Below are 127,606 nucleotides of genomic sequence, written 5' to 3' on the forward strand. Positions count from 1 at the left end.
AAATTGGTGCACGTAAAGTATCGTACTAATTAGTACGAACCCTGTTCATGAGATACTCTTGCAAGATCTGGCAACACAGATAACTAATGTCATCTAACTTTTCGCCCTAACAAAACTCCAAACATTTTCATAATGCTAAATAAGGCTTTAAGCTGTGTAAATGTCTAATGTTAGCAAAATAAAATATAAAAAACTATACAAATATAACTTTCCATCCATCCACACGACTTCCACTACACTTTCAACCGAGGCCACGCCCCTTTAGGAGACAGGAAGTGTGTATTGTTTGCAGCTTGTAATGTGCTATCTTCAGCTATAGAGACTCTAAAGCTGTGTCTATAATGTATGCTTTAATGTAATAGTACACTGATAGTTTTTGCAGTTAGTAGACATACGTCAAAATTAGAATATCACCTTCAATTCAACTTTGCAAAGAGAAAGCAAAGCATTTTGGGGGTTTTCAAGATCTTTGTGAACCTACCCAATATCTGCAATTTAATTCAGTTTTTTCCTGCTTCTGTTTTTCTTTTTTGCTGATCATTATGGGGCAACAAAATCTATTTTGGGGATATAATAACTGCAGTCTTGTCACATTTCCAGCATTAACACAGTGCAAATATAAATCCTTTTTAGTATTAGTATATAGTTTTAAATTGGGGGGTTACTGTCACTTTTAAAACAGTGCAAATAAAGTCCCAAATGCAAAAACCTCTACACTTTAACACACTTATCCTGTAAGTACGCTCATTATACTGTGTGTATGCTGAGCTGTGCGTATTAAAATATAATCCCACTCATGGAGAAGGATGCACAGAAGAATGCTAAGAAGGAAGTGTTTCATTTGGTATTCATAACTGACATTTTGCTTGCAGTTTGATTTTTTTTCTCTCCCTGCTGGTTAATTAAGTTACAAACTGTTAATGCTGTCACGCAGCATATCCATCAGCTCCCGTCTGTGAAATTATTTATCATTGCCAAGCAGACCAAATACCACTGCAGATTCTAACAGTGATAGAAAAAGAAATGTCACAGCTTTCTTTGTCGTACACGTTTTAAATGAGAATCATAAAATAACTTTTTAGGTCCATACTTTTGTATAATTGTGTAATTGCATAACGTGCTTTAATGTTCACAGAACACAGCCGGAAAAGGCCCAGTGTGCTCTGATTGGTCAGCATTTTCACAATCCGTCTCTGCATCTTTATTCTGATGCATCCGTCTAGTACACTGGACAGACGGAGACCGTCTGCAATGAGCTGCACATTCGGCCGTCAAAATGATGAGCTCACAGTACAGGTCGTTTAGTCTCGCTTTGCCAGACCTTACTCCGCAGCGCTGCGGAGGAAGGTCTGGCAAGTCAACACAGCATTCATGGAAGGGAGGAAAACGTGCTCTGGTTTATTGGCATTTCTTTAAACCAATCACAATCGTCATGGGCGGTGCTAAGCGCCGGACGGAGCCACGGTGCCGCTGCTAAATAGTCTCAGGAAGGAACTTGTTTTGGTGGTACATGTGTACATTCAAAAGGTGTTTTAGTTGTGCACCAGAAAACTCAGATTGCACAGATAGTCTAGCTAGCTGTCTGGATTTACCCTGCAGAGATCTGAGGAACAGGTAACCATAGTCCTCAGAAATCCACCGGAGGTTAGAACGCCAACACAAAGGAAGAGGAAGGTGACGGACATCCGGCCAAGAGGGAAATCCATCGGAATTTCCGTTCCGCTAACGGAGCAATCCCAGAACTTGGATAAAATGCAGACAAAGGCTTCTAGACCAAATACTACACAACCGGACTTGTTCCAGCAGGAAGGTAACCTGAAATTGGGTAGAAAATGAACAACATCTGTACTGACGGTTCCCTGGTCAGCATGTGGCAGCGCACGTAACATAATCTCCGCAGCATGCCTGCCTGCAGCCGAGAGTAGAAGAAACTGTCAAAACAGTGGAAAATCTGAGATTGTAACTCACAGGGATTTCTTTTAACCCTTGTGTTGTCATCCCGACGACCATTAACTTGTTATCCTTGTGGGTCAAAACTGAAAATTAACGTTTTTTGGCGTGTTTTTTTCAACATTTGACGCTTTTCTGCACGCTTTTGATGCTTTCACTGTTGTTTATTAGTGGTCAACAAGCCTGATTCAAATGACATCATACCTAATTTGTAAGTTACAAAAATTTAAACTATGAATTATTTTGACTAATAGTTTAGATCAGAGGATGTTGAGTGAATCACAGACTGCTTTATGTCAAAGTTCAGTCAGAATACTGTTTTAAAACCATTAAATCTTTTTCGAAAGCTAAAAAAATTGAGTAACACCCAAAATTCAATGGAAGTAATCATTCATTTTACTTGTGAAAGACATACTGTACGTTCATCAATGCATCCGTGTTCATTTTTGGCAATTATGTTGAAAGAAACCCACATTTCTGATATACTTAAAACAGGTTTTACCCTAGGACAACACTAGGGTTAATACGTTTAACATGAACATTGGAACATTATAGATATACATAAAATACTGAAAAGCATAACATGTCTCCTTTAATTCAATTTTTTTTAAAGGGCGTGTGCCTCAGAATCACATTAAAACAAATGTTTCATCAGAATAACGAGAATGTGGGCAAAGTTATCATGAACTCCATGATGCCATAGACCTTTTTTATTTATATTTTTTCACTTTTCACAACAGCAGCAGTGCTTTTTTGTGCTCCGGTAGGTTGGTATTTCACCCTCCAAAGCAGAGCAATTACAATGCATCGCCTATGTGTGCAAAAGCGTTGTACAGCAGAAGCTAACCAGGATGGACTTCCATTGGACTGACACAGCCACCGGATGAGTTTCACACCGAGCCGATCGATACTGTACACAAAGAGGCTTTTCATCACAGAGCTGCGGGAGAGCAGGATGGCTACGGCGCATCCACGCCACACTGTAATTTAGCTCAAACATCCAACACGGCCGCGGGAAGAAAAGTCACTGCATGACAAAATGGAGAGCCACGATTCTTTTGCAGCCATCTTTGATGTTGTGGGTAAAACTACAGTCATACACCAGGACTTTCTGTCATGTATAATTCTGTTTTACGGACTCTTCTAGCGTCCACTGGTGCAACAAACTCCCTGCAGCTGTTTGGTAGCAGCTTTCTGAATTGTTGATGGACAGTTAGTCGCTTTTTGCTCTTAAATTTTTCCAACAAATGCATGTTTTCATTTTTTTTTTTTAAATGTATTTTGATAAATAATCTATGTAGCTGGCTTGCTATAACTTAGATGAACTGATTGATACCACTCTCAGGCCTGTGTATTAAGTATAAAGCTAGAGCCAGCAGCTACTTAGCTTAGCACAAAGACTGGAAACAGGAGAAACGGCTAGCCTGGCTCTGTATGCACCTACCAACATCTGGAAAGCTCAGTAACTCAAACATATCACATCTGTTTCATTCATACACAAACTAAGATGCAAAAACAAGAATTTGTGGTCTGACAAGAAGTTAGCTACAGGTTTGTGAAAAAAAACGTATTCACAAGAATATGTATGATACCCCACCAAATTATGTTGAGCGACGATTAAATTTAGCGGTCTTTACAGTTCAATTTAGCCGACAAAAGGCGACTGTCATTCTGCAACAACAGTTACGAGTAGACAGCGAAACCAAACCTTTCATAGCGATATTTATGAATGGTTCATGAGAACAGGCTGGTTAGCTAAGGAGCTTTAGAGATATTGGAAGATGAGTTTTAGACTTTGGACAGAGCCAGGCTAGCTGTTTTCCTCTAATTCCAGTCTTTATGCTAAGCTAGGATAACCATCTCTTGGCTTAACCCGTTCTCACTCCGATCTCGCATCATGGAGACCAGGGTTCCTGTCCAGCGTGTCACAGTTTCCTAAACCCAACTGTCCTGTTCTTGTCCTTACCTTTTTATAAGCCCACCCATGACTTTTTCCTCAACCTAACGGCGTCAAAAGTGACGCCAATAGAGCGCATTTAGATCTGACGCTAAAGGAGACATTTAGCACCTACCATCCTTTAGCACCTGCATCCGTACTTTACGCGATGGGAGTGAGGATGTGTCGTCTGGCCCTAGCTCCATATTTAAATGAGAACATCAGTGTGTTTCCCAACACATTCTCACTCCCATCTCGTAAAATACGGACGCTTGGTTAGGTGCCTTTGTTGTCGTTATTAATGCTATAACACATGCTTGGTCGTCCCCTTTAGCGTCATATACATACACATATTTGTTGGAACTATTGGCGTCCCTTTTGACGCTGCTAAGGAAAAGATTGTGGGTGGGCTTACGGTTCCGTGACATGCGGCAATAACGGGACGGTTAAGGACACACGCGGGACACGAACCCCGCTCTCCTGGGTATAAGTCCTGTGTTTGACCCATCCACCCCCCGGCCAACATCCCTACGCGTAATTTTCCCCCTTACATACTACTCGCCAAACCCGAACCTTTCCAAACATCTGTATTTTAAGTGTTCGGAGTGAGAACGTGTTGTGTTTCCAGGTGTTGGGGGTCCTATTATTATGTTTTAAAAGTAGTATAAAGCCTTAAATGTCTCCACAGGGCTCAGTGTGAAGTCTGATAAATGTCATCAAGTGATGTCCCTTGAATCAGCATTGGTTCAAGACTACAAGACTACAAGACTCAAGACCCGATGCTCATCTCTGCTGCAGGATAAATTAACCGCTATCTAGCATAAAACACCTGAATCTCTGACCGAACTTGCATTGTGGGTAATGTAGGCGCAGGTTATGAAGTAAGAGGAATGTTTGGGGAAAAAAGAGGGTATATATCTGGTTCTGCTGCATCAAATGTAAATGCTTTCTTTCCTCTTTTTGACTATACATCGTGAGAATGTTACAGAAGTTCAACGATAAATCAGTAGACTCTTTTAACACACCAAGGGACATGGGAGTGGTATCAAGAGTTGCTTAAAACTCTGCAAGAAAGCAAATAAACTCCTTTCCTAAAAATATTCCTTGAAATGAACAGGACAGGGTTCCTACAGTACACAATCTGAGATCTTCTGAATTATTGCACATGTTCACAACAGGGCCGTAGCTAGGAGAGCGCTTTCCTTCATGCAACCCACATACTCCCACAAATTCTCTGGTTTTAATACTTGTATTTAACTTTTACATTTATTGTGACTTTATCTCCTTACAAAAATGGCCAAACTGCTTTCTCAACAATGTCAAGAGTCCCTGGTAGAGAAATAAACTAAGACTGTGTTTATTGCTTTCAACAGCTGTCTTTCTTTTTCTAATCTTTCGGTCTTTTCTAATCTCTGCTTTGAGCTTTGTTTTGTTGCTAATCTCTTCTGTGCTGTGTCTTGTTTTGTGCTAAGATCTGCTCTGCTTGTGGTCTCTGTTTTTCTTCCTTTCTTGTTTCTTTGTTTTTTAAAAAGCCTTTTTTTCCATTGAGGCCAGCGGACCACAGATTTGGCTAATTCTGGCATTTTTATCTTATGTATATTATTACGTTTTATTAATTTGCACTGTCCCCTTCTTAAATTAAATTGAATTGAATATTTTTAAACTCTTTAGATTATTCATCATTTGGCTTAAAAACAATCAGATTTAAGAAGTGTGATGCTAAGAAATAGCAGAATGGGTCTTCACTCACCTTGTGTAATTTCAGGTTGATAAAACGCCCTAATTTCCAGAACTAAAGCCAGAGACATGACCTCATCGATAGCTACAGCCCTGGACACGTAGAACACAACTTCCATCACTAGTCCTTTGCTGTTGTTGTAACAGTTTTTCTCTTTTTCAGCCTTTTTTTCTGAAAACCTGCAAGCAAACAAGATTTTTCTCAGTTATATTTTTTCCTATGAAGGACGACCGGCAGGTAAAGCTTGACATTTAGCATGTGACGTTTTTTTGAGGGGAGAAGCATGATTTTGATCAGAATATCATGACATTTTCAAGCGTTTTTAAAAAGCTGATCTTTCACACCGTCTCTAGGTGTTGAAGATGTGAATGTCAAATTCCAGCAGTTGACTGTAGGAACCCTGCTTTATCAACGCTGTTCAAATCTACTTGTGTTTGTTTAGCCTGACATGAAATGAAACATCAAAGCTAATATCAACAATCAATTCACTAATTAATGGGACTTTAACAACTCGTCATTCCCTCAGAGTCGGTCACTTTGCACTATTTCACAGTATGACACCCATTCGACTGAACATCCAGCCTCTTCAGATGATGAATGTAAAAATCACACCGATGCATACACAACATTTGTACAATTACACTCAGTTTGGAGCCTTTGTTAAAGTGAACATCAGTCACAGCAAGAAAAAAAGAAAGAAAAGGAAATACGTACACTGGCCCCGAGAATAAACCAAAATCTGCGTCTTTTTCTCAAACTAACATGCTTTTATCTCCATCTGGGCCGGGCACGTCTGAGGAACTGAACTAAACTTGTTGTAGGCACCAGCATTTCCCCGTATTGAGTCAGGAAAATGAAACACACACGTTATTTTTTGCCCTTGGGGCTCATTGTAGCTTAGTCCTAAGCTTTTTGTGCTTACAAGCCAACTGACGTTGACTATCAAACTCATATGGCAAAGTGAGTCTGTAGGTTGCGGTCCAGAGCAGCGCGTACAGGCGGGGCCCCGCAGCCGGGGCCATGGGCTTTCTCCAAGTCGTTATAACAACACCATCGTCTGCAAAGAGCTTCCGCATCATGCAACACAGTCTCACTCCCAGCGTGTCAAGAACCGACGCTTGGTCAGGGGCCTTAGGCAATAGCTACTGATACAAAACGTCTTAATCAGACGCAGATTTTTTTTTAAAAACTAATTGCCATGTCCTATCCACGGCAGTATATCCCACTTTGTTTCTTTCTGGGTTGGGACCGTGTTTGCGTAGTTTTGCAACGTGCCGATCTGGTTTTGCGTCATTTTTCATGTGCAGAGTAAAACCAATTAGTTAGGGGTAGGGAAATATTGCAGTTGGGGTAAAAAGATGTAGTCTCCTATAGAGTCTCAGTCACATGCACAGGGTTTAAAACAAATCTAATGTAATCCCATACGCAGCAATATAAGGCTACCCAGAGGGTACAAGGGTTTTTATCAACACGCTTGGTTGGGACACTTTGCGTCACTTTTTAACGCTCTGGGTTCAGATCAATGTCAGAGCCATTTTTGTGTCTGGTTTGGACAGGTAGTCTAGCTAGAGTCAGAATTTGACGAGTCGGGAGGAGCCACTGACTGACTGAGAGTCAGTATTTGACGAGTTGGGAGTGAGTATGGGTTGCATCATAACATACGCTGACATTTCTTCTCTGCACCAACAGCAGCCGGCTATATATTTTTTAAATTACAGAGAGAAATGGTAGAGAAATGGCAGCCATTCATTACACAGTGCAGCCATCATGTAACACAATGCAGACTGGATGGCAGGTCAATACGATTTCACAGTCCTCTGCACCATGTGTCAGGTGTAATGCTCATTCTGCAGCCATATCATCATAAATTATCCCGTTGTTGGGGATGTTGTCCTCAGGGGAAACCTGCCGAGTGAATTACGTGGCTGATGGTTTGATTCTGGCATTATACAGATGATTAAAGGCAGGATTTAAAGGGGGGGGCAGGGGCGGAGCCAGATGGTGAATAACATTCGAGGCTCAGCACAAACCTAGAAGGGGGTTGGGGGAGATTTTTCTTCCTCCATTTACAGCAGATCGGTCAGAAACCTTCGGCCTTTTTATTTTGGTTCAAATAAATGTATGCTGTTGGTCACCCTATACGTATTTCTGTTTTTTTTTTTTTTTTTTTTTTACAAATATTTAAGCGGTGATGAGGCTTTGTCTGAGGTAAATGGTTCAATGAAATGTTTCCAAATTTGCAATTTTTTCATTTCCTGAAAAACAGCCGTCAATAGTGACGATGTGCACTATTTTCAATAGTCATTTGAGAACAGAATGCCTAAAAATCTATACATCTTTTGGGGAAAAAACATGATAACTGCCATGGAAAAGCATCATCTTGGGGAGCCAACATCCTGTTTTATATCAAATTGTTGTCAAGCTGTCTTCATCATCTGAAATAGGGCTGTAACAAACTGCAATATGAATCCGAAATCACGACACTCAGATCTGCTCGGGAGGGGAGGGGGGGGGGGGGGGGGGGACATACACCTGTAATGCTAACGGAGGTGTAACGTTATGAATGGCTGCTGTTCTGACTCGGGTGCCTGGGTCTGATGACAATTCTGCTACATTTGAATTCATGTCCAACCATATGGGCTGCTCTGATTATAATTAAAAATCTCAGAAGAACATTTGCTCATTTATATTAGATTTCTAAAGGTAAGAGCTAGTAGTAATATTCAGGGATGGGCCTTTGTTTGACTGATCTGATATCGATTGATAAAAGTCCTGGGATGTATCTTTCAATATCTTCCTTTTCACCATGGATGTATAAATAAATGCTTTATGAAAAACAATATTTGAGGGTTGCTTCTTGCTTGCACAATTCACAGCAGAACTCTCTTTTATTTCCCAGCTAATTGGTGGTGTAACTGACATTTCCCCAACCTGATTGACATTAAATTAAATTGGAAATGTAATCAACCCGGGACCTTGTGAATCAAAGTCGATTGTATCGCTTTGAAAAAGCGTTGGTGATAGCCTAGTCTTGGTTGGCCAGACCTTCCTCCACAGCGCTGCGGAGGAGGGTCTGGCTACACAGAGCATTCTGGAATGGGAGAAAAACATGCTCTGGATTATTGGCATTTCTTTAAACCAATCACAATCGTCTTGGACAACGCTTAGCGCAGCTGCTAAATATCCCCTATGACCCTGCAGAGGTCTGAGGACCAGGTAACCATAGTCCTCAGAAATCCACCGGAGGTTAGAACGCCGACACAAAGGAAGAGGAAGGGGACGGACATCCGGTTGAGAAGAGGGACAACCGGCGGAATTTCCAACAACAACAGGACGGAAATCCCGGAAGTGGAACGTCGTCGATGTAGTCTAGCGAGGCCCAGACCTTAAAGTTTTAGCGTAGAACAGTTGAAGGCGTTTTAAAAACCTTAACCAGGGTTCAACAATGAGGGTTGCCTAATGGCCCTAAACGCCACACCGGTTAAGTTAATATAAGAAACCGTTCGGACATCATCATATTGATTACGTTTGTTGGGTGATTTTATTTGAATGAGCCGTTGGCCAATCCAGAAGTGAGTTGGTGCTTGACGCTGTTTTTCTGAACATTTTTACGTTTTTTGACCCTTTTTTTTTCCCGACACATGACATGTTTTTTTAAAATGCTTCTTTCTGTGTTCTTTTTCCATGCTTTTGACGTTTTTTCAAACGTTTTTTTTTTTCTACGTTGTATTTCTTTTCTTCCAAAAAACTAAATCTTATAAGTATTTGTGAAAGTTCATATTAGCCAAGTAGAATTTTTTTTCACTTACCAGACCGGATAAGGGAAAAGAAAACCTTGACGTTGAACCCTGCCTCAGCCGTTCTGGGCTTGGCACTTTTTTTCAACCTTTTTTTTTTTAAGGTTTTTTTTTTTCAGCCTTTTGACTTTCTCTGTGCTTTTTTCAACATTTGACACTTTTTTCGGTGAGTTCTTTCGACCCTTTTTTCGACATTGTTTCAAACATCTTTTTTTCTCAAATTTTTTTTTTTTAGGGGCCCCCTAAAAATTGATTTCGGGCAAACATTTTGAGGAAGGCTAGTGAAAACAAACCTTAATGTTAAACTGGCTAAATGATTAGGGGCCTTTGAAAAACATTGGGGGCTGTGGCCCCAGAAGCCCCCCGGCTCCGCCCCTGTGAGAGGACATTATTATATCTGCTAACTGTCCTTCACGCCCTGCAGCATCTAAACCGTATCAGTTTGTGGAAAGCCTGCTTGAAGTCCTCGTTGGACATGGTGTAGATGATGGGGTTGATTAAAGAGTTGAGGTAACCCAGCCACGTGAAAATGTCAAATAGCTCCGGGTGGAAGCAGGCCTCGCACACAGGCACGAGGAGGGTGTAAATGAAAAACGGCAGCCAGCATATGATGTAGGCTCCCAGGATTATTCCCAAAGTTTTGGTCGCTTTCCTCTCCCTTGCGGCGGAGATGCGCTTCTTCTCCAGCAGCGCGTCGGACACGGTCACTTTGACTTGGTTCGCGTGCACTTGGCACGACGCAGCGTCGCACGAGGAGGAGGCGTCGTTCGTGCCGTAGTTGAGCGAGGTCGTGGACGCCACGGACCCGGGGGAGTCGGTGATAAGATGCGCGGAGGTGAGCCTCTTCCCCGGCTTCTTGTGCGCCTGCTTCAGGATGCGCTTGCGCGCCTCCACGTAGATCCGCCCGTACAGCGCGATGAGCAGCAGCGTGGGGATGTAGAACGCGCCGAACGTGGAGTAGATGGTGTAGAAAATGTGGTCCGTGTTCACGTTGCAGCTCGTCATCTCCTCCGCCTTCACCTGGCGCCAGAAGAACGGCGGCAGCGAGATGGAGATGGCGATCACCCAGGCGGTGGCGATCATCCCGGCGGCGCGCCCCATCGTGCGCTTTTTGGAGTACTCCACGGCGTCCGTAATGGCCCAGTAGCGGTCCAGCGCAATTACGCACAGGTGCAGGATGGACGCGGTGCAGCAGGTTATATCCGAGGACAGCCAGATGTCGCACATCACCTGCCCCAAAGTCCACGTTTGGCTGACCGTGTACAGCGCGCTGATGGGCATCACCAAAATGGACACCAGGAGGTCCGTGACCGCCAGGGAGGCGATCAGAAAGTTCGCCGGGGTGTGTAGTTTTCGGGACTGGTAAATGGTGGCGATGACGAACGCGTTTGAAAGCGTGGTGGCCAAAGTTATGAGCGTCAAAGTCGCGCCTAGTCCCGCCTGGAAAGCCAAGTTGCTGTCCCTCTCCTCCTCTTTCGAGGTGAAATTGGCCCAGATATAGTTTGTGGAGACGTTCAACAGCTCTCCATAGCTGACAGGCGTTGGTTTGAGCGCACTGGCATTCTCCATCCCTCCCATACCTTTCCGCCGTCAGATCCCCCTGTCATTGAGCGCGAAGGGAAGCCTGGAGATCAGCCTCAAGTCCCTCAGACATTCATCCATCACGCGCGCTGCTCATCCTTTTTGTATGCACCCAAATAAAAGCGGCTCCATTTCCAGCAGCAGTCAGACGACAGGTGTTTCCACAGAGACACATTTCTGCCTCCTCCTCTTCATCTTTCTCACTTCACCCGCAGCCTTTTCACACCCATTTCCTCCACATACACATCCAGGTAATGAAAATGAAATGGCTCTCCATCATCAGCGGATCTTCTTCTGAGGTATTGAAATCATTTCCCACATCATCCAGAGTTCAGAGGAACGATTCATGAACACTTTGTCTCTGGTTTTTAATCCGTTCAGTGTCTGCTCACAAGTTCAGAGCTGCTCAAGTCTGACTCCTGCTTTTATACTGCCTCTCTCCTCCTCCCTGTCTCTCTCTCTCTCTCTCTCTCTCTCTCTTCTCTCTCCCTCTCTCTTCCTCTCTCTCTTCCTCTTTTTTTAATTTTTTAAATATATATTTTTTAGTTTTTTTGTCTTGTTTGTTTTTGATTTCTGTGATGAATCTTCTCTCCCTCTCGCTCTTTCTCTCTCTTCCTCTCTTTTTCTGTCTCTCTCCCTCTCTTTCTCCGTCGCTCTCTCTCCCTCGCTCTCTTTTTCTGTCTCTTTCTCTATTGTTCTGTCTCTCCCTCCCTCTCTCTCTCTCTCCTCTCTCTCTCGCTCTCATCTCTCTCTCGCTCTCCTTTATCTTTCTATCTCTTTCCCTCCCTATCTCTCTCCCTCTTTCTCCCTCTCTCTGTCTCTCAGTTCAATTCAAATTGCTTTATTGACATGAATGTCAGAAATAACAACATTGCCAAGGCATCAAGGATAATAATGTGAGGAGAAAAACATAAATACAGTTCATTGAGTAAACTAAAATATATACATTTAAAAACAAATAACAAACGTGAAAGCAACAACAGTATATCAATATACAGTAAAATCTCAAAGAAAACAAAGACAGAAGCAAACAAACAAAACAAAAAATGAAAACCAATAGTAGAGGACTAAATGAGACGGCAGAGTTGCGTTATGTTCTTTTGCAACATCTGATACTATAACGTGTTTTGGATGTGAGGGGGGGGGTAGGGTCATTTGGTCCGTTGTTGCCCTGTGGGCCGGGCGAACCGGCCCCCGGGCCCGCTGAGTCGGCAGACCGGGCCACGGATCCGCTTCCAGGGGGGGGCTCGGACTCAGATGTCCTGTCAATTCGACTCGCGGCAGTCTGAAGAAACTGGACAGGTAACTGAGGTGGACACGTAGCGTAGGCTGGAGAAAAACGAGTGTGGAAATAAAACTGATGAGGAAGGAAATGCCCAGACTAATGAGAAAGCAGAAAATAACAGACAGACAGGGAGGAAGAAAGGCAAGGCACATAAAGCATGCCGCAGTCAGAATGTTACAAATGGGGTTCATGACGTTCTGGCTGGAACTATCTGTGAAGAGTTAGATACAAAAGTGATGAAAAAACGCTGCTGGAGGATGTGTCTGAGGATGGGGAGGAGGAATGTGAGTGGGACTCATCCCAGGTAGAGGAGTTCATTCTTTATCTTCTGGAGAAGATTGAGAAGTTTCTGCAGGACACTAATGGCACAGAGGTCGCGCACCACTCTTTCTTCCCCAGCGGGAAATGGGTTGTATGTTGCTCTGAGGAGCCTTGGGAACGGTAGGGCGCCAGGTACCGATGGGCTGTCTGTGGACTTCTACAAAACCTTCTGTCCTGTGATTGGTGGAGATTTGCTGGAGGTGTTTCAGGACAGCTTGAGCAGAGGACATCCTGCCGCTGAGCTGCAGAGGGGCAGTCATTACCCTGCTGCCGAAGAAAGGAGATCTGCAAGATTTAAAGAACTGGAGACCTGTTTCTCTGCTGTGTCGGGACTGTAGGATCCTCTCCAAAAGCTCTCGCTTCTCGGCTTTGGGAGATAATGGGGGAAGTTGTTCATGATAGTATCACTGTAGTTCGGCATGTTTTGGACGTCTCTGGCTCAGTGGGTACGGATACTGGCCTTATTTTCCTAGACTTTAGGGGGGCTCAGCCCCTAATTAGAATGTGACACAGTGCCACTTTGTTGAAACCCGCCATGTGTGCAAACACAGTGGAAATACTGGGCGGAAACGAACTTAAACTTCTTCTTCTTCATTTTGTGGCGGGGTTGCAACCATAAAATGACCTAAAACTTAATCGCAGTTCATTATTTATTCGGCAAATAACGTGGCCATCAGCGTTTATGGCATTAGCCGTATGTCGATCAAGATTAAATCAGATGAGACCGAACGTATTTTCTTTTGAGTCGATATTCATGAAATTCAATCTAATTTTACTGTTTCCAGAAGGCATTTTTCATTCAATATCACATAATTTGGATACAAATGTGTGGATGGAAACATAGCTGGTAACAGACAAGTTTGCAAACTCTCACATGAAGCACTAAAATTTACAAAAACATAAGACTTTCACCCAGGAAACAGGTAGTCATGCCCCGGGAGTGTTTTAATCCAACCATGATCTTTTACTAAACTAAACTAAACTAGTTGTTTTGGTGTCTAAATGTAACTGCCTCCGCCGCGTGACGCACACCTTCTGTCAGCTGAACTCAACTCGCCCTGCAAATTTCGCAGAGCATAGTTTACGTCTCAAGGAAAATACAAAAGACTTTTACCCAGGTAACGCGTGATCCTGTTTCACCCAAACCGGTCGTTTTGGGGTCTGACCCTAACGTTGGTCCCCCCCGGACAGTCACCTTTTGTAATGTTCGCTGAAAGGACGGCCATCTCGGGTCAAATCTATTTTGGAAAAGGTTAAAGTGGTGGTTTTTAACGTTAAAAAAATAAGTATAAAAAAACAATCCTGCAATCAGCATTTAAAATCCCCATTTTGTTTTAAATTGAGAATGTAAAGCCGCCCCCAGGTTCCAGAGGCCGTGACCTCGCCTGTCCTCCGTCTCATCTGAGATATAATCAGCTGATAATATCGGCCGAGCCTCTGCATCAGTCAGTCTTTACTCAGCGGTGGCTCGTATCTTTTGTAGCTGTGTGTCCTTCAGATGAGTCCAATAGAGCTCTTTAAAATAAAATAACTACTTGCTATTTACATGATTTCTTTCAAAACTAAAAAAGATATCTAATTTATCATCATAAAAGATGATAAAAAGATGCCAATATTCACATCTTAGAACCTGAAACCAGAGACCTTGATGCATTGTCGCTCCAAAGGGACCTAAATGGTTATAAAAATGATTGCAAATGTTTCTGTCCACCTTTGTGTAATCTGGGTCTGCTGCTGGACAATAACACTAAGACTAAGGGTACGGATGGCTCCTACAACAGGAGGGAGAATAATTCTGAGGCACTGGAAGTCACCTATGTGCTGCTTTAAGGAATGGACTGAACAAATGACTAGAATGGCTACGTATGAGCCAGTCACTCGCAGAGTAATGGGGAGGGAGGATATCTTTAATCTGGGGCTTAATCTACGTCTGGGGCTCCTTTTGATGGCAATAGACGGGCTGTCTGTCTGAATATAAGGCACCAGTTCGGATCTAATCCATTTGGCTGGTAGAATAATGTAATATAATCTAATATAATGTAAGGCACATGTTTTTTTTTCTTTTTCCTTTCTTTCTCTATTCTAAAAACGGGACAGAGGATGATCTTGTAAGTTGTGATGGCGACATAGGTTGTACTGTCTGTCAAAAATATTAGTAAAAAATAAAAATAAAGCAGAAGATGGTGGTCAGACGGTTCTTCACTTCCGATTACGCACTTGCGCTGAACATGTTGTTCACAAAGTGAAAAAAAAAAACTCGTTTTAATTTCATTTTTAGCCTAACACTAACCCCGTTCTCCTGGGGAAAGTCCTGTGTTTGTTTGTCTCCTTACGTTAAACTTTAGCACTTCTAAATTGTCTCATTCCTTCCTGCTTTGCTCCCGTCATAACTACTCTGGCCACTAGTGGGCCACTACAAACATGAAGATGAGTCATAATTGCTGCTTACACAAACAGCCTCTGGGAGCGTTTTTCGGAGGTGAGGACAGTCTCTGTATCTTTGCACACAATGGGTTTGGTAGTTTCTTTAATTTAAAACTTAAGCATTTTGAGTTGGAGATGACCTTTCTCTCTGCAAACAATATTCATTTTTAGGGTCAATATACTTGCACAATCAAAGGGAGATTGTGTGCATAAATCACTTCATTTCACCCTCTCAGCAGATTACATCCATGCTGTGCAGCAGTTTCATCATGTGGCTGAGTAACAGAGCAAAGCGCCCCATCCTCCCCTGGAGCTTCCCCCCGACCTTCCCCTCAGTGCCTGCAGGCGCTGCGCTGACTGAGGGAATCACATTATATGGACACTCTTAGCCTAAAATGAGATTTCTTGGAAAAGTGGCCGGCCTCAAACTCTGTGAGGAGGTGAGCGGCTCAGTGATCCAGCAGGACCTCGGTATCGAGCTGCTGCTTCCCCAAATGATGAATAGTTGGTCGGGGAGGCCTGGAAAGAGACATTTCTCCAGACAGAAGCCGCACTGTACTCCATCTCCACCCAATGTGCTAATTTAGCCATTGACTCTTAAAGTAGTTTCCACAGCAGAGCTGTTTCTACTGGTTCCACTTCCGAGACTGCTCCGGTGCCGCCCAAAATCAGGCCGGATGTCCGTCCCCTTCCTCTTCCTTTGTGTTGGCGTTCTAACCTCCGGTGGATTTCTGAGGACTATGGTGACTGCTCCTCAGATATCTGCAGGGTAAATCCAGACAGCTAGCTAGACTATCTGTCCAATCTGAGTTTTCTGGTGCACGACTAAAACTACTTTTGAACGTACACATGTTCCACCAAAACAAGTTCCTTCCTGACACTATTTAGCAGAGGCACCGTGGCTCTGTCCGGAGCTTAGCACTGCCCAATACGATTGTGATTGGTTTAAAGAAATGCCAATAAACCAGAACACTATTTCTTCCATTCAGGAATGCTGTTTGGACAAACCAGACCTTCCTTCGCAGCGCTGTGGAGGAAGGTCTGGCAATAAGGTATCATCAGGAAAATGTAAGTATTAAATAAAAATCCTCCCATTCTTGAAACTGGAAAGGATCCAAACAGTTGTGTGTTTAATGGTCTAATCATTTCAGGTGGACTTGAAGTGGCATGAAAAGAAAAGACACAAGTACGTCAACATTTGGACTGAAGTACAGTACAGGAGTAACTAGTAAAAGTCACCAGAAAAAAATAATAAAAATATCTGAAAATATTTGAGTATTTGCATTTTCTCCTACTTATTAGGCTACTTCTAGTCCACCACAATTCAGTCAAGTAGGCTATTGTATATTGCTATTTACTTAACTATTTATTTGATAGCTTTAGTTACTTAGAAGATTCAGATTGATAATACAAAATAATATGAATAAATTATGATTTATATTGAGAATAAAGATGAGACTTTGTTGATCCCGTGGTGAAATACAAGCTAGCTGCCAAGTCATGCATCCGCTTTCATACTGGTGAAAGTAATAAAAAAAAAAGGTCAAAAATAACGCAAGTAGGCTAATGGAAAGCCTTACAATTCAGATAGGCAACAGTAATGTTGTAATATAACTAATCACTCTCAAATGACAGTAACTAGTAATCAATAATGCATTACATTTAGGAAGTAACTTGTGCAACACTGCTTGTAAGTGGCCGTTTATGCATTACTTTTAGCTAACCGTTTGACAGCCGTTACCAGACAGTAAACAGGCTGTGGCAGGGGAACAGTCGTGTCATGGATGCCTGCTCAGTGTGACAGAATTCTACGGGTCACACATTTTGTTATAACACCTGTCCAACCGGCCGGTTCCGGTGTAGCTAAAGAAGCAACGTTGTTGTAACGATTGCACACTTTTAACATGGGGCTTTAAGGACAACGGGCGCCACGCAATGGATAGTAAAGAGAATCATTCAAAAGGTAATTAATTAAAAGGGTAATGAATTAGTTTGACAGTTGAACAATTTGAACCGTCAATGTCACGTTAGCTAATTCTTGATGTTGTAGTTAGTGAGCTAGCTAGCTATCGGTAGCATCGCGGTGAGTTTAGCTAGCTAGCTAGCGAGCTACAGCCTTATTGCCCTTGTTCAGTGTAACATAAAGGCATTGTTTTCCGCAGCAATGGTTTCTCTCAACATTGATTTTGTCAACGGACACAAAAAACACAACATGTTTATTTTAGTTTACGTTACGGTACTGGTTTGTGCACGTGTGTTTGGATAATTTAGCACATATCAAATTAGGTCAATGACGAAAAATAAAGCCTAGCTAGTGTATCGTTACAACATTACAGCCACATTTATGTAAGTAAAGTAAAAAAAAAAAAAAGAGAAGAAAAATCACTGCGTGTTTGTCGTGATTTGATTTTGCACAAGTTGCATTATTTTGAGGGCTTACTTGTAAAACATATTGTCTCATACAACTATGAAGGAGTGGAGTGGAGTTTCTGGCCAGTGGTGAAATGTAATTTTTACACATGTACTGTAGGTAAGCTCCTTAAAAACAAAATGTTGAGGTACCATACTTGAGTCTTTCATTTTCATGCCACTTTCTACTTCTACATGTTTTAGCTGATAAAGCAATATAAAAAAAAAACACTTGTTTTTATCTGCCTGGGTTAAACAAACTATTATTATTCACTGCAAATTGGCAAATTTTTGAAAGTTTCCTAAATTATATTTTCAAGTATCCTAGATAGATATGTAAGAGCGTTGTCAAAACATAATGACACAACTCACTATCTGCAGCCACAGGCAGTCCTCCTATGAATCTGATCTGAGCAGTGGCCAAATGTAACCAAGTACAGTTACTCCAGTACTGTACTGCAGTCCAGATGTTGAGGTACTTGAACTTTACTTGAGTTTTTTTTTTTTTTCTCATGCCACTTTCTACTTCAACTCCGCTAAATTTCATAGAGAAGTATTGTACTTTTTGCTCCACTACATTAATCTGACAGTTTTAGTTACCACTTTACACATTAAGATTCCTGCACACAAAGCACATGTACATTATAAAATGTGACGTTTGATTATAAATAAAACTAACCAACAATATAATGGCGTACGAGTCCAGCTGCAATAATTAGACCATCATGCTGCGTTGCAGGCAACCAGTGACCTGTGTTTTCATAACCGTCTACCTGTGAAAGTGCCCTGGAACGGCAGTAAAACCCATAACTTTCTACTCGTGAACTTGTACCAGATCGTTGTACTCCCAGTTACAGTTTTCAACGTCACACACATAAACAACAATGGCGACCCCTGTTGATGCCGTGCAGACGCCTGTGATTAACGGAGACAAATAGAAATAAATAGACATGAATAGGCAACATAAAGTAATTCCGCACATCATAATCAAAACAATACACATACAATTGTGTACCACTACAGGTTATGTTTATGAAATGAAGCCCAAAATATGTCGCAGACTAGAAATCGCTAGCATCAGCAAGCGCTAGCTAACGTCAATGTTAGGTAGCCTTTTGCCTGTAACGTTACCAAGTTGTGAGTCGTGAATTGAAGTCGTAACTTTCGGGATAAAAACTGTGTTGGAATGCAGCATTTAACACACAAGTGTTGGGATCCTTTACACTTTCTAAAATGGGAGGATTGTATTACGTACTTTTACATTTTTCCAATGATACTCGTACTTTTTCTTAAGTAACATTTTCAACGCAGAACTTTTACTTGAATGTTTTTTTTACTGTGTGGTGTTTCTACTTTTACTCTTAGTAAATGATCAGAATACTTCTTCCATGCAGTCTCTGGCCACTGTGGATGTTTTGTTGGTTGACTTCCCTGAAAGTCTGCCCTCCTCACTCTTTATTTCTTTTTTTTAGGAGTGAGTAAAGAGAAGTGGTTTTTCTTGAAGGCTAAAGCCGCCCTGGCAGTGGCTATAATAAAGAACAGCCCCTCGGGTGTGAGTAGCAGAGAGTACGCCGAGGCTTTGGCCTGCAAGCTGATGAGCCAGGATGGAAGCTGGAGGGGAAAAGCCCAGGGGCTGGAGCAGGAGGTGCTGAAGCTGCGGCAGGAATTACTGATCACCAGAGTGACGAACACAAAGAGCACAACAGAGGCAGCAGGTAGGCCTCCTTGGGTGCGTTCCAGGTCCTTAAACTGCCTCCAAGTTTTTGATATCTCCTGGCGTCTAACTCAAAGTGGAAGTTGCTCTGGCTGTCATTCTTGAAGACGGTCTCAAAGCTCTTATTAAAGCCCAGAGGAGCTAGGAAGGAGGAGGGATCTCTGAGGAGCTATGAGCGAGGATACAGAGAGCAGCCTAATGTGCAGCTGAAAGCGGTTGCCAGCTGACAAACTCATGTGATTCTTCAGAGAAAAGAACACCCCATCCCTCTAAAAGCACATTTTCCTGTTTGCTATCTATTTGCATGGTTCAATATCTTTAACTTTTAATTTTTTAGACACAATGGTGTGTTATTTTAAATGACTTTCCACCTATTTGTTTTTGAGAAAGAAACAATCGGTACACTGATCTGTTCGAGAGCCAATTGATTGAATTCGTCATTAATGTTTTGGGGTTTTTGTATAATGAAAAATTGTTGCGATTGGAAAATCATCACACCCCTACTAGGGATGCATGATATTGGATTTTGGCTGATATTCAATATGCCGATATTTTCAAACTTATTTTGGCTGATGCTGATACCGATGTATATAGACATTTATCATTTATCCCCTGATATATGTACACTCTAATTTCACTGAAGAGAAATCCAAGTATCTTACCTTATTACACTCATGTGTTGTAGATAAGGCAATACACAAGACAAACAACATTTGATTCTACCATAAATTTATCATTTTACAAATGTAGCCCAACATTCACCCCGGGAAAAGAGTTAAATTATTTCACTTGGAGGAGAATAAACAATATGCCACTTTTCATTTTTGAATTCAGACTTCAAACTTCAGTCCAACTTTTTTAAGGGGGAAGTCTTCGTCTAACCACTGGGCAGTGAGGTTCAACATGCTTACAGGACTCACGCTTGATGTCCAAATGTCCGTGGTACAGCTAATGTGACTAGCGCTGACGAGGAGCTTTTCAATGTGACTGGCGACAGCACTTTGGAGTTCAGGTATGGCCGCATCAGAAAAGTAGCGCTGGCCAGGCATAGTGTACCGCGGCTCCACCACGCTAAACGGCTGGTTATCAAGACCAGTACGTTCATGATTTTGTTGTTAAGCTCTTTTACCTTTGGGTGGTCCCTGCTGTATTTTTTTTTTTTAGCTTTGTAGATGTGGCTGATGGGTTTTTGCCGACGTTTTTTCCTTCTTTCTTTTCAAAGTCTCTGTGCTGCTCGGGATGACGGCTCTAAGATGTGTAATCATATTTGTAGCGTGGGACAAATGTTGTTTTACGCCTCCTCGCATCACTTGTGCTTTGCAAGAGCTGCACATAGCAAGTTTGTTATCTGTTTTACACATCTCGAAATACCTCCACAAAGCCGACATGTTGGAAGTTTAAGTTGCTGGCGCTCATGCTACATTCACAGTCGTTATGTGCGCACAGTAAACGAGCCACCCTATCAGCAAGACTAATCTGCAGAAATAATCATATTTGCCGATGATGATCGTTTTAAGCTTATATCGGCCAATATCAATTTTGTGTCAATATCATCGTGCATCCCTAACCCCTATTTTGTAGCTGTCCGTGGAGAAGAAATTTTGAGTCTCCTGTTTGTCAAGTATCCACACTGACCAGGTCAAAAGCAGCTGTAACCTTGACAACTCAGCATTCATGAGCCTTACATAGGTGATCATTAGCAGCCTGCTGAGATAACCTCAGGACCGTACGCTCAGTGTCAGGATGAATCTGTCCTCGAGATATCTTCGCCTCCAGACTAAAAGCATCTGCAGAGACACACTCTGTGCTTATTTATCTTTATAACATTCACTGCCAGTTTTAGTTGTTGACACAAGCTCACCTTTCAGTAGATGCTCCTGTCTGTTGAAAAAACAGCTTCTCTGCAAGAATGAATTATTCTGAAAATTTTACTTTTCAACAGTGGTGGGGAAGTATTGATGCTCTACTGCAGTAAAATATATACCTCCGTGATGTAGTGAGTACATAGAAGTATAAAAAAGATGCAGAGATGGAAATACTCAAGTAAAGTAAAAGTACATTGAATTTGTTCTTAAGTACAGTGATTGAATAAATGTCTTAGTGCCATTCAACCACTGCCTAATGTTACATATGTGGATTAGATAGCAAGTCTCTTATTTGGTATCTCTTCCCTTCTTGCTTGAACTGGAAGTCGTTCTGACCCTGCTTTGCTCCTGAGAAGGCTGCTCTCTGTATCCTCGCTAATAGCTCCCCAGAGATCCCTCCTCCATCTTTGCACCTTAGGCCAGGAATAAGATCTTTGAGACGGCCTTCACGAAGGAGAGCCAGAACAACTTCCGGTTTAAAGTGAGGAGCGAGGAGATATCAAATAAGACAACTAAGGTTCAGTCTTGTTTTGCCTTTAAACATGGAAAACAAATATTTGTTTACCTGTTTTATAGGCTTGTCTGAAGCCCACTGATACTGACTTTCTGTGTATTATCTTCCAGGCCAAGACAACACGATGTACATCGCTTCGCAAGATCTGTTTGGTCCAGGAAGCGATGTTTACAGTGCCGAGCCTCAACCAGCCAGCGACTCAGAGACACCCGAACTCCTGCAGCTGGAGCCCCAGCCTGCGGCCGCGTCCGCTCCGTCCCCAGTTCCCTCTAGTCATCGCGGGACGGCGGTGCTCCCCAACGAGCAGTTCCTGCAGTCCCTGTGCGCCCTGCACCGAGTGGAAGAAAACAACCAAGGCCTGGAGTCGCTGTGGTTTAGCCCAGATGGCGGTGCAGGGTCGGTGTTAGTGGAATCTGTGTGCCAGCTATTGGACTCGGTGGTGGCGGCGTGCAGGGACCCCCTGCCGCTGGTACCGCACGACCAGATCCTCACGGGCTGCCAGGTGGCTGCCCGAGCAATGGACCTCTTCTGCTCCCAGCGGCTGCCGTCAGTGGAGTTCACGAGATGCGTGGAGGAGTCGCTGAGCGAGCTGACCAGGCTGCTGCTGCACACCAACCAGCTCAGCAAGGTGAGTAATGGGATCCATGGAGGAGGGAACAGTTACACCCACGCAACCTTTCTTTATCAATTTGGCCACAGCTGGAAATTTATCCTCGCTGTTAGAGCGTACAGCGAGAAATAGATCTGGCCGTTTTGATACCATATATAAACATTCAAAGTAGGGCTGCAACTAATGATTCTTTTCAGTGATAAGAAAATAATTTCTTTGCCTAGTTGATTTAGTGTTTGATCTAACGAAAATAGCATAAAAAGCTCCAAAGGGACATTTAATGTCATATTGGACAAGAGAAAGCAACAAATCATAAATGAAGACTCTATAATTAAGAGAATTTGACTTTCAAATAGGGCTGCAACTATCGATTATTTTCTTGATTAATCAATTACGTTTGGTCTCTAAAATGTCAGAAAACAGTGAAAAATGTGGTTCATTGTATCAGCAATATTTCATCACTGAATCCCTGAAGTAAATTCCCTTAAAATAAGGGTTGGCTTTATGAGAAGCTGCCTATGTAACATTAAGTCAGATGGAGTCAAAACGCAGTATAGCTTAAACAATTCAAATGTTTTATTCATCACATATGGATATGTGACTTTTACAAGATACCTTTGAAATGATAATGAATGAATAACTAAGAGCCGTCCATCCATTATAATCACATGTGGAGTCAAACTAATGGCATTGCTGCTCTTTTAATTGACTCCACATTATTAGAATAGAATAGAATGCCTTTATTGTCATTATACACAAGTGCAGTACCTGTGCAACGAGATTAAAGCAACTCCTTTAAAGTGTCAACACGGAATATAAAAATATAAAATATAACTAGTGCCCAAGAAAAGAAAAAAAGAGAGGGGGGAACGTGGTGCACAGCCTCTGAGAGCAACTATATACATATATAAATTAGTAAGAAAGATAAAGGATTTTTATACACATTATGCAAATAATATAGTTATTGGTGTATCAAAAGTCTTGAGTATTAAATATTGCACTGAAATGAAATTGCACAGAATTCCAGTGTCATTTTAAGTATTAAGTATTGCACTGTAGGTGGAAAAAGAAAGTCTGGGGGCCGGGGGTAGGCTGTAAAGGGAAGTCAGTGCATGTGTGAGTTCAGAGTCGTTACGGCTTTTGGAAAAAAACTGTTCTTGAGTCTGTTAGTCCGCGCTCTGATGCACCTGTAGCGCCTTCCTGAGTGCAACAGGTCAAACTGATCAGAGCCGGGGTGGGAGATGTTTTCTGCTCTGCTGAGGCAGCGGGAGGTGTAGATGTCCATCAGGAAGGGCAGAGGGCAGCCTATGATCTTTTGTGTTGACCTTACAGCTCTTTGCAGCCTCTCCCTGTCTGCCACGGTGCAGCTGCCGTACCATACTGTGATACGTTTGTCAGAAGGCTCTCGATGGACAAGCGGTAGAAGGTCACCAGCAGGTTGGAGTCCAGGTTGTACTTCTTGACGACCCTCGGGCAATGTAGCCGCTGTTGGGCCTTCTTGATGACCGCTGTGATGTTGTCTGTCCAGGAGATGTCAGCGGAAAAAAGGATACCAAGAAACATGAAGGTGTGGGCCCTCTCCACACACTTGCCGTTGATGTACAGGGGGGCGCTAGGTCAGTGCTGTTCTTCCTGAAGTCAACAACGATCTCCTTGGTTTTCTTGGTGTTCAGAGCCAGGTTGTTCACTGAGCACCAGGCTGCCAAGTTCAGGACCTCCTTTCTGGAGAGATGAGTCCGACCACTGTGGTGTCGTCAGCAAACTTGACAATGAGGTTGTTGTAGTGGGCCGGACTGCAGTCCTGGGTGTAGAGACAGGACTGGAGGGGCCTCAGCACACAGCCCTGTGGGAAGCCGGTACTCGACGTGCGAGTGGAGTAGAGGTGGGGGCCCAGTCTCACCGTCTTGTGCAGATTGGCGAGAAAGTCCTTGATCCAGGCACATGCGAGAGGGGGGAGGCCGAGAGTTACCAGTTTGGTGATGAGAATGTCCGGGGTGATTGTATTGAAAGCTGAGCTGTAATCCACAAAGAGCATCCGGACGTAGCTCTGCTGCTGCTCCAGGTGGCTCAGCGCAGAGTGGAGAGCTATGGCAATGGCATCCTCTGTGGATCTGTTCGCGCGGTATGCAAACTGATAGGGGTCCAGGTCTGGGGGGGAGATAGTACTTGATATGTAGTAGAACCAGTCTCTTGAAGCACTTCATGATTACCGGGGTGAGGGCCACAGGACGGTAATAATTTAACTACATTAAAATTAAATGCAACTTATAGTCCAGTGCGATTTAAATGTTTTTTCCTCTTCATGACGCATTTTTTGACTGATGTAACTCATACTCTGGAGTGACTTATAGGCCGGAAAATACGGTATATAGAGGTTTACTCCTTAACGTTGTGCGCAGAGGTTTGACTCCGAGCTACGGCCCTTTGCTCCATGTCATTCCCACTATCTTTTCCTTTTCATGTCTTGAGCTGTCCTCAAAGCTGTCAAAATAAAGGCCTAAAATGCTCCAATAAATAATCTTTAAAATGGTGAAAAATGTAGATCAGTTTTTCCCAAAAAGCTCACCTGGTTGAGTGTGTGCCCTATGTACACAGGCTCAGTCCTTGCCACAGTGGCCGCGAGTTTCGGTTCCAACCCACAGCCCTTTGCTGCATGTCATTCCCCCTCTCTCTTACTTTCTGGACTTAATCTATCCTATTAATCTCTTCTTTAACCCTCAGAGACCTAGGGTCATTTTTAAAGTTCATTGTCCGTCTGGTTTTATTTTCGAAAAAAGCTTGTAAAACATCAACCCTGTTGTCTAAAGTCAAGATATGAACATCATTGTGTTTCAGGACAAACTGGGCTATTAGAATATTTGTGCTGCATTGAGGTCACTTGAATGTTAAAAAGGGTTGTAAGACTTTAAGACAAATAAATAAAACAGAACATTCATCTCACAGATATGTATTGATATCACACACAGAGCAGTACAAGCTAAGCCATCTCCTCTAAAACCAGAGACATATGAGAAGTCATATGTCTTTGGAGTCACACTGTGAAGAAATAAACACTATAACTTATACAGTTGACAAAATACATACACTTTTTCAAAAAAAGTCCAGACGCTTTTGCCCTCATGACATTTACTTAAGCCAATAATCAACATTATAATGTCATATTTATTGATATTACACCCACAGTAATGCTACATAAGCATTTGTGTTGTCTAAAGCAGTTTTCCTATATGCAAAAATGGACATAATAAACATTATAACTCATAAAGTAAAAACTATTTACATTTCTTCAAAAAAGGCCCAAATATATGCCAAATCTCTAAACAGTGATGCCATTCTCTTCTGTAAAACGGTAGTTACCTCTCTTGTCCTCTATATACTATCTTTGCTCACATTAGACTAGTTTGACTTGGCGGATTGTTTTCTTTCCCGCTCTAAACTCTTTGCTCTTGTTGTCGCCCTTATAAGGCATATAGTGTGCCTTCACTTCCATAACCAAACGAAATTGAGGGCACACATATACAGAGAAGCAACAGAGCATGGAGTTAGCTGCAGAAATGAACGAAAACGTGATAAATTATGGACATCAAGTGGATAAATCCAAAAAAGGCTCAAGTTCCAGGCTAGAAAATCACCTGTAAAGGCTAGAAAGACCCCAAAGACACCTCTGACCGCTAGCTCGTTAGCATTTGGCTGCAACAATTGCTAAGTTTCTGTGTTTTATGGTTAATAAATGATCGAATTATGAATCAGAAGTGCCATTTTGATCGAATACGATCCCTTTCGGTTCCTGAGGGTTAAACAGCTTCTACCGCATGGTCATTAAATTAGTATTAAAACAAAACTTCCACTTTACTTGGCACAGCAAGTGAAAACATCAGGTGGGAAATATAATAACAGAAAAATGAATTATTATGCAATGTAAAACTTGTGCTAAGTAAAAAAAACTAAAAAAACTAAAAGAGAGATAGCATGGGCAGACCCAGTTAGGGTGAGCTAAAGATGCAGTATGTTCAGGGACACATTAAGTATTTAAATAAACGTGACATGAGTAGAAAGAGGAACATCTGTCTTCAGCAGGTTTTACTGTACGGATTAAAGATGCAGCAGGTTAAAATCTCATATTGTTAACTGTATTTTCTTACCACTGAACCTCCCTTGGGTAATTAGTCCTTTGCAAAAAGGCTTAAGGTCTTTACATGACAGTTGCAGTGGTTGGAATTCATTAACATTACCCAAAGCAAGTTTTAACACTAACCAATTTCCCCTGAGCTTCATTAAAAATTCATAGTATTTGATTTTACCAAGCAAGACAGGAATATTGGTGTTTGTGTAAAGATGAGTGTGGATGTATTCTCAGCAGCTCAGACCGTGTAGGCAAATGTAGGAATTGATTATTTGTCCAATGGAAACCAAACAGAGTTTGATCAGAGCAACATGGGCCAATACTTTTTCTGCATGAACAGCAAAAAGTATGAAGAAAAAATGCTAGGGCTGCAACTTTTGATTATTTTCAATCCGTTTCCCCTTGATTAATCCTTTTTGTTCTATATAGTGTCAGGATATTGTTAAAATTATTACAAGATGACTTGTTACATCCAACCAGCAGGACCAAAGACAATCAGTTTGCAAATCTTCACATCGGTGAAACTGGAACCAAGGAATGTTCAACATTTTTGCGCAGGAAGTCTGTCAAGATTTGTAGTTTTTAAGATGCTGGAGCTGGCACACGAGCTGTAGTAACAAAGCTATGTGGTGTGCAAACAGTTTAGATGTTTTATTGCATTTTTGCCAGGGTAGAAAACGGTTAAAAAGACGGTGTGACGCAGAGCGTGTGAGCAGAGCGTGGGCGAGCGGGAACCATGAGTCATAGGATTTTGAATGGAGCGCGGAGCGGATTTAAAAAAAAATGTTGGCGTGTCGCCTTACCTCCCGCTCCAGTTTTCTGCTGTACCGCTAACAGCAGGAGTTTGAAGCTGGCCTGAGCCCGTGTCTGTGTCTACTGTCAGGACGAAAGAGAAATTAAGCCACTAAGTCGTTTGTTGTTTATCAGTAGTTTTATTTAAAAGAAATAATGACACTTTATGATCCATGTCCGGGCCGCGCACAACTTGCGTAAAATATACAGTATAAATAGAAGACTGTCCTCTTTTTACACTTGTAGAGCGGATCACCGCGAAGCAGACGTACCACTTCCATGCTGCTCTCGTGTACGGTGCAATGTAGCTAGCCTTAGTTAAAATGAATTAAACTCTAAGGCGAGGAACAAGAAGCAAATTGCCTGTGTGTGTGAAAACAGCTTCATCCCGTGCATCCGCTTTTTTGTGTGTGTGGAATATATAGCACGTAGCATCGACGATTCAAAGGGCTATCAAATGGACAATGTGCTGTATTTAAAAAAATTTTTTTTATAGCTTTTCTAGTCTTAACGACTACTCAAAGCGCTTTTACGTAGTACAGGAACCCTTCACCATTCACACACATTCATACACTGTGGGCGAGGCTGCCGTACAAGGTGGCACCTGCTCATAAAATCGCCTTTACACACTTAACGCCCCCGCAGATGCAAGTTGTCGTTTAGCTTATTAGCACAGCTTATCTATAGAGGTAGAGCTGCAAAGATAAATCGATTAGTTGTCATCTATTAAATTAATTACCTATTATGGTGATAATTGTCATCTTGGGTTTTTTGGGAAACGCTGATCTACATTTTTCACCATTTAAAGATTATTTTTGGGCATTTTAGGCCTTTATTTTGACAGGACAGCTCAAGACAAGCAGCAATGGGCCGCAGGTCGGAGTCGAACCTGGGCCCACTGCGTTGAGGAGTAAACCTCTACAATGAGGGAAAAAAGTAATTGATCCCCTGCTGATTTTGTACATTTGCCCACTGACATAGAAATGATCAGTCTATAATTTTAATTGTAGATTTATTTGAACAGTGAGAGACAGAATAACAACCAGAAAAACGCATGTCAAAAATGTTATAAATGGATTTGCATTTTAATGAGGGAAATAAGTATTTGACTCCCTCTCATCAGGAAGATTTCTGGCTCCCAGGTGTCTTCTATACAGGTAACAAGTTGAGATAAGGAACACTCCCTTTAAGAGTGTGCTCCCAATTTCAACAACTCAACCATTTCTTGTCACTAAGCAACAGTTTTGATACCTTTCAGTCGGGTTTCCGACCACACCACAGCACTGAAACGGCTCTTGTCAAAGTCTTTAATGACATCCACCTTAACACAGATAATGGCAAAATTTCAATCTTAGTATTACTTGATCTCAGTGCTGCATTTGACACGGTCGACCACGACATACTACTAGACCGATTGGAAAACTGCGTTGGCCTTTCTGGCTCAGTACTAAACTGGTTTGAATCCTACCTAAAGAATAGGGATTACTTTGTCTCTATAGGTAATTATGCATCTGAGCGTACAAATATGACGTGCGGAGTTCCGCAAGGCTCCATTCTGGGGCCTCTTCTGTTTAACATCTACATGCTTCCACTGGCTCAGATTATGGAGAAAAACAAAATAAGTTACCATAGTTATGCGGACGACACACAAATTTACATAACCTTATCGCCAGGGGACTATAGTCCAATACAAAAACTGACTAAGTGCATCGAACAAATTAACGGCTGGATGTGCCAGAACTTTCTGAAATTAAATGAAGGAAAAACTGAGGTGGTTGTTTTTGGAGCAAGAGAGGAACGATTAAAAGTCTGCGCTCAGCTTCAAACAACAATGTTAAAAACAACAGACAAAGCCAGAAATCTTGGTGTAGTCATGGACTCAGACCTGAACTTTAACAGCCACATTAAGACAATTACAAAGTCAGCCTACTATCACCTTAAGAATATATCAAGGGTTAAAGGACTTATGTGTCAACAGGACTTGGAAAAACTGGTCCATGCCTTTATCTTCAGTAGACTTGACTACTGTAACGGGGTCTTTACAGGTCTCCCTAAAAAATCAATCAGACAGCTGCAGCTGATTCAGAACGCTGCTGCTCGAGTCCTCACTAAGACCAAGAGACTGGATCACATCACTCCAGTTCTGAAGTCTTTACACTGGCTTCCTGTGTCTCAAAGAATTGATTTCAAAGTACTCTTGCTAGTTTATAAATCACTTAACGGTTTAGGTCCAAAATATATTGCTGATCTGCTACTACACTATGAACCACCCAGACCTCTCAGGTCATCTGGGACAGGTCTGCTTTCTGTCCCCAGAGTCAGAACTAAACAGGGTGAAGCAGCTTTCAGTTTCTATGCTCCTCATATCTGGAATAAACTCCCAGAAACCTGTAGATCCGCTGCTACTCTCAGTTCTTTTAAATCAAGGCTGAAGACCTTTCTATTTGATGCTGCCTTTCTTTAAATGACTAATCATTTCTTTAAATTTCTTATGCTGCACTGTAAATTTTATTCTTGTGTTTTATGTTTCTCTTTGTTTTTAACTGTCTATTCATGTGTTTTACCGGTTTTTAATGCTTGTGATTTTTAACTGTTTTTACTTGTGTTTTATCTGTTTAACTGATTTTATGTAAAGCACTTTGAATTGCCTTGTTGCTGAAATGTGCTATACAAATAAAGCTGCCTTGCCTTGCCTTGCCCAATCTCAGCTCGTTACCTGTATAAAAGACACCTGTCCCCAGAAGCAATCAATCAATCATATTCCAAAGCCTTCAACATGGCCAAGACCAAAGAGCTCTCCAAGGAGGTCAGGGACAAGATTGTAGACCTACACAAGTCTGGAATGGGCTACATGACCATCGCCAAGCAGCTTGGTTGGTGCGATTATTTGCAAATGGAAGAAAAGCAAAAGAACTGTCAATCTCCCTCGGCCTGGGGTTCCATGCAAGATCTCACCTTGTGGAGTTGCAATGATCATGAGAACAGTGAGGAATCAGCCTTTAAACTACACAGGGGGATCTAGTCAATGATCACAAGGCAGCTGGGACCATAGTCACCAAGAAAAGAAAACAATTGGTACGCCGTGAAAGACTGAAATCCTGCAGCGCCCGCAAGGTCCCCCGGCTCAAGAAAGCGCACAAACATGCCTGTCTAAAGTTTGCCAATGAACATCTGAATGATTCAGAGGACAACTGGATGAAAGTGTTATGGTCAGATGAGACCAAAATGGAGCTCTTTGGCATCAACTCAACTCGCCGTGTTTGGAGGAAGAGGAATGCTGCCTATGACCCCGAGAGCACCATCCCCACCGTCAAACATGGAGGTGGAAACATTATGCTTTGGGGGTGTTTTTCCACTAAAGGGACAGGACAACTGCACCCATTAAAGGGACGATCGCAGGTCACAGTTGAACCTGGGCCCGCTGCGCCGAGGAGTAAACCTCTATATATGGCCGTCCGCTCTACCAACTGAGCTATCCAGGTGCTAATATTCCATCCTTGGAAATCTGGAAAGATTCTTCTATCTCAGCTGGGTCCTCTTCCTCACTGATTCTTTCTCATCAGTTGATTCTTCATCATAATAGATACAGTCCTCCACTTCTGACACTTCCATTTCATCATTATTTTCCTCCTTCTGGCCCTGAATCCTTTTCATCAGTTGATTGATCCTCCTTATTATATTCAGCATTGTCCTCCTGGTCTGTCTTTTCTTTTATATTAAATAAAGAAGAAAGTCTCTCGTCTCCTCGTCCGTCCACTTACATCTGTCAGAGCGTTAAAACTGGGCAGAAATTAACTAAAACTTCTTCGTTTTGTGGCGGATTGCAACCATAAATGACTTAAAACTTAATTCATTATTTGGTGGACAGATAGTCTAGCTAGCTGTCTGGATTTACCCTGCAGAGATCTGAGGAGCAGGTAACCATAGTCCTCAGAAATCCACCGGGGGTTAGAACACCAACACAGAGAAAGAGGAAGGGGACGGACATCCGGCCAAAAACAAGGGACACATGGCAGAATTTCTGGCAGCACCGGAGCAATGTCGGAAATGGAACGTCGTTGATATAGACTAGTTGACAACTAATCGATTAATATCTGCAGCTTTATTCCAATAGATACCTTCCATCCCACTTGATGTAAACATTGCATTTCAACAGGTATCTGCAGAGTGAACACCAGTGGTCCTGTATTTCTAAAATGCCATTTAGTTACGACAAACTGCACCTTTAAACTGTCCTTTTGTGATAAACTGTGAGACTTCCAGGATATTTAGCACTACAATTTTGCAAACTCTCGCCTTTACATCATAGCACCTTTTCATAGAATGACCTCAGTGTTACTGTTTAAAGTAAAAACCTTTCTTTGATACCACAGCGGTTTGATATCATCAATCTGTGATACTCCATGCATGTGTAATTAATGCTTCTGAAGTGCTCACTCTCCTTCTCCTTTTTTTATGAGTTTTAATTCATTTTTTCCCCAGAAAACATTTTGACAAGGCGTCAGTGAAGGCATGTGAACTTGTTACTCAGAGTGAAACGTGGGCATCCGCAGGCAGAAGAATGGCTTTTTAAAATGGGATCATTCAACTTTGGGTGTCGTGGGTCACGGCTCTCAACTGTGCCTGTTGCTCAAAATGCAACACGTTGTGGCTGCAACGCATGTTGCTCTATTGACACTACCACGTCTGGAGAGATTGGGTTGAATGCCCCTTGTATGGAGGGTGAACTACAGTTAAAAACTTGCAGCTTTGGGAAAAGCTTTTGCACATTGATTCTGAGGAGCTGCCACTGAAAACTGTCTGTATGTTTTGTAACGTTTTGAACCAAACTGATGAGCTTCTGATACATATGTAAACCCTACATGCATAGACCTCAACAGGGTGGTTCCATAAATATCCGGTTCATTCTCATTGAATCCACAAGCGCCTCAGCTTTACAGTAAAACCCAATTTATTTAAAGACAACCAATGCAAACAACACAGTCATAACAAGCTTGAACGTAGTTGTACAGATAAAAGGGGAACCACTGCTTTACTCCAATGCCGACCTTACAAACGACTTTTCAAGGGTTTCCACTGTCGCAGACTATTGACCAATGTCTGAATGAAAACCTGAGTCTTGCTAGAGTCGGGGGGGGGGGGGGGGTGTTTCCCGTCATCTCCCTTTGTCTCCATCGTTTGATATAAGGTCATAAAACTCAGTCCCAGTCAGTCTTTCTCCCGTCTGGATGTTCAGACAAAATCAAACGTGTTTGATATTATCCTAAGTTTGAAGTCTTAGTAGTGAACATTGTCAACAACCAATGAGTGTGCTCCCTTCATTTCCAAACAGGAAGCAGCAAACCACTAAAGCCAGTGATGTGTATGGTTGCTATGGCGCTGTGCTAAGCTAAATGCTAAAGAGGGAAAGTTGCTGATTTTTAACTCTTGTGAAGCAAGTCATCCAACTCAGACCTCTGGGTACTGGAGACATTCATCTGCATGTTCAGCAGAACAGAAAATCTGCTGACTTCCCCTTAAAGTTACCACTTAATGCAAGCGGTAGCTAGCTAGCTTGATTACATTGTTGTAAACAAAGTTGTAGTTTTGCAATATGTGACCCTGCATTATCCCTAGTCTTTACATATACTTTTTCTTTTACGTTTGATGTGAGATGGGGTCGGACTTTAGTCTTTTCAAAGTCTGTTCTAGGGCATAAGACAGTAAACTGAATAGATTTTGGTTGTGGACAAAACAAGACATTTGACAGTGTCATGTTGAGCTAATCAATTAATGGATAAAATAATCAACAGCTTAATTGCCAATGACAGTAATCCTAAATCGCAATCCTACTTCAGGAACCCATTTTGCCATGATGACACACACACACACCCAGACAGACACACACACACACACACTCACGTGAAGCTGAAAAACAATCAGCCCTCTCTGCACTTTGGCATTGCTGCAGGTGCGATACCATCACAAGATGGTCTGTTGTTTCATTTTCAGCTACAACACCTGGGACATATCTTATCTATATGGACTGGCTTCTTGTGTTTGTTTCCCTCCCTTATCTTGGTTGTCTATCAGATGAAGTGACTCCCAGCGGCATTTCCACTGAATTGTTGTGTTATATCAACCATGAGTGTTCTGATCAGAGGCGAGTGAGTCCATACGATTACGCTGTAACTCTCTTTTATGTGACATGCCTATTTTTTTTTTTTTTTTTTTTTTGTAAACAAAAAAAGGAAAGCAGGTCAGTCTACGATCTGTATCCATAAATCACAGGCTCAGGAAATTAGGTTCTGGTGGCAGCAGGTTTGAGTTTCAGATGCTTCTTTCACAGCCTCCTGTAGTGCTTTGTTGTCATGGAGAGAGGGATTTTCAAACATCTCTACATACAAGCCTGGTTTATCTTTTGGCTTTGGCCTTTCCATAAAAGGAAGGCGCTCTGGTGCTCATCCAGGTGCTGTTAATCTCTCTACTTAATAAAAGCATCGCTACATCTCATGTTGCTTAAATTGCCTCCTCGAGTGGGCCACTTGCCTCCCTTCCCAGTAGGCACGGGAGAGACGAGAGGAAAAACTGTTTGGGCGGAGATTTTGAGCTGCACGGCTCAAAATCTGCTGCTATCTTGTTTGCTCACCTATAGTCCCTCGTTAACCCTTCTCGATGCTCTGTCCTCTGGGTAGAAATAAGAGCTTTGAGACAGAACAACTTCCAATTAAGCTGCGGGCCGAGGAGTCAAGGAGCTATCAAATAAGGGCCATGGGATTCAATTCAATTCAATTTTATTTATGTAGCGCCAAATTACAACAACAGTTATCTCATTGCGCTTTTCATAAGTCTGCATCATGCTTGACTGCCAAGGTCACTAATCAGAGTATTTAAACCTGGTAATGGAACCAAACTTCTCTTATAGTTTGGTGTAGCACGATGGGAAACCAAGAAGCTCAGTATTGGTTACAGATGGAGAAGTTCTCTTGTAGATGTTGTTGTTCTGCAAATAACCGGCCATTATTTTTCCACAACCCCAGCTATGAAGTCAAACAATAAAAACAGTTGAGTAAGAGTCCTCTGGATGTGTCCGCTTGGTGCTTACTGTGTTGAGTGTCTTCCATCTGGAGGAGTTATACTGCGAGCAGCTGCAATTTACCCAGCAGCGGGTCGTGCCTTCACAGCCTTCTGGCACACATTCTTCCAGCTCATTTTCTCAGACACACCTGGAAGAGTTGTTGCAGTATAAGAGAAAAGATTAAACAAGATGAAATGCCCAGACGATGACATTCGGATCCCGAATCCCAAGTGGCGTCATTCAGATGTCACTCTCCCACCGTGTTGGACTGCAGGCATTTGTTGTGAACGTAATAACCTTTCAGAGAGGAGAGCAGTTTAGTATCTGGCTGGCCTCAGATGGCCTCACACCTGCCTCACCATAGAGCATGTCATCTGTTTCTCTGCTGGAAGAACTTCCATTACCTCCTTTTATATTGCGTCCAGCTTGCACGTCTCAACCCCAAACATACGCTTAAGTACCTTCTTTATCCCTCTACACAATAGTACCTTTCACTGTAAACATGAAGAATGGGATTGAAAGTTATTTTTACGTAGAGTTTTGACACATCTTTTTGCAAGATCTTCTGTATGCTAACCCATTAAGTAGGAATGTAACAATACGATTGGCGATTTTGAGTTTACAATAGGATTATTTCAAGATTGAACTAAATCGATAGAAAATAAACTGAACTCTACAGTACATTACGCCCTATGCTAATCCTTTAAAAATGGCATCGCGATTCTTTTTTTTATCTTAATTGGTTATATGATCTTGTATCGGTCTTTACACTTATATTCATTCTTAAACGATTCACAAAGCATTGTTACAACCCTACACTTGAAAATAGATATTTTTTTCTACGGTGTTCTCCATATCTTACAAATCTCAAATCCATAGTTATATGCCAACGGCCACTTGTGTTTTTCAGGCACATCTTGCTTTCTGCAAAATCCAACCAGTAGCCGTTCTTCCATGCTCTCACGTCATGCAACTACCATGTGGAGATAGGGGAGGGGTGCCTCAAACCTTTCACAGTTACATGTAACGTGATGCACATGTGAAAGCAGTTGTAATTTGGCTATGTGACAATAAAATTAGTTAATCGTGATCTCAATATTGATCAAAATAATCGGGCAGCCCCAACAACAAAAACTTCAACCACAAAAAAACCTCCAGAAAGGCGATTTAAAAACATAAAAACAATGAACAAATTAGTTGTTTAAAAGGGCAACAAACACAAAAAAACGGCAAAAAATGCTGTTGTGCCTTTTTTTCAATACCAATTAAAAAAAAGAAAACAAATTAAAACATTACAGATTACAGCACAAATATTTTGATGTCTTTCAGCTCGTCCTTCATAATCCTCGTCCTGCATGTCTCTACGATGTGTGACGCTAGACAGCCAATCTCCGACATTATTAGAGCTTGGTAGAAGCATGCTGCGTGCTGATTGGCTCTCTGATGCTGATGAATGGTGACTGTGCATGATGAGGCGTTTTTCCAAACTCAATACTTTAGGGGCAATTCGGTCGGTGCCTAAAAAGTAATGAATTCAGTACCCAGCTCTAGAAAAAAGCTGCAATGACAAAACTGATCTCTATCACAAAATCATAACACTTAAAACACAGCAGCTCTTCAAGCACTTAAATCTTATTTTTTAAGATCTGTATCGCCAAGTAAACGACCAGAATAGCTGGTCTGATCAGGCTCGTGCACCAAAATGCAAAAAGGCGAGAGAATGAAGCATCTACAGCCTGAGAAAAACTGAATACAATCTCCTCCCTTCAATTGTTCCGAATTATGAATTAATCACTTGATGGCATAATCATGCAGACAATTTCACACAATGTTCTCGCATCATTCCGCAGTCAGGGGCAATCAGCAGCAGCGGCAAATTGAATTTCAGCTTCTTCTCTTTTTTTTGTGCTGTCGGTTCCTCTTTCAGTTGCTCACACTCTGTTTGAAGAACAGAACCGAACACGCCTATCTGATCGGCTGTAAGCATCTAACGCTTTCAGCTCCGCACTTCAGAGTTGGGCAAGGTTACTAGTTGAATTCCCCAAACCAAATCTTAAAAAGCAACAATGATCACGGCGCCCTTGAGCCACACAATTTAGACAACAGAGGACCGTTTGAATGTGTTGGAAATATGAAAAAGAACTGATTGAATATAAATTAGGCTGTTGCTGAATGTGAGCATGAATGCTAAGCATATTCCCTGCAGGGTCAGAACCCCCCCCCCCCCCCCATTTCATGTTCAGACTGAAACCAACAGGAATGGATCTACTAACGTGTGTGTGTGTGTGGTGTGTGTGTGTGTGTGTGTGTGTGTGTGTGTGTGTGTGTGTGTGTGTGTGTGTGTGTGTGTGTGTGTGTGTGTGTGTGTGTGTGTGTGTGTGTGTGGTGTGGTGTGTGTGTGTGTGTGTGTGTGTGTGTGTAAAGCTTGATGTATCTTCTTCCTCTGTGCCATGGAGCTCCGTGGTTGTCCACTTACAAAATTCAATATACTATTTCCAGTATACACTTTCCTATATTTTTTGAAATGGTCTTTACACCTCGACAGCAATAAATAACTTATGGGCTCTGAAAAAGGAACAAAAGAGATCTGTCATCTGTAGCTGCTGTAATCCTGTAAAAACACCCACCACTCACTGAAAAATGCCTTGTCATTCAATACACAATTTCAATACCTAAGGAGTAAATCTTATCAGCGTCAGAGAGCCAATCAGCACGCAAATACCAATATCTTGTAATGTATGTGATTGGCTGTCTCCCGGTACACGTCCCCACGTAGTAGGAGCTGAAAAATACATTACAGCGTCCATATTATTCACGTTCATAATTGTATTTTTAGGTTGCACCAAATTATGTTTACATGGTTTCAGTTTCAAAAGATTTCTGCAGATCCTGTTTTCACCCTTTAGGTCTCTGTTTTAGCTCCAGAGTGAGACATCTCACTGTTGTATTTGTTGGGAGCTGCACATGCTCAGTAGCTCGGTAAGATCAGCTAGATAACTCTTTCTCCAGCTTTGGTCAGTCCAAGGCAGGATTAGCTGGGAGACTTCTTCTAGACAAGGGACACTTGTGGAATACCTGCAGAACAGGGACAGGAAGTAGTTCTTTTGGAGATTATGGTGAACTAGTGTGTTTTGTAGCATTTTTTGCCATTGAGAATGAGCTAGCACGCTAGCACTAGCATGTGCTAAGGTTAGCCACCTCGTTCACTCACTCAAAACAGCATGGATGTTTGTTTTCCAAGATTGTATGTGTGTGTGGAAGCACCAGAGACACAAAATAACACCCCAAATCCCAGAAAAAGTAATTCTTTTTGTGCCGTAATGTTGCAATTTCTTTTTTTCCAAAATTGGTTTTGGAACCGGTATCAAAGTCACGGTATTAGTATCAACATTTTTTTAACGATACCAAGCCCTACTAGTTTTTGATTGGTAGAATTTAGAATCAATTGATTTTTACAGATTTTGTATTCTTGATGTTATTTAAGTTGTAAAGGTTAGTAGAAAAAGAAAGTTCTCCCTGAGTGAAATCTGGTTTTCGTCCATCCTTCAGCTCCAGCCTGCAGATAAGCTGATGGAGTACCTGATCACACTGGGGAGCTGCAGCATGTCACAGTCCTTTCTCATCCGTCACATCCTGGCTCAGATCAGCGCGCTGGCCGACCAGCTCTGGCAGGCCTTCCAGGTAAACGCCACACTGCTCCTGCTGCATTCACCTTTTTTCCCGTTTTCTTCTTTTTCCTTTTCTGCCTCTTTCTGCTCGCTGACTGCGTTGATCTCTTCACTGCCACATGATTGTATCCTGACAGTTTGTGAATGTGTTGTGCTGTCCCTCACTTGCAACAGTATTGATGTATCAATCATTTTTATAGGTCATATTGGTCTTGTTGCGATATTTCAACATTTCATTTCCGGGATTATTCAGGTGCTGCCATAAATTACGCAGGATGTCCCTCTTTTTGGCCGGAGGCCCGGTACCTTCCTCTTCCTTTGTGTCTTTGTTTTAAACTCTTTCCTCAGATCTCTGCAGGGTAAATCCAGACCACTAGCTAGACTATCTGTCCAATCAGAGTTTTCTGTTGCACGACTAAAACTACTTTTTACATGTTCCACCAAAACAAGTTCCTTCCTGAGACTATTTTGCAGAGGCACCGGGGCTCCGTCCAGTGCCCAAGACAATTGTGATTGTTTAAAAAAAAAATAAAAAAGTCAAACCAGAACACGCTTTTCTCCTATCCAGAAATGCTGTGTGGACTAGCCAGACCTTCCTCCACAGCGCTACGGAGGAAGGTCTGGCAATGCAAGACTATTTTAAGCAGTGTAGCATTTAAACGTTTTCATTTAGTTTTTCCAGCACAGTGGACGCTCCACACAGAGGGCTACATTACAACACTTCCAGCAAACTACAGAGCTAAAAACACAAACACCGAATCCGTCAGTGTGTTAGCTTGTTGTTCCTTACTGAGCCTGGTTGTAACTGTGAGGTAACCATCAACTTTGTCTTCGCTTAACCTGTTCAACTGACTTCATCAGGACATCGGGACGGAACGTAGCAGCTTTTTTCTTTGTCATTCTTTTCCTGTTTTCTGACTTGTTGTCAAGTGATATGGGAAGCCCAAAACTTAACTAACCTAACTATTCTGTAGCTTGCTAAAGAGTTATGGGTTTTATCGTTATCTTCAATAAGTGTTCCGCTACGATGTGGAAGTTTAGCCCGTGTTACGACGGAACATTTATTTGGAGAGAGAGAGAGAGAGAGAAAGAGAGAGATATTATTGCCTTGATAATATTGCTGTGTTTGTGTTTCTTACTGCATAGCTGATAGATGTGCAGATTGTTTAATATTACTTGTGCAGCCATGTGTTGACATTCAGGTTTGCTAGCACCGTGCATCGCCAGTGAACGGACTAGCCTGTGGAGCCACATGCTAAGCTATTAAAGGTGTATTACACTGTTTGCTCCATCATGGATATGTCTGCTGTCACTGTATTCTCAGGAGAAATTAATGAAATTCTTAGTATTGTTTCTTGGTATATGCTGGTGGCTGTAACATTTAGTTTGGTAAATAATGGTGATAGTAAGTCAGATGCTTATTAATGTGCATTATAATTTGCTTATATTTCAGAACCAAATCCAACTTCACATGTAACGTCAAATACAACTTCATAGTTAACTTCATGTTGAAGTTGTAAATAAATCTTCCTGATGTCAGAGTCAGACATCTCTGATTCAGTTGGTACCGGACCCCTTGCAGCGGGCCAGTATGTCAGTAGCCAGTTTTCAATAGTTTTTACAAGCCTATTGCCAATATTTATGTAATGTAATAAACACTGTGACACTTTTGAAACTATTTCAGCTTGTGTAGGCCATATCAGTGCTTTCTGAACATATTAAACACACTTAAAAAAAAATACAGTGATAATACCGAAAACCTTAATAATTTTGGTCACTGTAACCGTGAGGTTACATTTTCATACCGTTACATCCCTACTTCATCATTTTAGATAACATGCTTGACTGCTGTTACAGACGTGAACTAACCACAAATTAAAAAAAAAAAAAAAGCGTTATTTTTTGCGTTTTAAAGTTTTTTGCAAACCATATCGAGATCAAAAATCTCTCTTGTGCTCTCACTAGCTTTGTCTCTTTTTATTCTTCCTTCGATTGTCTTTCATACATTTATTTTATTTGACATTTTTGACCTTATACTGCAGGGCTTCAGATGCGAAGCGTTTTCCCTATTGGTTTCCACAGCCACTTCTGTACCAACACAATCAATGCTGCGTCCCACCGGTTTCCCGTCTGCCATGTATCAAAATGTCTCTCAGTAGCTTTGGCAACCGCCTGAGTCACAGGCCAGGCGAGAGCGGTGTTTGGCCTGCCTGCCTTTTGACAAATGCAGAGCGAGTGTCAAGCCTCTGGGGGTCCTTGGAAATGGAAATTTGTGAAATAGTAAAAAGGATACAGATGACTTTCCCCCCTTTAACCCTCCTGCTGAGCGATGTCCCTCCCACTCAGCGGGGTTAGTCATGCTTGCTTGCGCCTGTTTTCCTCTATCCCTCTCAGCAGAGCCTCTGGAGGCCGGCAATGCCAAAAAAAGAGAATTTTATCAACACTGCATATGTGAAGTTAAAGAGCAAGAAATCGCTGAACCCACTGTTCTACAGTAGATATTGACAATGCACAACGGCCTTGTGCTGCATTGGCGTCATTGTCACCAACAAACCAGCAGTGACGGCTGGACAGTGGACTGGTCTGCTGGCTGATTACAAAACTCAGCTGCCTGATCTTGTTTACATCTGCCCTGATGCCTTCACCGGCTGGAACTACGTGGAGCAGCGTCACCCCATGCTTCAACCATAACACCCAAACCGAAAGGAGAGGACTGCGTCGGTCCTACGCAACTGGTAGGAATCAGACCGGATTAGAACGCAAGTCGGTTCTTTACTTAATGTGTCGACTGAAATATTTTCCCTCTGTCACTCCAAAAGAGACATAAAAATATCACACTTTCTCTGTAGTCTACCGTTAGCTTGTGTATATGTAGGCTACTTTTAACACACACTATACGTGACTGAATGATAAATAGCAGTGCTTTTGTGTGTTCTTCTCTATATCATGTCCATATCTGATAAACTTCCCAGTAAAGGGCCCATGTTAATATATGTAGCCTTAGAAATAAGGTCCAGGACATTGATAACTTGCTAACGTTGGACAACATTCATATTCTGGCCATTTCTGAGACCCACTTGGATGACTCATTTGATGATGCTACAGTGGCAACAGAGCCGTTGCAGGGGGAGTGCAAGGCCCTGTTCATTGCCATAGATACACCGTGTTGCACGTGTAAGAATTAGGCTACTGTCAACACTAATGGGGACTGTCGTTATTCAGTCCTATCCTGTGTGTTTGGGTGTGTGTGTTCGCGAGCAGGTTCTCGTGTGCCTTGCTGTGCGTGCATGAGTTAAATGTGGACATATGCCATCTGTCGATGTTGCTGAAATACAGGCCAAAATAGGTAGGATAAAAGGCATTGCCACAAAGATAGTTGTAGTTGTATTTGACTATTTTGCTGTCAGAATAATAGGCCGTGTGACTTACGGCATGGCAGCTCAGCTGCATGTCACCTTAGATTCTTTCTAAAGCTTTATACAGCGGCCGACTTACCACGCTGGATAAAGTGAAAGTCACTTTCTTTGCCATCTTTCCCACAAACTCAGAAATAAAGGTTTTTGTAGTCCAACGTATGCGAAATTGGTCGCGCTGTTGTGTACCTGACATTATTTCTACCATCTCCTTTTTCTGGGGGGCGTAGGTAATCTGACAGGGCGAAGCGACAAGCCGGCGCTATCATGTAAAAACTGTCGCATTCGTGCTCGTCACATGCACACGCCTGTCCACTGCAAGAGTTGAGTTGTCCTCCGCAGCTCAAATCAATGGACAAGAGACGGATTATTCTGTTTGCGAATTCACTAAAAACTGTCTTCTAAACAGTCATCAAGACAGAGACAGCAAGGCTTCTGCTTGACTGATTTTATTGGGTAACGTGTACAATTACAACTACACAAATTTACATTACATGTCATTTAGCTGACGCTTTTATTCAAAGTGACTTTCATATATATAATATATATATATATATATATATATATATGTCAGAGATATGGAGCAACTAGGGGTTAAGGGTCTTGCTCAGTAACACATTGGTTGATGTATCGCAGTGGGAAAAACGGTCCGTGAATAAGAAAGACTAGGATTACCCCTATTTGTTATAAATCGACCTATGATAAGGGCTATATGACATTACAGTCAGCTAATCTCATTCAGTTGTACAGCAGGGTTACACTAGTGCACAGAATCTCCATGGTTACCACACATTGATCTGGCATTTACTCGGAGCGTTGTCCGCCTGTCTGTTTACATGATGCAGATCCATGCGACTACGCAGTCGCTCCCCTTGTGAAAAGCCCTTAACACTCATCGTTTATCCACAAGTAATTTTTTTAAATCACCAATTTAAATCTTGTGTTTAGCAGAGATGTGCCTGTAACTTTCTTGGAAACAACATGCAGGAAAAAGGCTTTAAAATTAATTATTTGATAAAAATTATTCAATTAAGACCAAAACAACCGATATGTCAACTTACCGACTAAAAGATTGAAGCCTTGGAGCCTAAATTAACCAACGTGTTAGCGTAGACCTCCTTTAAAGTGGCGGTTTGTCATTTTAAAGCACACAGACGGCCATCCAGGCACGTAACTGTTTCGAGGAAGGGGATCACGACCCCATTAATATATGGAATTGTTCACCCTTGAGTACCCTAACTTCTAATTCTTATTAGCATTATTATTAATAGGCTGATATTTACACCAAAATCAGCTTTATATCATGATTTATTATGATGATGGCTCTGAGATTGGCAGTCAACTCAGGCTCCTTAGATTTATTTGGTTAATAAAAATGTACTTATGAATATATAAATACATTCAAGACAACGGCTGAATTTGGGCACTCAAACTTTTTTTTATGGACCAATTCAGGCACTGTGCATCACTAAGGCTACATTTACATCGCCACGTTTTGGTTTTTAAGCAGAGTTTTGAGCCAAAAGCGATCTCTGTTCCCCAAGTGTTTTTATCTCCAGTAGAAGAACTAATCTCTAATAACACGCCCAAACCAAAACATCTCATCAACCTTCTCGTGTACTGGGCATAAACCGATTAGACCCAATCAGGCGGTGAAACGTTGGCGTCTGTGTTTACAAAGGTCTCCGTTTGTGGCCGTTGAGACTGCAACACAACCCTGCAGATTCCAAACCAAAACGGGTCTGAAGTGTTTCCTAATGTCTCCGGTTTAGGGGCTCGGAAACGCCAGAGCAAGGGGAATGAGAGGGGGAACGCCAGAGCAAGGGGAAGGAGAGGGGGGGAAACGCCAGAGCAAGGGGATGAGAGGAGGAAACGCCAGAGCAGGGGAGAGGAGGAGGAAACGCCAGAGCAGGGGAATGAGAGGAGGAAACGCCAAGCAGGGAATGGAGGGGAAACGCAGAGAGGGGAAGAGAGGAGGGAAACGCCAGTGCAGGGGGAATGAGAGAAGGAAACGCAAGAGGAGGGGAACGAGAGGAGGAAAGCGGAGAACGCAGGGGGAGAGGAGGAAACGCCAGAGCAGGGGACCCGAGAGGAGGAAACGCCAGAGCAGGGGAATGAGAGGGAAAGCAGAGCAGGGGAGAAAGAGAGGGGGAAAGCAGAGCAGGGAATGCAGAGGGGAAGCCAGAGCAGGGAGAGAGGATGAGAGAGGAAACCCAGAGCAGGGGAATGAGAGAAGGAACTCCAGAGCAGGGGGAAGAGGAGGAGAAACGCCAGAAGCAGAGGGAATGAGAGGGGGAACGCCAGAGCAGGGGGAATGAGCGGGGGAACACCAGGCAGGGGGAATGAGAGGGAAATGCCAGAGCAGGGGGAATGAGAGGAGGAAACGCCAGGAGCAGGGTATGAGAGGAGGAAACGCCAGGCAGGGGGAATGAGAGAAGGAAACGCCAGAGCAGGGGGAATGAGAGGAGGAAACGCCAGAGCAGGGGAATGAGAGAAGGAAACGCCAGAGCAGGGGAATGAGAGGAAAGGGAAATCCAGAGCAGGGGGGAATGAGAGGAGGAAACGCCAGAGCAGGGGAACGAGGAGGAGGGGACACGCAGAGCAGGGGAATGAGCGGGGAATCCAGAGCAGGGGAATGAGGGGGGAAACGCCAAGAGCAAGGGGAATAGAGGGGAAACGCCAGGAAGGGGACTGAGAGGAGGAAACGCCAGAGCAGGGAATGAGAGGAGAACGCAGGCAGGGATGAGGTGGAGGAAACGCCACGTGCAGGGGATAGAGGGAAGGAAACGCCAGAGCAGGGGATAGAGGAGAACGCCAGGCAGGGGGAATATGAGAGGAGGAAACGCCAGAGCAGGGGAACTGAGAGGAGGAAACGCCAAGCACGGGGAATGAGAGGAATGCCAGAGCAGGGGGAATGAGAGGAGGAAACGCCAGGCAGGGGATAGAGGAGAAAACGCCGAGAGCAGGGGAATGAAGGAGGAAAACGCCAGAGCAGGGAATGGGAAGGAAACTCAGGCAGGGGAATGAGAGGAGGAAACGCCAGAGCAGGGGAATGAGAGGAGGAAACGCAGAGCAGAGGGAATGAGCGGGGGAACAACAGAGCAGGGGGAATGAGAGGGAAATGCCAGAGCGGGGGAATGAGAGGGGGAAACGTTGCAATATAGTAGCCTAAACTGTATTGCGTGATGACGGGTATCATTGTGAAGTGTTTAATACACACAAGGCATGCAAAGCTGTTCAGAACTGGTGTGCTTGGGCATATCTACTGGTGCATGGTCCTCATAGGGCGCTGGGCACTGAACTCGCTACGGTGGGTACTACTGGGGTAACGAGTACGGTGGTACGGACCGAGGACTGATTCACGTTAAATCAATCTGTGCCAAATTTCAGTACTTGATATGAGAAGCTCATACGCACGCGTATATGTATATGTCGTGCAGTCCTAGTTCTAAGTAAATAAGATAAATAGGTAATACTGAAATACATGTCTTGCTATTGCAGTGGAATAAAAGTACCATTTTGGTGAAAAATGGTAAAAGAGGTAGAAATGTGAACGGTACTAAATCCTACTTATCTGTGTACGGTGTGTGTTTATTTACTTAATTTACTGACAATTCAACATGTAGCTCTTGGTGAAAGAGTGGATAGAGAAAAATATAGATGATTACTTTCCCCCTTGCAACCATTAGTGTGCCCATGGAAATGTCTCCATCCCACCTCATGTTATGGAAGAAAGCCCTGGACGCTTTTGACCTTGGTGTTTTGAGATCTGATTCTGAAGCCCGTATCGAACTCTCGAGCTTGTATTCGAGAGATGGTTCGGGGATCGGGGGTGGGGGAGTGCTGCGTGCCTCTCATTATGTAAAAAGAAAATCTGCAGAGGACAGGAGACTATATGTTCATTTCCATTAACATTTCAGACACTTTGCTTAGGCTTTTCTAAATTGCCACCACAAGCAAACTGTTAAGTTCTACAGAGTAGTAGTTACAGATGCCAGAGGTTTATAAGTTACAGTAGGGTAGAGATGTAGGAAATAGGGCAAAAAGATGGGGGGCATTGAATGTAGAGCCCGGCCGATTTATGATAATAGGCATTTTCCAAACTATCGGTATCGCCATTTATAACGGACGAGGAATGATTTTTTATTTTCATTTATCAGAATCATTTATAAGGACAAATAAATGATTCTGCTAAATCTAACCCTTTGTTCTGTTTTGACAATAAAACAAATTATTATCATATTATTTTAGTGAGAACTCATAAATAACTACAAATAGCTAATGTTAGGGAATCAGTTTTTTTGTTACGCATATATATATATATATATATATATATATAAAAATATATAAAATCGGCTGATATATGAGAATATTAGACTTTTTAAATTACCAAATATTTGTATTGGTATTGGCCTTAAAAATCCTTTATCGGTCGGATTCTAATTGAAAGGTTGGATTGAAGTAATTGTAAAAAAAACAAAAAAAAACAACAGCATTTTCTTTATTAAAGCTGTGATAGGCACTCATAATAAGAACATAACAACATAAGAATCTTTTTGCATATTGTCATTCAAGTGGTTGGAGAGAACGTGACTTCTGCTCTTCCTCTTGGCTCTATTTTCAGGCCGTGACGGGACACTTTGGCCAATCACAGGTCCTTTCAGAGAAAGAGAGAGAGAGAGAGAGTTCCTATTGGCTGTTTTGCCCATTCATTGCCCGTACGACAAGTAGCGTAGAGAAAGAGAGCTGCTGGAAGAAGTTTCATGAGTTGAATTTCTTAATTGTTTGCTTTCCACCCACCGCAGCTTTAAAGCTGCTATGATGGATGTGTGTGATGATAAACTAGGGCTGGGCGATATGTAGAAAATATCACAATATTTTTGACCAAATACCTTGAAATCAATACTGCAACGATATTGTAGTGTTGACTATTGGTGCTTTCACTAAATATTTACACAATGAGATTTTTGATGAATAATCATCAGTAATGATGTAATGACGAAGTGGGTAAAGGCAATTAATAGTCTGGTAAGTTCAGAATATGACATCACTTAACTGTAATGCACCTTTTAAAACCAGGAAAAGACAACACTTATGATATATTACATCTTAAATGATATCTAGTCTCATATCAGGATATCGATATAATATCGATATATTGCCCAGCTCTATGATAAACCTCCATTTTTTGTAAGTTGTATTTTTGGTCACTACAGGGTTAAACTGTGTACTATGGACTCGGAAAATAGTGGGTCATTTCAGCCGGAACCTTGTATTATGCTATATCAGCTGCATGGAGGTAACTTATAGTGACATTAAAACAGATGTCACTTTACTTTGAGGACCTTTTGGGACTCTACAAAGACTCTCTGGGAGTTCCTTGTCCCCGGTTTGAATACCACCGCGCTCCACGCTCCCTGAATGAAACTGAGCTTTTCATAAAGTCCCCAGGCCGAGAGGAAGCCCCGAACAGAGCCCTGCATCGGCTCTTTGTCAGCAGCAGCAGACTCGCGGCTCCCCGTCAATAGTGCGAGGTGAAAAAGTATTTCTCAGCGTGGAGGAAACGCGCAAGCTCACGCTCGTTTCATTTTTGTTATTAAATGTCAGGATTAAAGGTAATAAAAAAAAAAAAAATAAATCTGGACCCTATCTGTAGGGGACTGATAGGAACAACAATCTTTAAAACGAGTCCATATCATAATAACAAATATGCACTTCAGCACGTGAATTTTATTGATCTGGTTAATTAAAAGCAGTTTAAGCTACCATCTGCTGAGTATGTATCTGTGTACTTTGACAGAATTACGTTTTATAATGTTGCTGTACATGAAGGCAGTCGTTGTCATTTCTTTCCTCTGTCTGGACCAAATTAACCAAACTACAGATGTTGAATATTCGTTCCAGGAGCAGATGTTCCCTTTTCAATTTTGGATTCAAATATTTGATTGTTTTTTTAAACGTGCACACGCAGGCTGAAATTCGCTGTGGTGTTTTGTTGTTGTGTTTTGGGATTAAGCTGCTTGCTTAATGTCCGCTAGCCGCTGTCTGTTTATGCAGCGCTATGTCGTAACATAACTGTAAAAAAAGTTTAAAAACTACGAAGCTAAACAACGAGACACAAGCACTGACCTGCCCAGGATTTTGTGTAACAACAGGTGACTGTGTTCTGCAATAACAAAGCAGTTTTGCCACCGCGGGCCCCCCCCCTTTAGACCCGCCCCTGGCCTTGTGGAGTTGATCATGCAACGTTTTGTTTTTCTGGGTCAACATTTTTATTTTTTTGGTCAATTTTACTGATGTTTTTGTTGATTATTTTTCTTTGCCTTTTGACGGTTTTGTGTTTTTGTTCTTTGACATTTTTGAAGCTTTTTTTTTCAAATATTATAAAATTGTAGCTTAGAAATCTAGATGCTCTAGTCTAGCAACTTGGCTTGCAAGTTGGAAAAAACAAATTCTGGTCAGGCCAATCACATCGTGTATAGCGTTTGTGGGCGGGCTTTACATAATGACGGCAGAGTTGCAACGGTTCTGCGTGAATTCCCTGCTCCTTGAGAAAAAAAAAAAAAATAAGATGGCTGCTGCTGCCGGAGAACAGCGGCCTTTGGAATCGGCTTTGACCGCGACTCTGGAAGACTTGAAACTCTGAAGTCATTCTTGAAAAAGAAAGATGTGTTTGGAGTTTAAAGTTTAATCTATTAAACAGTGTTGCTCTGGCTGGTTGCAGCGCTGTCCTACTGCGTGCAGAGGGAATTTGAAAGGCAACCCTTCATCCCGCCCCTCGGATTGAGCCCCGCCAATGGGGAGCTCCCAGACCCAACATCTGGATGTGGGTCTGGCTTGTCAGGCTAATACAGTTGAATAAATCACCCAAATTCAATGAAAGAAGTGAACTTATCTTTTATTTCTCATGTAAAAAGCGTTGTCGGCAACCATCCATGTAATTATTTTTGACTTGAAAATGGGTCAAATTTGACCCAAGGACAACAGGAGGGTTAAATATTCGCTGTTGAAAAGCACCAAAGCCTCAAAGCTCAAAAAGTAGTATTTCGTACAACCCTAAAAATTAACAAAGGCATGTGCAGCCTTTTATTAATTTAGTTATCAGCATGGGCAAACATGCCCTGCAGCTGCCCTGCAGCACAACATCTGAGAGCGCAAGATAAAAAGGCTGAGCTGCTTTTTTCACTGAGGCACTCCAACTCATCTCGATACTTTTGTGACGTAAATAAAGTGAGCAGCGTGCATCATCAGGTATCCATCAAAGGCTGCGTTGCTATGCATTCCCATCTATTTCTGTTTGTAAGCATTGATTACAAACTGCACATTGCTGCAGATCTTGTTTTCATCCCTTGTGTTTAGGTCTCTATTTTAGCTACCGAGTGAGACGTCTCACTTCTATACTATCTTTGTAGGGAGTCGCACATGCTCAGTAGCTCGGTAAGATCCCATCAGCTAGATCACTCTTTCTCCAGCTTTGGTCAGTCCAAGGCAGGATTAGCTGGGAGACTTCTTCTAACCAGGGACACTTGTGGAATACCTGCAGAACAGGGACAGGAAGTAGTTCTTTTGGAGATTATGGTGAACTAGTGTGTGTTGTAGCATTGTTTTGCCATTAAGGATGAGTTAGCATGCTAGCTCTAGCATGTGCTATGGTTAGCCACCTCGTCTCGGCTAGTGACGTAGAAAGCCGTGCAGATGTTGAACAGCTCACCCGGAGACTGAAGGCAGAGGACATTCAGAGACCGGATCTCACCCAAAACAGCATGGATGTTTATTTTTTAAGTAAGTTGTATGTGTGGAAGCACCAGAGACACAAAATAACACCCCAAATCCCAGAAAAGGTAATTGTTTCATAAAATGGGCACTTTAATTTTTCTAATTGATGCAGGGACAGGGCTTGAAGTTAGTACTGATCCACAGAATCATGGTTTCCGTAGCAGTTACTATTAGAGAGTACTAGAACTTCCAGCTTGGTTTCTGGTGTTTACTTTGGGATTTTCTTTATTTTTTTCGACTATTTTTCTAAGGTGTAAATCTCTTAGTGAAGATAATTATTCACAGTGGAGGAGGAAGAGCAGCTCTGTCTCACCCACTCGGTGGTCACTGAGCCTTCAGTCAGGATATGTCTCTTCTTCGTCTCTCTGACAGTGGAGGAGGATGGTGCCACTCTTTGCCTGAAATGACAGCTGGCAGCAGCAGAGAGAAAGCAGGGACGTCATGCTGTGATTGGATTGTGAATTTCATGGCCAATTCTGGTTGGTTTACTGAAAATGAACAGCAGAATAGTTTTAAGAAGAGAGCAGTGATTAAAGTTATTAGAAGTCTTCCAGAGAAGAATTTGTGCTGAGCTTCATTAATATCCAACACAGGGTTTTAGTTTATGAACGTCTTAAGGACTGTAGCTCAAAATGATGATACAATGTACTTAATAAAATCAAAATTACGATATCAATTGCTGTTTGTTGTGCCTTGAAAATTGAAGTCATTCAATTATTTTATGCAGAAGCTAATTCCTTCAGTTTCATTCACATCTACCTGCCACTCTAGGAGGTTTAAGTCCAACACATAACCTGTGTTGGAAACCGTCCCCTGTCAAAGAAATAGTTCCCATTTTAGTGTGTTCCCCATTTTGTAGTGGTGTTTGAATTCTCCGTGGGAGATTTCATTCCCTATATAGTCTACTATAAAATACCCACATTGCACAGCTAACCTGAGTGTACATAAGATGTACCTAAGTTTTACTCCCGTATCCCACAATGCATTGCGGGTGTGTGTTTTTCCGAAGAACGAAGAAGAAGGCAAGGCAAGGCAGCTTTATTTGTAGAGCACATTTCAGCAACAGGGCAATTCAAAGTGCTTTACACAAAATCAGTTAAAAAACAGTTAAAAAAAAAATAATTAAATAAATAAATAAATAAGAAGAAGCAGTCACCGCGGAAACTGAAAAATGGAGCAGGCTATAGTTTCTAAACTGTGGACACATAAACATGTAACACATAAAATATACAACCTAATATTCTTCTCCTAGGTGCTCGGTTTGTTTCAGGGACGTATTTGAAGTATTTTAGTTTGGGCTTGCTGACACAAAGCTGGGCGCGCCCGCCTCCGTCACGCAATCTCCTGACGCAGCGATGTTTTCAGTGTAGTGTCTAGATCTGGTTTGGTAGTTCCCTCTATAGTTCACTATTGAGTAAACACTATATAGTAGGGGTGTGACGAGACGCTTACTCCACGAGACGAGACACATCACGAGATTGGGTTCACGAGAACGAGACGAGACAAGATTTTTAAAAAAAATTTAAAGAAATCCTTGATGAAATATATGAATGGAAAATAGTTTTTTTATTCAACTGAAAAATCAAAAAAATGCAAAACAATTTAGGTGCATTTTGAAATCAACTATTAATGATGAATATTATTTAACTTTTTTTGCAAAGGACGTGCAAACACTGCAAAATGTTTTGTATAAACTCTACCAACTGGCTTCTGCCCTGTACAATTTCACACGAGAAATCTAACTCCTTTCCACAAACCGAACATAAAAAATAAACAGTATAAATAAAATGAATGTGTAAATAACAGAAAAATAACATTTTAAATGCAAACAGTAAGTGTATCAATAACCAAAGTACTGCTCTCTCAAAACTGTGCAAACAAACAACAAAAACCAAATGTTGCCACACAAAGGATTTAAAAGTGGCAGGGGGATCTTCAATTGTAATTTCACGCTCCATCACGCTGACATCACATCGCCTCACGAGACAACTTTTCACCTCGACGAGATCTCGTAAAACGAGATCTCGTCACACCCTTACTATATAGGGAATAGTGAGGCAGGGAATGACAGCACAGCTATTAGGGATGGGAATCACCAGACGCCTCCCGATACAATATCATCCCGATACTTATGCCACGATACGATATTATTGCGATTTTAAACATACTGCAATATTCTGCGATTTATTGCAATTTAAAACCTTTTTTCCAACTTCTAATTTTTCCCAATTTCAAATGATGTCCCCAAAAGGAAACTTGGTCAACATCAGTTTTATCTAAAAAGATTTCTCTGTTTTTCATCTCACTTCAATTTTATTGCTGCAAAATGGGATTTTTAAGCAGAAAAACTGACCAGCACATATCATAAAAGATCCATACTTGGTGCCTGTGTATCGAGTATTGCCACTGAAAAATATTGCAATACTATGCTGTATTGATTTTTTTTCCCCCCCACCCCTAGTATTTATAGACTTACTGCAACTACAATTTCATGCAAAATAAACAATTCAGACCTCTGTATGAGTTTGAACTTCCGTGCTGTGTCAGTCGGCCAGTCGTTCCATCCAGCTGCCAGCTGCTCTGTATCACGTTTAGTGTCTTCGTCAGTGATTTATGTGTGTGTTTAGAGCCAGTTAACACTTCTGTCCGGCTGATAACAGAACCATATGTTTCGCTTGTTGGAACCTCTGGCCAGCCATCGCTGCAGAGAGTTGACTCACCTCTTTAGGGTAAAACATGGCAGATTTGTCTGGCTGCAGATTCAACATATTTCTATAAAATAATGCAGGCTTTTTTTTGGTCCTGCATCACAAAGTGCCTGCCTTAGCGTAGACACAGAAATGCCCACAGAAAGTCAACAAAAGTCCGTAGGTAAGGATTTTACCGTTTGTGCTTCACAAACAAGACTGTGTCTGTAGGCACAAGGCCATCACTCTTACATAAAGAAAGTAACATTTAAACTAGGGCTGAAAGAATTGGGGGGGAAATTTAATTGAGATTTTTCTGCCAGATATTGCGATTACAATTCAATTTGGGATTTATGTACTTGAGTTTAGCTAAAGTTCAATATCCACTGTGTGTACAGATAAAACAGAACATAGAGCATTACAACACGAGACAACCGAAACACTGCTCTATGTTCTCATGCCGGGATAAGACAATAAATAGAAATTGTCAGCAATATGGGTTTTTCTTTTAATAAGCATAGAACATTGAACAGTTAACACAGAACATTAATCGCTGTATTCACAATTAGCTAATCACATTCTTTCAAAGGGAATTTTGATTTGAAATGATTAATCGTTCAGCCCTAATTCAAACCAAACAACCAACAAAAGTCTGCAGGTAACAAGTGTCTGACCTATCAGAGGATTTTTAACCACCATGTAGCTAACCATGTGTGCTTCACAGCTGTGGCTGCAGACACAAGACCCTCTGTTTAATGTAAAGAAAGTGAGATTTGAACCTAGTTTAATTCCGCTTATCAGATTAGTTTATAAGACTCTATCTCCCATCTGGCACCAGGCCGGACGCAAGTGTCTTTGCTAGTTTAAGAACGACGCAGTTGGGCACCCAGATAGCTCAGTCGGTAGAGCGGGTGCCCATATACAGAGGCTTGCTCCTCGACACAGCGGGCCCGGGTTCGAATCCGGCCTGTGGTCCTTTGCTGCATGTCTCTCCCCCTTTCACATCTTTGTCTGTCCTCTCCAATAAAGGGATAAAACTTCCAAAAAAAAAAAAAAAAGAACGACGCAGTTGTCGACTTCCTGTCCAGCGACCATGATGTTTAATTAAGAAATGCATCTGCGCCCACAAACACAAACTGTTATGTTCAATTACCTGAAACCATTTTGTTCCATGACCTGCAAAACCAATTGCTAAAGAGACCGTTTATATCTGAGGGAGAATACATATTTTTTTACAGTTAAAGTAGTCGTACCAAGCCATAAACAGTTTGTATCGTCACAGTTAAATTCCCAAGCAGTAGTTGTATTACTATGAAGATATTATCCGATCATCAGTGTACCAGATGCCAGACCTGCCGCCACCCTTCTCCAGCTGGTGGTTAAGAGAGCAGATCGTTGCCATCTGTCCAGGGACTCACACTTTACAGTATGTTCCAGAGGTTGAGAGGACCAGCGATGGTGGTTGAAAGGCTTTATTTTATGTGCACATATCATCAGTAGGGATGTCCTGATGTTCTTTTTTGACCTCCAATTTTTAAAATATTGAATATCTGTCCATACCGAGTCCCGATCCAATACATGTAGTTGCTCATATAATAGAGCTGCACGCCGTTTTTTTGTTTACGAATAAGCATGAAATGACGCACCCCTGAAATCTCCATCACCAAACCCACCAGACTCCATGTAAATAGTCAGTACTTTTAGCGTGAATAGAGCCAGCATATTTCCACATGTAAATGGGTGAATTAAGAGTTTATTTCAACCAGACCACAGTGGTCAATGTTGCAACAGTGGAAAAATTAACCAAGACGGCTTTTGGTAGTTTTATTTAGTTTCTGTCCACTTTGAATGGATAAATTACTGTTTATTTACATGTGGTCTGGTGAGTTTGGCAATACTGATTTCGGGGTTGTTTCTTGTTAAACTAAAAGGATCTTACTCTTCAACAAAAAGGTCTCTCTCTGCAGGGATCCTTTCCATACTAATCTGGGTCTGTCAGCAGGAAAATAAGAACTTTTAGTGGACTTCAAAGGTCCCATGGCATGAAAATTTCACTTTGATGTTTTTTAATATTAATATGCGTTCCCCGGCCTGCCTATGGTCCCACAGTGGCTAGACATGGAGATAGGTGTAAACCTGGTCCTGGTATCCTGCTCTACCTTTGAGAAAATGAAAGCTTAGATGGGTCAATCTGGAATCTTGCCCCTTTACCTCCCCTTTCTCTGTTTTGCCCGCCCAGAGAATTTGGCCCACGTATGACAGAGAGACATCATGGCTTTCAAACAAGCAAAGTGGCAGTTGGTCAAGGATCGAACTCTGCAGTGCCAACTTGCTGTGAGGCAGAAGTGCTAACCACTGAGTCACCGTGATTGTTCTTCCCGGCAGTCACTTAGACACAAAAACATAGGAAAATAGGGTCTAGGTCGAAATAAAACTAAAATACTTTTTTTAACGTTTGGTTTTGTTCAACTCAAAGATATGTTTTATTTTTTTCTTAAATACAAAGAAAGGCAGCAAATATTCAAATTAAAGCTCTCGTTAGGAAAGCGAAGTGAATGCCTAAAGTATTCATTTGTTACATAATTTAACACCGCTAAATAATAGCTCACTGTGAACATTTTTGAGTTTCAAAGCTGTCACAGGGATCATCTAAAGAAAGGGTGTTCTGGAGACACTATTTCAAGGACATAAAGTTGTGAGTGGAGGTGATTATAAAGTCATGAGGATCCATCCTTTCAGGAGCGGGGCTGCTGAGGACAGAGTTTCCTGTCTGACATCCACCCTCAGAGACGCTGTAGCCTGGTGCCGCTGTCCTTGGAGCAGCGCAGCATACAGATAAGCTGTGCCATCTGGGCGCTGCGTTGTTCTGTCAGAGGGCGTGACAGTCAGTGGCGTACACCAAACAGCCACAGCCCCTCGGGACAAAGCCACCATGAAACCCAGCAATAACACAAAACCACTGGGCGGTGTAAATGCCACTCTGACCGTATTACTATGCACCATCGGTTGTCACTGTCTGCTTTTTATACAAACTGTGGGCGGTCTAGAAGTGTGTAGGTGCGTGGAGAGCAGATAAAGCCACAGAATCTCAGTTGGATTCTGTTCAACAAGGAGAAAAATACATGAGTAAACAGATTCATCTCTTCAATTATTTACCTGTTTTCGACAACATCTGCAATGGCTTTGAACAATAAAATAAAATGTGTGGGGCTGAAACGTATGATTATTTTCATTATTTAGTAATTAGTTGATTCCTCGGACAAATTGATTCATTGTTTAGTCGATAAGATGTAAAAAAACTAGTTATACATGGTCATCACAGTTTCCCAGAGCACACGGTGCTTTCATTGGTTATATGGTAAAAAGATATCCGCACACTAAAACGTGTTTTATGTTTCTTGCGTCCAGTGCGGTCTGGACTGCGATATGACACAAACGTGGACTAGGCGACTGTGTGCGGAGAGCAGGGCTACACAATATGAGGAACAAATACAATATGGGATAATGTTGTTTAATATTGCGATAACAATATTACTCGTGATACATAAACCGATAATAAAGTGTGCTCAGGTCTGCATTTCTACTTCAAATTGCTTGTTGAATTTAAAACAAATAAAAGGAAATAATTTCCAACATTTTTTTGAACATATTGAACTTCGAATTGAACATCAAAAGCGAAACTTAAAGTGACAGTTACTTTTTACAGTGCAGTTGTCCACTGATATTTTCTTTCAGATAACACCCAAAGAAATCAGTTTTGTATCTATCGCGAAATGTTGCAGCCTTTCGCAATGTGTGTACTGTGACAGTTGATATTGCGATGACGATAAAAATAATATATTGTGCAGCCCTTTCGGAGGGTCTGATCGCCGAGCCATGCACCTCAAAGATTTTATGGCACAACGTCACAGCTTTACAATGATTGGCTACAGAATAGAAAAATTCAGTTCTTGGAGCCGCTCTGACTGCTGCTCTGATTGGTAAGCTGACAATACTCTGTCTTTAGCTGCAGGCTACTGGTAAGCTAATGTTACCCTGTGTCTTTAGCTGCAGGCTACTGGTAAGCTAATGTTACCCTGTGTCTTTAGCTGCAGGCTACTGGTAAGCTAATGTTACCCTGTGTCTTTAGCTACAGTTTACTGGTAAGCTAATGTTACCCTGTGTCTTTAGCTGCAGGCTACAGGTAAGATAATGTTACTGTGTCTTGTGATAATGTTACCCTGGCAGAGTCGCCAGGCACTTTTGACAAGTCATCAGACATATGATACAAACAAATAGTGGCCTTTCTCACTAATCTGTTTTTGTAAATGTGTTCAATCCTCAGTAATGTTATCCAAGAAACTTGCTGGCAGTTGTGCCTTGACACGTTACAACTGCAGTAACCTGCAAGTAGCTACAGGTTACTGGTAAGCTAACGTTACCCTGTGTCTTTGGCTGCAGGCTATTGATAAGCTAACGTTACCCTGTGTCTTTAGCTGCAAGCTACTTATAAGCTAACGTTACCCTGTGTCTTTGGCTGCCGGCTGCTGGTAAGCTAACGTTACCCTGTGTCTTTGGCTGCCGGCTGCTGGTAAGCTAACGTTACCCTGTGTCTTTGGCTGCCGGCTGCTGGTAAGCTAATGTTACCCTGTGTCTTTAGCTACAGTTTACTGGTAAGCTAATGTTACCCTGTGTCTTTGGCTGCAGGCTGCTGGTAAGCTAACATTACCCTGTGTCTTTGGCTGCAGGCTGCTGGTAAGCTAACGTTACCCTGTGTCTTTGGCTGCAGGCTGCTGGTACCAAAAAGCTTTAATGTGTCTGTTGTTGTTTTCATCAGATGTGTGCAAGTAGGCAGGGGTGGAGAGAAAAAAGAAGTATGCAGATCCTGCTTTTGATTTTGATGATCAAAATCAAAAGTTCATTTCAATAGATTTTTTGATTTTAATATCAAAACTCTAACACCCCTAGTAGTGGAGCTTTAAGTATTATCAAATACATTTCTAGGCTCCAGCCTCCAACTGTTGAGATGAGCATAACTGTCATTTGTCCTTATTTACCAACATTTAATATATGAATCTAAAAGGGCACTCAGAGAGCGTAGACCTATACATTACAAAGTATATGTGTGTAGCGGGTCGAGGATGAGGTGGTCTTCCTAGTTAACCTTTTTTTGTAGCTTCGCTTGGCACTTAGATCCCTTGAAACTTCTGTGTTAATGTCTCATTAGAGTGATGTGATGAGTTTCATAACCAGCCAGTGTCTGGGCTGATTGCCTGTAATGATATTAAGTTTGGCTTGGGGATATTAAATCTGGCTTTAGGGGGTGAGTTTTTGAGAAATGCAGGAATCAGCGGTGGTGGCAGAGCCAAAGGAAATGAGCATCACAACGGATGCCTCTAAAGGCCAGTGCCAGTTTAATTTACCCTCTCTGGCTTCACAGCCCAAGAATACCATATATCACATCTTTAAATATCAGGAGGTGGCTCATTCCAGAGTTTCGAATACTCCCAGTCCTACATTTCGTATTGAGAGGCGAGTCGTCTGATGCTTGATTGCAATCTCTGACTCTCAGAAAATTGTGAGTTTAATGGAAGTGCTTTGTCTGCGTGAGCGGCAGTGGTATTTGGAGGAAGAAGTTCTTCAGGAAATGAGAGTGAGTGAGATGAGCTGCAGTGCACATTGACAACATTTCAAAGAAAGTGGTTTCGGGTGCCTTAAAGCTTATTTGTTCTCATGCTCGTGTGTGTCACCATGACAGCAGAAAGGTGAGATGAGCTCACTGTTTTCAATGCACTCAGGGACTGTGAAACTAAGGGATAGAAAACTTTCAGTCGTGGTAATTTTCTCCTTTTGTAAATCTGCTTTTACAGTAAGACTGGGTATCGCCAGTATTGGTTAGACTCTAATTCACAAGGGTTGATTTGATTTCCAATTGAATTAGAAATATTTCAGTTACAATACCAATTGTGCTTGGATATGAACAAGATTCTCAGAATCAATGCTTTAAAGGTCCAGTGTGTAGGAAGTTCTCCCATCTACCGTTCAGATCATATATCGCAATCAGCTCTCCCATGCCATGAAGTTCAAAGTACGTATTACAGCTACGATAGCTTCACGCTTTAAAAAGCCGGTCTCTTGCTCTTTTCAACATCTTTTTTCTTTTTCTGGGCAAAGAAGAAGAGTCATGTTCCTGAAATGTGGATTTTGAATACGTGTTGTCCTCCATGTTTCCTTCCTCTAACTTGCCGGGGCCGGGAAGCGACGATACCGTTAGCAGCGTTAGCAGCAACTGTGAGTTTATCATGTGACAGTGACAACGTGAAAGGCGGAGCAGTACGTCCTGTGTGTCCCTCACCGGCTAACATATCTCAAGATGGACATGAATAAAGAGCGTCTTCCCCAGTTCATGGGAATGCAAATGTAAAAATTCAAGCCAATAGGAATACTAGGATTGACGGTGGTGGTCAATATTCATGAAATGGTTTGTGAACGGGCAACACAGATTTTGATAATGAACAACTAAACACGTTACACACTGAGGCTTTAAGGAACCCTCTAACGAAGGTGCATTATTAAGAACATTTAGGTTGTTAAGAATTAACCTCAAAGTAGTTACAAAGAGACAGAAAAGTACAGCGGGTGTGATGCAGATGGTAAACTTAGAGTCAGACACCTGTGAAAATGGCCATGCCAGTTTTTTTCTTTTCCTCGCCATTTTTTTTATTTACCACAACATATACCAACCCAAACAACTTTTCAGATGGTGTCGGACTTTAGTCTGTTCAGTCTTCTAGAGTTTGTTAGGCATTAGATTAGATTCCGTAGTTTTATTTTCGATACAAATATATTCACTCAAGTTTTAAACGGAGGCTCGTAAAAGATTGATCCCAGGATTTTATTATTGCAGATTGTACACAAAGAAGTCAATTCTGTAGTTAGAGCACAAGATAAACGGCAACAGAAGAAATCCAGTTTCACCTGTAAAAAAACATATCTGTATATGATGAATAAACAAGAGTCCTATGATGGATGAACATGCATTTTGCATTTCTTTACGGCTATTTCTTGTTTCTTGTCAGCAGACAAATAGTACTGTAGATGTAAAATAATTTGCAAGCTAATTTATTAGTCTAATGTTTTTATACTTTTGTTTCTATGTGGAAAAATGATCTAGCTAAACTGCAATGCATGATCTGTATGAAAGATTCCATATTCATTCAAGGCATATAGAAGGAAACTTGTGTTTTTTACTGCCAACCCTATTTGTTATCTGTGTCAGGTTCCAGTTCAGTCAGTAGAGCTTTATAATGTTCACACCATGCTCGAGTGGCCAAAAAGAGCTTCGTCAGTACATCTCTGCTTCTCTTTCTCCTTACTCACCAACTCCGCTCTGTTCCTCAGGGAGAAAGAAAGCCAATAACGAGTGATGACGACATTGCTCGTGTTTTCTCACACAGCAGGCAGATGGAGAGAGGGTGCTCGGCGTGTTGAGTCAGCCCTAAGTTGAGAAGCAGAGATACTACGTCCTGATGCATTTAACCATTGTGTTGTAACAGTTAGTGCTGATAAAGCTGCAGAGTGTGTAACAAGAAGTTGTGATGGTGGTTAGGTCAAACAAACACAGGACTTTCATCTGGAAAAGCCCTGTGTTTGTGTCCTGTGTAAACAAAAATCAGTGTGTGTGTGTATGTGGATTAGTATATATATATATATATATATATATATATATATATATATATATATATATATATATATATATATATATATATATATACGTATTATCATATACTTTTTAAAGTTCCTTAGGCTATGTAATAGGGGTGGGAAAAAAATTGATTCTTAGATGCATAGCGATTCTCTCTAGTACGATTCAGTGCTTGATTCTGATAATAATCGATTATTAAAATAATTTATATAACTATATTTTATATATACTGTACATAATTCCATATGTGTTCATTCATAGTTTTGATGCCTTCAGTGATAATCTGCAATGTAAATAGTCATTAAAGAAAACGCATTGAATGAGAAGGTGGTTCCAAACTTTTGGCCTGTACTGTATACACACATGATCTAATAAGACAACCATACAATAATTAGGCAAAACATACGAAGGCTCTTGATCTACTTTACCTCATAACACGTGTATCACATGTAATCAGCGTTTCAAAGTTTGTCCACCAGATGGCGCTTTACAGCGTCCCTGTTGGCAACACTGATTTTTTTTTTGTGGTTATTGTGTTTTTGTTCAGAGGACTTTAAGTTTCATATCTTAAGTTTGTATTTTTATACATTTTATTTATCAGAACTTTAATATATTTACTGGAAATTGGATGTGATGCAGCTTTAAGGAGCTTCAGCATAGGCTTGCTTGCCTGTTTCTCAAAAACAACATCACTCAATAAATCATGTCAACTTTGTTTGACAGCCCTAAGAGGTATTATAATTTCACAGTAATGTGCCATTTTGATCCTTTTATAATGTTTTTTTTCTGTGTAATCGCAGTTCTTTTCAAATTACAACATTGAGTAAGTTTTAAGTAGATTTCCGAAAAATAAATGTAGGCCATATTAAATGTGAGTCAGCGAGTGTTATCCACTTCTCTTATGCTAATGTACTCAACATATGTGACAAGATAACACAATAAATGGAGCACCATCTCCGGTCTATTGTCACTTTTTATCGCTGCCTCCCACATAAGATGGCATTTGTTATTTTAATGAATGAATTAGACTCTTCTGACCCGCATGTATCCTGCTGTTTTTTTCAGTGAGACTGAAAGGAATGTGACAGCAACCTAGGGGCCCTAAACATTGGCTGTTGCATGTTATTCTATTAATTCTACAGCATGGGAATGTTCTTTCCATTTTATCGCCTAAGCACACTTGCTGTACTGTTGCAGTAAAGTATGAAATCTTGTTTAGAAAAATGAGGCTTTTTTTTTTTTTTACCCCAGAACGGTTTAAAAAAAATTGTCTTGGAAATTTTAAGGCATATGTTGTTTTAGTTCTTCATCTTTTTGGTGTGCGGTCGTTTTTTCTCTTGGGGGGGGGGGGGTTTCAGTAAACGTAATACCACTTTTTTTTCTGCCACATGGCATTGTTAGGTCATTGATTACATCCCACTTTTGCATTTCAGTATCAATCGATCCAACAACAAATATTCTTTTTTACCTAAAAATAATGCTTTTTAGCCGTCTTTACAGTATGCTAAATTTACCAGACAAAACGGGGATAGGGCACCAAAAGGACTAATACTAATAGTAATTTAAAGATGTAGTAGCATTGGATCTGGACGGGAAGGATAACTCTGGGAGTTGGAAGGGGTGTGTCCCAATTCTGCCTTCTCCTGCGCTAGAATCCAAACTTTGAGAAACTGGATATGTAATGAAATTCCTTGGGGTGTTTATATGACAAGATCTGCTGGAAATCTCACATAAAACATGCAAACCAAACTGTCTTGGCTAAAGCAAAGCACATTTTAGATTACAAATCACTCCACATTTTGTATTCTTCACAGGTGTTACCATATTTAAATTACTGTGTAGAGGTTTGGGTTAAACCCATATCAAAATTCATTGAAATCGTTATTTATACTTCAAAAAAGAGCAATAAGAATAATTCATAACATTGTGAAAATAATGAATTGGTGTGTTCAAAATATGCAGTCTAAAGCATTAAAATTACTTGATCTAGTTGAATTTCAAGCAGCAGTAATTATGTTCAAGGCGAGAAACTATTTATTGGCTGGCAATATACAGAGAAGATTTTCTGAAACGACTTAAGGGGAAAGTCAAATTTTAAGACTCACAATTTTTGAACAACTACTTATGTAGCACTAAATTGTGGTATAAACTAATTAATGAATTAAAGCAATGTCCATATAGCAATGTCCGTACAACCAGAGGATGTTTTGCTTTGTAAATCTCAGTCGATTGTCAACATATTAGGTGATTCATTTTGCTGCCGATCGACTAGATCAACCCCCATTTTTGCTTTTACGCTCAATATTTTTTAACGGAAAATGAATGAAACCCATGACCAAAACTAGTTTTACAATCTGTCATTGTGCTACTTATGGATGGAATTGTAGTGAAATTAATTATTCCTCTTTTTGCTGGGAACCCCCTTGAGGACCCCCTGCGTGTCCCCCTAAACCACTGGACTAGTCGATTAGTAGACCCAATCACAATGTTTGTTTACAAGAACTTCTGGGTAGAAACTTCCTGCGTCCCGTACATATATCATTCATCAACACTGAGCAAACAGGGCCGAGGAACAACTGCATGTACAGTACTCTCCTCTCCTTCATCTAAAAGGTATGTCTGATGCTGTCATATGTCAACACTTTGACTAATGTTAGCCTGGAGAGCTAATTCACCTGGTGGGCCACAGAATTAAGAAAATGACACCACCCAAACTAGCCCGACTGCCGTTGCTGTTCTTAACGCTAGATTTTGTTTGTCAAAGACGCTAGCAAAGCACAGACCACAGATTGTTCGGACCTCCATGTTTAAATATATATCTTCAAATGTTACGCAAAGTTAACAGAAATAATAGTGAAACATTTGCTGATTTCACATATTTCCCCAAATCAAAACGACGGCATTTTGTCTAACCCAAAGGTAATTTTTGCATTAGCCCGATTTCACAGTGATTCAAAGTTCAGAACTATACCTGGAAGTCAATCCAGCAACTTGTTTTCTAATTGATTGATTGATTGATTGATTGATTGATTGATTGATTGATGATTGATTGATTGATTGATTGGAAGAGCATAAGGCGTTTGAGTGACCTTAATTGGGGATGTTGGTTGGGATGTCCAATGAGAAGTGTGGGGGTCTATTTTGTGGCTATGGGTAAAAGGGTATTAACGCTGCAGTCATTTTCTGCATAAAAATACTCATCTACTTATCTTTTGATTGAATACATATGTTACTGCACCATCTCCCTGAAGAGAGATGAATAGTACAGAAAAGGTTCTCTGTTTCTTTACATGGTTGGGTAAGTAATGTGTAACGGGTACACTCGACTTTGCAAAAACCTGTCAACGTTTAGAAATGAGCGGCTTTGAAACCTCCCAGTTTTGATGTTTGTGGAGTCCCAGCCACTTTGCTCCCTGATCAAAGAGCTTGTTAGCGTATATAGGCATGGTGGGGTGACCTGGTGTCGGTGAGGTGAGCACGACTCAATCAGATATAGGAAAAAGGCTGATGAATTGATGGACAATTAGAGGATCAAAGCCGTCCTCTATCCTCCGATTGCACCACTCTCATTAGCCGTCTAACCAGGAAGGTAAATGAGATCGGTGGATCAAAGTTGCTTTATAAAACGTCAGAATCACTTGCTTATAGTCCTGCAGAAATGCACACGCAGAAGACATTCAAGTCAGGTTTTTAACATCCTCTGTATTCATTAAGGTGAAGGAACCGCCACCACTTGAATCTTTACTAGAATTAGACAGGATCTCTATGGGTTTTTCTGCTTCGGTCCCCCTACAGGTTGTCTCATTGGAACTACAGCTTGAGATAAAAGTTACATAGTGTTGCTTTAAGCTAATTCTAATAGCTCACGTTACTGTATTGTGTGTTTTCTCACAAGTTGTAATACATCCATGGACGGAGTCGATGCCTAGCAGAAATAAAGAAAGACAAGTCTTTTGAACTGCAAGTTAAGTTTCAACCCCCCCCCCCCCCGATGGTCTCTCCAAGACATGCATGTACTGTCGACATGAAACGAGTTACCACCAGAGTACGTTCAGTCTTAAATACCAAAAAACTTGACAAATATCCCTTTTAAAGTGCATTTAGAACAGGTAAAACATGTGTGATTAATTTGCGATTAAGGATGAGTGGAGACTTAAGTTCAGTTGACATAAGAGTAAAAACAAAATTATGAAACTGGGATCACATTGCCTCACCATCCAATTAGAATCCTTCTTTATGGTGTGCGTTTGCATACCCAGCAGGTCTTCTGTGAATTTTAATCCCGTGCATTTGCTAGTCTGACGAATGTTGGAAAAGAGAATTATGCTAAAGATTAGCATACACATGGATTAACTTTGCCTAAATAGTCATAGCAAGATTCTCTTTATCAGGGGTGTCGAACTCAAGAGCTACACTGGAAAAGAATTACATCAAGGGCCAGACATGTACAGTTTATTGACATGCTGTTAAATACATACTGTACAGTCAAATATCTTTGACTATATTATTATTGCATGTCACTTTTTGTGGTCATTTGCGTAGCACTTTTTTTTTAACATTTGTCAGTTTTTGCACCGTTTTGTTGCTTTCTTTGACACTCGTTTAAGGGCTTTATATCAAACTTCGGTCGACATTGGGCCCTTAAAAAGTCAGCAAAGAATTCCCTAGCCATCATAAGAGTTTAGAAAATTCATGACAATGACTAGATTTTTTACAACAACCTGCCTAAATATGAAAACTCTGCTTCTGGGGGAATTTCTGAGTCTCAATGTTGCTAAATCTGCCAAATTGGAGTTTGAAAATAGTTTTCCGTATTTTTGGTTTGGTGCACACCTAGACAGGGCCAAACATTATTGTAAACCTAAATTATTTGGAGGGCCAGGTCGAAATCTGCGAGGGGCCAGGTTCGGCCCACGGGCCTTGAGTTTGACACATTTTTTTTTATGAACCCCGCCTTCATTTTATATAGTGAGAGAAAACAGGAAAATAGCAACGAGTTGTCGGTCTATCAAAAGGTATAGCTTTTTTGTCAGCTTTTGGCATTTCTGCTCCATGCCGTCTCTCTAAGTGGTAAAACACTGTAAATAAATATTGTGGTTTGGTCTTTGGGGCAGCTTTTCTGTCATATCAGTCGTCTCCAGATGTGACAGAAGTGACCTCCTCTCTGTGACTGTCGCTGCTTTGTGAGACCAGTTAACAAAAAGGAAAATAATCATCCAACCCAGTGGACCTCTTGGGTTGCTGATGCTGAGATAAATTTCCAAAAAAGAAAAACAAGCATCACTTTTTCCCCTAGTATGTTTGTGTGTGAACCAGACAAACCTGTGTTCTTCCTCGTCTTCGGGCAGTCGAGATGTCAAGATATGAGTGCAGAGAACGCCGACTTGGATGAGACTGGATCGATTTTCTGTCGGTTTAATCAGTGGATTGCCAGCAAAGCGCCTTGAAAGAGACGGCCAAGGGAAAAAATAACACAGCAAGAGGACACTTGTACAAGACAGAGGATAGAAAAAAAAGAAGAAAAATCAATTCCTGGGAGTTGTCTGCTGTGGGCTAACAGGACAGAGGTGTGTGGTCGTTTTGTAAGTGAGCCCAAAGTACACTGTGCTCGTACTCACTTCAGTGGAGGACCGCCAGCCATCATTTTGTACATTGAACCTAAAAGAACAGTCGCATCACAAGAGGTAGGCTAACTTTACCAAGGACAAATACTATTAGATGAATGGCTATGTATCGAGTAGGCTCGCTTTGCCAGACCTTACTCCACTGCACTGTGGTGGTGTACGTTCAAAAGTAGTTTTAGTCGTGCAACAGAAAACTCTGATTGGACAGATAGTCCAGCTAGCTGTCTGGATTTACCCTGCAGAGATCTGAGGAGCAGGTAACCATAGTCCTCAGAAATCCACCGGAGGTTCGAACGTCAACACAGAGAAAGAGGACGGGACGGACATCAGCAAAAATATACGCATCCGCGGAATTTCTTTTGGCACCAGAGCAATCCCAGCACTGGATCACCGTTAATATAGACTAGCTATGGAGCAATGCAAGAATGGAATGTGCTACCTGAACAAATAACACAAGAAAGCAGCAAAATTAGATGTAAAAGACTAGTTAGTAAATATCTATTAATTAGAGATGTTGAGTAGACACAGAAACTACGTTGGTTGATGTTTAACAACATATGAATGTGTGTTCAATTGTGAAACTTGTCCTGAGAAGGTGAAACAGATGTTATGTGACTATAGCATGTCAGTGTACCTCAATCCATCAATCAATCAACATTTCTTTAAATAGCACTTTACAGTAACCAGCAGGTATCCAAAGTCTTAATAAAAGTGTTAAACATGAATGTATGGAATGCCCTATGACTGGATACTGGACAGCTGGATGCTGTACATGGTTAAACCTCATTGGTTCTTACCAGTGAATCTCCGTGTGTACTTCATCCATAGCAATCCCACCAATCAATCCCAAAACATCCCAGTTAGAGAGGAAATACCCTAAACATTTTATTTGTCAATCTTTATATTAATTCCATGAAAGAACCAATTAGACATGCCTTGTTGCACCATCCAAATGTTCTTCTAAAGGTCTCTTCAGAAGAGGTAATTGTCTACCCTCGTGTTTCTGCACGCAAAAGTCGACGGACAACACACTCTTCTGACATACTGAGAAATCCAGAGAGAGTTGTGTAGAGCTGATATATAAACCTTAGTGGTCCCCTAATACTGTATCTGAAGTCTCTTTTATATAGACCTTAGTGGTCCCCTAATACTGTATCTGAAGTCTCTTTTATATAGACCTTAGTGGTCCCCTAATACTGTATCTGAAGTCTCTTTTATATAGACCTTAGTGGTCCCCTAATACTGTCTCTGAAGTCTCTTTCCCAAAATTCAGCCTTGGTGCAGAATTCCAGCTACTAGAGCCAGTCCCACAATGAGCTTTCCTTAGTATGTGCCATTTCTGTGTCTGTAGCTATTAAGGAGGCGAGGGGGGGAGCAAGGTGGGGGTGTGGCCTTGACCAACTGCCACTTTGCTCGTTTGAAAGCCAAAATGTCTCTCTCTTTTTCATGGGTGGGCAAAGCAGAGAAAAGGGAGGTAACCCTTATGACCTCATAAGGGGAAAGATTCCAGATCGGCCCATCTGAACTTTCATTTTCTCAAAGGCGGAGCAGGAAACCCAGGGCTCGGTTTACACCTATCACCATTTCTACCCACTGGGGGACCATAGGCAGACTGAGGGAGCGCATATTAATGTTAAAAAAGAAACTCATAAAGTCAAATTTTCATGCCATGGGACCTTTTAATTAGCTTTGTAGCAACTCATTTGGCAATGGCTTGAATGTCACAAAGGTTCATTAATACCATAAAGTTACGCACTAAAGCTTTAACTGTAGCTTTTACTTTGCAGTTCTGTTGGACAGACTGAAGAGTGAAGTTGCATTCTGGGTCAACACAAGCTGAACGTCCATGCGTTCAGATGGCATCACTGTGCCTCTATCAGACTGAGTATTGTTGTGGCTTTCTTTTCCACTCTCCTGACAAATCAATCTTTGTCCTTGATCAGTAAATTACTGCCCTACACACTCCCAGCCTGAGCACAGCTTCATTATGAACTCTTTGTCAGCTTCTCCCTCACTCTCTCCACTTTCACTGCCTCACTCTGTTTCTCTGTCGCACTCTCTCCCTTTTTTTTAATTCCATCTTTTACCTGTCAACGTATTTTATTCCTCTGCCTTTTGCATTTTCTATTGAGCTCTGTTCTTTCATCATCTTTTTTCTTCATGTACCTAGATGCATCTCCTTTTCTCTATATTTTTTCTGGCCATGTCTTATTCTCTTGTCACTGTCTTTTCCTCTTTATACAGCTGTGCAGGTACTAGAGATGTTCCGAGCCTCCGATACTGCCTAAAAGGCTGCTGTTGTCTATGCACCTATCTTAAACCGCATAATTTAGCCGCGAAAAAAAGCTTCTGTATTTTGGGGGGTGAGAATTGGTTTCCAGTTTGGTCTGCTAATGAGCTAGAGGAGACCTAGCAATAGCAAAAAAACGTTTTATCGGAGTAAAAGTACTTTAAAATTGATTGATCGGTATCGGGAAGGAAAAAAATGTTTTGGATCATCTTGAGTGAGTACAACAAGGTAAAAGTATCAAATAAGCAGTTAGTCGCAGGAGGTTGAGCGCTAATTAGCAGCTTTTATTAGATAAGATAATTAAAAGAGTTCTAGCAATTAGCCCTTTGGTATGTCACTTTTCAAAGCGGCTCAAAGCTACTCCTAGAGCGTGAGAGATCAAATCACTTGTTTCTAAAGTGTCAGTCCGTCAGAAAGTTGTCCAAGAAGTTTTTTTTTGTGTTTCAGGACAAAAACTGTAGACTGTGTGTGCAGATGAGTGATTTAAAGGCCGACTGCTTTACTGGAATTGTTGTAAATCAGACAAATAAGGAACTTGCGACTAGGGTGACCGAAAAATTCGGGACAGTCCCGAAATCCAAGCAGTTGGCACAAATCCCCGTATCCTGCCCTCATTGTCCCAAATTTGTGAGCAAAGTCTCAAGAGCAGAGTCTCGAGTAGTTATAGTCCGATAGAACATCCTGCAGCCGTCTCTTGTCTGCTGCTCATTGGCTGCAACAATATGTAGGCGGCTAGGCTTCAATTTTTTTTTGATTTTTTGTTTTTGGTTTTGGAATTAATTCTTTGTTGAAATGAAGGCTAAGGCTGTTGTCCTGGGACAGCTGCTCCTCAGATCTCTGCAGGGTAAATCCAGACAGCTAGCTGGACTATCTGTCCAATCTAAAACTACTTTTTAACGTACACATGTTCCACCAAAACAAGTTCCTTCCCGAGGCTATTTTGCAACGGGTCTGGGCGGAGCTAAGCGCCGCCCATGACGATTGTGATTGGTTTAAAGAAATGCCAATAAATCAGACCACGTTTTTCTTCCATCCCATAATGTTGTGTGGACTAGCCAGTGTCTGGCAATGTGAGACTAGGTCGGACAAAACAACATACTTCAAGACATAACACTGGGCACTTTTCTAAAGAAATGAATTATAGAATAACCTAATGACAATAATTCTTAATTGCAGCCCTGTTTTTTTAAAGCTTTTTCACGAAGTGAACCCTTGTATCCACCTCCTAATGTGTCTTCCTTCTTGTATTTTCTCCCCGTGGAGGGACCTTCAGTCTGAAACTCCCATCAGTTTGCCGGTGACCCAGTCAGAACAGTAACGGGCTGCAGGTCTAATTAAAAAGGACAATTTAATCCCATTCAGCGTGCAGCTTTATAATCTCAAGGCAGCTGATGTTATCTGGGTCATGGTGCTTCAGGCTCCTTTGCTACATACATATCCAAGAGTTGTCTCCTCGCCACAGTCCAGCTCCTCATACACCTCCATTACAAAAAGGCATTTTACATTTCTAAATCCAACCAGGGGTAATTTAAAGGGGCAGGTGTGGATGGTTGGGTTCTTTTAAATATCCCTAGAAGGAGCCCCCAAACTATGAAATGTCCATCTGCACACCGTTTCAATGCAGATTCATTTCTCATTTCTTCCTTCAAACCACAGTAACTAGAGTTTGAATAATGACTATGTAGAGCAGGGGGTCACACTCAAGTTCACTAAGGGCCACAAGGGGAAAAAGTTTTTGCATCAAAAGCCACACATACGTTTAATAACATGCTTTAATATAAGAGAAAACTGACTGTATTATTTCATGTTTTATGAAGTCTTCTTACTTAGAGTTTGGTCAACATAAATCCCTGAAAAAGTCTGCAAAAACGTTCCTTAGCCATCATAGAAAAAAAGCACCAAAAAAGGTCAAACAAAGCGACAAAAACTTTGAAATAAATGTCGGAAAATGTCAAAAAGCGTCTGCATAAGTGACAAAAACTTCGGGGAAAACAACAAAACATTGAAGAAACAACAAAAACTAGGTGGGCCAACTTTTATTGGGAACCTAAGTTGACATGCGGGATGAATTAAAGTCCGTTAAGGTCCGGATTTGGCCTGCGGGTCTTGACTTTGAAGATGGTGGACTCTCACAACGGCCCATCTGACCCTGTCTATTGTTTGATACGAGATGTTGTCATGTGTCAGGGCGTTTCTCCCTCATCCCATTCATCCTGACACTTTTATTGAACTTCAGTGAACTTCAACTAATTTCAACTTATGTTCACATATTATCTTTATTAATTCTGTTGGGCCCATCAAAACGGGTAAACCAGATTTTAACCTAAAAGACCACAGCAGTAAGTTTAAACTGATCTCTGAGGGAGCCGCAGAGAAAGAGATCTGGGCCTACTTGTAAATTCCAGAGCTTTTTCACCAAACTCCTACAGGCTACCACAAGGGGCAACAATCACAAAATGGCCGGGGGAGGGGCAGCAGGAAGGTGTTCCCACCTTCCCCAGTTCTTAATCTCCCATTGGTTCAGCAAGACCCTGAAAGCAGCATGGGGTCGGGGCCTATAAACATCCTGAAACACGAAAAACACTGCTGTCCATCTCGAAACAAAACTTCAAAACTTGTAGAAGCACTGTGGATCCTAAGAAAATACGCACCAGCGTTTTCATACCGGCAGGAGAAGAAAACAACGTTTTTCTTCTCAAAGTGGACTGAAATTGCTCCCTCCTGCTTTTCTGGGGGAGACAGTTTCTCTGGTTCCTACTCATCAGCAGTTTCTCCGGTTACGCTGACGAGTAGGAACTGGAGAAACTGTTTTGTTACTTTGGACAATCTATGGACAGAAACAAACAGACTGAATACACACGTAAGGCTTGAGGTTTTCTGGGCAGAGAAATAGGTTTGTTTGTTGATGTTGATGAACGCTAATGCCGCAAATAGTGTTATGACATTAATGGGATTTTGAGTGATACTTGTGCTATTGCTGTGTGCATAAATTATTAATCTGATTGGACTGCCAAGTCCAATCAGTTTTGCTGTGAAGGTGTTGTTTGATCACAATACGGTTGATATATGTTGTGTTTGAAACTGTAGGTTGGTTAAAACCGTAATTGCTACCCTGCTAAACCCCGTTCACACACACACATTTACACACATTCACCCAGACACACATACATGTGTGTGGACAGCTAACACTGTTAGCGACAACAGTAAGAGATACACAGGCACACAAGTGCGTTAAATAACTAAAACCTATTTGTGTATATCTGTGTCTGTAGCTCATAGCCTAGCTTGAACAGTGCCACGGCTACTGCTAGGATTGCCACGCCATTCCCCAACCACCATTTTTGTAGTCTTTGGGCTGCAGAGAGCCTCAAAGCACACACCACATGTGTGGTTGCTGCTTTGCTTTGTTGTAGTTTGTAAAAAGGTATATAGTTTTTAGTGATTTGAAGGATTATTGATTAGCCATTGCTCATTTTGAAGTTAAATAAATTCTACTATACTTTAAATAGCAGTTGTTGTGATTATTTTGTGCATTTGTTGTGATAATTGCTAGTTGAACAAAGTCAGTGCTCAAATTCACCCTTTGCCTGCTCCTTTCAGCGAAAAATTAATCAAATAATTAAGATCTGTATTTTAAAGGGAACGCCACCTAATGAGACTGTTTCACAGTTAAATATTGGTCCCTGATTCGAGGGTGGTGCCCCGTTTTGACTGTTTGTCAATTTTGTAAAGTTATTAATACCCATATTCACAACTTTATTAATATTGATAAAACATTTGATTTGACTTTGATAATGGGCCAATAAATGAATCTGTACCCCTACTGATACCCAACATTCAACAAGTTCTCTGATTACAGTTTATTCTGAGGGGAGCATGTCTGTACTAAATTGCATGGCAATCCATCCAATTGTTGCGATGTTGCACTAAAAAAACAAATGTGAACATCATGGTGGTGCCAAAGGAAAACTCTGAGGATAACCAGAATCAGTATGATTCATCTTCTGCGAACCGATAACCAAATCCAAATTGAATTCTCAGAACCGCAGCTATGATCAAGCTGCGCAATGCAAACAGAGAACTTTATCTCTGGGAAGCTAATTAACACTTTTTGATGGTGCGTCCCTCAGTGTCAGAGGTGCAACCCCCTGCAGCTATTCAAAGACTTTCTACAACGTCCCACTGACAAGCTTCAAAGCCATAACTCATCTTCATGCTCACCTAGAAAGCCTATTACGAAATAACCCTTCCCTCGACCTCAGCTGAACCCTTGCGTCCAACCTTTGGCTAAAGTCCCTCATCAGGAGAAGTTCACTTTGACTTTGCGGTTTGGCCTGGAAGTGAAAAGCTGTCCTGTAACTGGCATGGAGAGCGATGGTAGTTTATCAGGATTATTAAAAGGCTGCAGCAAATCCTGTCAGTGTCATCCTGCAGCCGGCGCATCCCAGAGGAGCGCTAACGAGCCAACCGACAGCTCAATCAGTTTGTCTGGCTGTTTTCACCCTCTCACTTAGAAAGCGACTCTGGTTACATGCTGATGGGCCCTGCGTCACTTCATCTAATGTTCTTATCTCCAAATGTTTCTGTCCTTTTTCATTGATTTCCATTTGTCTTCTGGTCTGTTCTTTGGCTGCAGCCACTACAGGAATTTAAACATCGGAAGCCATTGGAGAAGCATTGTCACTGCAAGTTATTATTGTAAGTTATTCACTGCAACTAAATGTACATATTGAAATTCAAGACTCACTTAGTAAGACTTAGATAGACCGCTTATGGCAGAGTATTTGAATCTAAATACTTTTTAAGTACTAACATAAATGTGTCTGTTGAAAAGTTTCCAAAAGATAATAGTGTTGTTTTCTGGTCAAATTCTGCAGTCTTGCCTATTTTACACTGTTATTTCAATTTGATTCAATTGTTTTGTGGCTCAGTTAAAAAGTATACATAACAGAGCACATATCTCAATAAATCTGATAAATAGGACTAAATAAATATAAACTACTCAAACAAATGGAGCTTTACAGAGCTTTGTGCTTGTAGAATAAGTCAGTGGATAATGGATGATAAGTTTGGGCAATTTTATCACTTTGCTTTAGGCTGAAATATCTCAAAACTGTTGGACGGATTGCCATAAAATGTATCTGGCACCAGCAGCAGGTCAAAAGTTTAACTGAAATATCTGAACATATATTAAATAAAATTGCACAAAACAAGACAGCCATGGTTGTAAATAAAGATGGTGGATACCGGCTAAAGATCAGCATGTTAGCATTGTTATTATGATGCATTTTAACAAGTACTGCCTCACTGAGACATCAGCGTGGTTGTAGACTCTTCCACTACAACTGGCTCTCTGTGGGTTACTGTAGTCCTGGTCTATATCCATGACGTTCCACTTGCTACGGTGCTGCCGGATATTTTGCCGGACGTCCTTTTGGGCCATATGTCCGTTACTTTCCTCTTCCTTTGTATTGCCTTTCTAACCTCCGGGGGGATTTCTGAGGACTATGGTTACCTACTCCTCAGATCTCTGCAGGGTAAATCCAGACAGCTAGCTGGACCATCTGTCCAATCTGAGTTTTACTAAAACTACTTTTGAACGTACACATGTTCCACCAAAACAAGTTCCTTCCCGAGGCTATTTTCAGAGGCACCTTTGCTCTTAGCACCGCCTAAGACGATTGTGATTGGTTTAAAGAAATGCCAATAAACCAGAGCAGGTTTTTCTCCCATCCCATAATGCTGTGTGGACTAGACAGACCTTCCTCCGTAGTGCTGTGGAGGAAAGCCTGACAATGCGAGGATACTGTAGTCTCTTTAATGTGCTAACCTGACAAGCCAGATGGTCTGTCGCCCAAAACCATCTGAGAAGCCGTCATTGGAAGCCATTGAACCATCTGTCTTTTAAGTTCACCATGGTTGTTTTGAACGAACATTCGCAGCCGTCACACGCACCTAAACCACGCCTGTATCTGCCAGTAGCCCCCCACAGGACCGCCAATTGGTTCGGTCCACTGCTGTTCACAGATGCATTCAATTGAAGCCTGTTGAGATAGATTTTTTTTGTGATATGTGATATCGCAAGAATCCAGCTGTGTTGCAAAGAAATAATGTTCTGTTTCCAAGAGAAAGTTAAAAACCTAATTTCATTTAAGCGATTTTCTTGGGCAGCGTCTTGGTTTGAATTTAAGTTTGAGACTTAGTCAGTCTGTTGAAATAGTAGTTGAAATTAAAAGGAGATTTGTTGAAACTCTTGATTACATTCTCCAAAGTTACTGCACCTATTGAAAGAAAAGACACTCAGGTGTTGTTTTGGTACTAGTGTTGTTGATACCGTGTCAGAGGGTTATTGAATCAATAGTCAGCTGCTGTCTGGGCTTTCTTTAATGCTCAATGTGAGGCAGTCCGACTTCTAAAAGCAGGTTGCATTTGAGGAGGCCAGCAGGTCCGCTGTGTTGTGTTATAAGAAGCAACCTTTTCTGCCAGCCCCCAACAGGGAACGAGCAGTTGTTCTGTTTGTGTATATTCTTCACCGAAGCTCAATCACAGCTCCCTGTAGATTTTCATTCCAGTTATCGATTTTTGCACTCTATCGAGTGCCACTCCATGGCTTTAGAAATTTTATAGGCATGTGGGCGTTTGACAGGTTGGAGATGAAAGTAAGAATATCTCGGGCTCCCTCTGATCAACCTAACTGATGTAAAGCCACTCCATTTACTGAGTGCTGTTATATAAGTTGTAGCCAAATGACACTGATGGTACAGTATTATTTAGAGGGATCATGATTGGCTGCCTGATGGATTTGGATAAAACTGAATAATGGTGGTCGTTTGTGCCGATTTCTGCAGCATTGCACCAGATCAGAAGTATCATTTCAAAAATATAATACCTGATTATAGTGTTGTCCAGAGGTTTGCGGAAGACTTAGGTGTGTGTATTTGACTGGGGATTTAGGGGTCCTCCCTCAATAAAATGTGACTTTTTCAATATAAAAATGTAATTTCACATCATTCTGGATCGTTATTTCTTCCATATCTGTGTCTAAAACGTTGGAAAAGCTAGAGCAGATCATAAAAAACACTCAAAAGTTGCTGAAGAAGTCCATTGGGTCCAACTACAATCATTAGATCTAAAAAAAAAAAGTAAGTTTTAGTTGCATTAATTTGGCCTAGGTGCACCTCCAAACAGCTCGGGTGCTGCACCTGAAGACAGGGAAAACCCTGGATTAGAGGGAGTCGGACCAAATCAGTTTGATGTGAAGAAGCAAACATTTTTTGGCAATTTCTTAGACTGTATAAAGGTATTGAAAACCTGTAGGCCAGCATATTTCCTGGGGCCAGAGGCACAGTGTTTATTGGCAGTTATGGACCCTGTTCTGTGCCCCCTCATATTTCTTTTAATATGCCCTTTATGTTTTGCTGTGAATGACGGTGTTTTTTCCAGCTCAGTGGTTTTTAAATGATGTTCGTCCTTGAATAAAGAAACTTCTCATCCATTTAAAAATGGCAGGGGCACCTTGCTGCTGTTTTGATAGTTTTTACCTGGTTGTCCATCAGTTTAAAGCCATATTCACACGGGATTAGTATCATCTAGGGACCTCGCGTGATTTAGAAAGTCACTGTCACTTTACACTCCAGGCCGACCTATTAATGATTCCGGCCCGATTTTATCAGCCAATATTATCACAGATATATGTGTCGGCCGAATAACCCGTAAGTAATGTAACACTAGTAACAGTAAAAATGTCTAGAATCGACTCAGCCTGTGTTGTTGAGTTATGTACTTGCATTATCCCAAATTGTTCCAACAATGTTCAAACCCAAAGAAATCAACATTTGGTGTCCTATCCCCTGTCATAAATCTCCTTTTTTTGCAGTTTTAGGCTATGTATTTGAACCGTAGGAACATTTTTAGTCCTCTTTCGTCTTGATCTTTAGTTCTTAGAGAAACGAGCTGAGCAATTGTTAGCGGACGCTCGGCTCGCAGCCCCTCCGCCAAACAGCGTCGGAAAACAGATTTTTAACGTGAATCTGCTTTATTCGGTGGTTTTACCGGTTTGAGTCAGCCGGTCTGTTTGTTTTGGGGAGGAGAAGACCTCTGCAGATGAAAATCCTAATCCTCGGACGCTGACTGCAATAAAGACTGCAACTCCTATGATCCAACTGCGTCTTTTGTTTTTTGTTTTGATTGATTGAGCACTAGCGGCAGAAAATTAAATTTTGTGCATTTGAGGAATCTGTATCAAAAATTAAAGATGGTTCAATACCATTTTTTCCTTCCCAAAACAACTTTTAAAGATTTTCCGATACCGATACCAGCATTTTAGACAGTATTGGGACTTTTTTGGATACTGGTATCTCTATCAAAACATCATAAAAGTCATCCTCATAAAATGTCAGAAACAAGTTCAAAATGTACAGTCCAAAACCCAAAAGATAATATATTAATATAATATAAAATGGAGGAAAGCAAGTAAAGTCCTCAGTGTTGAGAAGGTAACGGCAGCAACCGGAGAAATGTTTTCTCCTCTTGTTGCTGATAACTAAAAGCCTTCCAGTAGGTGCTCAGCTTCAGTTGTTTGTCTGGTTTAAAACATGAAAATCTGCATATTAATTAATGTTAAAGCCTGCAAACAGGATATGCACTGCGTAGCCAGTTAACCCAAAACCATGTTTTAAATAAATCATGGCATTCTCAGTGTAGTAAATCCTTTAATTCCCACACTTGCAGCTTCATTTCATTTAATATTTTTGTCAGTTTGTTTGAATTAAATGGATCACCCAGCGATACCGGCAGAGCACAATAAATCATTTAAATGTGCGGCGACTCTGTGCATGGACCGAGCTCAGATAATCATCTTTTTAAGCGTTGATTTGCAGAGCCACGTCACGCTGCAGTCTTCTCATCTCTCAGTCAGTCAGATGAAATATGTCCTTTCCATCTTGTTGACAGTTGCTGCAGCAGGCGGTGTGAATATCTACGGCCGCTGTGTCAAGCTGCCCGACACCATCTCCTAACACTGTAGCTTCTCAAATGCTTCACCACATAAACACTGTACATACATAAAGTACAGTCCCTGTATTCACAATTCAAACACAGATTTAACACATACAGTAATGTGAGTTATTACACATACTTATGATTAGTTTACATCAGTGATGTTTGAAAACCCAGCGCGTGCATGCATGTGTGCGTGCGTGTGTGTGTGTGCATGTGTGTGTGTGTGTGTGCGTGCGTGCGTGCTTCTTTCTGAGGGTGTAGTAGGTGTTGTTGTCACATTCTGTCAGCTCTTTGAAAGCTTAAGCCCGGAGGAATACCTGACAGCCATCTGGTGGTTGTTTTTCTCTGTGGCATCTCTCTCACGCACACACACACACACGCACAAACAAAGGTGCACACACAGACACATGCAACAAAGTCTGCCGCACACACATTTACAAAGACACAGTGAGATAAAGGCTGGAGGAAATGCAGTACCTTCTCTTTTGAAAAAAATAAAATCTGGCTCGGAGTGTTTTGTGCGTTGTACGCCTTGAACTTGTTGCGTCTAAGTATCTAAGTGTTTGCAGCATGTTGCAACATCATCTATCAGTCCATCATCCTTCAAGGGTTACTCCAGTCTTGGTTCATTTTTGTAGGGATTCACATTTTCCGCAGGTTTCTCAGCAGTGTCTCTCTTGGATTACATCGATCAGGAACAGATACACAGTCATCATGGAAACAACAAAGTCCGGCCGGCGGCACGCGGGAGTTTGTTGTTTACATGATGCTGTTTAAATCGATCTAAAACAAACAAAAAAACAACAACAGCTAGATCATTCTGTCTGTAGCCGAAAGCTAAGGCTTCTGTTTTCTGCGTCATTATGTTGTACCGAGATGATGTCATCACGTTACGTGACATCCACTCCAAAACGGGCTGAGCAACAGAGTATTTCCCTGTTGTTAATAGGGTTGGGATTCTCTGGGCGCCTCACGATTCAGAGACCAATGATTCGATTCTTAACCCATTATTAATGCATCTCGACATAGCATCTCGTGATTTAAAAAAATATACATATAAATCTGAATTTGTATCTGTTCAGACACCGGCATGTTTTACAAGTATTATTTTAGCACCGGTATCTGAACAAAATCCAAACAATAGCCATTGATAATGATTGCAGCCGGAGCGTTGATGGTTTTTCATTGTTTTTCAGGGCCAGGAGAGCCTGGGGCTGAGCCAGTTTCCTGTGGACCAGTATCATAACTCCTGCTACCTGTTCTGGATCCTGGAGGAGCTCCTACAGAAATCAAAGGTACCGTGCACGGTGGAGGTGGGGTCGGATCAGACGGGCTTCATGAAGCACTTGGAACAGCGCGTCTTTCAGTTGTCGGACGAGTTCCCGTTGTTTTTCATCTGCATGTGGAGGTTAGGGGCTCTCTTCAGCCCCTCGGACAGATGAGATCCCCCGAGAGCAGGGCTCAGGTGGGCTGCATTCAGAGGGTTGCTTTCCCCTTCCTCCATAGGACTGAACAGTTTTAAACAACAGACTTAACGCCGCTGACCTGCGTCTAGGGAAACCTGCACGTCATTCTGTCACAGATCCTGAGCACTGAAACTGAGAGCACATCATACTTATTATACCTATTATTACATCATACACCTATATTTCATACAAAGCCAAGAAATGTCAGGCCACGAAAACTGACACCTCTTTGGTGGATATCAAGGTTTTTTCCCCTGTGCTTTCAAAGGATTATTGTCAACGTATAAGGTAGTTAATTAACATAACAGAATAATATGTACTTCATGAGGGTTTACACTTGTTTCTCCAAACAAATGTGGGGAACTGTTTGCACTTGGGGCCCATTTTGTTTTTAGTTGCTCCTGTGGTGTACAACGCATAACTGCACAACTGAGTAGGAATCATTACATTTTCTAATGGTTGTGTGTTCCAATGTATCTGTAATTGAGTAATAATAAATGTTTTTTTAGTTGCCAACAAAAAGGTTAAACAAAGTTTTATCCCTTCAATGTGGATTTGTTTGACATTGAAGTGAAGTTTTTTAATTGAGTAATAGCAAAAAAAAACAATCACTGCAAGCCACACGATGACTCATAATTCTCGTTAAGTGATACTAGTACTAATCCTCTTTAAATGGCTTTCTGTAATGATCAGTGCTTACAGCGGCCTTATGTAAAGGACTCGTGTTTCTCTTTGTATTATTATCCCACCTTTTGATGTTCGAAACATGAGTGTTGAGTAAACGCTAGGTTTTCTATTTCCTGCAGGGGTTAGTGCGGCTCTTTAACCCTAGAAGTGTCTGAAATAGTCTGGATCATTTCCAGCCCCAGTGTTACAGAATTAACCAACTGTACAGAATGATGTGATTAAAGAGTTCAGATGTAGAACGGAGTATTTGTACGCCATGTGGTATTTTATGTGATGCAGTAAAGCGTATCCTTCATTATCGAAATTTCTTTTGATATGTTAGTAAGTACTAGCCTGGATGCCAGCCGAACTTAGCCCCGCCCACACCATTTGAGTTTTGGGAACTTTTGTCTGGACTTGATCTGTTGTCGAGCAACTATGCTCGAACCAGAGCTGTGAGGACCAATCAGATTGTCAGGATGGGCTTTGTACGGTGATGGACAGATGACCAACAGTAATGTAATGATGAACGCGAGTGGACCCGCAGGACTGCGGCCCGCCCTGCTCCGCACATGCTCATGTGACGGTTCTCCCGAGGTCCTGTAGCTGTAATAATTAATATAGCTAATGCTTGTAATTCACCAAGTGTTCTATTAATACATCCATGGTATTATCTTATGATACCTCCGGGGATTGAAGGTATGCTGTAAAGCCTGTAACATGGATGTGAGTAATGTCATTAGCGTTTTCCAAACTGCCGGGGCTATCGGCTAGTAGCTAACATCGACAGCTAGCAGTTGAGTTCTGTTGACAACTACGCGTTGCTCAACATACTTCACATTGCTCTTATTGGTTGTAGGTCTATCCAATTGAGTGCAGAGGCATTTTCTTTCCTGGTTGGGTTGAAACACGCCCGTTAATCCCAGTCCAATGGAGCAGAATCAGACTCATATTCTGACTAGAATCTTTCAGTGGTTATGAGGAGCAATATGAGAGATAAATCTGGTAATCATTGATAATTGTTTAGTTTCATAAACCACATTAAGCTTTTTCACGTTAAGTGTTTTAGAATGCCCCATTCAGTTCTTATATAATTAATCGAACCATTCTCCTTGTATTTTGTGTACATCCACCTACAGTGGCTTACATTAGTGGGGAGCTTTGTCAGGATGCGTAGTGCCCTAGATCCATGAAATAATTGGCCTTTAAATATAAATATGTGCCTGCCTCTATGGGAATTTAACATAGAGGGTGTATATTTATGCCCCCTGTAATTAAAGAAGATTTATTTAATTACAATACGTTATTCATTCACAAAGAAAATTAGTGTCCTTAAAAGGTTGGATTTTCCTAAATGTTGTGATTTAAGACATTAAGATCAATTTCCCAAAGATGTTTTTTATTCCTCTTTTTAATCAACTTTAGCATGGGTGTGTAAACTTATGCAAGCCACTGTATATCCGTGAGTTAGCCAGATGTTTGTAACCGTTCATAAATGAAAGTAATCGCCCGATCCAAATAGCTGAAACCTTGCGTCGGAACAGATTACGAGACTTTAAAATCTGTTTTGTCGTATCAAAACAACATTTAATGGTGACGACTTGCCAGCAAAGCAATGTCCTTATAATGAAGACCTAGATTAAAATTGACTGACTCCTGTGCTGTAGTCATTCTCTAGCTGTCACCGTCTCCATTATGGCCCAGCTATGCTACATCAATATACGGCATCAATATCGACTTTCATGTGCTCACGTGAAACTTTCATGGTCGCACATGAAAATAAACTAGATTTCTTTTGCTCATGTCCCCTTAGGGGCTCCGTAAATAAATAGCTTTAATTGGAAATAATAAATCAATCAATCGACTACTTATAGATAGATAGATAGATAGATAGATAGATAGTAGATAGATACTTTATTGATCCCCAAGGGGAAATTTAAGGTCCCAGTAGCTTACAGACATCACACACAACATACACAGGATGTTAAAATAAATAACATCAAATCCACATGAATAATATGGATATGAATATATATCCTGTACATACAATACACACATGGAAAAGTTACTACATTTACATACTGTGAATCAATATTTTAATTGAGAATAGATATTGAATCGAATCGTGACATTTTCGGACATATTCAGAATGTATGGTAAGACCTGCGTTTGCGCTGAAACGTCTGCCGACACAGGCTGTCTGAACACAGCCTTCATATGGGGGGCGGGGGGGGGGTTAGAGAAATGAGTGGAAGGATCTGAAAGTGAGGCGAACATTTCCCCCCATCTCCAGTGAAAATGTCCCTGGTTGTACAAGTATTGGTTCTTGAAATGGAAAGTACAGCAGCCCTCGACTAATGGATTCCATGCCTGCATCTGCTCTGAGCTTTTTTTTTTTTTTTTTTTTTAAGTTTTCATTCATCACTCCCTCATCTGGTTCTCACCCTCCTCATGAAACAAGAGTGCCTCCATCTGCTGTGATGTTCTCTTCCCTGCTGCTTTTTTGGTATTTGCAATAATGGCCTAGGCATGAGCGTGCAGCTAAATAAGTTTCCTGCTACGTCACAAATTACCAGAGGCTCCGGGGCCCCGGCTGCGCCGATAGCCATCGGCACTATTGTGTCTGCTTTGCGTTTGTGCCCGACTCTGTCTGTGATCTCCTCATCTTTCATATCCTGTTGAGAGCACAGCGGGGAAAGGCTGCCTTTTAAAAAATAAAGAATGTAAAAAACGGACTGCTCATACGTGCGCTGGCGGTTAATGTGCCTCAGTGGGTTCGACGGCCGTGGAAAAGGGTGATCCAGAAAGGACCAAAACCTACAATGCATGCGTCTACTGACACGTGAGGTCTGTGTATTTAAAGCCTGACGTATCTTTTTAGTATTAAAATCAGGATCTCGATTCATGCCTTTCTATAATTGTGTTTTTATGTGACATGAATTCCTCTGTTTGCATTTGTAGGACAATCCACTGCATTAAAGCTGAAGGCTTAATCAGTCATAATCAGTATGCAGCTACGTGGAGACATTGGCATAGATTTCTGGGAAAAATGTAGAATAAAAGCAGACTTTAAAGATCCCATATCATGGTCATTTGGGTTTCTACTAGACCATGTTTACAATCTTTAATGTCCAATAAACACGTTATTTTTTTCATCCTGTCATTCTAAATATACCTGTGTTCACCCTCTGTCTGTAACGCTCCGTTTTAGTGCTTGTCTCTTTAAGCAAAGAAAGCCCAGTCTGCGCTAATTGGTCAGCATTGTAGTTTCCTTTTAGCAAAACACTGAAATTAATTTCCTCTGGTTGAACGGAACGAGTGTCTTGTAAACGCCGCCTTTGTCGAAGATGAGAGTAATACATTTTGCCGTCTGTAGTCTAAGGTTCGGACAGCAGCCCGCGTGTTGTTATGATCCTCACAAGCTGAACAAGACAACAGGGTTTGTTTACGCTAGTAACTTAATGTACTTGGTGTGATAATGTCAGTATTGCATGTCCGTTGTGTCATGTTCATTTGTGGATTATACAGTGCACATAGCCAAAGTTACATCACAGTACCTGTGACATTAACTGCCCGCAAATTAAAACCTGCAAACGTTAGCCCAGTGCCTGACAGCAATCAGTGATCGAGTCAGATGGAGTACAAGTAGCCTACTGTAAGGCCTTATGTAATATTTACACTGCTCTATTCCAGTAGATAAATGTATGTCTTGGGAATGAAATACATTTTTTTTTCATAAAGGCTAATTTTCAGGCGGGTGTCTTCTGGGTTACAGTGGAATTACAGGTTGTTGTTGCTGTCTCAGATTTTGTTCAAACCTTGGCTATATCAAGATTGTGTCCCAAAACCAAGGCCTGGAAAACATTTCTGTTGAAATTCTATGTCTTCATATTTTCAGCCCTTGAAATTACTTTGGCTTTACAGCCTGAAAATCACATTACCTGGGCAGCAATATTTGGACATTAATATATTGAAAAGTATTATTCATATTCATAGGCAGCCCAAACTTTGTAGGGTGGAAGACAAACATGTCAATATGACATTACAAGTTTGTACAGCAACAGCAGATTTTAAAACAAGTGGGGAAAATGCTGTGTGGGGTAATTGTTTTCACATTGAGTCAGGCAGGTTAGATAGCAAGTATCTACTTAGACAGTGATACATTTTGAAAATAAATACTTAAATATTGGATTCTTCTGCTATTACGAAACACAATTTTGGCTGTTCATAGCATTATCTCTTTGAATGTGATAAAAACACTATGTATTGGTATGTAATTTACACTGATGTAAGGTGCTGTAAAAGCTTTAAAATGGACTTTGAAAGTGCTTGAAAAGTTCTTGAATTTGACCTTGGAAAAGTGTACGAACCCCGATATAGTATAGTTGTGACATCACGACTGTACGGACATACCGACTGCTTGTTTTGAGGAACCGTTTCTGGATACAGGCTGTGTGCATTTCTCTGTGGATTGAGCGTTTCAATACTTTCACATTTTATTTTTCATATAGCACCTGCTAATCCAAAAAAGACATGAAAATCTCACTTTTTACAAAATGGGACCTTTAAAGGTATTTGGTATTCAACAATCAAAAGCAAAACCACTCACTTTGTGTGCTTTTATTTTGCAGTAAGTGTGTTTTAGAAGAGAAGGAATGAGCGTCCAGCCCCACATTACGCTGCTTACTAGGCTGAAAAGCTTAAAAAAAAAAATTAAAAAAAAAAAAAAAAGGTAGGAGAACATAAATCAGTGAGGGTAAAGTGGCTTTAGTGTGCAAATCCTGCAGAAACAGGGAACAGATTGTGCAAATAATGCTTCTCTAAGGCATATCCACATCCCTCCCTTCAGGATCGGATGATTAATGAGCTCTCTGATTTGAAGTCTGGATGCCCTTGATTGATATGAAAATTAATTTCCCTATGTTCAATCGCTGCTGTTAAAAGAAGTTCTGATCGCTGGTCGCTGTTGTTAAGGTCAGCGTCTGTTTTAAAGTGAGGACTTTGATTGTTTTGAGGCATTAACAGATTTTTTGGGGAGTTAAATTATGTGAACTTCAGCAACGTCAGCAACCAATGGGTGCTCTCCCTTAAGCACCAAACAGGAAGCGGCAAACGGCTAGGACAATGTTGTTTGTGGTTGCTAAGCATTAGATGTGAGTTGCTGTCAGACTTCTTTTCAAAGTCTTTGATTAGTTTCGCCGTGGATTATTTCCTGGATGAATAGATGAGACGTTTGGTCCCTTACATGTCCGAAAATTGTGAAACTTAGATCAGATTCCTTTTTAAAAATGAAATATGACTCAAGGTTCTCTTACAAAAGAAGGCATCCCAAGTCTTAAGGTCATTTGGTTTTAGAGTTACTAAATAATTAACAGTAAATTAACTTTTTTTCCCTTCAAATGTCTTGTTTTGTCCTCAACTCAAAGATATTCAGTTTACTGTCCCAGAGCAGAGAAGATAGTTGGCGATTAATTTAGTAGTCAACAACTAATCAATTCATCTTTGAAGCTCTATAGTTTCACATTCAAACCAACAACAAATGTTCTTTTACTTCAGTTTTTGCTGCTTTGTCATCATATCCAGTGGGGAGAACAAGTATTTGATACACTGCTGATTTTGCAGGTACTTACAAAGCATGTAGAGGTTTTTAATTTTTATCATAGGTATACTTCAACTGTGAGAGACAGAATCTAAAACAAAAATCCAGAAAATCACATTTTATGATTTTTTTAAATAATTATTTTGCATTTTATTGCATGACATTGACACAATATGTCCCAGATTAAACAAAAGAATGTAGGGCCCCTATCTTGTACCCAGCGGAGCGCAAAGCCCAACGCAAGTGTCTTTACTATTTGAAGACTGTCCAGCGCTCACGTCGTTTAAACAGCAAATGCACCTGCACCCATCTGTGCGCCCATGGGCGTGCTGGTCTTACAGGGAGGTGTGTTCAGGTGCATTCTGGGCATGCTGGTCTTACAGGGAGGTGTGTTCAGGTGCATTCTGGGCATGCTGGTCTTACAGGGAGGTGTGTTCAGGTGCATTCTGGGCATGCTGGTCTTACAGGGAGGTGTGTTCAGGTGCATTCTGGGCATGTTTGTCTTATAGGGAGGTGTGTTCAGGTGCATTCTGGGCATGTTTGTCTTACAGGAAGGTGTGTTCAGGTGCATTCTGGGCGTGTTGCTATCTTGAGGCAGCAGGACATGATCACACCATTGACCAACAAAAACATGGTCTAAGTTCAATAATGCAACATTTAATTATAATAACAGAGAATTTGTAAAATGGGCCTCGGGTTATGCGCAGCGTGTACACACTATGCTTGTTACACACACAGGGACACACACTATGCTTGTTACACACAGGGACGCGCAGCAGCACAAACACACACAGAAGATTACATATAAAATATGACGGTGCAAATCCTCCATCATAACAATGCTCCAAGGTCCAAAGGTGCCTGGCTGTTAAAGGGAATGGGAGATGACTTCTGATTGGTTGATTGCATGTTACGCTCAGAACACACCCCTGATTAATGAAGACACTACGTAAAACCCTTTAGGACCATGCGCCCGACGCTCTGACCTTTTTTTCGGCCGTCTAACTAGCAAAAGTGGATTTGGACACGCCCTCAACGCACCTGCACCAGGTGCTTAAATCCTTAAAGTAGGGACCAGAACGTGAGACGACCAAGGGGACCGCATTGACATTAACGGGATATATTCACTGGGGATGAAAAGAGAGTTGTGTTCTCTTGAACTTTTAGGGTTTTTTAACTTAAAGAAACATTTGCCACAATTGTTTGAGCAAGAGAAGAGGATTACACCGCTCCATGTGTGTGTGGTCTGACTTCAGAGGAGGTTTAAAGAAAGTTGAGAAAGAGGATATAAAGAGTTTCCTTCTCATCCAAAAGTACTCACTGATTTTTAAGCCATTTGGACTGAAAAAAGATGACTTTTGGAGGCTTTTTGACCGTTATTGAAATGAGAATTAATTGAAATTTGATGCTCTTCCAGTCGCTTTATTTGACAGCTGTTTCAGAAATCTGTAATGGCAGCTAATTATTTAAATGCTGCATAGTAATTAGCACACTAAAGTAGAACATCCAAAAAGATATTCATAACTGGTCTGGCAAATGCATTTGGGAATTAGAGGATTGGCAAACATCAATAATGCTTCTCTGATGGAGTAAAAGCCAGACATTATAATATATTATATATTATAATATACAGAAGGGTTGTTTTCTCTCTGACAGTCATGTATTATGGATGTCAAACAACTGGAGTTCAATAACAAGTTTCATGAATTCACTTCACACGTTACTCTTGTCCCTAAAAGTCTAGTCTCACAAAGCCAGCAGAGTGCTGATTGGTTCGCATCTTTCTTTCCCAGCCCGTCCCGAGCCCGACAGCCATTAAGATATTTATGTCCTAGCCTGACACAGTTTTTGTGTGGAAAGCTTTTGTTAACAAACTGTAGGAAGGCGTTCGGAAATGTCAACAGCTGAGTGCATCAGCGCACACTGGCAACAATCACACGTTAATGATCTGTTTAATTTAAAATGTTCAACGTGTCCACCTTTCTCCCAGGGCCGACATTATAAAATGAATAACGGTGGGGTTAAAGTCACGTTTCTGGGGAGCAAGTGAATGAACTTGGCTTTCAGTCGGGGGATTATTTCAGAGACCGCACACACTGGGTACAGAACCTGAACGTATTCCACCAACTCTTCTCCGATCGCATCTACACGTCTGCTTCCTCTTTCTCTATCTCTCTTCTTCCCATGTACCACCACACACACACACCACCACACACACACACACACACACCACACACACACTCCCTCTGAGCTCTCTTAAAGGAGCCGCAGCACCATTTTACACCAAATGCCTTATTGCGCTGATGGTCTATGGACCAAACCCGAACATCATTTCTGATATCTGTCCAAATCGCTCTCTAATTGCCAGAGTTTACTTTCCTTTATCTTGCATCATGAGTCATATTTTCAAAATGTATGCCAAAATTTCACAATTTATGCCGGGATATGCAAACTTATGAGCACAACTGTATGAGGTTTTTTAACATTAATATGAGTTCCCCCAGCCTACCTATGGTCCCCCAGTGGCTAGAAATGGTGATAGGTGTAAATCGAGCCCTGGGTATCCTGCTCCGCCTTTGAGAAAATGAAAGCTCAGATGGGCCAATCTGGAATCTTGCCCCTTATGAGGTCATAAGGGGCAAGGTTACCGCCCCTTTCTTTGCTTAGTCCACCCAGAGAATTTGGCCCACCCATGAGAGTGAGACATCATGGCTTTCATACGAGCAAAGTGGCAGTTGGTCAAGGTAAATAAAACACCTAATCTCCCGGAAAAAAAATTGCATTTAGAGCTTTTTATGTCCTCTGGTAAAACCTCGCGATATATATGGTGAGAAATAAAAAATATTGCAATGTCAGTTTTTTCCCTAAAATTGTGCAGCCCTAGAATCAGGAGCTCGCTGCAAAGCCCAAGCTGCTGTTTATTAAATGTTATTTTAATGTGGGCTCCTGTATTCCTGTATTGTTAATTAAATATAGTTTTGGCTACAAAGCTTTTAATAAATCGGTTTCCCTTTTCAACTTACTTCCACTCTTGTCTGTTTCGGACCAGTGTCTTTATAGAGCCCCAGGTGGGATGTAGAGTCTTCAGGTCTCCCTCCAATGTCCTACGCCACGTATTCTTTGTCGGCCTCTTTTACGTTTAACATCTGGTGTCCAGTGAAGGGCCGTTTGCGTGATGTTTTCTTGCTCTCTACGTATTACATCTCCAATCTATTTCCATCACCTTCTCATAACAATGGTAGCCATGTTGTCATGTTTTTCAAGGAGGGCCTAAAAATAAATCATCACAGAACTGTTGATGTTCTTCCAGTTAGTTATTCTGTTAGTTCAACATCCCAAACAAGCTGCCGTCGTATAGTTTGATTTCAAACCTCGCTGCTCTCCGAGCACGCAGTCGGGCTGATGAATCTAATCTGGTCTCGCAAACTGTAAATCGAGTCCGACTTGTGATCATTCATCTTAATGTCACAGGTTTTTGCATCACTGGGAGACGACGGCGTTATTAACACTTCAGCCACGTTCAGTTGACACATTACTTCTCAGCGGATCAGTGCAAAATACACGGAGTAGGAAGACGCCTACCATCTCAGTCGACAAAGATTTCTAGTTCCTCTTTTTAGATTGCTGCTTTTTGGTTTAGAAACAAATATCTTCTGCTACGGTTCCCCCTCTCATTCCCCCTGCTCTGGCGTTTCCCCCCTCTCATTCCCCCTGCTCTATCGTTTCCCCCCTCTCATTCCCCCTGCTCTGGCGTTTCCCCCCTCTCATTCCCCCTGCTCTGGCGTTTCCCCCCTCTCATTCCCCCTGCTCTGGCGTTTCCCCCCTCTCATTCCCCCTGCTCTGGCGTTTCCCCCCTCTCATTCCCCCTGCTCTGGCGTTTCCCCCTCTCATTCCCCCTGCTCTGGTGGTGTTTCCTAACACTGACCCGTTTTGGTTTGGAATCTGCGTTGTTGTGTTGCAATTCAACAGCTGCAAACAGAGACCTTTGGCAACAGCGACGCCAACGTTTCACCGCCTGATTGGGTCTTATCGGTCACAGCGTCTGGTTCTCTGAGACCTAGACGGTACCATGGCAACCACCATTAGCAGGCTCTTGGAGTCATCAGGCTGCCACATGTTTATGACCACTATTTGAGAAAGTTGATGAGGTTTTGTTTTGGGCATGTTATTAGAGATTAGTTATTCTACTGGAGATAAAAACACTTGGGGCATGGAGATCACTTTTGGCTCAAAACTCTGCTTAAAAACCAGAACGTAGCGATGCAAATGTAGACGTAGCGATGCAAATGTAGACGTAGCGATGCAATTGTAGACGTAGCGATGTAAATGTAGACGTAGCGATGTAAATGTAGACGTAGAATGCAAATTTAGACGTAGCGATGTAAATGTAGACGTAGCGATGTAAATGTAGACGTAGCGATGTAAATGTAGACGTAGCGATGTAAATGTTGCCAAAATAAACCATCGTTTTTGTAATCATGTCATGAGCATAAACAGCCCACGGACTAAACATTTACACTCGTTGTGAAGTCAAAACTTCATCGTCAAGGATTCAATTAAATGGCAACTTTTTTTTTAACAAATCAAAGTCAAATGTGAGCGATGTCAGCTCGTTAAATGTAAATATGTTCTAGTGTCTCTGTGACAGTAAATGGCGTCCATTTGAGGACGTCATCTTGGGCTTGGGAAACACTGATCAGCATTTTCCAACAGTTTCTAACATTTTAGAGGCCAAACAACCAAAATAATAAATATAATCCTCAGATTAATCAACAAGGAAAATAATTGTTAGTTGCAGCCCTTAAACAATGCAAACAATAAGAAAATAAATAGGTGAAAGAGGGACTCTCCGTTACTCATTAATTCATTTGTCAAGAGCAAAAGCAATAATGGATGCACATAGTCAATGACGCCGCCGGCAGGGCTGAGGTTCATGTTTGTTAATAAGCGTCGATAATGACTCCCTCTTCAATCCAAGCATTTACTAGTGAGACATGCAAATAATTGACTGGAGGTAAAAAAAAATATATATATATTTTTACATCATTGTCCTGATTCCAGTGCGATACGCTGATAAACAGACCTGAGCTTCACTTTTGTGCTTCATTCAGGTTACGTCGGAACAGGTGGAGGAATAGGGTGATATATCCAGGGATACATATTTAGTATATATATATACCAAATATGTAAATATTTAACTGGTTGTCTATTTTAATGATCAGTTAGCAAGTGTTTAAAGCCGATTTCAATCCAGCTCTGTGTCATCTTTGTGTGGGTGTGAAGTGTCTAGAGCTGCAAAGATTAATCAATTAGTTGTCAACTGTCAAATTAATCGCCAACAGTTTTTATTAGTCGAAAGTAAGTAAGTAAGTAAGTAAACGTTTATTTATAAAGCACCTTTCACAGGTATAGGGCCACAAAGTGCTTCACAACAAAAACATTAATATCATAAAATACACACAATAAAAGCATAGACAGTACATGATCATATCAACCCACAAGTAGCTAATTGAAAGCCTGAACAAATAAATGTGTCTTTAGTCTGCATTTGAAGGCATCAACAGAATCAGAAGAGCGCATAGACGGTGGAAGGTCATTCCACAACCTAGGGGCAACAGCCTGAAAACATCGGTCACCTCTAGTACGGTAGCGAATGCGTGGAACCGTCAGCAGGTTCTGATCCACAGACCCCAGAGCACGCACAGGGGTATAACGCTGAATCAATAGTCAGTTTGAGTCTTTTTTGAACTGAATAAAAACAGCAGATTATTCTGTTGAAAACGCCAGAACCAAACAACGTTTGGCTTTTTTGGCCTTTGACATGGAATTCGGGCCCAAGTGTAAATTAGTTAGACTACATTACATTATTTACAGTAAATCCCTCAGCGCTCTCTACCGAGCCTGTTTGTAACTGTTGGGCTATGTTACGAACGCGCTAATCTAACCAGGCTCGTTAAAACCTCCACCAATAAAGGTGGAGGTTAACAAAACAAAACCCTATGCCTCCTTTCCCCTACGTGTTGCATTCAATGTGAGTGTGAGACTAACCAACCTGGGGGTGTGTGTGTGTGTGTATATGTGTATGTATCTGATCTGTATCTATTATCTCTCTCTCTCTCTCTCTCTCTCTCTTCTGTGTGTGTGTGATCTGTATCCATTATCTATCTCTCTGTCTATATATATAGATATATATCTATGTAAACAACTAGTAAGCTAAACTCTATCTGTGATAGAAGCTGTGTTCTCTTCAGATGGCCTCTGATAGATGCCTCCGTACAATCATTGTGTGCGATTCTTTATTGATCGCTTTTCACCTGAAGGTCAGCCAAACAGAGCAGCACTTTGTAAAGCTGTGGATTCAGTTGTTTGTTGAGAAAGCTGGAGTCGGTTTATTAAAGTAGAACAAGATGATCAGAAGCTACAGTCTACCGAACAAATACATGTACATTTCTCCATCCTCAGGTCAGGCAGTTTGTTTCATTAATGCAGGTTTCATTCTCCACTTTGTTTGCATTTTGTTGAGAAAACATTTTGTGCTGAAACTACAGGATAAATTAATCTCACTACACATCTAACTGACAGAAAACAAATAAGAAGTGGAAAGGAATTGCATCACTTGCAGTTTTGAATGATAAGGCCGACAATATTCTTAAAAAATTATAGACACAATGTACTGTGTGTCTCTCAATACTTTATGACTTACAGTCTGTGTCTCTCTGCTTGCAGCCCATTGGTTCCTACTGAAGATGTAAATCTAACTTGAAAACACAACTGTATACGAGGCTTGGGCCGGTGCAAACATTTTGAAACCGGTTTGATATCCTGCCAAACTGGATTTCACCACTACGTGTCTTAGCTGATCATGAGTGAGACTGATAAGAGAGTCCATAATGAGTGTAGAGACTCCAGACCACATGGTGGCGGTAATGCAACTTTTAGTTATGACTTATTACTGCAGCATGTTATGATAAGTCTTTGGTTAGGTGTTAACACGGCGTGGAGCGCCTGGTGCAGGTGCCTTTAGGCTGTGTCCAAATCCACTTTTTCTAGATTGAGGGCGGAAGAAAAGGGTCTGTGCGTCGGGCGCATGGTTCTAAAGGGTTGTTCTTAGTGTCTTCATTAATCAGAGGTGTGTTCTGGGCGGAACATGCAATCAGCCAATCAGAGGTCTTCTCCCATTCCCTTTTCCCTTTTCACACGCGCACACACATGTGTGCGTGTGTGTGTGTGTGTGTGTGTGTGTGTGTGTGTGTCCGCTGTGCATGAGCCTAGCATCATTTTACTGATTTTCTGTTAAAATAACAATGAAATGCTGCGTTACTGACTTTAGACCAGGTTTTTGTTGGTTAAGGCGAGATCACTTCGCGCTGCCTCAAGATAGCAATATGCCCAGAATGCACCTGAACACACTTCCCTGTAAGACCAGCACGCCCATGGGCGCATTTAGCGATGCGAGGGCTGGACAGGAAATTGACAATTGCGTCGTTCTTAATCTAGTAAAGACACTGAACACAAATGCAGGTTCAACCCGAAAGCATAACATTACCGGTTTAGCCTCCTAAAGCGGACCAGTCTAGTGAAACTGTATTTTTTTTCTCAAACAAAACAGAGCATTTGTGAATAATCCACATTTACTGCTCTGGTAAGTATTTGTGGTTGCAGGACGGTGTGTGTGTGTGGAGTTGAGTCAGAATAAACTCTCGTTTTCTTTGACTCAGTTGAATGTGTGTTTTGGTTAATGTCTCCAAAGACAGTGGCTGTAGTGTAAAGTTATCTTTAAAATAACATCCGAAATATCCAGTTGGTTAGCAGTGCACCAGTACCTGGAGTCAGCAGGTTGTACTGGCCTACTAGTGCATTGGCACAGTAATTAAACATTACAGCCTTCTTTAATTAAGCTCCCTTCTCCCTCGTTCCAATGCAGCATAGCAAATTACTAATTATCTGCTCAGAACTATCATCACCAGCCAAACGTTTTGCAGAGGCAGGATGCATGTTAATGAGTTTTTCCTGTGTTTGAATGTCTAAATCCCTTTTTAAATACAGACATCTGGCCTCGGCCTCAGTCGTCTGACCACATATGGCTCTTAGAGAACGGGGCAGAGCAGAATTCAAATGTAGCTGAGAGTAGTCTTTGTGACATTTTGAAAGCTCATTTGTCAAACTTTCAGAGAGCCTTTAAAAGATGAACTCTTTTTCTATCAAATATCATTCAAGTGGTCTCATGTAAAGGTCCCATGGCATGAAAATGTCACTTCATGAGGTTTTTTAACATTAATATGCGCTCCCCCAGCCTGCATGTGGTCCCCCAGTGGCTAGAAATGGTGAGAGGTGTAAACCGAGCCCTGGGTATCCTGCTCTGCCTTTGAGAAAATTAAAGCCGAGATGGGCTTATCTGGCATTTTGCCCCTTATGAGGTCATAAGGGGCTCTGTCCGCCCAGAGAATTTCGCCCACCCATGAGAGAGAGACATCATGGCTTTCAAATAAGCAAAGTGACAGTTGGTCAAGCCCACACCCCCCAGCGTCCACCTTGTCTCTCCTCCTTAAAAGCTACAGACACAGAAATGGCACATACTAAGGAAAGCTCATTGTGGGACTGGCTCTAGTGGCTGGAATTCTGCACCAAGGCAGAATTTTGGGAAAGAGACTTCAGATACAGTATTAGGGGACCACTAAGGTCTATATAAAAGAGACTTCAGATACAGTATTAGGGGACCACTAAGGTCTATATAAAAGAGACTTCAGATACAGTATTAGGGGACCACTAAGGTCTATAAAAGAGACTTCAGATACAGTATTAGGGGACCACTAAGGTCTATATAAAAGAGACTTCAGATACAGTATTAGGGGACCACTAAGGTCTATATAAAGAGACTTCAGATACAGTATTAGGGGACCACTAAGGTCTATATAAAAGAGACTTCAGATACAGTATTAGGGGACCACTAAGGTCTATATAAAAGAGACTTCAGATACAGTATTAGGGGACCACTAAGGTCTATATAAAAGAGACTTCAGATACAGTATTAGGGGACCACTAAGGTCTATATAAAAGCATACAAGAGCACCATGTCTTGGGACTTTTAAGGTATTGATCCAGTCATTAGGCCTTTCTCTTGTTGTGTTATTGAGCGGCTGCAGACGTGTTAAAGAGTCTCTACAACATTTGTCTTTACAACTTTGAACAGGCTGTTAGTCGGGTCAGTTTCTGAGCATTGTTTTTAAACATATCTCTGCTTTCTATTTCTCACATGGAGTCACTCGCATGCCGAAGCTTCCACTCTGTTTCTATAAGACTAGGGGTGTCAAGATTTTGATTTTGAAGGAACAGAACAAGCTTTCAGTTTTGACTCAAACTCAATAGCAGGATCTGCGATTCCCACAGTATTTCTTTCTCTCTCTACCCCCGTCAACTTGGGTTCATCCAAAGAAGTAAAAAACATGCAGCTAAAGACACAGGGTGGGGTTAGCTTAGCGTTACAAAGATGAGCTCCTGCTTTATTGAAGTTACCAGGCGGTGACATTTTGTGAGTAAGTTATGGACACAAACAATGAAGGTAAAGCATGTGGGGCTCCGACGGGACTTTGTAGTGCATTCATGAGCACCTTGGTAAACTAATGGTGCATTCAGTTGCACTCTTCAGAAAGTCAAAACTGAACAACAAAAGTAAAGAATGGAAGACACCCCAATTGGGAACACATCCGTATTCCCTCTGGAGCAGCTGGAAGATGTGGCTGGGGAGAAGGTCGTCTGAATTGTATGAAAACTGATAGATTATTCACACGCCTCCAGTTTGTTCCCACCGAAATTCCAAAAGGCGTTTTGCATACTTCATATTTTAAATTGTCTGTTCTAGTTCATTACAAAGATAACAGACGTTAGAAACCATCAGCCTCTTGAAGCTGTAAAGCTCATTAAACACTCTTAACTAATTCACGGTCCATAAAAATCAAAATGCATGATTTTATTTCACAGTTGAATAGTCATTAATTGCAGAATGCAGAAATTGCAGAGTCTGTTTATTACAATGTCACTTCTTTTTTTTAGATGTGCAGGAGTTTCATCAGACAGCTGCTTCTTGATATTAATACCAAATGTGCTGTTAATATTCCAGTCATACTGCAGCCGGCTGATGAAGTAAATGGGATTTTGAATGTTGAGCTATTTTTCATACTTTTATATATGTTTCTGTTTGAATTGCAATAATTGCCAAACCTGATCCTGTAGAACCTAATTTTCTAGTCTTGTGCACATGAAGATCTTCCAGCTCCCACTTGTCTTTATAACACAATACCAATGTAAAGTAGCGACAGTCTGTCAAGCTCAGTTAATCACTTTATTTGGACTACTAATGAATAAGGAAATCCCTGCCGCACTGGATCTGCCTCTCGCAGGTTTACATTACTTGTAGCTTCCCCGCAGAATGACTCAGCTGCAACGCACGGAGCTAGTTTGCTTTCCCTTGTTAACGTTAGTCAAAATGTGAGCTTGTCAATGTTTTTCTGCTCAGCAGGAGAAGATTAATACAAGCTGTGACTGCCAGCTCATACCTGCCCTGTGAAGGATGTTGCTGTCATTAGCAACATTGTTCGGATTACAGTGTTTTATGGCTTTCTGTCGCTTAGCAGATACTGTTGGCAATAGAAGCGGATTAAATGAGCTCGGGCTGCAACACATTTATATTCCATTAAAATTAATGTGATTGTTTTTTTTTTTTATTAGTTCAGTCGATGTCATGAACATGAACGAGAGAGAAGGCGAGGTCTTGAAAATGCTTGTTTTGTTCGACCAAATGTCCAAAACCTCAAAAGTATTAAATGAGAGAAAAAAACGCAAATCAACTAATTTGATTGTCATCTAATTGGTGAACACCTAAACTTTTTACAAGATCAACAGCTGTAAGATTGAAGGTTTACCCCAAGGGACCACTTTTGGATCTGAAAAGTGAGACTAATGCTGAATTCTATCTAATTTCAAGCAGAGGGCGACTCTACTGGCTCCAGAAAGAAGTCTGTTTCTATACAAGTCTCTGAGAAAATGAGCATACTTCTCACTGATTTATTACCTCAGTAAACACTTTTCATAATGAGTTTCAAGTCTTCTTCAACACACCGTGATCCCAGTTATTTTAGACAATAAAGGCAGGGGATGCTTTAGGCCTGTTAATCAGGACAGAGGCTTAGCGATGCTAACCATGTTAACACCGTGGACATTAAAATGGACCAAGCTGTAATTGGCGGTTGTCCATGTTTTCATCTTAAACTTTGACTCTGTGTGTTTTCACTTCAAAGTTAATTGGAACTTGTGGTCGCCTAGAATTGTCTCGTTCAACTTTCGGGAACACCTTGTCAGCCGAAGCTAGCTAGCATTAGCTGGTAATTTGAGGGATGGTTTGCTGATTTTCTGTACTCACATACGTGCAGATAAATGGTGGAGATGCACTTATACTCGCTGGTAAATATCCGCTGGATGACTCGTTTTCAGAAGGGTTGAAAATCGTTGACTTTCCCTTTTTAGCGTCATTGAAGCCATACACAACACTGGCTTAGTTGCGCTTTTCTCCCCAGCTCCACCCTTTTGTCCAAATACTGTATGTCACTTCTGGCTCCAAAATACCAAGATGCCAACGGCCAAAATGCAAAGTCCTGGCTTCAAAAACGGTCGTCCATAAAACAATGCGTGACATCACTGATGCTACGTCCATTATTTTTACAGTGTATTGTTTACCCATTATGTTTACCTTCCCATAAAAGAAGATTGTTTGAAAATAAAAAACACAAATTGCACAGACACAAAATGTATTGTTATTTTCTAATGGTAGTTTCAGGTGATATTTGTCGTAGAACAATTCTTCGTAAACGGTACACTGTCTTTGAAGCGATTCTCTGTTACCAGCATATTTTCTCAACAATTTTACATTTAAGTGTTTATATGGAAGCATTAGACCTGGGAAGTGCTGACCTGAAGTTAATGTAGCATGCAGTGGCACACAGCTAAGCTGTAAACTGCCTTTATAGCAGGAAAAGTAATTTGAGGAAATGGCTGCAGGTGAAAAGTTGTTCCTGTTTACAACAATAACGGCAATTTAAAAGGTTAATGTCAGTCAAAAGTGGCTGATAGCGTGGATAAAGACTGCTGGTAGATATCAACTGGGAGTATCGGCAACTTAATCACCCCTCTCAGGTGAGAGGGGTGAGAGGGCCCCTGCCCCTGCAGTGGCCAAGGGCAGTAGTAGCACAGATAGTCTGAGTCAGCAGCGGATGAATGGCTGCTTGTTTAATCTTTATTTTCTCAGAGAAGATTTGCTGAGCGGGCTTGTTCCTCATGCCTGCAAACACAGTCCCAGTACTCTGTTGGACGCTGAGCAGTAATTCAGCTCAGGATTAAGTGCCTGGCCTAAGTGTGCCGGAACACCGTGTCACCACTGCCCACAAGGTTGATCAGGTTAAAAAACAGGTTAAAGAGATCTCTTCGTGGTCCTGTTTTGTTTGTATGAATTTAAAGCGCCCATCTTATGCTCATTTTCAGGTTCATAATTATATTTAGAGGTTGTACCAGAATAGGTTTTTCCTCTTTCACTAATCCCCAGTGGGGAAATTCCAATTTACACTCTGCGTACACACTTTGTTAGTAATCACACACAGGCCTGAACTCTATATACACACACACACACACACACACGTCCAATACATGCACTAATGGAGAGATGTCAGAGTGAGTGGGCTGCCAGCTGGACCAGCACCCTGAGCGGGTGGGGGGGCACGATGCCTTGCTCAAGAGCACCTGGCAGTGCCCAGGAGGTGAAGTGGCATCTCTCCAGCCACCAATCCACACTCCGTACTTTTTAGTCCATATAGGGACTTGAACCAGTGACCCTCCGGTTCCCAACCCAACTCCCTACAGATTGAGCTACTGCTGGTTTCATTTTCAAAAAACACTGCTGCAGCTCCTCTTTTCACCCTGTGTTGAGCTCTCTGTTTTAGCTGCAGAGTGAGGCATCTCACTTCTATGTCTTCTACTTCTACATCTTTGTTGGAAGTGACACATACGCAGTAGCTAGGTACTGCGCTACTAGCTAGAAGCTAGCGCTGTTAGCGGTTAGCCACCTCATTCTCAATGGCAAAACACTGCTACAACACACAAAAGTAAAATTAAATGAGAATTAAATTCATAAAAAAAAAAAATTAAATATTAAACATTTAACTATTTTGACAAATTGAAATTTTGAAAAATTAAATTTTGAAAATTAAATTTGATTTGAATTTCAAATTTTTAAATATCAAATTTTAAAAAACCAAGTCGTGAACAGGGTGAATCGAGATTGGTATTTTATAACGATTAATCGTGCAGGCGTACTGCTAACTAATATCTTCAACGTCGCCAAAACCCCCCCACAAATCAAATCCCCTACAAACGTTATCTGTATGGAAATTAACACCTCTGCTGAAATGTTAAATTTGTTGATGATCCGACACGAGACAACACTGTCTCTCTCTCTCTCTCCTCTCTCTCTCTCTCTCTCTCTCTGCGTGCACACACACACACACACACACACACACACACACACACACACACACACACAACACACACACACACACACACACACACAGGTGTTTGATTAACCCAGATATTTTGATTAGCTCTCATCATGGGCCGGGTGAGTAGCTCACGGCCATGAGTCCATGAGGCTGATGTCTGTGTGATTACCAGTACTCCAAATGTTCATTGTGAAATCATGTGATTACATTCTGAATCTGCAGTGTTCTCCGTCAGGTAACTCAGTAGGTAAGTAGTAGGGTATACAGGCTGTACACAGGAGTTGCATACGAAGTGGTTTGGGGGTCTTTATTTACATAATTGTGGGGTACAATTTGGTTTTGATGAATTCTACAAGCAGCAATACTACAGGCCATGTAATCGACCCGTTCCAAACAGGAACATTTTCAACGAGCACCGCACCAGTCCAACTAAAGGAGGACATGGGCTTTGCAATCAAACTATAGCTTACGGGAAAAAGGAATAAACAATGCATACTTAAAAGGATTTGCATGCCATTAGTATTCCCTGACATTGTTGGCAGTGACTCTGGCTGAAGGAGCAACAAAAATGTTTGCAGATACATTTTCATACACCTAGACAACACGAGAGACTCTCATAATGCTGTTTTAACACCCTTTATTTTTAAATCGAGGGAACCTTTCAACGCGGCCCTGCTGTGCATGTTGTTAATATTGACAGGTAAGTATTAGGCATAGCTGTTAATGTCCGTTTGGTACGGAGAAGGCTACTTGTTCCGTACAAGTTACTTCCTGTCAGAGTTGTTTGGAGGAGCAGATCGTCGGGGTGAATCCACACGGGCCGGACTTCATTCATACACCAATATTTAACGTGTCTTGAACTGAAAACCCAAACTAGAACAGTCCGTTGCACTGTGATTACTCTTGTGTCGTCCCAAAGCCGACTTTAATTAAATGAGGTGACTCTGAATAATGAAATAAAGTGAAAACCCCGAGCAAAACCCGACTCTCAGTACTATCTGTAATAATCTGACTCGGGAGTTTTTTAGGCCAGGGACCCCTTAGCTCACAGAGAGACAGAGTAGGGACTCAATTGAGTTGCATATTAAACTGGGCAGAAAGGATGAAAAAAAAAAATATATAAATGTTTTTATAAATCATGTTTTAATGTTAAACATACATGTGGAAGGTATGAAACTGTATGGATACCATAGTGGCTAGCTTACCTATAGTAAACTTATCTTCAATGTGTATTTAATTTTTTTGTGCACAAATAGGCCAATTTATCTTTTCTATTATGTAATACGTTAGATTGTCAGAGATTTTCAGCCCCCCTGCAGTAACTCTGAGGACCCCTCATAGGGGTGACGGACCCCGTGTTGAAGATCTCTCATCTAACTTATTAGGAGCCTGTAAAACGAGGGGCTTTAAAAGTTACATGAAATCATCAAAATTAGATGAATTCAGATGAATTTCTGTCATAGAGAGCAGAAGGGAGAAGAGAAGTTAAACCATAAATTATTAGCTGCAGATATATTTTTTTTGAGACAGAACGAATCTCCTGAGCTCCAGAATCACAGAGAAACCATGACAGATAGCTGCAGTTGTTCCACGTCCGCTCCTCTTCCTCGGCAGCGTTTGAATCTAAACGTGTGCTCTCTCTCTCGGCTGCAGGCTTTTATTTATTTTTTATGCATGCGGCGCCTCATTATGGCGGGGCTGTTTCATGTGTATAACGTGACTAATGAGGGATAGAAAGCTAAGGAAGAAAAAAAAGAAATAACCTCCAACAAGAGATGAAGTCACCCGGGTCTCACTCCCAACTCGTAAGATACTGACGCCTGCTGAAGAGTCCTTGAGCAAGACACAGGCTTCACACCTGCTACTTCTACTGCAGAAACAACAAGATACTGACACAAGATGACGTTACTTGTCTAAATTTGTTCTAATTTCTTTGCGTTAGGGCTTTTTCCTCCTCTTTTGTAAATAGAGTAAATCTCAATTTGGATAATTTGTTCCAATTAGAAGCGAATCGATGATAAAGCTCCAGGAAGCTTCTCATCCAAAGGCCTAGTCGAAGGAAATTACTACAGAAGCCTTGTCATTGTATGGATGTTACACACACACATACACGCACGCACACACACACACACACACACACACACACACGCACACACACACACCCACACATACACATACACGCACGCACCCACACACACACACATATACATACATACATACATACATACAGATATACATACATACATACATACATACATACATACATACATACATACATACATACATACATACATACGCACACCCACAGGCAGACACATCCACACGCACGCACAAACACACACACACACACACAGAGGGGAAAAAACACACTTCTTCAGCACTCTTTGTATTGTGGGAAATTTCCTTGGTAAAAGTATTGAGGTGTACTTTCTAAAGATTTAGTACATTGGAAGTTTTGGGTACCGTTTAAGCAGCTGAGGTGTAACCAGGGGAACCGAATAGGGGGGACAGTCAGGACAATTCCAAGGGCCCATGACTGACAGGGGCCCCATAAAATAGGTAAAAACTAATATAAAATAATTAAACTAACCCAATTAGATTTTTTGTCATGGGGCCCGAAATTCCTGGTGGCGTCCCTGGGTGTAACCATGCATCCAGCTAATGAAAGGAGGCGGGAGATTGAAGATACTTTGAACGTCAACAAGAAGTAACGTCACCCAACATCGCTTAGAGCACCTTTAAAAAATACATATTTTATTATGTTTTCACAGCTGTATACTCCTTGTTTTTCTTTCCTTTAATGTTCTTTGTTTTTTAATGATATGCAGTAGCCTGTATAACAGTGGTGCAGTGGTGACCACATGAATTTCCTACTTTCGGATACCTCGACCCATCCATGTATGGATGTGATGTGATTTCTATGTTTGTTGTTAATCTCTTTGTGAACAAACACGACCAATAAATGCCGCAGAAGTTTCTTTTATTATCCAGTGTGACAGTGAGTCGTAACGGTACAACCACATAAATAAGTAGTTAAGTTAATTCTCTCCGTGCCAGGAGGAACACAAGGCTTGGACATCACTCCTCCACTGGGTTCGGTTTGCAGCTGCACGTCGTGCTGTATTCCACGTGTTCCAGCCTGCACCGTTACGTTCCATTTCCACCATTCACCGCCAAGTTGTTTTTGGGCGGCCTCTTTTCCTTCTTCCTTCAGGTGTCCACCCGTCCACATAAATAAACTTAAGAAATAAAAATTTTCTTTGGGGCTTAAGGACATGTTATTGGATCGGTGTATAAACTATACCAGCATTTTTGGCAGTATCGGAGGCTTTTCCAATACTGGTATCGCTATTGACACATCTCTATTTTTGGTACCCGACCCCGTTGATCTGGCAATGTGAGACTAGTCTTTGTGCAGAAGTTCAGAGTCGACACAGTGAAGTCTGTAATCATCTTGTTTTCTGGACCGTATTGGCAGCGTCTTGTTTACCTGAAGTGCACCATCTGTGTGCACAGACCCTCGCTGAGGCCGTCACAGCCCACCGGGCCGGACAGGCGGGCGGCGGCGGCCCGGGGCCGAGCTGATTGACACAAATACCCACTGAGCTGCTGCAGAGAGACGACCCGCAGACAGTCAGCAGAACGCCAATCAGAGCGTAGCTTCGCCGTCAATCAATTCATAATTTACCCTCGAGAGAGATCGTTGAGGGGGTGACCCTCATTTTCAACGACATTGAGCCAAATCACAAAGAAAAACAAAAACACCACGTTGTCTGGTTTAGATTAGAGGATGGAAAACCTTCTTATGGGTCGGATATTTCCTGCCATCGCTAGGGAGGCTAATTTATGAGACGTAGGGGGACACTAACCCAATTAATTACAATATTTATTACAGAATATTTGGACCTGAACAAAGAAAGAGTTAAAGGAGTCACATATTTCATTTTATTTACTTTTGCCCCTAACCATACAGGCATTTTCTCTATAAATATGTAAAGGAAAGGATAGACTTTATTAATCCTGCACTGGGAAGATTCCTGTAGTATGTAAGATAGCACAAGAAATCGAAAAAAATAAAAATGAGAACAAGTTATAATTATAATAATAGTAATAAATCAAACATATTACAAGCAGAGGTTTGCAGGTTTAAAACCAGATTTTCTAAATTGCCATACAGGCATGAAGTGAGCTGGTTTTAAGGGAGTGCTGTAATTTGTTCCAACACTAAAGTTAAAAGCCGGTTTGTGTGTGAATCCTAATGAGCTGTCATGGGACGGCTCCCCCGGCGGCCCAGTAAGACGGAGGAAGGTGGTCTCAGAGGTAGTGAGTGAGGAGTATTGGACATGAGCTTTTATTGCTCTTAACTGATGTCTTAGTGGTTTAACTGCTCAATTTGTTTGCAGACCCATGAGAAGAACCACATTAAAGGAAGCAGACTCAAGGCTGTAAAGTGGCTTTGATTCAGTTTAGAAGAACCTTTAAGGTCCTAAATAAACCTCTTTCAGGTCTTACTAATAGTCTTCAGGTGTTACTAATATCAATATACTATAATTAGGAACACCTGTGCTTTTCCGGCTATGACAAGTTGAAGTATAATCCAACGGATTAAAAAAGACAAGAATTTTGTCATATGTCTGTATATATACATACATGTCCACCTATACATGAAGAGAAGTTATTTACTTAAAGGTCCTATTACATGTTGCTTTTGGGATGCTTTTATATAGGCCTTAGTGGTCCCCTAATACTGTATCTGAAGTCTCTTTTATATAGACCTTAGTGGTCCCCTAATACTGTATCTGATATCTCTGAAATGTTCATGCCATGTGCCTTTAAATACGACTTGGAAAAGTAGACACACTCTTGTTATATGAGGCTAAAAACACAGTAGGATACTTGGATGCTTTTCTGTTTAATTCACTTCCAAGTTTTCCACTCCACGTGTGTGAAGAACCTTCCCAGCCACTTTTTCAGCCTCTCGACTTGGGTAAGGAGCCTCTTGGTATTCCGGCGGCGTCCGGGCCGAGGCAGCAGCGCCTGCAGCCGGTCGGCAGGGCAGCGGCCGCTCTTCAGATCAAATCGGAGCCAAATCTTCAGCCTCCTCCGCAGGTCATCCCTCCGGCCCGCAGCACAATGGAGCAAAGCTCCGAGAGCAAAATGGAAAAAGACTTTTAAAGTTCACGTCGGGCTTTTGAAAATTACGATGTGGTTTTCCACTGGCTGGGTGGAAGCAGCTGGGGCTTTGTGTGATACCTTAAACTTACTTATCTTTATCTTGAGTTTAGCTTTTTTTTTTTCTCTCATAAAGTTTTGTTCGGAACGACCTTCCCCCACTGCTAAAAAATTCCTAAAGGAAACCGTGTTACCTTCATGCTCCAAGGTTTAATGTGAGCTCATCTTATATTGTAAAGATGACAATGCTTTCCTTGCACAGAAATAGAGAAAATATGAATAGGAAAGTGTGCATGGCTTTGGATTCACCTGATGGAGAATGTGTACTCTTCAAAGATGAAATATCATAAGCTTGGATACAAAAGACAATAAATCAGAGACAGAATGGAGATATGAGCCATGTTTGCAGTTTTACTCAGGTCAGTGTGACCTTATCTAAGATAAGATCTTATCTTTCTTTTATCTTGAGTTTATTCAAGACCGGAGTCGTCCTGGGAACACATAAAATGGAAAAAATGGAAAGAGATGAAGGGGGACGACACGCAGCAAAGGGCTGGAAACGGACCTGGGCCGCTGTGATAAGGACTGAGCCTTAGTACATGGAGCGCAGATAATACCAGAGGAGCTACCGGGGCGCTCCGTCGGTACGTTATAACTTCAGACCCAGTGTACTGTGTACGTGCTCATATTCTCATGACGTATGAAGTTATTTATTTAGTTTTTAAAGATTTTTAGGGGCATTTATTAGGCCTTTTGACATGCATGAAATGGGGGGAAAGAGGGGGGGGAATGACATGCAGCAAAGGGCTGCAGGTCGGAGTCGAACCTAGGTCCCCTGCTTTAAGGAGTAAACTTCTATATATGAGCGCCCGCTCTAACAACTGAGCGGGTTGAAGTTATTTGTTGTTGGGTTTTTTTAGGTTATTTTTGAGGCATTTTTCCCTTTATGTGATAGTGACAGTGGATAGACAGGAAAAGTGGGAGAGAGATGGGGGAGGACACGCAGCAAAGGGCCGCAGGTCGGACTCAAACCCCGGCCGCTGCAAAGGACTCAGCCCACATGGGGAGCACGCTCTCACTGGGTGAGCAAGAGGTCGCCCCCTGAAGTTGTTCTTAAGGATTCATGGAATTGCAAAACAGAGTTCTCCTGTTCCAACTCTAACATATATTGCAGAAACATTTATTATTTATACTCGCTGTAGTAGGCTATTGTGTGCAGGAGTGATACTGCAAGAGTTTTGCAGCAATGCACCACCAACAACATGGTCAATAACCCCAGACTACTTCTAACTATGCAGGCTGTTTTTATTAAGCACTCGTACACACAGCTGCGTAAGAAAAGCACTTTAATTGGTTTATATCTCACGTTTTATTGATGTCAGCATCACATTGACTGCTGCTGTATAACAGCGGGTAGATCCTCATAGGGAGGAGGTCGGGGGTGATGTTTGGCTCCCAACACACAGGGCTTTCAGGCTGGGGAGCGAGTTCATTTCCTGGAAAAAGTGAAGGAGATTAAGTTTTGTGTGTAAATGACTGATGGGAACAACAGTCTTTGACATCGGTCCAGTATTAAGAGAGAAACAAGCTACGGTGTAAGTTAATAGGAGAATTGTGCAGCTTGTATTTACCTTCGCTAAAGTGTTCGTTTTGTCGCTGACAGACTCAGATTAATATTCTAAGTGACTGACAACATTATGTAAAGGATTTCTAAGGAGGGTGACTGTTAAAGAGTGAGATTCTTTTTTTAAACATTAAAACATCTTCAAAATTGCGACTCCATGTAAATAAACCGTCATTCAAGCATCGTAAAACACACTTCATTCAAAGTGGACAGAAACAGGATAAAAATATGAAAAGATGTTTTGAGTCGTCTTTCCACTTTTCCAACCATCACAACTCTAGTTTTGACAACAAACACAGGACTTTGATCCAGGGGACCAGGGTTCATCATGGTCATCAAGAAATTAAAACAGAGGGTTTTTTACCTTGAGGAAGCCAAGGGAGCTACGTCATGTTCTGACCAAAAGTAAAGAAACGTGACAGATGATTTTAAGCCAAAACACTGTTTTTTCAAACTTTTGTGCCTAACCCTAACCAAACAACAACGTGATCTGCAACATTAACGTGAGAACTGTTACTTACTTTGGTTTAGATACGGTTTAAATCTCTCTCTGAGTCGTGACAGAGGGGAGGAATAAATGACCAATATTGTTGTATGGTTTGGAGGACTGCTGAGTACTTTAGCCTTAGGTTGCCTGCTTTTTTCATAACCAGAACTGACTTAAAACCGCACTCTTTATATATATTTTTTTACATTAACCAAGTAATTTTTGTGCCTTGACCTAACCAAACTGCGACCGTTTCACAATGCAAACAGGCCAGAGTGTTTTTTTTCACCCTATAGAATAATTATGGATCTCTACGACCATCTTTCCTTTTGATTATTTAAAGGTAAGAGGCCCCATTGGGCCTTTCCGAGACGCGTCTGTCTGCAGATTGCAAGAGAGGGGCGTAACTTGAAGTTTAAACTTAAGTTGGGGAGAGTTCTGGCCCGGCCGGCTGGAGCTCTCTTTACCTCGTCTCTCTTGTTTGTTTGTAATAGTTTTAGAGAGCTGGGGACTTATTTGATACACTAGTTAGGGCATAGAATCGAATATTGTTAGGGAGTAGTAGTTAGTCACATAGTTTTCAGATTTATCTATCATATAATCAGAATATAAATAAACTAAAGGGAGACTGGCATACAGCCCGATCCGGTTGGGGAGAGTTCTAGCCCGGCCGGGCTGGATCTCTCTTTACCTCGTCTCTCTTGGTTTTGCTATAATAGTTTTAGACAGCGGGGATTTATTTTGATACACTGAGCTCCTCTCTCCTCTATCTTTCTATCTTTCATTTTTTGTGCATCCATGTCCCAGAAATGCTTGTTACTAACCTATTTCTGGGGAGTCATTCCCCGGAGTCCTTATTGTTCTTTTTTCACCAGCATGTTCCCTTGGATCAGAGAGGCTCCGAAATCAGGGTAGCAGCAATCGCCATGGTCCCGCTACACGTTCTGTGATGCCATGTTCAACTGCTACACTGCGGTGCCCTGCTACGTCCTGCAACGTCCTGCTACGTCCTGCTACGTCCTGCTACGTCCTGCTACGTCCTGCTGTGCCTTGTAATGCCAGCACAGCGTCCTGCTATGCCATGAACTACTACAAAGAACTTCTACAAACTACTAATTTTTTTCTATTTTTATTGCCACTCTTCATTCTAACCCCAACCGCCCGTCAGACACCGCCTACCAAGAGCCTGGGTCTGACCGAGGTTTCTGCCTAAAAGGAAGTTTTTCCTCGCCACTGTCGCACTGTTGCTTGCTCTGGAGGAAACTACTTAAACTGTTGGGTCCTTGTAATTCTGGAGTGTGGTCTAGACCTACTCTATCTGTAAAGTGTCTTGAGATACTTTTGTTATGAATTGATATAAATAAAATGAATTGAATGAATTAACCCAGTGTCCAAATCATATGAGATGCTGTCGGTAAAGCTGGACCGGTCTGTGTGCAGACTTTTGACTTCCTCTTCCCATAGGCTACTGGGATTTAGCTATCTGAAAAGGTTGTTTAGGACCAAAATTGGTGCTTCCCCTCGTAGACGTGTTGCTGGGCAACCGGATAAGCACCTTGTCTGTGTGACATTCACAACTCAGCCTCTTCACACAGAATCTCCCTGACCGTCCAGATGGATGTAAAAGATTATAATAATAATGCTGTGTAGATCAATATATATATATATATATATATATATATATAGAGCCAGAACAATATATCAGCTGGCTGATTGTTACAAATTTCAGGATTTCTTTTTTTTTATATACAATATATCGGCCGATATATCCAATTTCCAGATTTTTAAATCCCCAAATATTTTTATCAATAGCAAATATTGATATTATATTGATATTGTGATATGAGACTTGATATCGTCTTAGATTTTGGATATCGTAATATCATAATATGACATAAGTGTTGTCTTTTCCTGGTTTTAAAGGCTGCATTACAGTAAAGTGATGTCATTTCTGAACTTTTTAATTATTTGCCTTTACCCACTTAGTCATTATATCCACATAACTGAGGATTATTATCAAAATCTCTTTGTGTAAAATTTTGTGAAAGAACCAATAGTCAACACTACAATATCGTTGTAGTATCAATAGGTATGATTGATTTTTCAAGGGACCTTAAACAGAACCATGAGACAGTTTCTACCTTGATTAGTGGGACTTATGACAAAACATGAGACAGTTTCCACGGTGTGTTTGGGGCGTTACGACAGAACCATGAGACAGTTCTACCTGTGTTATAGGACTATAGACAAAACATGAGACAGTTTCTAACCTGGTGTATGCAGATTATGAGAACAGAAACAGAGCCCAGTTTACTTCCTATGCATCAGGACTGTATAGCCAGAAAACAAAAGAACATTTACTACTATGTTATGAGGACTTATAGACAAAAACATGGAGGACAGTTCAACCAGCTTATAGAGGACTCATCGACAGACCATGAGACAGTTTCTACCTGTGTTAAGGACTTATAGACAGAAACATGAGACAGTTTCTACCTATGTTATAGGACTTATGACAGAAACATGAGACGGTTTCTACCTATGTTATAGACTTAGACAGAAACATGAGCAGTTTCTACCTATGTATAGGACTTATAGACAGAAACATGAGACAGTTTCTACCTATGTTATAGGACTATAGACAGAACATGACACAGTTTCTACCTATGTTATAGGACTTATAGACAGAAACATGAGACAGTTTCTACCTATGTTATAGGACTTAAAGACAGAACATGAGACAGTTTCTACCTGTGTTATAGGACTTAAAGACAAAACATGAGACAGTTTCTACCTATGTTAAGGACTTATAGACAGAAACATGAGACAGTTTCTACCTATGTTATAGGACTTAAGACAAAAACATGAGACAGTTTCTACCTGTGTTTAAAGGACATAGACATTTGACAAAAAAAGATAAAATGAACTTTTGACAAAACTTGTGAACAAAACATGTCAGAAAAAAAGTCAAACAGTGTTTAAATGTTTGACCATGAGAAGAAAAGTTGGCACGTAACTGGAAGACATCACAGGTAAAGCCCTGGACTGGTGTTTTGACCACCACTGCCCGTGAATTTACTTCCCATCAGTATGTATACTCCTGTCTGCACGGATCTGGAAGGCGGTTAGTTCATTAATGTGATATTGATGATATGTTAATATCCTCCAAGACGTGTGATTTGTCTTAACTTTCACGATCCACTGCTGCTGCTGCAGCTGGAATATAAAGTTTCAAACTGGAGATATCTTACAAGGTTCTCCTGCTTCTTTTTCAGAAAGTGCGCTAATAGTGGCAGGATTGTCGCTAGTCTAATTTAAAAGGAAATTGACAGTATAGATCAATGCAATCATGTTTCCAGTGAAGTGTAATTGAAGCTCTTGGTTGTTAATTGTTCTTGACTGACGCCTCTGGCTTTCACTTCCTTTCAACCCGGATCAGTTCTGAGTGAGCATGAGGTTAAATGTTGTTTTAAAAAGACACAAAAAAAAATCCAATAAAGATCCATCAGCCCTAAAATAATGTGCTTATGCTGCCTGTAAAGGCTAAGGACATGTTTTAAGAGTATTTGTTTGTGTTCAACCTAAACCTTATTTCTAAAAAAAGGTTTTTTCGGGACCAAACTTCCCGATTTAAAAACCCCAAATTTCAGCAATTGAAGGGCACTCCGGGATTTTACTTGATTTTGTCGAAAAAATTAAACATCACCCCACACAGCTTCTCCGATTTTCAGTTGGCTATTCAAAAGTCGTGGCTTTGAGCTTTTCCCCACAAAAACTAAATGCGAATGACCCTTCTAAAACTACATCATTTTTTTTGACTCCTCCGTGTCCCCTTGGCTATACCCGCCGGGGAGGGCCCTTTTGGGGGTCTTGCGGCCTGAAAAAGGACTCCCTTCGGGTACGGGACCGACCCCCCCCCCGTGCCCCGGGAGGGGCCCTGAAGTACCAATTTTATTAAAAACGCCACGAGCATCGGTTTTTTTAAACCGGGTGGCTAACTCTTCCACCGCACTAAAAAATATTTCCCCCATTTTCAAAAGGGCCAGATTTTCGGGCCTGACTTGAGGGTTTTGGGATTTTTTCTTTCTTTATGGAAAAAAGTTTTTTTTTTTTACTTTGGGTGCTTCCCTCTAACGTTTTTTGGGAAAACCCGGGATAAGCCCTTGTCGTGGAATTAAAAAAATCAGCCCTTCACACAGAATCTCCCTGACCGCCAATGGATTAAAAATTTTTAAAAATAATGCTGTGTGATAAATATATTATATTTTAAAATTATATAATATTAATATAAAATTTTAAATAATATATATGAGCCAAAAAAATATACAGGGGCTGATTGTACAAAATTTCAGGATTTTTTTTTTTTTAATCAAAATCGGCCGATAACCCAATTTCCGTTTTTAAACCCCAAATATTTTTTCATAAAAAAATTTGATTTTATTTTGTATTGAGAATAGACTTTGAAATCGCTTAATTTTGGATTCTTTAATATCAAAGACAAAAGTGGTGTCTTTTCCGGGTTTTTAAAAGGCGCTTACAGAAAGATGTATTTTTCGAACTTTTTTAATTTTTTTTTACCCACTTATTCATTTATCCCTAAGGGGATTTTTATCAAAAATCTCTTTGTGTAAATTTTTGTGAAAGCCCCAATACAACAAAAAATTCGGTAGTATAAATGGGATTTTTTTAAAAAATAAGTTTTTTTTTTGATTTTCTCTAATTGTCCGCCTTAGACAAACTCTTTTTTATGTTGACCTTTTTTCCCTGAGGCAGGGGGGTAGTGTTTCGAAATTTTCCTTCCCCCTAAAAAACGCCTCCATGGGTTTGGTTTTTTGGCCAGCGGGATTACATTCTTGGGGCAGGGGGGGGTTCAAACTAAAACCTTTAATCAAAGGGACCCTATAATTTTTAGATATATAAATAAATATATTATAAATTTTTATGGGCATATAAATAAGTTTTTTTTCTTAGATTCCACCTTTTAGGTCTGTGCAAAAAATTTTCAGTAGAATTTTTTGAAAACATTTTTCAAATTTTTGCCCCGATACAGCAACAACCCATCGATATTTAATAGCTTTTCGCCCACGCAGCCCCATGGTTCCCCTCCAAAAAAAATAAAAAAAAACCTTGTGGGGGTAAAAAAAAATTAAACAAAATTTCTAAAATTTTTTTGGGAATTTGAGGGGGTTTTGAAACCAAAAAACCTTTAAAACAGATTGGAGAAAACAAACAATAAAAAACCCCCAAAAACAGGGGGACTCCAGGGCCCTCCTCCACGCCATGAAATTTCTACCGTTTATAGGCTTTTTAGATAGAAACAAACAGTTTCTACCTATGTTTTTGGGCTTTAGATGAACCGAACGTTTCTACCTATTTAGTTTGACAGAAAAGAGTCAGTTTCAAACCCTTTTTGGGGCTTATAGACAAAGCATAGCAGTTTCACTAGTTTGATTTTAAAACAAAGCATAGCATTTCACCTATGGGTTTGGATTAAGACAGAACAGAACAGTTTTACTAGGTTTGATTATAGACAACGAGAAGTTTTTACCTATGTTTTTAGGATTATAGACAGAAAAAAAGGGCGTTTCACCTATGTTAGGACTATAGCAGAAGCATGAGACAGTTTCTACCTATGTTATAGGACTTATAGACAGAAGCATGAGACAGTTTCTACCTATGTATAGGACTTAGACAGAAACATGAGACAGTTTCTACCTATGTTATAGGACTTATAGATAGAAACCATGAGACAGTTTCTCCCTATGTTATAGGACTTATAGATAGAACCATGAGACAGTTTCTACCTATGTTATAGGACTTATAGACAGAACCCATGAGACAGTTTCTACCTATGTTATAGGACTTATAGACAAAGCATGAGACGTTTCTACCTATGTTATAGACTTATAGACAGAACATGAGACAGTTTCTACCTATGTTATAGGACTTATAGACAGAAGCATGAGACAGTTTTTACCTATGTTATAGGACTTATAGACAGAACCATGAGACAGTTTCTACTTATATTATAGGACTTATAGACAGAAACATGAGACAGTTTCTACCTATGTTATAGGACTTATAGATAGAACCATGAGACAGTTTCTACCTATGTTATAGGACTTATAGACAGAAGCATGAGACAGTTTCTACCTATGTTATAGGACTTATAGACAGAAACATGAGACAGTTTCTACCTATGTTATAGGACTTATAGACAAAACATGAGACAGTTTCTGCCTGTGTTAAAGGACTTATAGCATTTGAAAAAAAAGATAAAATAACTTTGAAAAATGTAACAAAAATGTCAGAAAAAAATTCAAAAATGTTTAAATTTTGACCCAGTGAAAACAAAAAGTTGGACGGTCAACTGGAAGACATCACAAGGGTTAAAGTCCACTTGGACTGGTTGTTTTTGATCCACCACTGTCCGCTGTTTGAACTTTTTTACTTCCCATTCAGTATTTGTATATCTCTCTTGTCTTGCACGGATCTTGGAAAGGCCGGTTAGTTTCATTTAATGTGAATATTTGATGAATTATTGACTGTATTATCCTCCAAGACGTTGTGATTTGTCTTAACTTTCACTCGATCCACTGCTGCTGCCTGCAGCTGGAATATTATAAATGTTTCAAACGGTGAGATTATTTCTTACAAGGTTCTCCTGCTTCTTTTTCAGTAAAATGTTGCGCTAATAGTGTGCAGGATTGTCTTTCTCTAGTCTAATTTAAAAATGAAATTGACATATTAGATCAATTCACATTCATTGTTTCCAGTGAGAAGTGTAATTTGAAGCTCATTGGTTGTAAGTTTGTTCTTGACCTGACGCCTCTGCTTTCACTTCCTTTCAACCCGACTCAGTTCTGAGTGAGATGAGGTTAAATTTGTTTTTAAAAAGACACAAAAAAAAATCCAATTAAAGATCCATCAGCCCTAAAATAATGTGCTTATGCTGCCTGTAAAGTGCTAAGAGGACACTGCTTTTAAAGAGTAATTTTGTTTGTGTTTTCAACCTAAACCTTATTTTATCATGGAAAAATCTTTAGAGATGGTTCATTATTGAGCGAGGTAACCGTCAGCCGTGAGCCATTCTTGCAATCTAACCCTACAGGACAAATGTTCCCTGTCCGTTAGCATTCACTAAAAGTTCTGTTTCTGTCGCTGACAGACTCAGATTATTATTCTAAGTGTCTGACAACATTATGGAAAGGATCCCTACAGAGATAGACCTTTTAGTTAAAGAGTAAGATCCATGTAGTTTAACATGAAACAGCCTTGAAATAACCATCACCAAACCCACCAGATTCCATGTTAATAACTACTACTTTTAGCGCGTATGGAGCCAGCATATCTCCACGGGTAAATGGGTGAATTAAGAGTTTATTTTAACCCGACCACAATGGTGATTGTTGGAACAGTGGAAAGATGAACCAAGATGGCTTTTGGTGGTTTTATTTAGTTTCTGTCCCCTTGGAATGAAGTGTGCTTTATGATGATAAAATTTCTGATTATTAACATGGAGTCTGGTGGGTTTGGTGATGGTTATTTCAAGGCTGTTTCATGTTAAACTAAAATGTATTAGTCTTTAACTAAAAGGTCTATCTCTGTAGGGATCCTTTCCGTAATGTTGTCAGACATTCAGAATAATAATCGGAGTCTGTCAGCAGCAGAAACAGCTGCAGTGGATACAAACTGACTGACTGTCTGGGGTGCTATTGCCCATTAATTTGCAGCTGCCGACTGCAGCGGTCACGCTCAATACTGGATCTATTTCAAAGGTTGTAGATCCCATCAGTCATTTAAGGTACAGGTCCATTGCACGCTAGAGGACTTCTCTTCACTGACCACTGACAAGCAAAGATAACAGGCTCCAACCTCCTACAACCGCAGCGCCTGAAGCTGATTGGACGAACGCGTCACATGGGTCTGTCTGCTCGCGGATTCCAAAACCAACCATGATGGCGCCTCGTTTAGAAAACAAGCTCTTAATTTACGTAAATAGTTCACCAAAACGTGTTTCTGACAACATCTGAAGCGAGAAGTAGGCCAAGCAGTTGCTGAATCTGTTTCATTTCAGATCGACGACGATGGCTTTAAAAGATCTTCATCGCCCGTGGCGGGTGCTCCTCATTTGCATAAAGTTGGCTGGATTCAACTTGATGCAAATGAGGAGTGGGCAACTCAACGCTGTGCGACTCAAACGTCCCCGCCATGCTACCAGAATGCATTGCACGGCTGCTTCCATAGAAATGAATGGGGCACTAGGAAATGACGCTGACAATGGGCACAAAAACGTGGGTTGAAAAGAAAGTTACCCTTTAATATCAAACATGGCTCTGCAGCGAGGGATCCGTGGTGAGTCAATATGTTGGAAGTTGACTTTTTAAAATCACTTTGCGTGCCTTTCAAGCGGCTTTGTCCCCGCTGAGTCCTGTCAGCGTCACAGTCCGACTCCCAGCAGCACTTTGCCGGTGTTGTTGCCTTGTCGCCGCACTTATCCCACCAACACAAATCCGTCTTTGTACTCTGTAATTAAAGTGATTCTGAAACCACCCCGCCCCCATCCATCTCCAATAATTATTTTTGAGGCCTATTTTAAGTGCAGGGGTTATTAATCATGTCATGGTTGAAGTACCCCTGGGTCTCTGTAAGCATGCTAGGAGATATTTTCTTATAAGCACAATGCTACCGTTCAAATTGAGTCATCTCAGAGCTTGCTTCACACAAAGTGAACCATCTGGCATTTGTTGTCTTGGCTGATGGAAGATCAAAATCTTCATTGTTGTAACACATTTGCATGGAAATTCATGCCGCACCGACGAAATCTGCAATTCAAAAAACATCATTGGTGTTGAATTTGTTCGGGGTATGTTTTCACTGTACCTCTGTACTTTTTCTTCTCCGGCATCATTCTGTCATGTCTACAATCCGTCTACTGTTGCTCCTTTTCATGGAGAGGAAGGATTTCTTCTGAACTTACTGCTGTCATTTACAGCGTGCGTGCAGAAAATCACTGGTTTAAACTTTCAGACTCTGAAAAAAGGTTCTATGAGTTAATGTCTCCTTCTCATCATCCAAGACATTTTCATAATGTGTCTCTGGTGTCAGCCAACTGGGCCCGGTTCCAGGCAAGGGCACGGGGGGGGGGGGGGCAAATAAGATAAATAGCCTATTTTATTTTGGCCTTGTTGGCTAACCAATCATAAAAATGTCACATGGAAATAATTAATTTTACTAATAGACTTATATAAAAGATGGAGACACAACGAGACAGCGGTGACACATTTCATATCTCAAGGTCAAGGGAACTTTATTGTCCCCGAGGGGCAGTTATTTGTACAGCCGGCAGACCGAAAAAAAACCAAGACACACAATACAACAAAACATGAAATCTCACAGTATCTAAAATACAATAGTGAATAAAATACATTTAAAACAGGTTTGGCAAATAGTTAAAAATGGAAATTGGGATGAAAGAGTTCCTTAGTCTATTGGACCTGCATCTGTGCATGGAGTACCTGCCACCTGGGGGGGGGGGGGGCGGTCAGCTTTAATGGATTGGGCCTTCTTTGCCACTCTGTTAGAGTAGATTCATTTCATTTCATATATTTATTATACAGAAAAGTTATAAAAAATAACATTACATTACAATATAAAAACGTGCCTGACTCAGTTTAAAAACTGGTTTTCAGCAGGTTCTGCAGAAACATAAAACATGGGTACAGCACGTACATGGGACAGACATTAATACAAGACATCAACATAGAAAAATAAATTTTGACAACTGAAAACAATACAGTTACATAAGGACAAAGACATTTATACAAGACATCCGCTGGGCTAGATAAACACGGACAAATGCAATCTTGCAATCTTGTGACATGTCCTGACGGTACGCTCTAGTTGTTTTTTTTGTTTTTGATGGACAGAGAACCAAATCACCAGATAAAACCAAAGATTAAAACAGACTCAACAAAACGGGAATAAAACAGTCTTATAAAAGGGGGGTCAATGTTAAAATTCCTCAGTTTTCGGTAAGTACATACGCTGGTGGGCTTTGGCACAGACTGCATCAGTGTGGGGTTCAAAACAGAGCTTCCTATCAATTACTGCGCCGAGGTACTTCTATTGTTGTACTGTCTTAACAGGTTGGCTGTCAATGATAGTGGGGGGGAAGGCGGGCACTGTTTCCCAAAATCAATAGTTCTTTAGTCTTGGAGACATGAGCGCTTACACCAATCATACTCCTTCGTTATTGGTCCATGGTCAATCTTACTTTCATTAAGAAGTGACAATGACAGAGTCATCTGCAAATTAAAAAATCTGTCTTCCATTATATTGTGAGCGCCATTCATTAGTGTGTGAAAACAAAGAGGAGAGGGGAGAGGACACATCCTTGGGGATAGCCAGTCGAAGATAAAAGATAGAACGCCAGCTAGAACACCGTTAACGTTAACCCTTTGGGATCTGGAGGTTAAAAAGTCAACAAGCCAGGCTATTAGCCCTGGGTTGATCTCGTGTGTCTTTAAGTGTTACACTGGCAGGGAATGACGACCAAAATGCAGGGATGAGGCAGACAGGCAGGAGGAGGTTAATGTCCAGTATTTACTAGAAAAAAATGAAATTAATCTCAACCAACAAAAAACCCAATGGCAAAAAGTACCAGGTCCAAGAAATCCAAGGGCATAAGGCACGACAAAAAACAGCAAACAGAACAAGTGAAAAACTCAACCACAGGAACAACTACAGAAACCACGCGGGAGCAAACTCAGCAGTACACGGATAAAGTGACAAAATGATCTGTCAGGAGCCAAAGGGAACACAGAGGTTAAATACAAGAGGTAACAAGTTAACAAAGTTCAGGTGATACATCAGGTCAATCAATCAGGGCGGGGCGGGACTTCATAGAGACAAGAAGGAAAACTAGAGACAAGACGAGACAGAGACCAGACTTCAAAATAAAACAGGAAACAGAACATACAGACACTCACAGGGGAACACAAGACAGGAACAGCAACACAAGGGACACAGGGACAACAACACAACAACATGGGGAGGAAACTAAGACACAACACGAGAACAGACAGAACAAAAACATAAAAGAAAAAAAACAAGCAAGCACCAAACCATGAAACAACTATGAAATCAACTAGTAGTCGTACAAATTGCTTTGTCTGTTTATCTGTAGGTTTTCCCTAAAGCGGATTTTTGGCCAGACTGCACACGCATAAACCCGAGCAGGTTGGGTGGGAGGCCGTGGCTGGAGTACGCTCTCCATCTACAAAGCAACAGTAGTTCATGATTCTGTTAAATTAACAAGCTGCGTTATTGACTTTAGACGGTTTTGTTGGGCATGGCGCGTCACATTCCTGCATTCCTCAGATAGCAATGCCCAAATGCACCTGAACACACCTCCCCAGAAGACGAACTCCAGAATGCACCTAACCACACCCCCTGAAGACCACACACCAATGCACCTGAAACCACCCCCTGAAGACCGGCACGCCCAAATGCACCTGAACAACCTCCACTGGTAAGACCTCACCCAGAATGCACCTGAAGACACATCCCCGTATGACCACAGTCCAATGCACCTAAAACACTCCCTCTGTCAGCAACCCAAATGCACCTGACCCTCACTGAGGATCCAGCACGCCCAGAACTTAAACATCATCCTGATGAAGACCAGCACACCAGAATGCACCTAAAACCTCCCTTAAAACAGCAACCCAGATGCACCTGACACAATCTTCTGGTAAGACAAGCTACAACTCCAGAAGCACCGAACACACCTCCTGTAAACCAGACATCCATAACTGCACCTAACAACTGCCCTGTAAAGGTACCAACAGCCCAGAATGTTCCGAACACACCCCCTGTAAGACCAGCATGCTCAGAATGCCCTGAACCTACATCACATGTAAGACCACACACCCAGAATGCACCTTACACACCTCCTGAAGAAGACACCCCATTAATGCTGAACACCTCCAGTACAAGAATCCCCAGAATGCATCTGAAACCCTCCCAGTAAGACCAGCACGCCATTGGCGAGGTGCATTGTTATTAAATGACCCATGCGACACTGTAAAGATACTTGCGACGGTTGCAAAGTAGGGCCTGTATCTCTTGTCTTTGGTCCGATGTCCAGTACTTTAAAACTATACATCCAACTCTGGTTGCAGATCAACTATATAAACTTGAGAGCCAATGTAAAATCGGTCTCGTTCAGTTTACTTGAATAAAGCTATGATGATGAGGCCGACTGAAACAGCACAATTGATAAAACCAAACAACACTAAATTTGTGGAATCACCTAAATATTGCTATGTGTGATAGGTCAATAGAAGTCTTTACTTAACTCTGACCTTGCAGATTCGCAACAACTCTTCTAACATCACGACTTATTTGCCATATAATACTACTTTCATCTGTTCTGGAGATGGCAGTGATTATCTTCAAAAAGATAACAACTTGAATGTGTTTCCACGACGGCATCACTGTCAATACGAGCAGAGTGCTGCCTGCTCGCTGTCTACAAAATGAGAAAAGAAAACATGAAGGCGTATTTCTTTTCTCATCCTGAAAATCAAAAGAATTTAATTTAAAGTCTGAAGTACCCGAAAGTACAAAAAATCCTAACCGATGATGTTTGTTTTGTGATCAGTTTGATCTCAGTCAGTTTTCTTTCTAATTTAGCTGTTAGACTCTGTGTCCCCTCTGAACTCAAATGACTTCCTCCTGATTTATTCATCAAAAGCCTTTTTATTATTTTTCCTTTTTGTCCTCTCTGATCTGTATTAATGAAACCTCTCCTGCAGGAGTACTGTGCTTCTTTGTCTCTTTGTAACCGTATCGATCGGGAAGTGGAGACCCAAGTGCACTCCATCATCTATGACATCTTTTTAGTGGAGTGAAACCTCCTCTTGGTGTTTGCTCTGTCTCTCTCCAGCACATGGCCCGTGTGCCGAACCCGACCCCTCCCAAATCTTGATCCGGCCCGCATATTTGACCAACTCTGAGACTCAGAAATCCCTCCCAGAGTCAGGGAGTTTTCCAGCCTGGCTCCGCCCTTTTACGTACTTCCGCTCAATTTTCATTTTCCTTCAGTACTACGTTTGGGTTTGCGGTATATTTACGGGTCTTCTACAGTCAAATCATCCCGGTCCAATCAGGAAACAGAGGGCGTGGCTGAGAACGATGACGTTGAGGTTGTGAGCTAGTTTGAGTTGTAGTTCCGTAATCGCGGCGGAGAAATGAGTTAGGAAAATAACACCACACCGGATCTAGCTAGACCGGAAACAAAACAACAGGCACGCCGCACACACTTGTTTCGGGCTTGCGAGCCGGCCAAACAGTACTAATGTTACATGTTGAATGGATGGCGAGCGTGAGACTCTAAAATGGACGTCAATAAGATTCTGAATGGAAAGTTTACCTTTTAAAAGTTGCCAAATGTTCCACTGACAAGACCAAAGTGATTTGTGTTTTGTCGTGCAATGGCCAGGCACACAGCTGATGCTTATTCTCTTCCTCCCCCCCCACCCTCGTCAGAGTATTATTTCACCCTTTTATTGATGGACAGTGTTACATTGTGTGAGAGATTATTTACTCCAAGTGAGAATGTTAGTGTGAAATTAAACACTACAGTAGGCTACATGCCAATGTTGTTCTCAATAAAACAACATTTGGACAAAGCAAGCCGATCCATTTTTCTATGTTGATCAGAGCATTAAAATGAGTAAAAAAAATGGATCATGGAGGCCACCAAACTGGAATGATGGGGTCGGCATCAAGTACCTTGGAGAGAAGAGGGTGGCAGCTGAGGATGTCAAGTGTTTTGACCCGGTCACCAATCTGAAGAAATTCCCAGAAAGGTGCAAATGTGACGAGGAGTTTAGTGGCCTGCAGGCGCATCAGAAGTGGACCAAATATTTTGAGAAGGCAAAAAGCATTGCATGTTGCTCAGAGCTACTGAAGATTGCACAGTTTGTATCTTCACTTCCCTCTCACAAAGCAAATGTTGAGAGGGTTTTCTCACTGATGCAGAGCCAGTGGACCAAGGAGAGAAACCAGCTGTCGGTTGAGTCACTGAAGGGGATTTTCACAATTTCAAAGACACTTGCATTAGAGTAATATCGTGATATGACACAAGTTGTCTTTTCCTGGTTTTAAAGGCTGCATTACAGTAAAGTTACCATTACCTTTTCTGAACTTACCACTGTTCTATTATTTGCCTTTTCCCCACTTAGGCATCATGTCCACATTACTTATGATTATTTCTCACCAAATTTCAACCCTAGAATATCGCTGCAATATCGATATCGAGGTATCTGGTCTGATATATCTGATATATCTGATTTTCTCCCCATCCTTCAGCCCAACTTATTTGTTGAGCAACTGAAAACTGCTGGGAAAGATCAGCTCTACAGCAAAATATGGATGGGCAGACAAGGATGACAAAGAAAAGCAGGATGAAGAACACAGCTAAAGATTAAAAGTAAAGATCCTTTTTGTTTGTTAAGTTGGTATCTTTGTGAGACTGTTTTATTCTTTATCTTATTACATTGAAAAGGTTTTAAGAGATATTTAGTTGAAGCTGAAGCTGACACAGAAGAGGTCGTATTTAGGACAGTATTTCATATTACTTATTTATTTGAAAAGAGAGCTATTATTTTGTTACACATTGTTACAGATTTTATCTAGATTTTTTTACCATTGAGGCATAATAAAGCATGTTCATTAACCTCTGAGAAGCCTGTCTGAATTTGCGTCTCTAGTCCAGTCCGAGTGTCCTCTTTGTTGGAAATCAAAGTATGGTGACCCCAAGTTTGACACCCCTGCTCTACTGTCTCCCTGTGACGTCTTCTTCGTCAATGTGATGACAGCTTTGATTTGAAGCCGAGGTTTTGACACTGACGGGCCGGGCTCGCCCGCCCTGCAGACGGATCGCGCCTCGGCATCGGACCTACGTCAGTGGGAGGCTCGGCGCTGGCAGCCGACGTGCACTGATGACCCGGGGAGAGGGGGATCGTGACGCAAATCACAACACGTGGGCGGTGTGTGGCGGCTCGTTTTACAGCTTTACAAGCAGAAAGCATGACGTCTAACTGGCTGGTTTGACTTAGGGTTAGAATGGTTATGGAGCAGTCAGGGTGAAGATTCCCTCTGTTGGGATGCTGTGGACGCGACATGAGGAAAATATGTAATATGCTATAACTTTGTTGAGTATCATGGTAACGATATCACTTGCAAAAAAATCAACAGATAATAAAGTGTACTCAGTTCCGCTGCTTTCACTGCTGCCAAACTACTACAAACACTACAACAAGCTAGCTGAATTTAACCCTCTGAGATCTAAGGGCATTTTCACATATCTTCTTAAATTGACCTTTTCAGGGTATTTGCATATAAGTGGTCCCAGTGTGTTTCATATCAAAATTTTCAGAATAAACTCAGCTTTCCATATGGGGATGCCCAAACTATTTCTAGAGCGATGTGTAAAGTGATAATTTGACGGTGATGTTTTTTTGAAATTCCTCAAATCTTTTTTGGAAACAAACCCTACTTTATGACGTGTTATATGAATTGTTTTGGTGGTTGAAATGGATCACCAAAGTCTTAAGGTCGTATATGTATAAAATAGTAAATACATGTTTGAAATGAAATTTTGTAATATTGCTTTTTGAGTCAGAGTTCCGTCAAACGTCTTCCTCAGAGGGTTAAAACAAATGAAAGGAAATCATTTCAAACATTTCTTTTATTGAATAAATTGAACATTGAATTGAATATAAAAGGCAGGATGAAAAGAAAGCTATTTACATTTTAAGTGCAGTTTTCTGCATATATTTTCTTTCAACTATCACAAATCTCTGAGTGTCTTAATGACTTTTAGGTGACTTTCCAAGGTACGGAGGGTCACCTAAAAGCCATGGAAGACCGTCCTGGGGGATCAGCTGCTGTCTCAGCCCGGCTTAAGAGTCCTTGACGAAGGATGCTGAAACCCCAGTAGCTCCTGGGAACGCTGCTGAGCGGCCGGCCGTGACCTCTGACCTCTGGTTGGATGTAAGCCGACATGTCAGCGCCTTCGCTCGCCGGCTGATCGCCTCCTTTATCAGCGGAATCGTTGGAAGGTCGGCTGTCTGAAGAAGCGCTGTCATTGATTAGTGAAGATGTCAGCCTGGAGCTCAGAGAGGAAGGGTTTAAATCCAAAAGTCAGTTGACGAGAGCAAGGCGGTGACCTATAGATGGACCGGTGTGAGCCGTTTGTACAGCAAATTAATCATAATTGATTAATTATCTAATGCTCCAGTCAGGGAGGATTCACATCTTAAAACATGGTTACAAGTAGGGCTGCACAAGTTATTTTTTAACTAGTTTATTCAGATTTGTACTTTTAATTTGTCGCCCGCCTACCCACACAAACAAAATAAAATGAAAAACAACCCCAGAAGCTGCGTCACGCGAACGTCATCAGACAAAAGAGGACAACATGGCATCATGAATTCGCGTAGACATACACGGCAACTTTCTAAAGCTAAGTGTCGTGTTATCTCTACACATTTTGAGCTATTGGCATGTATGTCCACGCTGTATACAGCAGGCGTACACATATCACTAATGTAATGAGATCTATACCTTTTTAATGTGTCACCCGTGTGTACGGGGTCAGCAAGATGCTGAAACAAGCTCACAGAGACGACCCCTTCGCTGTTGCGTGAAAGTCGCCGATCTCGCACTGAGAGGAGATAAAGGATGATCCATCGGGGAGCACTGTCTCTGTTCAGAGTATTAATGCAGGACGGACAGCATGAACGCATAAAGGAGGTGTTTTATTATATGTCTGCTACATTCTCATTCTCCAGATACACTGGGCCGCTCTCTGGAGAGCTGTCGTTATCCATCAGCTGGAATAAAAAAGGCCCAGAAAAGGCAGTATCCCTCTGCTTCTTTTCTGCCTCTTCACACCCTCTCCATTGTATTTTATATTTTATCCCCCCCCCCCAAGCGCCGGTCAAAGTAACCAAACATTCGTCACAATGACACTGCACTTCTATTCATTTTTCATATCAAACGTGTAGAGAAATGTAACATAGAGAGAGGAAATGTGGCTTGTGTTATTGTCCCCCGACATGTGGTAGTTTAGTGTGAGCAATGAGCAGTGAGTCCTCTCTTGATTCCTTTCTTGCTCTCTGCTGCCCTCCCCTGTGACAGGGTTCACTATTTGAACGAATGTGGTGGGAAAGAAAGAGTGAGATGCTGCTAAATCTTCCCGAGTCCGATGAATCATTCCTGTCTGCCTGAGACTGGTGTGGTGAGAACAGGCGTAGATTTCTTAGGGGGATGCAGAGGACATATGGGATGTGACATGTGAGGACAATCTGGCATCATAATAGCAATGTGCCAAGGTACAAACGCACCTGGCTTTCAAAGGGAATGGGAGAAGAAATTCTGATTGGTTGGTACGCCCAAAATACACCTATGAATTAATGAATACACTAAATACAACCCTTTTGAACCATGCGCCCGGCGCATGGACCTTTTTTTTAAACTAGCAAAAGTGGATTTTGACTTCAGATACAGTATTAGGGGACCACTAAGGTCTATATAAAAGAGACTTCAGATACAGTATTAGGGGACCACTAAGGTCTATATAAAAGAGACTTCAGATACAGTATTAGGGGACCACTAAGGTCTATATAAAGAGACTTCAGATACAGTATTAGGGGACCACTAAGGTCTATATAAAAGAGACTTCAGATACAGTATTAGGGGACCACTAAGGTCTATATAAAAGAGACTTCAGATACAGTATTAGGGACCATTAAGTAGAGTCGGGCGGTCTCCAAATTTTGATAGCGTCAAACCTCCCTATTTTACCACGGTATATGGTTTTACCGTGAGTAATTCAAAATTATGACGTAAGGCTCAGACAGCGTCGCCAAACTGTTGGTTTGGGCCGAGACTGTTCAGAAACTGAATACCAAACATTAATAATGAAACACCCTCTCCCTTCTCATTAGGTCGGAACCCTGAATGCTGCCAAACTGCAGAAGTCCTGTTCTTCTTCCAGACCAGGTCACTCCTGCAACTTTCAATCACCGTTTCACTGTTTAATTTCACTCACCCTTTTCCCTGTCTCGATCCTGCCGGTAGCTGGTAGCTCGTAGCTGCTAGCTCTTCAGGTCAAAGGTGCTTAAATACGTCAGGACATGTCCAAATGTATTTTGCAGAGACAGATTGTTCTGCACATACTCAGTATTGTAAACAGCGTTTGGAGTTACTAATAATTCAGAGACAGTAATATTGTAATATAAATAATTACACTCTAATGACAGTTACTAGTTAACTATAATTTATTACATTTTGGAAATAACTTGCCCACCTCTGACTAAAAATCCATCCACAAGTGTGTTTCTTAAGGACATTTCAGCTGATGGATTGAACTGGTCAACATGCGCCGTTCCATTATTCATATCTACAGTATAAATATAGAAACTAACTTATTTCACCTGCCTCAAGCATGTTTTCTGTGAGACTGTCCCCTATGCTTTTACTCCTGTTATTTCCTGCGGTCTGCCGCCCTCTAGTGAGACAAAACGCTCTGCACATGATTCACATTTGAATGAGAAGGTTTGGGGGAGGGAAACTTCCACGAGCCAGCAGCTCCATCTTCCCTGAAGCTGAGGATCTGTCAGGTCTGCAGGCGCCGCGGTGGGTCGAAGATCAGAGGCAAAGACAAGACCTGCTGCTGCGCCCTGCTACACCCTGTAACTAGGGTGCTAGGCCATCAACTACTATACAATTTCTAGTCATAGTTACTCATAGTTGCCACTGTTCATTACACCCCCAAACGGCACTGTCAGACACCGCCCACCAAGAGCCTGGGCCTGTCCCAGGTTTCTCCCTAAAAGGGAGTTTTCCTCACCACTAATTGTGTGCTCTTGGGGGAATAACTGGAATTGTTGGGTATTTGTAAATCATAGTCTAGACCTACTCTTTCTGTAAAGTGTCTTGGGATAACTCTTGTTATAATATGATACTATAAATAAAATTAAATTGAGGAGGAGAGCCGCTGTGTGTCAGTTTGGTTTGATGGTTTTCCTCACACAGGGAGCTCAGCCATTTATTTTAATATTCTTATAAAAACACAGTTTATTATTTTATTACACATAACTATATTGATTCCATACATAACCATTTAATGACGACACCTCTGCCACATTAGAATCAATTTACTTCACTTTTTCCACACACTGACTATGTCCACCCTCAAAGTGTAATAACAGTTGGCTGAGTATATTTGTTGTTGTTTTACATGTCAGTATTGAGTACTGCTGAGGAAACGACACTGACAATGATAATTAGTTTATAAACGTTACATTTGCCCAATACCTGCATTGTGTTAAGCTCGGTTAAAATTGCAATAGTGAGGATAATTTAATGTGAAAATCACGTGAACGGATGTTATGAGGGGGGATGTCATTGCTCTTGTTAGCTAAATGACCAACATGCACGTCGCTTGTTAACCAGCTGCCCCCCCCTCTCCATCCCCCAGTAGCACATAGAGTGCAGGACCAGGATATGTTGGCCCAGTCTTGGCGGACTCATTGATCCTTTATAGATTTATATTTATTTATTTAGAAAGACACTAAAATCCTGTGTAATTCCATTGCTGTACATTCAAATATTTGTTACTTGTCCCTGTTAAAAAATAACAAATAGTCAACAGTGCTGCCTGAAAACAGGATTAAACACACCAATTGAACAGCAATAAATAAAAGGGTTTAATAACTTTATAAAAGGATAATGAATACATGCATGAATAAATAGCAAAGGGTCATGTTGGGGTCCTATCTCAAACTGGAAGTCATTGTTGGTGACCATCTGTTACTTTTTTCAGTCCATTTCTGACTGTCCACACGTCCACGACATCCGGGGAAAGGCCATTTCCTGATGAAGATCATGGGAAATGATCCAAAGCTTCAGAACAGCCATCAACTGGAGCCTGAGGTGAGAGTCTTTTGTCAGCTTTATGTTTTGCCGATTCGTGCTTTTGATCCGTTATATTGATTTAATGAAAGCATCATCTCGACACCATTTCTGTCTCTGAGTTTGTCTTTCCAACACAGAGTTGTTGCATAAAACCAATTCTCTGGAATCAAACGTTGATCCTGGACACACAGAGAGGACTCTGCTTTCAGTCCCCGTCTTATCTGACTCGGTAAGACGACAAATAATTCCTAAAACATCTGACAGTTTCCGTCATTAACAGAACTACTTTTTGTCCAACATCCTGTACTGATAGCGACCATTGTTCTTCCCCCACCAGCGCAAGAAACCAGATTCCTCCAGTTTCATGATACTTGGCCATTGTAGTGATTGTTGCTATGGAGACTCTGGCTTTTCCTCCTTTTGATTAGCAACTTAAAAAAGGAGGGGAACTAATCAACATCAAAGCAGCCGTTGGTGTCAAGACTGCGGGACAACATCTGTATTTTTCTGGTAAGTAGGACCCATCTTCATTCATCACACAAGACAAACACACACACACACACACTATACTGTATAAAATGTATACAACACAGAAAATACCAGAAGGAGTAATGTCAAATCTGACACAGAACAGCTTTACTCTGCAGCGCTGACGCAGTTTAGAAACCGCCGTTCTTTCCAGAGTGCAATGACAGACGAGTATAAGTAGTAGTTGTTCTTTAATAAATCCTCATAAAACAATAATTATTTAACATTGTCACGGGATATCCACAACCCTTGGGAAAACAACCCTTGTTTTAGGGTTTTAACAGAGCTTGGTTAGCTGTGCATTTTAATTGTCGTTACTAAATCCTCGGTCCACCAGGCAGGAAGGAAGGATGAGAGGCCTAACTTTGTCGTAGCCGAGCAACAAATTCCTTTTCCTCGAGCCAGCACGGTCTTTAGTTCGGTGTCAAACAGCGTGGACACTCAGCTTACAGCTCATTCGTAGACATTCAAAACTTGCACGTGTCCCTTACACAACTTGGTGGGCAAATATCCCGACAAATTTATTCAGACGTTTATCCAGAAAATGCACAAGAAAAGCAGAAATATGCACCAAAACCAAATGTCAAACATGACAAACAACACACTAAGACATAGGAACGCGTCCGTGGGCCACAAAAACACAGTAAGAAAAAAAAACGGGAGGGAGGGAGACAAAGCAACAGGTGCAGAAACAGACACACAAACAGACATTCACACACACGGACAGACAAAAGACAAGGGACCAATCACACAAGCAAACAAAAGAAAAGGCTACAGCATTGACCTCAGCAATGCTGTGCCAAGTCTCCAAAGTCTTCCCCGGGGCTCCGCCCACACGAGCCCTCGAGAGTTCCATGTACGTGACATCCAAAAAAGAAAGGATCCATTAATGAACAGATAAGTCATGAGGTGGCTCCCAACGGGTTGCAGTCATCCTCTTAGCAGCTGTAAGACCAGCAAACACAGCACGTTTTTGAGCTGTAGAAAGCTGAAAGGCTACGAAACAAGACATATGAAGAATCACCTTTGGCTCTGGGAAATTTTGATGGATATTTTGACCAAACAATAACAAAAATAATCAGCAGATTGATCGATAATGAAAGAAATGCAGCCTTGGTTTTCTTATGAGTTCATGGAAATAAGACAAACAGAAGCGACTGTTAAAGATGAAGTTTTCTCACATCTCCGGGACATTGCTGACAAACCACATCTTATTATCAACGGACTGAAAATTCCTTCAGCAAACTGGATCCTAATTAAAGTGTTGACTGTAATCAAGGAAATAGTCCATCCGACATCATCCATTAGTAGGGTTGGGTACAGAAACGTGGTGCAGATGGGGAACCGGTTCCGACAAATACGGTATTAACAAGACCGAATGAGAACAAAAATTTCGGTGCCTGACTTTTTTTTCAGGAGCATCGTTGCACGGGACGCTACGTTACCGTTAGCTGGAAGCTGGATTAAACACAATGGTTAAAAGGCCGACAGCTTACGTTAAGCGGTGTAAAGTGTGACTGTATTTCCCTGTAGAGGACTCCAGGACTCTTTTACAATCTGGTGCTTGTTTTTGTCGTTTCTCATGTCTGTGTTCAAATATAATAAACGATTAAGTGAGTGAATTAGTGAGTTTATTTAGCAAGCAGATAACTGCCCAAACAGAACGGCCTCAAGCCAAACACACAGCTAAAAAAAATGGAAAAATGTTGGAATCAAGACTAACGGAAGCGGCTGTTAACTGTTTATTTTTCTCACGGCCCTGGGACTCGGCTGACAAACCAAATTCTTATGTACACGAGTTGAATCAATTCCTTCAGCACACTGTAACCTAATGGAAGTGTTGACTTTAAACAAGGACATCATCCATTAGGGAAGAAGATAGACATTATAATAGCCGCTTGTTTCGCTGCATTTTAAAACACAAAGTTACAGCAAGTTTGAATGAGTTATGAGGATTATGGACTGTTAAAGAAACACACCCTCCCTCAAGAAACCATAGCAGGGCACTGCAGGGCATTGCAGGGCGTTACTGGGTGTAGGAGGGCACTGCAGGGCATTGCAGGGCGTTACTGGGTGTAGGAGGGTACTGCAGGGCATTGCAGGGCGTTACTGGGTGTAGGAGGGCACTGCAGGGCATTGCAGGGCGTTACTGGGTGTAGGAGGGTACTGCAGGGCATTGCAGGGCGTTACTGGGTGTAGGAGGGTACTGCAGGGCGTTACAGTGCATTACAGGGCGTAGCAGGGCATTACAGGGGGGCGTAGCAGGGCAG

General features: G+C 41.4%; 2 protein-coding genes and 4 long non-coding RNA genes across 7 annotated transcripts; 2 read left to right on the forward strand and 4 right to left on the reverse strand.

Annotated features, from left to right (window-relative positions):
- Positions 1–9,353: 9,353 nt before the first annotated feature.
- Positions 9,354–11,413, reverse strand: LOC116706799 (5-hydroxytryptamine receptor 1B-like). The gene is given in 2 exon segments (XM_032543822.1): positions 9,354–10,999; positions 11,002–11,413. Coding segments are annotated over 2 exon segments (1,194 nt in total). The 5' UTR covers positions 11,029–11,413; the 3' UTR covers positions 9,354–9,832.
- A 5,405-nt stretch (positions 11,414–16,818) lies between these two features.
- Positions 16,819–78,453, forward strand: mei4 (meiosis-specific, MEI4 homolog (S. cerevisiae)). 2 transcript variants are annotated; one of them, XM_032543827.1, is made up of 6 exons: positions 16,833–16,995; positions 17,823–17,916; positions 18,914–19,156; positions 21,645–22,162; positions 37,666–37,797; positions 77,455–78,453. In XM_032543827.1, the coding sequence occupies exons 3-6, from the start codon at positions 19,036–19,038 to the stop codon at positions 77,698–77,700; spliced, it is 1,017 nt and encodes a 338-aa protein (XP_032399718.1). In that variant the 5' UTR covers positions 16,833–16,995; positions 17,823–17,916; positions 18,914–19,035; the 3' UTR covers positions 77,701–78,453. The 2 variants fall into 2 exon arrangements, with proteins under 2 accessions (XP_032399715.1, XP_032399718.1); XM_032543824.1 differs by lacking the exon at positions 17,823–17,916 and having other exon boundaries at positions 16,819–16,995.
- Positions 18,458–37,295, reverse strand: LOC116706849 (uncharacterized). The gene is made up of 3 exons (XR_004336335.1): positions 37,284–37,295; positions 19,654–19,658; positions 18,458–18,553 (listed from the first exon to the last, which is right to left on the reverse strand). It is a non-coding gene; the product is annotated as an uncharacterized LOC116706849 (long non-coding RNA).
- Positions 47,630–53,830, reverse strand: LOC116706837 (uncharacterized). Its single transcript, XR_004336324.1, has 3 exons — positions 53,820–53,830; positions 49,063–49,072; positions 47,630–47,837 (listed from the first exon to the last, which is right to left on the reverse strand). It is a non-coding gene; the product is annotated as an uncharacterized LOC116706837 (long non-coding RNA).
- Positions 78,454–81,848: 3,395 nt separating the features above from the next.
- LOC116706840 (uncharacterized) lies at positions 81,849–102,334 on the forward strand. The gene is made up of 3 exons (XR_004336326.1): positions 81,849–81,860; positions 93,462–93,467; positions 102,203–102,334. It is a non-coding gene; the product is annotated as an uncharacterized LOC116706840 (long non-coding RNA).
- Positions 87,964–105,930, reverse strand: LOC116706847 (uncharacterized). Its single transcript, XR_004336333.1, has 3 exons — positions 105,920–105,930; positions 103,984–103,985; positions 87,964–88,046 (listed from the first exon to the last, which is right to left on the reverse strand). It is a non-coding gene; the product is annotated as an uncharacterized LOC116706847 (long non-coding RNA).
- Positions 105,931–127,606: the final 21,676 nt, after the last annotated feature.

This window comes from Etheostoma spectabile, chromosome 18 (assembly GCF_008692095.1).
Source record: "Etheostoma spectabile isolate EspeVRDwgs_2016 chromosome 18, UIUC_Espe_1.0, whole genome shotgun sequence".
In the NCBI taxonomy this organism is placed as follows: Eukaryota; Metazoa; Chordata; class Actinopteri; order Perciformes; family Percidae; genus Etheostoma; species Etheostoma spectabile.

Bases quoted from the DNA above. Each gene is read 5' to 3' on its own strand.
- mei4 (XM_032543824.1), top strand. From the start codon at position 16,968: ATGGATAGTAAAGAGAATCATTCAAAAG. The intron at 16,996-18,913 runs GTAATTAATTAA...TCTTTTTTTTAG, and splicing joins TAAAGAGAATCATTCAAAAG to GAGTGAGTAAAGAGAAGTGG. The intron at 19,157-21,644 runs GTAGGCCTCCTT...ATTATCTTCCAG, and splicing joins GAGCACAACAGAGGCAGCAG to GCCAAGACAACACGATGTAC.